Source organism: Hevea brasiliensis, unplaced genomic scaffold (genome assembly GCF_030052815.1).
Source record: "Hevea brasiliensis isolate MT/VB/25A 57/8 unplaced genomic scaffold, ASM3005281v1 Scaf7, whole genome shotgun sequence".
Lineage (NCBI taxonomy): Eukaryota > Viridiplantae > Streptophyta > Magnoliopsida > Malpighiales > Euphorbiaceae > Hevea > Hevea brasiliensis.
In genome coordinates, this window is record NW_026615250.1 from 1270241 (window position 1) to 1373235 (window position 102995).

Here is a 102995-nt window from a genome sequence, read left to right on the forward strand (position 1 = left end):
TAAGATTGAAGTCGCCCCATTGGAGGCCACCTAAATGTCACGAAATTGTAATTTTCTGGGTTTAGCTGGATACTACCGTAAATTTGTGAAGGGATTCTCCATGTTGGCATCTCCATTGACCAAGCTGCTTAGAAAAGATGTAAAATTTCAGTGGACGGATAAATGCCAGCAGAGTTTTGATGAATTGAAGAGATGTTTGACTGAAGCTCAGTCCTAACTTTACCCACACCGTAAAGAATATACTGATTCTGATGCTTCTCACAGCAGGTTAGGTGTGTGTTGATGCAAGATCGAAATGTCATTGCCTATGCATCACGCCAGCTAAAACCGCATGAGAGGAATTATCCGACACATGATTTGGAGCTTGCAGCCATTGTGTTTGCTCTTAAGATCTGGAGACATTATTTATATGGGGAAAAGTGTTACATCTACATAGATCATAAGAGTTTGAAGTATTTAGGCACCCAAAAAGAGCTGAATTTGAGACAGAGGAGATGGTTACAGTTGATAAAAGACTACGATTGTCTGATAGACTATCACCGTGAAAGCTAATGTGGTGGTCGACGCTAAGTCGTAAGACTATGGCAAATCTACAAGTTACTCTTTTGTCTTTGGTACATGAGTTGAGATCATTACATGCCGCTTTAGAGATTAATGATGATGGGCAAACAAGCAATTGCATGGCATGTACACGGTGTTGGTTGATCGATTAGAATGGTCGCCGTAATGATCGAAGTATCGGTGATGGAAGAAGTCCAGCAGGCAAGAAACCGTAATTCTCAATCGAGATGATGGTCTCATTGCTACACGAGCATAATGTGTGTTCCTAATGATGTTGATTTGAGGCGGATCATTTTGAAGGAAGCACATGAGTCTCCTTTGCCATGCACCACAGTGGAACAAAAATGTATAGAGGGCTAAAGGAGCATTCTTGGTGGATGGGTATGAAAAGGGATGTGGCGAATTTGTATCCAAATGCCTAACTTGTCGACAAGTAAAGGCGAGCATCAAGTACCATTGGTTGTTACATCCACTACCGACTGCAGTGGAAATGGGAGAGAATAACGATGGATTTTGTGATGGGACTTGAGGACACGTAAGAGTCATGATGCGATTTGGGTCATTGTTGATGATTGACTAAATCGCCCATTTTCTCACAAATCGTATGGATTACAGTTTAGAAAGATTGGCCAAGTTATACATCGATGAGATTGTGAGACTGCATGGAGTGCCAGTATCTATTGTGTCAGACAGAGATCCTAGGTTCACTTCTAGATTCTGGGGTAGTCTTCAGAGAGCCCTAGGAACTAGATTGAACTTAATCTTGCATTCCACCCACGCATGGATGGCCACCCGAGAGGGTAATTCAGATTTTGGAGGACATGCTACGGGCTTGCGTGATTGAGTTTGAGGGTAGTTGGGATACACACTTGCCTTTGATTGAGTTTGCTTACAACAACAGCTACCAATCAAGCATTGGGATGCCTCCATATGAAGCTTTGTATGGCAGGAAATGTAGAACCCCGTTGTGTTGGGATGACGTGGGTGAAAGAAAAATGATTGGACCCGAAATTGTTCAACAAACTGAAGAGAAAATCAGGGTGATTCGAGATCGACTTAAGACTGCATCAGACCGTCAGAAGTCCTACATTGATCTGAAGAGAAGGGATATTGAGTATGCAGTGGGTGAGAAAGTTTTCCTCAAAGTTTCTCCTTGGAAGAGAATTATGAGATTCGGCAGAAAGGGGAAACTGAGTCCTCGTTTTATCGGGCCATATGAGGTTCTAGAAAGAGTGGGTCCTTTGGCATATCGGTTGGCACTACCTCCAGAGTTGGAGAAGATACATAATGTCTTCCATATGTCCATGTTGAGGAGGTACCGATCAGACCCATCTCATGTACTACCAGTAGAAGAAATAGAAGTGAATCCAGACCTCACATATGAAGAAGAACCCATAAAGATTCTGGCTTATGAGGTGAAGCAGCTACGGAATAAGCAGATACCGTTGGTAAAAGTCTTTGTGGAACCATCATTCGCCAAGAAGCTACTTGGGAACAAGAGGAGGACATGAGGAGACAACACCCACACTGCTCGTAGATTGATACGTGTAAAAATTTAGAGACGAAATTTATATATGGGTGGGAGAATTGTAACACCCACGTTGTATAGCTCAGTATATTTCACTGCTCCTGGTGGCCGTGTCATCGGACAATTAATGGGATTAGGGCCACACTTAAGACAATTTGAGAAGCCATAAATACAAATAATTAGTAATGTTTAATTAGTTAACTATAAATAAGAAAAAGCAGAACATAAGAGGTTAAACGAGCCGAGAGTCACAAATGATGAGTGACCTCCTGGAATGACTGCAAGTCATTCTAAACTCAAATTTCGAACCGTAAAAAGTGACGCGGTCCTTAGGACCCTTATGAACACAAAGTGGAAAAGAGAAAACCACGAAAAAGAAGCGTTAAGCTACCAAATAATTAGGTCGTGGAGCGGAAGAAATATTGGATTATTTGCAAACCGGATGAACTCGAGGGGCAATTTGGTCAATTGACCCCGAGAGTGACTCGACCTAATCACAAATAAAATCGGAGAAAAGAAAATTTGAATCGACAATTAAATTAAAGAACTAATAGACAAATAAATACAAAAAAAAAAAAAGAAAAGGAAAGAGGTTGGAAAAGTCAAAGTTGATGACATCATTAATGATGTCATAAACAAATTTATTAAATATTTATTAAATTTGATATTTATGGTCTTCCATAGCAAAATAAATAAATTAAACAAAAGAAAAAAATTAAATTCATCATCTTCAAAAGGAAAACGTGACTCACTCTTCCTCTCACTTATTTCATCTTCCACCATGGATAAGTCTAACCAAGCTTTTGAAACCCTAAATTAAAATGCTTTCCTAAAATTCTCCACATGAATTTCATTATTGCATCTTGAAGAGTATAGAAGAAGCATAAGAAAGCAAGAAGAAGAAGGAAGAAGAAGAACAAAAGTGAAGATTTAAGGTTCACCTAAGGTTAGTATGCTAAACTCTTCATTTATCCATTCAAATGCACATGTGATGGTTGAAAGTGAGCTTAGAACTTGATTTAAATGAAACAAAAATGGGTGAAGAATTAAACTTAAATTTTGGGCAGCTTGAGAGGAATATGATTTGCATGGATATGATACATTTGAATGAGTTTAGAAACCTTTCTTGGTTGAATGATTAGTATTAAAACCATTAAGTGTGATTAATTGCAACAAAGTAGTGAAATTGATGAGTTAGGGTTTTAAATGCTAGGGTTGTAAACCAAATTTTGGGAAAAATGCATAAATGGCATGTTGGACTTATTGTGAAGTGAAATAATGGTCAATTATGACCAAATAAGTTGTGTGGGAATTGTTGGCATAAAAATCAAATTCGTAGGTCAATGGTCATGTCTTGCAAGATGACCAAACCCACTGAAGGACCAAAACTAACATTTTACATGTCCAATTGATATGCCACCAATTGGAGATGAAAATAGACATAAAAGAGCACAAATTTCATTAAGGAACCATGGCAAAAAACTGACCAAACCTTGGTGAAACAATTGACCAAAGTGAGTTGATAGCAGTGCCATCGCACTAAATCGACCAAATGAACGAGAATCGTTCATTTGGTCATAACTCGAGCTAGGTAGGTCAAATTGACCTGAAATTTTACCAGCAATTAGATATGATATAGACCTAAAACTTTCATGAAGAACACCAACTCAAGTTAGGCCATTAACCCTTTCAAAATCATTGAGCAAAATTAAATTACTGTACTGAGATTCTGCAGAATTTTCATTGAGCAGCAATGTTTGGATGGCTATAACTCTCTCTAGAAAACTCGGATTTAGGCGATTCTTGAACCGATGGAAACCTAAGACATAGTACAACATTTCATATGAAGAAAGTGAGACCAAATTATGAACTTAACTTGATCAAATTATTAACCAAAGTTAGACCAAAAATTTGCCAGCACCAAAATCTCAAGATGAACAAGACACGTGAACAAGAAACTTATTTTGGCCATAACTTGAGCTACAAAACTCCGATTGAGGTGATCCAAAAATGAGAATACACTTAAGACAATAAGGAACATTTTCTATGAAGGAAGTTTTGTCAAATTCCAACAGTAGACCGACCAATGAAACAGTGCAACTTCGGAGAACAAAAACCGAAAATCGGCAATTTTGCCAAAATGACCTAAGCTTTAAACAAATGACCAAAACCAACAAGTTTGGTGACCAAAATGTGGTATGTGGGTGAAGTTGGAGTTCCCATACCCATTAAGCCTTAGAAAGTCAATAATTTGACTTGAATAGTGCGATGAATAGTAACCAAACACAAAATTTCGAGAACGTCGAATTTAACACGTTAGAGCTAGGTAAATGTGAAGTTAAGTTTATTTTGGATTTATTTTAAGTTTTAATCTTGAAACATTGGAAAATTTCGTGTTTCAGTGGAAAGAATACGATGTAACCAGGAGTCGAGTCAATGCCAATAGGCGACTCGTTTGAGGTTTGTGCACAACATATACTTTTATAATCATCTTTTGCATAATGTTTTGAATAATGTGAAATATTGGATTATAGCATTTTTATGATGTTTGATTTAAATTGTGAAAGTTATTGTGTATATTTGAAATGACAATGTTTAGCAAATTGTTAAGATAAGTTTTGAAACCACAGTGTCATGACCATATATTTGAACACCTCACTAGCACGACTAGTGGGGGTAATTAGTTTCGAATTTTGATTCCTACTCTGGAGAAGTCTTTGAGGTGTGAAAGAGAAGAGGATGTGAATGGATATCAATATATTTGAGCTAGATAGCCTTGTGATATGATGTCTCTTTAGCCTCTGGCTATTGAGATTCATGTGATTTCTCTTTAGCCTCTGGCTATTGAGATTCTATTTGTTTCGAATGGCGTGATCTAACTGTGGGTTTTATGAAATGTGTTTTGATACTTTGAAATGAACTTGGTTTACATGTAAAATCTCACAATGCATGATTGTATTTAATTTTCATGTTTAGCCAAATTTTTGAATGAATGTGCTTTAAGTTTTGCATAAAGATTATTTTAGTATATTGTGCACCATCGAGTCCTAGTACTCCGATAGCTTTATCTTTGCCGCAGATACAGAGACTAGAGGAGCAGCAGATCGAGTCTTGAGGTGTGTGAAGTCATCACTGAAGCCTTCGGGTATAATTTATACCCTAACTGTAAATACTTCTTTTGATGTATATATTGCACATAAATGTATGGACATGTAAAAATGGGTCTTGAGCAGCTTGTACACAAATTTGTATGAAGTTTGTAATAAAATTTAGTTTGTGTTTCTTTTGATATAAATTTGTAAGGTTGTGTACAAATTGTTTTGTTTTTAATGAAATATGAATGATATTGATTGACAGTATTTTGAGAATTATTGAACTTGGGAATCTTGAGAAATTGATTGAGTTTGATTGTGAAACTGAAGTAGTGGTTAAGAAAAACTTTTAGAAGTGCTTTTTACAGGTATTCGAAGAGCGGTTTTCTCAAAATACAGAGGAAACTCTGTCAAAATTTTTATAAAATTTGCGGAAAACTAAAATGGCCAAAAATATTAATTAGTTTTAATTTCAACTAAATGTTTTAAACACTTATTAGAAATGCTCACCACTTATCAAAAATAGGAAAATAGTTTTAAAATCCCTTGTAGGGTACTTAATGAGTTATCGGTAGGTGAAGTGCGGTAGTTCATTAGGTATTCTACGGGATCATGTGATGCCTTACAGAGGGGTAAGGTGTGACATGTTTTATTTAATTTTTTAATATACTCTTCCTAATGTATCATTCAATCATATTACCCTATTAAAAATTAAATAATTTATGTTACTAAATTTTTCTTGAAATTAATAAATTTTATTTTTAACTCAACTCAACTCAACTCAACTAAGCCTTTATCCCAAAAATTTGGGGTCGACTATATGGATTCGCTTTCTCCACTCTAAACGCTTTTGGGTTAAATCCTCAGAAATTTGTAATACTTCTAGATCATGTTGTACTACTCTCCTCCAAGTCAATTTAGGTCTACCCCTTTTTTTCTTTCTATCCTCTAACCTAATATGCTCTACTTGTCTAACTGGAGCATCCGTATGTCTACGCTTCACATGACCAAACCACCTTAATCTCCCTTCTCTCAACTTATTCTCAATTGGTACCACTCCTACCTTTTCTCTAATACTCTCATTACGGACTTTATCTAGTCTAGTATGGCCACTCATCCACCTTAACATTCTCATCTCTGCAACTCTTATCTTAGACGCATACGACTCCTTCAATGCCCAACACTCACTACCATGGTTATTCTTGAATTCATACCTACGCTTCAAATAGAAAATAAATCCAATCAGATCTAGCAGATACATTCTCTCGTCTGGCACAACCATAAGGAAAATGATAATTATCATTCAGGTTCATAGATAAATCAATTCAGAAAAAATTAGGAAATGTTTTACACCTTTGAAGCAAACGCATGGCACTTGAGAGGGCTGCCAAGGATGCTATACCATAGTCTTGCTTTTTGATTTCTTTACTAATAAAATGACTCAAACTTGGAACTTTGTTCTCAACATAGTCCCCAAGGATTAAATGCTTCACAACATCACCTGCAATATCAAATGTAAGAATCGATACATATGAACAAACTGATGCAGATGCGATAATGCATTATGATAGGACACCAAAAGGAATGAAACAGTACTAGGAAACATTTCCATCAAGCCCAGTTGCATCTTCCTGTTGTATGTTCTAACAGACAAATGTCCAAACAACTACCATATTTATCTTGATGCTACTATTTTCCATTCAGTCCATTACAGAGAATAAAAGTATCCTTCATATACTATGGAATCAGGATGCAATTTCTAAATTCCTGCCTTAGAACTTGAAAGATAAAAGAAAACTGACCCCCATATAACTTCTCCACTGATTTAACAAGAACTTGACTAACTCGATTATTCGGAATGCTTGAAAGCTTAAAACAGTCTTCTGCAATAAATATCTGCCTTGCTCTAACCAGATCCACATCAGGCAATTGAAGTAGAATGCAACAAACTCAATTCAAAATCACTGGATCCCTAGCAAACCATCCTGGATGCAGAATCAATGCCAAAAGAATGAATCACCAAGTTAAAGCACTCAGAATTATTTAATTCTCGTGCAACTCTATCCAGTTGATTGGTAGAATAAAGAAATAGAACAGACAAACTGTCCCAATATCATTAAATAAAGCAACAGAGATTAGTAGCGTGTTGGTGCATTGTCGTGAATATTGAAGAAATGATGCTATTGATCAGGGAATACATAAAAATTTCAGGTTCAATGATCTATAAAAATACTCAAGTGTCCTGTCCACCCATAATTCAGAAGTTGCAGATGCTGCTTTGAACATGAATGTAGAATGAATAAAGATACAAAGAAATAATATTTTAGGTGAAACATTCTAATATCAGAAACCCACACAATAATTTGACCACCAGTTGGTTTATTTGGTCCAATAAATTCGTTCAAAATGAAGCCATAACAATGCTGGTTCCTTACCCTCAGTATCAAAACTCTGTGCCATGGGAATAACTCCAGCAGTAGAAACAGCATCATGTGAAGGTCGAAACCCCAAAATGCTGCAATATGACGCTGGAACTCTTACACTACCTCAAGTGTCAGTTCCTGCAGCCAAAATAATCTTTTTACTTTGATTGAGTTATGATAAACCAAGGCATATGAAAAATCAATCTAGAGTAGAATATTCACCTAAGGAGAAGTCTACAAGCTTTGCACCTACTGCAACAGCAGACCCACTGGAAGATCCTCCAGGTACACGATCTGGAGCACAAGGATTTGTAGGTGTGCCATAATGTTTATTTTCCCCATTTAGACTGCCTCAAAACACAATTATTCAGTTACATAAGAAACAAGTATGACGTGAATGTTCAGGGAAGTTTTATCATGCAAAAGACGAACCACCTTGAAAAAATGCAGGATGAATAATTAGAATTTAAATGGCACATCAGACTTGATATCAAATTAAACTAATGTCACACCATTTATATATATTCAACATTTTCACGGGCTTGCAATGCAATTTTGATTCAAGAATCACTCAAAAAGAGATGTCATCACTTCACATGCTCATTTACTGAAGTACATTGCATGCAGAATCTTAGCACAACAAATAATAAAAGAACTAAAAACAAGGGCGCAAACTGATTTTAGTTCATGACATTTGTTTAATTACAAGTAAGACAATAGCTAACAAATGAAAGAACTTTAAGGTCTCATGAAATTTTTACTCTATGAAATTTTTACTCTACTCACTGCTCTTATTCAATTTATCTGAGAAATGGTTCACAATTAAAAAATAAATAAATAAATAAACCCTCTGCCTCTGAGTATTTAAGAACAACGCTTGTTTACCAATGAACTTTAGCTTAGTAGCAATGGTGCCTACACTTATGAGATCTAGAGTTCCAAAAGGTTGGAAGAAAATCAATAAAAATTAAAATTGAAAATAAAAAAGAGCAGGACCTGTTTCACATTCTCACATATATGCCATTTCATCCATGACAGTTTTACCAACACATGTGGCTCCTCCTCTCAAGATAGCCAAAACAGCCGGAGGAGTAGATTTAGCAGCTGAATGGGTCCTTGCCCAGTCCGGATTGCCAAACCCAGTCACAAATCCATTCACATCGAAACTAATCCAAAAGTTCAACCCACAAAGGTAAACTAAACGTTAAAACACAATAAGATGCAGATTGAAAAGATAAATAAATAAAAAGGAAAGCAAAATTTTTATTCCAATTCCAATTCGAACCAAACCCAGTATCATCAAGAACTGGCAGATGAGCCCAAAACAGGCATGAAAACGAGCATCGTCATTGAAAATATTCATGAATTCACTATAAAATAAGAGACGAATATTGAAGGAAACGAAAAAGAAACCAAGAAAAAAAATTGAATTGAAGAGACTGACATATCTTTAACCGCAAAGGTAAGACCATTTAAGGGAAGTTCATGAGATGAAGAACTCGGTTTGAGCACGAATTTCTCCATGAAAGCTCCATAATCCGAGCTTCTTGCCATGTTTGTTACTGCTCAGTGTGATTGTAGCCTCTGCCCCAAGTCCCAACGTTCTTAAACCGAAAAAGGATATTGGCCCCATAAATCAAACAACTGTATGCTGATGACCTTTTTGGCCATCTAATTTGGCTGCTTTAGTTGGCTTTATGGAGGGCAACGAGGGAATTTCAATATTTCCGTTCTATTTATCCATTCCTTATTAATCAGTTAATCCTTCAGCAGCAGTGTGATTGGATAGAAAAATAACATGAAATAAAACTTTTTTATAATTAATTTTTGAATCATATCTAAATTTTTCCCCTTTCAAAAATTTTATTAAAACATTAACCATTAAATTGATCGAAATTAAATGATAAGACACAGAAATTAAAGCCATGTTGTCAAAGTAGTCAAGACTAGCTAAAGGTTTCTTTTTCAGTTCATCAAGTTTCGATTAAAACTCTAACTCAATACTTTATCATTAGAGACAATTCTAGTATCCGTGAGTTAAAACTTATTGATAACTAAAGGTATATTTTTTAATCAAGCATAATTCAAACTTTGTTGTTCCACATTATGAATGAAACTTTTAATCAGCTTCATCAGAGTCGTCATCAAAGACAGAAATGCGGGATTCCAGGTGGGTGTGAATTCACTACGTTCTCCTTCTGCAGCCTCAATCAGTTTCATCAGAGTCGTCATCAAAAATATACAAGTATGGGACTATTGGTGTGTGTTCACTATGTTCTACATCTGCACCCTCACCAGTCAATCTAGGAGTGTTCCAACCCAAGCTTTGCATGTATACTTCATCATAGGCTTCAATGTTTAAACTCAAGCAAGAAACAATTCCAACTCATTCACGAATCGTTACATTCTTCTTTGCTAGAAAAGGCCTTGCTGCATCAGAGACTAGATTCTTGAACTCTCCTTGTTTTGTTTCAGGTGTTCTCATCTGATGAGATTGATCACCCCTGGCAAAAAGGAAAGCAAGCTTTTGAGAAAGAGAAATGTATAATAATAGAGATATGTAAAATAATTAGAGATATGCGCCAAACTTTCATACTCATCAAAAGAACTTAAAGAATGAGGAATCCAATTGTTACAATCTAGAGTTCATTTTCATCGTTAAGTTGCACATGAATAAACAAAAGGTGGGATAAGTAAAGAAAATACCTTCTCAAGAATGAATCAACCACACCAAGTATATGGTGTACAATAATTTCAACATCCTCTTCCTGCATGCAAGCATGTCAGAAGATGAAAGTTTGTCAATAATAGCCAACCAGAGCTAAAAGATAGCTATAGACATTAAATTAACATCCCAAATTATGAACCAAAAAAAAAAAAAAGAAAATCCAAAACAAAAACAGTGCAACCCATTGAGGAGTTTTATCCAAACTGAGACGAGTCTCTTCAAAAATAATCTCTTGAATAGCAGTATCCAATGATGGGAGTGGATTTCGATGTAGCAGAGACGCTCGAACGGCCTCATATTCTGATCGAAGAGCCATTAGAACTTGAATGAGATGAAGATGATCTTCATTGATTTTGGCCTGAGATATTTGATTCCAAATGGGTTGGACCTGGGCAAGAAAATCATTCACAGATTGACCTGCTTCTTGGTTGTTAAGTTCTTGGAGGTCTACTTTGGTGAATAGCACTTTAGAAGTCTTTACCCACTTCTAAAGACATGGAACTTTGTGTCGCTCCCTTCCTGAATGCCTCATTGCTCTTACTTGTGTTGCAGCTGCCGTAGCTAGGGTTTGGATCTCTGGGTTGGACTTGTATGCTGGATTGAGGAGCTTTTGTTTTAATTCGTGGGTTGTATGTTTTATGAGTTAGGTTTCATTGGATTCTATGTCTCTAGTCTAAGTCTCTGTTAACTTTATGGTTTTTTTTTAGCTCTTATTCTTGATTTTTACCTATATATTCTTTTCCCATCAACGATACCTCCAACTTTAATGAAAGTAAAAATTCAACTAAAAATTAAAACAAAAATTTAAGCCATAATCCAAACATAGATATAGCCATCAAAACAAATCTAACCTGTGACTAGAATTAAATCAAAATTGATATTAAACTAACCAATCCAAATCATCTGATTTTGAATCATATCTAAGTTTTTTCCCTTTCAAAAATTTTATTAAAACATTAACCATTAAATTGATCGAAATTAAATCGATAGGATACTGAAATTAAAACCATGTTGTCAAAGTAGTCAAGATTAGCTAAAGGTTTCTTTTTCAGTTCATAAAGTTTCGAATAAAACTCGAACTCAATACCTTAAAATTAGAGACAACTCTAGAACTAGTGATGTAACACCCCGTTTGCATAGCCTGGTAGATTTCACTGTTCCGGTGACCGGTGTCGATCCGGATAATTAAGGGGATTAGAACCACACTTAAGACAATTAGAGAAGCCATAAACACAAATAATTAGTAATGTTCAATTAGTTAAGTATAAACAAGAAAAACAGAACATAAGAAGTTAAACGAGCCGAGAGTCACAGCGATGGGTGACCTCCTCGGGAACGACTGCGAAGTCATTTTAAACTCAAATTTTGAACCGTAAAAAGTGACGCTGCGGTCCTTAGGACCCTTATGGACACAATGGAAAAGAGAAAATCACGAAAAAGAACTGTTAAGTCAGTCAAATAATTAGGTCAGGGAACCGAAAGAAATATGGAATTATTTACAAATCGGGATGAACCGGCGAGGGGCAATTTGGTCAATTGACCCCGAGAGCTGACTCCTGACCTAACTGTCAAATAAAATCGGAGAAAAGAAAATTTTGGAATCAAGAATTAAATTAAAGAAATAATAGAAAAAAAATAAATAGAAAAAAAAAAGAAAGAAGATGGAAAAGTCAAAGGTGATGACATCATGCATGATGTCATAAATGATTAATTAATTTATTTTATTAATTTGGATTTTTGGTCTTCTAAAAGGGGATAAGATTAAAGAAAATAAAAAAAAAATTAGAAAAGTCTCTTCTTCTTCTCCCAATTGCCGCCCCATCTTCCTCCATAACTCCCATGAGAATTCTTCATCTAAGCTTGCATCTAAGCTTAAATTTCTTCACCCAATTTATATAACTCCCCTAAAAACCTCACTAGACCTTGCCATCTCAACTTAAGAATAAGAAAGAAGGTAGAAAGAAAGAGAACAATTGAAGATTTGAAGCTTTAAGTTGAGGTTAGTATGCTAAACTTCTTATTTTTCCATTTAAATGCATATGTGATGTTGAAATGAGCTTGTAAATAACCTTAAAATGAAATAAAAATATGTGAAGAGGACTAAACTAAAATTTCGTCCAGCTTGGAGGGAGTGTGATTTTGTATGGTTTGAGGGTTTTGAATGAGTGTAGAAACCTTAATTAGTTGAATGATTAGCATTAAAACCATTAAATGTAGTTAAATACAATGATTTAGTGAGATTAAGGTTTGGAGGCCTAGGGTTTTGAGGCATATTTTGGAGAAATGCATAAATGATGACTTTGACCAATTGTGAGATGAAAAATGGTCAATAATGACCAAAAGAGATGTGTGGAAATTGTGAGAATGAAAGTTAAATTCGTAGGGCAAATGCAGCATGACCAAACCAACTTTGAAGGACCAAAACGGAAATTTTACAAGTCCAATTGATATGCCACCAATAGGAGATGAAAATAGACATAAAATGACACAATTTTCATTAAGGAACCATGCCCAAAAACTGACCAAAACTTGGTGAACCAATTGACCAAAGTGAAATGAGAGAGCGGTGCCATCGCACCAAACTGATCAAATGAACAGTAACTATTCAATTGGTCATAATTCGAGCTAGACAGGTCAAATTGACCTGAAATTTTACCAGCAATTAGATAAGATATAGATCTAAAACTTTCATAAAGAACACAAACCCAAATTATGCCATTAACCCATTCAAATTATTGAGCAAAATTGAGTTACTGTACCTGCAAAACTGCAGAATTGCCATTTGAGAAGTAATGTTTGAATGGCTATAACTCTCTCTAGAAAACTCGGATTTAGGTGATTCTTGAACCGATGGAAACCTAAGACATAGTAGAACATTTCATATGAAGAAAGTTAGACCAAATTATGGACTTAACTTCATCAAATTACTGAACAAAATTGGATCAAAAATCTGCCAGAACCAAAATACCAGTATGAACAGTGCACGTGAACAGTAATTATATTTTGGCCATAACTTGAGCTACAAAACTCCAATTGGGGTGATTCAAAAATGAGAATACACTTAAGACAATAAGGAACATTTTCTATGAAGGAAGGTTTTCCAAATTCTAACAGTAAAAGGATCAATGGAATAGTGCAACTAAGAGCACCAAAACTAAAATTTGACAATTTGGCCAAAATGACTTAAGCTTTGAGAAAATGACCAAAACCAATAAGTTTGGTGACCAAAATGTGGTATGTGGGTGAAGTTGGAGTTCCCATACCTATTAAGCCTTAAAAAGTCAACAATTTGACTTGAATAGTGTAATGAATAGTAACCCGAAACACAAAAATTTCGAGAACGTCGAATTTAGCACATTAAAGCTAGGTAAAAGTGAAGTTAAATTTATTTTTGGACTTATGTTAAGTTATGGTACTGAAATACTATGAAATTGTGTGTTTCAGCTGAAAAAGACTTGGAAGCTCGGAGAGACTGAGTCAAGGCCTAGAGGCGACTCCAGTCAGGTTTGTGCACAATAATAATTGCTTAAATATTTTAATCTCAAAAATTTGACTTCTTTGATTAATTATGTATTGTGTTGCCATTTTAGAATCGTAAATGTGACTTTGGAAAGTGATCAGATTTCTCATAAATTGTTTGCATAAATTGTTTTGAATGGATTTTATGTTCACACTTAGCATGACAGTACCACATTATTCCTCCTCCACTCATGGGGTTGAGATCATTTATTTTCCTCCCTCTCTGGCTTGCCAGTTGAGATTGTAGATCGGATGAGTACTCATTAGCTAGCTAGCCACCTCCTTTATTGATTTCGATTAATGGGGTTGAGATTGCTTTGTCGTGGTGTACAACACGGCATTGATCGAAAATTTTGTGTCATGACTTAAGTTGTGTATGACTTTGGCAACACTGTGATTATGAAATTGTTTGACTAAACTGTGTTTAATGGATTATTTGACAAAATGGTGTCATTATGGACTTTGATATTTGCAAAATGTAACTGAGAAATAATTAAATTGTGTTTGGCAATGAATGATTTATTTATTGTATTTTAAATTTTTATTGTGCATCATTGAGTATTTTTATACTCAGCGATAGCTTATTTTGCTGTCGCAATAAGAGCAAGGAGAAAGCAGCAGAGTGAGCTGCTGTTAAATCGAGGACTACTCTGATCATTTTGTACGGGTATTATTTTATACCCTTGTAGACAATCTTGATGTAAATATAAAAATCTTGTATGTATCAATGTAGTTGAGCAGTTATAAATAAATTGTAATAATATTATTTTGGATTCTCTTCTGTAAATTTAATATTTGTACATATGGATTTTCTGCTTTATGCTTGGTGAATGGAAATATTAAATATTTTGAGATGAGAAAACTTGATTTGTATTGTGAAATTATTTTGAAGTGCATTGAATTGAGATGATTGAGTTATTGAAGGTTGGGAGTTGTGAAATATTTTTGGAAGTGCTTTTTACAGGTCTTTGAAGAACTGGTTTCTCAAAATACAGAGGGAACTCTGTCAAAATTTTTATAAAATTTGCGGCAAAATTAAAATGGACAAAAATTTTTACTAGTATTTAAACTTTGAATAAATGGTTTTTAATTCCTACCAAAATGCTCACCACTTCCAAAATGTAAGAAAATTGTTTTAAAATCCCTTGTAGCGTACTTAATGAGTTATCAGTAGGTGAAGTTCGGTAGTTCATTAAGTATTTTACGGGATCATGTTATGCCTTATGGAGGGGTAAGGTGTGACAAGTGAGTTAAAGCTTATTGATAACTAAAGGTATATTTTTTAATCAAGCATAATTCAAACTTTGCTGTTCCACATTAGGAATAAAACTTTTAATCAGCTTCATTAGAGTCGTCATCAAAGACATCAGAGTCGTCATCAAAGACAGAAATATGGGATTCCAGGTGGGCGTGAATTCACTAGGTTCTCCTTCTGCAGCCTCAATCAGTTTCATCAGAGTCATCGTCAAAAATATACAAGTATGGGACTATTGGTGTGTGTTCACTATGTTCTACATCTGCACCCTCACCAGTCAATCTAGGAGTGTTCCAACCCAACTGTTGCATGTATACTTCATCATAGGCTTTAATGTTGAAACCTGAAGCAAGAAACAATTCCAACTCATTCACGAATTGTGCTGTTCTTGCTGCTAGAAAAGGCCTTGCTGCATCAGAGACTAGATTCTTGAACTCTCCTTGTTTTGTTTCAGGTGTTCTCATTTGATGAGATTGATCACCCCTGGCAAAAAGGAAAGCAAGCTTTTGAGAAAGAGATATGTAAAGTAATAGAGATATGTAAAATAATTAGAGTTATGTGCCAAACTTTCATACTCATCAAAAGAACTTAAAGAATGAGGAATCCAATTGTTACAATCTAGAGTTCATTTTAATCGTTAAGTTGCACATGAATAAACAAAATGTGGGATAAGTAAAGAAAATACCTTCTCAAGAATGAATCAACCACACCAAGTATATGGTGTACAATAATTTCAACATCCTCTTCCTGCATGCAAGCATGTCAGAAGATGAGAGTTTGTCAATGATAGCCAACCAGAGTTAGAAGATAGCTATAGACATTAAATTAACATCCCAAATTATGAAACAAAAAAAAAAAGAAAATCCAAAACAAAAACAGTGCAAGGTTTTTTGTAAACATCATTACTATTATATGCATAAAGCCATAAACATTCTTCTATTTATATGCATAAAGCCATAAACACTCTTCTATTTCCTGTGTACATCGAAAAATACGCAAAACCAAAACTTTAAATATTTATCCACATCCACAAAGTTTGAATCAGTGCCAAAGTAGCAAATGAAAGAGTTGGAAGAGAATAATGCCTTTCAAACTCTACTCAACTCAACTAAACTCAACTAAGCATTTATCCCAAAAATTTGAGGTCGGCTATATGGATTCTCTTTCTCTACTCTAAACGATTTTGGGTTAAATCCTCGAAAATGTGTAATGCTTCTAGGTCATTTTATACTACTCTCCTCCAAGTCAATTTAGGTCTACCCCTTCTTTTCTTTTTATCCTCTACCCTAATATGCTCTACTTGTCTAACTAGAGTCTCCGTATGTCTACGCTTCAGATGACCAAATCACCTCAATCTCCCTTCTCTCAATTTATCATCAATTGGTACCACTCCTACCTTTTCTCTAATACTCTCATTACAGATTTTATCTAGTCTAATATGGTCACTCATCCACCTTAACATTCACATGACCAAATCAACTCTTATCTTAGGTACATACGACTCCTTCAGTGCCCAACACTCACTATCATATAACATGGTCGGTCGTATGGCTGTACGGTAAAATTTTCCTTTCAACTTATTTGGAATCTTGTGATCACATAAAACTCCCATGGCACGTCTCCACTTCAATCATCCGGCTTTAATCCTATGACTAACATCCTCCTCACAACCCCCATCTACTTGAAGGACTGAGCCGAGATATTTAAAGTGATTACTTTGGGACAGTATCACTCCATCCAAACTAACTCATTCCCTATCACCAGTTCGCCTTTCACTGAACTTGCAATACATGTCACACCTTACCCCTCTGTAAGGCATAACATGATCCCGTAGAATACCTAATGAACTACCAAACTTCACCTACCAATAACCCATTAAGTACCCTACAAGGGATTTTAAAATAATTTTCTTATTTTTGATAAGTTGTGAGCATTTTCCAATAGGTATTTAAAACATTTAATTAAAATTAAAACTAGTTAATATTTTTGGTCCATTTTATTTCTCCGCAAATTTTATAAAAATTTTGTCAGAGTTCCGTTTATATTTTGAGAAAATAGTTATTCAAATACCTGAAAAAAAAAGGCACTTCCAATAATTTTTTTATCACTGTTTCAAATTCATACTCAATCTCAATCAATTTCTCAAGTCTCAAAATTCAATAGTCAACATTTCTCAATTTCCAAAATTTAATAATCATTAAAATAATATCTATCAATCTCATTCAAATTAAAATAAAACATTTCCATTCATTAAATACAAACAATCTATATATACATCATAATAATATCTACATTGGGAAAATCCAAACTAAATTTTATTACAATTTTATACAAATTTTGTACAAACTGCTCAAGACTGAATTTACATGTCCATACATTTATGCATATTACATATATCAAAATAAATTTCTACAATCAGGGTATAAAATATACCCGATATAACTTCAGGATGAGTGGCTTGATAATCCTCAGCAGCTCACTCTGCTGCTCCTCTAGTCTCTAAATCTACGACAGCAATAATAGCTATCGCTGAGTACTAGGACTCAGTGGTGCACAACATACTAAAATAATCTTTATGCAGAATTTAAATCACATTTATTCAAAATTTGAACTAAACATGCGAGTTAAACACAAAACATGAATTATGAGATTTTATTCCAAACAATTTCATTTCGAAGTATCAAACACATTTCATAAAACCCACAGTTAGATCATGCCATTATAAACAAATATAATCTCAATAGCCAGAGGCTAAAGATGTCACATCACAAGGCTAGCTAGCTCAAATATATGGATATCCATTCAAATCCTCTTCTACTGGCGCACCTCAACACTTCTCCAAAGAAGGAATCAAAATTCGAAACTAATTACCCCCACTAGTCATGCTAGTGAGGTGTTAAAATATATGGTCATGACACTGTGGTTTCAAAACTTATCTTAGCAATTTGCTAAACATTGCTATTTCAAATATACACAATAACTTTTACAATTTAAATCAAAACATCATAAATAATGTCACAAATAAACTTTCAACAATTCTGTCATGACCCAACCTATGGGCCGGACCGGCACTAGGACCTAGGCCAGCCTAAAGCCCCCAAGGCCCATAGTAAGCCTAACTATTCCTTAACCCAACTCTAAGGCCCATTTGGGCCCAATTTCAAGAAACCAACCGGACAGAGTCCTGCCATAAAATGGACCTTTCAACAGAGAGTTTTTGACTCACCCGACCTGTAAACACATTATATAATCAATTGGGGAGCTCAGCTCACCCTCCACATACTCATAACAATATAAAATAAATGGGAGCTCAACTCCCTCATCCAGTCCATCAACATGCATAAAATAATAAGTTTACAGGCCCAAATTAGCACTTTATATTACAAACCCAATTCAAATAAATATTTCTAACACATGCGGAAATTCTAGAAGTTAATAGAATTACACAAACATGAATAGACAACCTGCGAGGGAGAAAAGCAGGTTAACCTCAAAAATATCCTCCTGTGGCCTGGAAAAATATTGAACAGGAGTGAGCGTTCGACTCAGAGAGTAAAATATCAATTTTAACCATAATCTCTATAACTATCTAAAACTAATGCACCCTGTAGAGTGAAATGCAACATCAGCAGTAATTTCACATCATAACAGCAAAAAGGTAATTTGGAGCACTCACACACCCAGTAATATCAATCATAATATATGGGAGCTGATCCCCTATACAGCTCTCTTAAATCCAACCTGTGTCAGCGAAGAACTCAGCTTGGACTTCTAGTTAATAACCAAATCGGGGTCCCAGCGAAGAACTTAAGCTGTGTCTACCCCGAAGGATCGGGTCCCAGCGAAGATCTCAAGCCGTGTCTACCCGTCCTATCCATAGTCCACACCATATCACATGCACGCCAATACACGCATACTGCTCCAAATTACCACAACAACATACATGGCACTTTCACAGTTATGAATGCAACATAAATCGTGCCTAGAGTTTATCTACATAGATATATGCATATAAGTGATGCAAGGGTACGTTTGAACATATAATAATATCTAAATTACAATTAAAATTAATATTTTACTCACAGACTTGACAGCAATCACTGGGTGAAGGAAGAAGGCTGTCCCGGCTCACCTGACAATTACATTACAATTATTTAATACAATTGACTCAATAAAAATCAAGAAAAGACCAAATACGTCCTAAGTCGTGCCGAAAATCCGGCAGAGTCTCCCCTATACCTAGGACCTACCCAACCTGCAAAAGGGCTCAAAACACACTTCTATATTCGCAACTCATATATCCACAATTCAATCACATCACACAGCCCCTCCTGGGCCCATCCAAACAGTCATTCATCACAATATATAAAATTTCAATTTAGTCCTTATAATTGATTATTTTTGCAAAAACTGCCCAAATAAGCTCTAAAAATTCTAAAACTTGCCCCCCGCGGTCCTTAGCAATATTACTAGGCTATTGCAAAAAGAATCATAATTTTCTAAGCTACCACGAATATTTTATGGATTTTTAATCCTATTTAAGCACTAGAAAATTATTAAAAAGCAAGGTTCGGGTTTACCTTTGCCGATTCTGACTCCGAGGACGCGCTCGGGACGTTTGACAATGGTGGGATAGCCAAAACCTCGACCCAATTCGGAGACTTTTCCGATAGCCGGTCTGTCTGGCCGGAAATTCACAGACCCGGACAACTATCAAATTTTCATGAATTGAAGATACCTACACGAAGCCCATAACACAGGGGTTAGTACATAAATTTTACGAAATTTTCTAAGCTCATTAAATACTCGAAAAAATACTGCGAAGTTTCGTGGGACCCATCGAAAAACAGTGTAGGAAAAATTCGAAATTTATATCACCGCGAAGCTCTCGACGAGTGGAGCGCTCTGGTACTCTCGGTTTTCTCGTGGGTTTCACGGTTTGCGAGAAATCTAGCCCAAAAGTCAAAATGGGCTAAAACTTCCTGGGCAAAAATTGGACAAACCGCTCGATGGATTTTGGTGTTCTTGGTGTCTATGGAAAGCTCTCGATGAGTAGATGAGTTTAGACACAAGACCCGGTCCGATTGGTGGCCGGATCGGCCGGATTTCGGCGGGGAAGACGAAGCGGAGCGCTTGCACGTCGCGTCGCTTCGGGAGCCGTTTTCCGGCATTCAGCGCGGCCGGTGGTGGGGCAGTGGGATGGGTGCTTGGCCAGTGGGTGGCAGGAGGCGGCGGCGCGGCAAGGAGGAGGAGGAGAGAGAAATAGGTTGAGAAGGAGAGAGGGGTCGGGACGCGCGCGGGGAGGAATAAGAAAAAGGAAGAAGCGGTCCGGTCCGATTCGACCGGTCGATTCGGCGATTCGATTCGAATACAAAATTTTTGAATTTTTACTGCCTCGGGATCAAACGAGGTCCAAAATTCGAAAAAATTTCAGAAAACTCAGAAAAATTCGTAGACTCCAAATATATTTTTAGTTTTGCCACGTGGTCTTTAAATTAATTTTTAAAAATCATCAAAGTTTATATTTTTGGAAAATCGAACCCGATTTTTAAAATCCGAAAAATCTCAAATAATTTCTAAAAATTTAAATAAAATTAAAATATCAATATTACTCATAAAATAATAAAATTTAAAATTTTTGGGGTGTTACAAATTCAAAGCAAAAGTAAAATACATATTTCATTCACTTTATCAATAAATTTTAAAGCATAGTGATGTTGTGCACAAACCTCAAGCGAGTCGCCTCTTGGCCTTGACTCGATTCCTCGAGTTCTTTCCCAGTATTCTTTTCAACTGAAACACACAATTTTACAGTGTTTCAGTACCATAACTTAGCATAAATCCAAAAATAAATTTAACTTCACTTTTACCTAGTTTTAATGTGCTAAACTCGACGTTCTTGAAATTTTGTGTTTTGGAGTTACTATTCACTACACTATTCAAGTCAAATTGTTGACTTTCTAAGGCTTAATAGGTATGGGAACTCCAACTTCACCCACATACCACATTTTGGTCACTAAATTTGTTGGTTTTGGTTGTTTATTCAAATTCTAAGTCTTTTAGGCAAATTTGATAAATTTTCAGTTTTGGTGTCTAAGGTTGTACTGTTCCATTGGTCACTTTACTGTTGGAATTTGTCAAAACTTCCTTCATAGAAAATGTTCCCTAATGTCTTAAGTTTATTCTCCTTTTTGAATCACTCCAATTAGAGTTTTGAAGCTCAAGTTATGGCCATTTGAACCATGGCTGTCAGATTGGATTCAACCCAGATTTTCTGGGCAATTTTTTGTGCTAGCAGTTTTAGGTCACCAACTTGGGGTGGCCAAATGACTTGGTTAATGGCATAATTTGGGTTTGTGTTCCTCATGAAAGTTTTAGGTCTATATCTCATCTAACCACTGGTAAAATTTCAGGTCATTTAGACCTTTCTAGCTCAAGTTATGACCAAATGAACCAACACTGTTCATTTGGTCAGTTTGTACAGGGGCAGACTGAGATTTTCCAAGTTTGGTCAATTTGTTCACTAGGTTTTGGTCACTTTTTGGGCATGCTTCCTAAATGAAAATTGTGTCATTTAGTGTCTATTTTCATTCCCAATTGGTCTCATACCAATTGGACTTGTAAATTTTCATTTTTGGTCCCTCAAAGGGACCTTGGTCATGCTGCCAACAGCATGACCACACTCAATCCGAATTTGGCCTTAACTCCAACCATTCCAACACACTTCATTTGGTCACAAATGACCATTTCTCACTTCAAACTAGATCAAATACATCATATGGCTCATTCTCAAATTTTTCTCCCCAAACCCTAGGTGCCAAGAACCCTAAATTTTCAACTTCTCAATTCTAAGCAATTCAAGGTAACCTCAACCTATACATCATATAAGCATCACTAATCAAGCTAGAAGGCATGTTTAATTAAATCAAAACACATCAATTCCATAAACTTCAATGGCTGCCAAAAATTCATTATTTCCATACAAGCATCAATTCTACCATTACATATGAAATTTCAACTCAACTTCACTTAATTAAACTAAAGAAAAAGATTAAATTAACTTACCTCTCTTGTGAGATTTCCAAGCTAACCCACACTTCACTTTCTTCCCTTCTTCTTGGTCCCAAATTCTTATTTGAGATCTATAATAAAATTTATGTGTTGGAAACTTGAGAGTTTATGGTAAGAATGTTTGAAAATTTAAGCTTAAAAACTCAAAAATGGAGGATGGCTTGGGTGGAGAATGGTTTGGCATATAAGTGGGCGAAGAAGAAGAATATTTAGAGTTTTTACTTTTCTTTTGCCATTAAGTTAATATTTATCCCCAAAACCAATAATTATAAATTAAAAGTTTAATTGTGTCATGCTTATGTCACTTAATGTCACTAATGCAATTTCTTTTCCTTTTTCTCTTTTTTTATTTTTTTTATTTATCTATTAGTTCTTTAATTTAATTTCTGACTCCAAAGTTTTCTTTTCTTCGATTTTATTTGACAGTTAGGTCATGAGTCAGCTCTCGGGGTCAATTGACCAAATTGCCCCTTGCCGGTTCAACCCAGTTTGCAAATAATTCAATATTTCTTCTGGCTCCCTGACCTAATTATTTGACTGACTTAATAATTCTTTTTCGTGATTTTCTCTTTTCCATTGTGTTCGTAATGATCCAAAGGACCACGGCGCCATATTTTACGGTTCAAAATTTGACTTTAAATCGACTTCGCAGTCGTTCCCGAGGAGGTCACCCATCGCTGTGACTCTCGGCTCGTTTAACTTCTTATGTTCTGTTTTTCTTATTTATACTTAACTAATTGACAATTACTAATTATTTGTGTTTATGGCTTATTTATTTGTCTTAGATGTGGTTCTAATCCCTTTAATTGTCTGGACCGACTCCGGTTACCAGAACAGTGAAATATACCAGGCTATACAAGTAGGGGTGTTACAATACATGTCTTCTGTCGTCGTTCTACTTAACTTAAAGCCCTTTGACTCTAGAGCACTTCTCCAAAGCTCTAACTTTCTATTAACTCCTTTTTGCATCTCATCTATCAGAACTATATCATCCGCAAACATCATGCACTAAGGGATACTCTCTTGTATATGTTTCGTTAATTCATCTAAAACTAATGTAAAAAGGTAAGGGCTTACAGCTGAACCTTGGTGTAATCCAACTGAGATAGGAAAATCTCGTGTTCCCTCCCACTATGAGCACAATAGTAGTTGCTCCTTCATACATGTCTTTCAACACTTGTATGTACCTAATAGATACCCCTTTTGTTCTAACACTCTCCATAAGACATCTCTTGGAACACTATCATAAGCCTTCTCCAAATCGATAAAAACCATATGTAAATCTTTCCTCGCATCTCTATGTTTCTCCATCAAACTTCTAATGAGAAAGATCGCTTCCATAGTTGAACGACCAGGCATAAAACCAAATTGATTGGGAGAGATAAAAGTATCATGACGTAGTCGATGTTCCACAACTCTCTCCTATAACTTCATAGTATGGCTCATGAGTTTAATTCTCCTATAGTTTGAGCAACTCTGTATATCTCCCTTATTTTTAAAAATAGGTACTAAAATACTCCTCCTTCATTCATCAAGCATTTTCTTTGAATTTAGAATTTTATTAAACAATTTAATTAACCATGCCACTCCCATATCTCCCAAACACTTCAATGCCTTTCAAACTCTGACATTAAAAAAAATAGAGAACTAGTCTGAATTCAATGGAGTAAAGTAGGAAAAGACATAGTTGATGCGGCATAATTGATGCTATGTGTAGCTCCATATGACTAAAAATTTTATGATTTGAACAGTTTTTCACATGGTTATGCAGTCATCCACTAATGCCAGCTTAGTTATACAAATTATTAATTTTGGTAGGATCTCCAATTTACCAGCAATGCAACATTATTAATGGTATTTATCTGCTCTAATGAATAGAGTATCTTAATTTAATAATGTAATCTTATATGTTAGAGCACCAACTTTCAGTGGGATGTCCAAGTTTGTATTTTGTAATAAGTAAAGGTCAAAGGATAGAAAAATCTCAATTAATAGATGGACCTGCAAAAGAGCCTGAATTTCTCTTCTCAACCAACTTTGCAGCCACCGATTTGGTTGAAGATACTTACAGGACTTCCAATATCGCAATACGTTAACTATATTGCTCAAGATACCTGACTGAACACAAATTTACTGAAAAACATATATAGGTATTTATTTGTTGGGAAATAGCATTAAAAAACAAATATCAATTTAACAAAACAAGAATAAAATGGGAAGCAGTAGAGAACCTGGTTCAGCATAATAGCATTTTAATCTATACTTGTGAGCTTTTGAAAAGAAAGAACTGGAAAAAAAAGGAGAAGTAAACTAAGTAAACCGATTTTAATATAGTGAAGGTTTGAAAGGGAAAAACAAGAATATAGAAATAGGTACCTAAGCTCAAAACTGTCATTTATATACTACCTTTGGAATGAACTTCCATCGTATCCATAAATTATTGAACAGTTTTCTGTCTGCAGAATAGTCGAACAATACCGCCATTAACAACAAATTTTACACAGAGACATCATTCCTGTAATCAATAAGGCAAAGCAAAAGGCCTGCATTGTTATGTGAAGCTAAAGTGAAACATAAGTGGAATAAAGCAAACCTTGCACAAAGGACATTTTACAGAAGAAGGTGCATGAGAATGCTTGCCAGCAACTACTTTAGTCCAATTCAAAATGCAACTGTAACAAAATTTATCTGCAATAGAGGAATGAGAGGAACAAATGACCCACCATCATCTTGCATCATTCCCCAACCCTCTCTGCCCCCGCCCACAACCCAACAGCTCCCCCCCAACCCCCCCAACCCCAACACCACAAAAATATATATGTACAGAAAGCATGCACGCACAAGCACTCATGAAAACACTGGTAACTGAAAAGCTTTGCCAATACAAGCTCAAATGAGGTTTGTACAGAATTATAGTAAAATTGCTCAAATACCCACATTTAGTATTGATTCATAATGCACAATTACTATCATAAAGGTTTCAAATTGCTTTCTTTTCATATAATCCTTAACAATTCTTAAGCGTTTAATCACTACTAACCGAAATGAACACCAGAAATCAAGTGGAGGTTAAACAACAAAAAGCACAAGAAGAAAGCTCTCATACAAATACCAAACAAGGAATTAGGTCAATAATAGACATAAGAATTGTTAAGAAAAAGGGAAAATAAAAAGAAAAGGTACGATTTTTGAGAGAAAGTCAAGACAACATACGAAAACAGGAATCAAGATAGGATTCTTGAAGGAAGGGACCGAGGCAGATGGGGCGCAGTTGGAGTCCCATGAAGAGTAAGAGTGATTCTCTTTGCTTTTAGCTTCATCTTGGTCCATTGTTTTTCTTGAACTCACTAGATTTCTCCTTCCCACTCCAATGGCGACTTCAACCATCCATGGAAATTATTATAAAATAAAAATTAATTAAATGTAAATATTTTTAATAAATATAAACATTTCTTTTAACATTTTACAATTTCAATCATAATTTTATTATTTATTTTTCAAAAAGGGACTTAGAGCAGAGAATTGAGAAAGTAGAACCAGAAATCAAAAAATGCCAAAAAAATTCTAGATAGTTTAAAAGAAATTACGTCAAATGGGCTTCACCTTTGTTTAAAAAAAGATACTATGTGACATGAAAATTCATCCATCTACTTAAAAATATAGCTTTACTTTATTTATTTATTTATTTTAAATTATAAATTTTTATAAATAATAATTTATTTAATAACTTACTAATATATTTTTATTTGATATACATTAAAAAAGTAAAATTTATTAATTTGAATAATAATTTAAAATATGAGTTATTTAATTTTTAATAGAATAATGTAAATAAAGAACATATTAAAAAAATTTTCAGAAAATTTTTCTAGGTAAAACAAAATTTATTATTTTAATTATGTTAATTATAATAACTTAACTCATGTAAAAATAAAAAGTAAGCAAATCTTTATAAGATGAAAGATGTGTAATTAAAATAAAAAATTTTATTTAATCTTTTTTAACATATCATCCGCTCATATTACTCCATTAAAAATTAAATAATTTATGTTATTAAATTTTTTTCAAAGCTAACAAATTTTATTTTTTTAATATATATTAAATTGGATAAGTTAGTAAATAAGTTATTACTTATAATTTAAAATAAATAAAAATAATAATAAATCTACTTTTATTTAACAGATGGAGTAATATAAATATAATTAAAGTAATAAATTTTATTTAATTTTTTAATATACTCTTCCCAATATATCATCCACTCATATTACCCCATTAAAAATTAAATAATTTATGTTACTAAGTTTTTTTTGAAACTAATAAATTTTATTTTTTTTAATACATATCAAATTGGATAAGTTGATAAATAAATTATTACTTATAATTTAAAATAAATAAAAAAAATAATAAGTTAGTAAATAAGTTATTACTTATAATTTAAAATAAATAAAAATAATAATAAGTCTACTTTTATTTAACAGATGGAGTAATATAAATATAATTAAAGTAATAAATTTTATTTAATTTTTTAATATACTCTTCCCAATATATCATCCACTCATATTACCCCATTTATTACCCCATTAAAAATTAAATAATTTATGTTACTAAATTTTTTTTCAAACTAATAAATTTTATTTTTTTTAATACATATCAAATTGGATAAGTTGATAAATAAATTATTACTTATAATTTAAAATAAATAAGAAATAATAATAAGTCTATTTTTATTTAACGGATGGAGTAATATAAATATAATTAAAGTAATAAACTTTATTTAATTTTTTAATATACTCTCTACTCATATTGATTTATTAAGAATTAAATAAATTGCAGTATTAAATTATTTTTAAAATTAATAAATTTTATTTTTCAATGCAAATTAAATAGAGACATAATAATAAATTAATAAATAAATTACTATTTTAAGATAAAAAGTGACCTATAATTTAAAATAGATGAAAAGAAAAAGTAAATTTATATTATATTTGTAATAAATTAATAAATAAATTATTTTTTTTAGTAATATTATAATCATCCTTAATATGTGAAATCTTGAATTTAAATTTTAATTATAAAAATAATATAAAAATAATAAAATAAATATCTTCCCTTTTTTTTCATGGTAGGAATAGAATTGCCATTTCTATTTAGCGGTTCTATAATTTTTTCTAAAATTAAATTGTAAAATCATAAAATTAAGCTTCAATCAAAACTAAATTAAATTTTAATCATTCAATTTAATGATGGACCAAAAGAAAAATAAAGGAATAACAAATTGCATCAACTTAGATTAACCAAATACTTACATTTCTATATAATGATTCATACTAATGAAAACAAAGAGTAATTTAAGAGAGAGAAATAATAATTATTTAGGAGATTGGAATCAAATATATTATCTAAGAGCATGAGTAATATTCATTCCAATATTTTATATGCCATTTCTGGGAAAAAAAAACTCGTGTCAAATTATGGGCTTTAATTAATTGAAGAACTAGGAAACTGCCACCTCCAACTAAGTTGATGATTTTAAGTTGCCTGCTAAATTTTAGGTCGCTAAGCACTTAATTGATTGGTTTTCATAATCTAATCTTGGTCACATTTAAGGTAACTTAAGGCACATAAACATATCATCTTCCGGTGATTAATAAAATGAAAAGAAGAATATCTTATTCTACAATCAACAACAATCTGCAAGTATTGTTATGGATTTTCAAATAAATCAATAATAAAAGATTATATTATACAATGCTTTCCCAGAACCCCAATCCCCTTCCAGGTAGTGCATCCCTTCACTTGTCTCTGAAGCTACATTTTACACTTTCGCAATGCATTTAATTGCACCTTCATGTTCTCAACCTCTTTCTTCATTATCTTTTTTTCTTTCTGAGGTGTCATGCATCCCTTATCCAAACCCTTAGTCATTCTGATGATAGTTTGAGCCTTTGTTCTTCGGTAATTGGATCTGGTAGTTGTCATTGACTTCGTTATATTTACTTGTTCAAGAAGGATAATTCAAGTGCTCTCATCTTTTCTCTCGTTCTAGGTGTTTTTCTGAGACTCAAGATCTCTCCTGTTGAGCTCCCATCGGCCATTCCCTACCCTTTTCTGGTAGGGGATGGCCTCCTCTCCTCTGCCCGGACATGGGTCTTCCCCTCCGTAGATAGCGTTTTTGGACAAATAAAATTTGGTTTTTTGGGTGGCAGATCTATGGTTATTTGTGAGGGCTTTCTTCATCTGCTTCTTTTGTGGGTTTTGCATGTAGGGATGGTCTCCATTTGTGCTTTTTTCTAGCTCTAGGAGGGGTAATCATTTTAAGGGATGATGGCATCTCAGGGGTCCTTAGTCGAATCTACCATCATGGCTGACCTTCAAGGCATGTTGCCATTTAGAGCTTTGCCTCATCACCCTCTTTGAGTTGCTTACTTAGCCTGCAATGCATTATTTGGGTTGCATGGTCTACTGCTCTGGAGAATCCCTATGTTGATCTTGTTGTTTTGTGGGAATGTGATTGGGTTGTGGCTCTCCTGGGACTTCATCAGGCCTCAGTGTTCCCTAAGCTTCTCTTGGTTTGCTTTTCCTTCTCTGCGGCACTGCAATAAGAAGATTTGGATCTATGCTGGTTTCTTTTGGGTTGCCCAAGTAGAGTAGGGTTCTCCTGTAATTGGGCCTAATTTTGGGTCTTTATGCTGTAGACTGGGCTCCTTTTAGCTTAAAGCTATATAACCCTTTTATGTTAATGAAATATTTATCTATTGACTTAAAAAAAGAAGGATAATTCGCATTGATATATACAAGGGTAATCTTTCATTCTTCATCACAAGCTGGTGAGCTTCTTGTGATAGTTTATGATAATCCATGGCTGTTGACCCCGTGTAGCTCAAAATGAGCATTGATTTTGATGATAACAAAACTCAAAGAGAATCTATCTAACCTAACCTTTAAGTGATGTGTAGATTCTTTGTCTTATGCATAAAGAACCTTTGAAGTTGCATCTAAGAAGAAAAGATACTCAAAGGCATTCCAAGACAAATCCAAAATGAGAAAAAGACTATGGAAGCCAAGACTCAAAGAAAAGGTATGAAGAGTATAGTGTTAGAGTCTTAGGCCTTTTTGTGAAAAAGAATGGATGAGAATTTAGTCATATGGAGCTCAAAAATGAAAATTTATTTTCTGATTACTTTTTCTCATCATGACCTTGAACACAACCATTGAAACATTTTTCAAAGGTCTAAATCATTTTACATTGCAAGTTGAGACATGCAGCTGTTGACTTAGTTTCCTAACTGGTTTGCTAAAATTTTCGGTTTGCTAATATGTTTGCTAAAAAAATTAGTTTGCTAACCAGTTTGCTGACTGCTCCTAAAATTTTATTAGTTTGCTAACTGTCCAGAGCTGCTCAACTTCGCACAAAAGGACAAAATAACGGCCATTTTGTCTTGGGCAGTGTGTATAACGTTCCAAAAGGGTTTCAAACGGTCTAGAATAATTTGGGACTATAAATACACCTTCTTTACTCCATTTACAATTTAATGAAAGCCTACATTTGAACTCCAACATTGATCTTTCATTTATTGCTTTCATTCAAGAGCATTTAAGATTTTGAGCTTCCATTGGCAAATCAACTCATCTCTTCTTTATAGTTTGATTTGTATTGAGTAAGAGTGAGTGTTGAAATATTGAATTGCATTCAAGAGAGGTTGTACAAGCACCTATTGAAGCTTGGGAGTGTAAGTGCTTGTGATAGCACTTGTGAAGGTTTCAAGCTACCTTGGTGTAAAAGCTTGGTGTTGAGAAATTGTAAAGGGCTTTTGGTCTCTTGCCTTCAAAAGAGCAAATAGTGGAGAGAAGACTCAAAGAGGGTTCTTTGAGAGAGTGGATGTAGGCTAGTTAAGCCGAACCACTATAAAATCCTTGTGTTTGATCTCTCTAACCTTTACCTCTTTACTTTTGAGCAATTTAAATTTCTTTTCTCATATACATAATATTGAATGTTGATTAAATAGATTGAGTTGATAAATTTGTGGACATATTGAGTGACTTGAGAAAATTGGTTGATGAATGATTTGTTAGATATTGCCATATACATTGATTGAGAATTGAATTGCAACTTAGGAACACATTGTTAAAGCACATATTACTTTCTTTTTACATAGAAGAATCACATAGTTGAACAAAGCCACAATTTTTCATTAGGCTATAAGCAAGGGCCGAAAAATTGTTAAAGTCCAATTCACCCCCCTCTTGGACTATTTTGGGACAACAAATTGGTATCAGAGCCTGACTCTCTTGCTTAGGGTATTACAACCTTAGAGTGATCCATAATGGCTAGTTCATCTAGTAATACTGCCGGTATACCTGCACCTTTAGTTGAAGGCTACTCAATCACTAGACCACCACTTTTCAATGGCACTAATTATTCATTTTGGAAAGTAAGAATGAGAAATTTCATACAATCTGTAGATATTGATGCATGGAGAATTATTAAAAATGGTCCACATGTTCCTCAAAAGAATGGTACTGGAACTACAAAAGTTCCAAAACATGAAGATGAATATGATGACAATGATTGGAAGAAAATCTCTATAAATGCTAAAGCTATTAATATTTTGCATTGCTCACTTGACCTTAATGAATACAATCGTGTTTCAGGATGTCAATCTGCTAAGGAAATTTGGGATAAGCTTGAAGTGACTTATGAAGGAACTGATGTTGTTAAAGAGTCTAAAGCAAACCTTTTGATTCGAGATTATGAGTTGTTTGAAATGAGGCCAGGAGAATCAATTGCAGATATGAGTACAAGGTTTACTGATCTTGTAAATCTTCTCAAAGCACTTGGTAAAAAATTTGAGGAAGCTGAACTTGTGAAGAAAATTCTTAGATCACTTCCAAAGTCTTGGGAAGCAAAGACAACAGTTATCCAAGATACCAAAGATTTCAAAACGTTCACCTATGATGAACTCATTGGTTCTCTCATTGCACATGAAATGGTTTACAAGAAGGATGAAGTTGAAAATGAGCAAAAGAAGAAGAAAAGCATTGCTCTCAAATCAAACAGGGATGAAGATAAGAAGAAAGGAGTTGCATTCAAAGTTGACTCAAGTGACAACTCAAGTGTTTCAAGTGATGATGAAGATGAAATGGCTGTGCTTGCAAGAAAATTTAAAAGAGCTTTCAAGAAAGGAGGAAGCAAATACAAGAAATTCTTGAAAAAGTATACTCCCAAGGATAAGTACTTCAAAGATTCAAAAGAAGAAATTGTATGTTATGAGTGTCACAAACCTGGACATATCAAGCCCAAATGTCCATTGCTCAAAAAGAAGAAAGGAAAAGAAGATAGGAGCAAGAAAGCTATGAAAGTAGTATGGAGCAACAGTGAAGAGTCTTCAAATGATGAATCAAGTGACAAAGAGGCTGCTCTTCTTTGTTTGATGGCATGTGAGGAGAAAGTTGAGAGCTCACAAAAAGATGAAGAAAGCGACAATGAGGTAAATTCTTATGAATCCCCTAATGTAGAAGAACTTGAACTTGCATTTGCTAGAGTATATGATGAGTATAGAAATTACAAGAGAAAGTGCACTAAAATGAATTTAGAGATTGAATCATTGAGATCACAAAATATTGCCATGTCTAATGTGTATAAAGAAAATGAATTTTACAAAGGACAAATTGCCATGTTTAAAGAACTAGATTTAGAGTTGAAAATCTCAAAAGATACTTGTAAATTGCTCATTGAGAAAAATAAAGTTCTTGAAACTAAGGTAGAGTCTTTGACAAATGATTTGGCAAAATTTACAAAAGGAAAAGAAACTCTAGATGTACTTCTTGGAAACCAAAGAATTTCGAGTGAAAAATATGGAATTGGTTTTGATGGTTTCATGAACTATGACAAATATAAGAATCATTTCATTAAAGCATCTACATCTTCCTTGCCTAATGTTACATGTTATTATTGCAATAAAAGAGGTCATATGATTAACTCTTGTGCATTTAGGAAAGGTTATCTTAAGATAAAGAAGGTATGGGTACCAAAGGGAACCTTACCTAAGGTCACTAACCCCCAAGGACCCAAAGTTGCTTGGGTACCTAAAGCTAAATGATTAAATTTCAGGTTTGTTGCAAAGGAATGAAGGAAAGTGATAAATGGTATATAGATAGTGGTTGTTCAAAGCACATGACTGGTGAAAAAGACAAGTTTTCAAAAATTGCAATGAAAGATGGAGGATATGTAAAATTTGGAGACAAAGGGAAAGGAAAAATAATTGGAAATGGCACAATTGGCACCAAACCTTGTATTGAAGATGTATCACTTGTTGAAGGTTTGAAATACAACTTGCTAAGTGTAAGCCAACTGTGTGATAAAGGCTTTGAGGTAAAATTTACTTCGTCTCTATGTACAATCAATAGTTTAGATAATGACACATTGTTCATTGCCAATAGATCAAATAATGTTTACTTGCTTGACATGAATAATTTTGAAACTAATCATGGTACATGTCTAGTATCTCTTGATAATTCTAGTTATTTATGGCATAGAAGACTGGGTCATGCAAGCATGCATACACTCTCAAAACTGTCTAAGAAAGAACTTGTTAATGGTCTTCCTAAGATTAAGTATGAAAATGAATTTCAATGTAGAGCATGTGCACTTGGAAAGCATACTAGAGCATCTTTTAAATCTAAGAATATTGTGTCTACCACTAGGCCATTAGAATTGCTTCATCTTGATTTATTTGGACCCGTAACTCCTACTAGTCTTGGTGGAAAGTTATATGCTTTAGTTATTGTTGATGACTATTCAAGATATACATGGACATTTTTCCTTGCTCACAAAGATGAAACTTTTGAAAAATTCACCTTGTTTGGTAAAATGGTTCAAAATGAAAAAGGCTTTTGCATCTCATCTATAAGAAGTGACCATGGAACTGAATTTGAAAATCATTCGTTTGAGAAATATTGTGATAAATATGGAATCAATCATAATTTTTCAGCTCCTAGAACACCACAACAAAATGGGGTAGTAGAAAGGAAAAATAGGACTTTGCAAGAAATGACTAGAACTATGTTGAGTGAAAATAATTTGCCAAAGTACTTTTGGGCTGAAGCTATCAATACATCTTGTTATGTGTTGAATAGAGTTTTGATTAGACCAATTTTGAAAAAGACCCCCTATGAGCTATGGAAAGGAAGGAAACCAAATATCTCTTATTTTAAAGCATTTGGTTGTAAGTGCTATGTGTTAAATAACAAGAAGGATAACCTAAAGAAATTTGATGCTAAATCCGATGAAGGAATCTTTCTTGGGTATTCAACAAAGAGTAAAGCCTATAGAGTGTTCAATAGAAGAACTTTGGTTATTGAGGAAACTATTCATGTTTTGTTTGATGAGACTAACCCTTCTATTAGAAGAAAAAATGCTTGTGATGATAATGAGCAGGTTTTTGGAAAAGAGAATATAATATCAAGTGAAGAAATGGAACAAGTTGATGACAAAGATGAGGAAACTCAAGGAGAAACTACAATAGATGTCCATGATGCCAATGAAGATCAAATTAATGAAGAAATGCCAAATTTGGAAGAATTACAAGTAAATGAGCCCCAGCATGAAGATTTACCTAAAGATTGGAGATTCCATAGAAACCATCCTCAAGAAGACATTATTGATGATCCATCTCAGAGGATGATGACTAGAGCACAATTGAGAAGATATTTTGGTAATGTTGCTTTTGTTTCACAAATTGAACCTAAATGTTTTGAAGATGCTCAAAATGATGAATGTTGGATTCTTGCCATGCAAGAAGAACTAAATCAATTTGAGAGAAATAAAGTTTGGAATTTAGTACCTAGACCAAAAGATCATTCAATTATTGGTACTAAATGGGTCTTTAGAAACAAAATGGATGAAAAAGGCAATGTTGTTAGGAACAAAGCTAGACTAGTGGCTCAAGGCTACAACCAAGAGGAAGGGATTGATTTTGATGAAACCTTTGCTCCGGTTGCTAGAATTGAAGCTATTAGAATGTTGTGTGCCTTTGCATGTTTCAAGGATTTTATGCTTTATCAAATGGATGTCAAGAGTGCATTTTTAAATGGTTATATTGATGAGGAAGTGTATGTTGCACAACCTCCAGGTTTTGAAAATCATGAACATCCAAATCATGTTTATAAACTTACTAAAGCCTTATATGGTTTAAAGCAAGCTCCTAGAGCATGGTATGAAAGGCTTAGTAAATTTCTTTTACAAAATGATTTTCAAAGAGGCAAAGTGGATACAACACTTTTTGTTAAGAAGCATCATAATGATATGCTCATTGTGCAAATTTATGTTGATGATATAATTTTTGGTGCTACTAACGAATCTCTTTGCAAGAAATTTTCTAAGATTATGCAGAATGAATTTGAAATGAGCATGATGGGTGAGCTTACATTCTTCCTTGGACTTCAAATTAAACAAATGAAAGATGGCATCTTCATAAATCAATCAAAGTACATCAAGGATATGCTAAAGAAATTTAAGATGGAAAATTTGAAGAGCATGGGCACTCCTATGAGTTCAACAATTAAAATGGACAGTGATGAAAAAGGTAAAGAAGTAGATACCAAACTTTATAGAGGTATGATTGGCTCTCTTTTGTATCTTACTGCATCTAGGCCAGATATACACTTTAGTGTTTGCTTGTGTGCAAGATTTCAATCATGTCCAAAAGAATCCCATCTTAGTGCAGTCAATAGGATTTTTAGATATCTCATAGGCTCAAAATCAATTGGTTGATGGTATCCTAAATGCGAATCATTTAATCTTGTTGGCTATAGTGACTCTGATTTTCTTTGGAAGTAGATCGATGAAAAAGTACCTCGGTACTTGTCAATTTCTTGGTCATGCACTAGTTTCTTGCACAAGAAGAAACAAACTTCAATAGCTTTATCTACAGCTGAGGCAGAATATATAGCTGCTGGTAGTTGTGTTGCTCAAATTCTATGGATGAAACAACATTTGGAAGATTTTGGTTTAAAATATAATCTTGTTCCAATTAAGTGTGACAACACAAGTGCCATAAACTTGGTCAAAAATCCAGTCCAACATTCAAGAACTAAACATATTGAGATTAGACATCATTTTATTAGAGATCATGTTCAAAATGGAAATATCAAAATAGAGTTTGTTGCCTCTGAAAATCAACTTGCTGACATTTTTACAAAGCCTCTTAATGAAGAAACCTTTTGTAGAATTAGAAGGGAAATTGGTATGTGTGAATCACTTGCTTAAAATCTAAGTCATAATAACTTCATGTATCTACATTTTATTAAATGTGTAATTGATCTGCTGTGATATTAGTTTGCTGAAAAATCCTTAAAGCATATTAGCTAACTTGTTTGTGTACTCGCGAAATTAGTTTACTAGGTTGTATGCTAATATTGCGTGACGAAAATTAGTTTGCTATATTAAGCACTGTTCAAATTTCAAACCAAAAGGTGATTGTTCTTGAAGTTTTCTACGTGTTCACCAATGCATTTATCTTTCCACATTTGATATCATACTCTCAGTAATGTGTCAGACATGTAGAATTTTTTTTGTGTATATAGGTATAGGTAGACTTGTTTGAAATGCAAAATAAAATAAAAAAAAAGGGGGAAAGAAAAGGGAAAAACTGGTTCAGTTGAAAGTACAGTGACACTGAAAAGCGCGGGACTCAAGAGGACTTAAATCCTCTGCCACACGAAACCTCACATTTTCTCTCTCTCCTCTGTTTTTGATTTCCGACACATCCCAAACCATACCCAATACCTCTATCCGGCGAAACAAACCCTAACTCACCCAAAAATCTCGAGTTTCCTTTCCTCTTCCTCCCTTACCTCACCGAACCACCATTACCCAATTTCATTTTGGTTTCCATGGCTCGCACCAAACGAAAATCCCCTGCCATTGCAGCTGCTTCATCTTCCTCGTCCGCATCCGACAATGCTCCTGTCGCGGCATTACGGAAGAAAATGAAACGTAAGCAAAATATGCCGAAATCTAAATCGGTTAGTGAGTCTTCTCACTCGTCCAAAGGTGTCGAAACACCTAAATCCACACCAGAAAAGAAAAAGGCGGTACAGAAGCAAGGGACGGATGCTCAAAAGAAAATGGGTATCGCAAAGCTTTCGGGTTCAGTGGATAAAGCACTGTTGGATTGCAAATTCATCAAATGGGAGAACTTTAATCAGGTAAACTTTCACTTTAAAGAGCTTTTTGAATTTCAAGGTTGGTTGGGTGTCTGTGAATGCGCAAATGAATATTACCCTAGGCTTGTACAAGAATTTTATAGAACCTTGCGCACTGTTGATGATGAGGATCGATTTGAAGTCATTTTGAATACAAATACATATAGTGTCTCTGTTGAATTGATAGCCACGGCTTTAAAATTGCCCAATGATGGAAATAGAATTTCCACGCATAAGGATGTTGCTAGAGTAGCAGGTTTTAATCTGGTTGAGTTTGAAAATGAGGTATTTCCTGCTAGCACTACCAAAAATGAGAAATCCACCAGTACCAAAGCCCTCCAGCATATCAAAATTATTCACAGTATGGTAAACTATGTGTTCTGTCCGAAATCTGGCAGTTATGGCTATCTGAGTCACTTGGACATGTGTATTATGTGGCACATTGTGAGTAAAGTTAGGTTGAATTTAGCCTACTTAATTTTCAAAAACATGTGCAAAGCCTATGGAATTGGCAAACTGCCCTATGCACACTTGTTGACTGCAGTGTTTAAAGAGCTAGAGGTGAATGTCACTAAGGAAAGCTCTAGGGCTGACTTGATAGTGCTTAGAGAAATACATTCAGACACTGATGGGAGAAAGACCAGATTTGAAAAGGGTGGTTCCTCCTCTGCTAAAGTTGATTAGTTACGCTAGTGAAGTGTTGACTGAAATTCAAGGGCTAATAGCTACTGTTAATGAACATTTTAGTTCAACAACTCAGTCTCTTGACATTCTCAGAAAATTTGTGGATGTTGTTGACTATAAAGTGAGTCACCTGCTCACTCAAAATGAGGAGTTAAAGAAGCTGATTCTGGCTCTTCAGCAGGCCAAGGGACTTGGAGTTCCAACTAAAGTTGAGGTTGGTACTCAGGTTTCTGCTGATAAGGGAGAAAGCAACAAAGTTGAAGAGTCTCCTGCTGATATGGCATGTGAAAGTGGTAAACTTGCTGAAGCAGAATTTGAACCTGTAGTGGATGCCCCTGATGAACAAGCTAGTGACCAGGTTCTTGAACCTAAGATTGGTCCTACAACTGATGTACCTCCTGACCTTGATGGTAAAAAAGTTGTAGCAACTGAAAGTGAGTTGCCAAAGGACAGTGAGACGGTTCTAGAATCTGAACAAGCTGTTGAACCTCCACCTGCACCATCAGTTGAGCCAGCTGCTGTTCCTACACAGCACCAGGAACCTTCTCTCAAAGAACACCAAGCTAGTGCTCAAACTCAGCTATCTGCAGCTGCTGCCCCGCAAAGAAAGAAAGGTACTGAAGGTACAAGTCAACCGCATCAAATCCGTGCGGACCCTCATTGCTCTTCAACCCCCTTCTGAAGATGATGAGGCCGAGAAAAATGATGAAGTGGCTGACCAAGCACCTCCGGCTCCTGTTATTAAACTGCCTAGGAAGAAAATGGTGCCTTCAAAATCCACTCGCAGAGTAATGCACTTAAATAGCATCTCATCCGGATTTTTAGTTTCTCGATTGCATTTTTAGCTTACTAGTCTGTGTGCTACTTTTGGTTTTTAGTTTGTTACTGTCTACCTTACTGCATTTCCATTTTGGCTAACATGATTCTTTTTGGGTATTTTCTCCTGTTTCCTTTTTGATTGATGACAAAAAGGGGGAGAATGGTTATGGATATGTGAATATGTGTTGATGAACATGAGACTATGGAAATGTGTTGATATACTTGTGAAGTGTGATGATATGTGAATATGTGTTGATGTTTGTGAGATATATATATGTGATGATACTTGTGTTGCTGGATATATGCTTATACTTGTGATTGATACTTGTGAAGTGTGAATATGTTTGATAGCATAATTTCAGGGGGAGCTTATGTCTGTAAAATGGATTTCTTGGATATTGTGTGCATATATTTAGGGGGAGCTTTTTCGGTATGCTATACTTGGACTTACATACTCACATAAATTTTCACACACTTTTATTTTTTACTGTTGATTCAATTGAGTTTTGTCATCATCAAAAAGGGGGAGATTGTTGACCCCGTGTAGCTCAAAATGAGCATTGATTTTGATGATAACAAAACTCAAAGAGAATCTATCTAACCTAACCTTTAAGTGATGTGTAGATTCTTTGTCTTATGCATAAAGAACCTTTGAAGTTGCATCTAAGAAGAAAAGATACTCAAAGGCATTCCAAGACAAATCCAAAATGAGAAAAAGACTATGGAAGCCAAGACTCAAAGAAAAGGTATGAAGAGTATAGTGTTAGAGTCTTAGGCCTTTTTGTGAAAAAGAATGGATGAGAATTTAGTCATATGGAGCTCAAAAATGAAAATTTATTTTCTGATTACTTTTTCTCATCATGACCTTGAACACAACCATTGAAACATTTTTCAAAGGTCTAAATCATTTTACATTGCAAGTTGAGACATGCAGCTGTTGACTTAGTTTCCTAACTGGTTTGCTAAAATTTTCGGTTTGCTAATATGTTTGCTAAAAACATTAGTTTGCTAACCAGTTTGCTGACTGCTCCTAAAATTTTATTAGTTTGCTAACTGTCCAGAGCTGCTCAACTTCGCACAAAAGGACAAAATAACGGCCATTTTGTCTTGGGCAGTGTGTATAACGTTCCAAAAGGGTTTCAAACGGTCTAGAATAATTTGGGACTATAAATACACCTTCTTTACTTCATTTACAATTTAATGAAAGCCTACATTTGAACTCCAACATTGATTTTTCATTTATTGCTTTCATTCAAGAGCATTTAAGATTTTGAGCTTCCATTGGCAAATCAACTCATCTCTTCTTTATAGTTTGATTTGTATTGAGTAAGAGTGAGTGTTGAAATATTGAATTGCATTCAAGAGAGGTTGTACAAGCACCTATTGAAGCTTGGGAGTGTAAGTGCTTGTGATAGCACTTGTGAAGGTTTCAAGCTACCTTGGTGTAAAAGCTTGGTGTTGAGAAATTGTAAAGGGCTTTTGGTCTCTTGCCTTCAAAAGAGCAAATAGTGGAGAGAAGACTCAAAGAGGGTTCTTTGAGAGAGTGGATGTAGGCTAGTTAAGCCGAACCACTATAAAATCCTTGTGTTTGATCTCTCTAACCTTTACCTCTTTACTTTTGAGCAATTTAAATTTCTTTTCTCATATACATAATATTGAATGTTGATTAAATAGATTGAGTTGATAAATTTGTGGACATATTGAGTGACTTGAGAAAATTGGTTGATGAATGATTTGTTAGATATTGCCATATACATTGATTGAGAATTGAATTGCAACTTAGGAACACATTGTTAAAGCACATATTACTTTCTTTTTACATAGAAGAATCACATAGTTGAACAAAGCCACAATTTTTCATTAGGCTATAAGCAAGGGCCGAAAAATTGTTAAAGTCCAATTCACCCCCCTCTTGGACTATTTTGGGACAACAATGGCTTTGCATACGCTTGTTCTTTCTTCTTCAGTTAGATTAGGATGTGTCTGGGTAACTCTCTAGTTAGTGACATGCAATAGGAAAGTAGACGTATAGTGAGAGGATCCCTTGAGACATGTCTATGGCCGTATAGAGATTGTCATCACAATATCGAGCGTCTTTTGGTAATGCTTCTATAAGCAATTGCAACTGTTTAATCAAAAGCTTCTCATCCCTAGCGATCCACCAACCTTCCCACAATATATATTCTTGATGCTGGATATTTTAGCATAGAAAAAACTTTAAAAGGTAATGCAAAAAATTACATCTCTCCTCAGGAAGTACCTTGATCAAACTTTCTGTAGTAACTCTAACTGATGTGTAGGATTTTTGGCAGATTATGCTGTCCAAAAAGAATTTGAGAAAGCCATTTTGCCGTCCAGTGAGCTATACATTATCCAACAAGCTATGATCTTATCATCTCTTTTCTTTTAGTTGATTCAATGACTTCAAGAAAATGATCTATTCGAAGAACAGAAACATCTTCAAACCACCAATTCTCAGCTACAAATCTATGTTGCGAGTTTTCTGCATTATTTGCCCAAGCATTAGAACACAATGAATCATCATCACCAGCAACAATTTTTTTTGGGTCCATGGAAGCTTTCCAAGCAATAGCTTCAGAGCATCATTTCAAGAGTTGTAATTCCTTGGCGCTTGAAGAAATTATCTCACAGCTTTTGAAAATCTGAAATATATCTTTCCATGTTGCTAAAAGCATAAAACTTAGAAAAGTCTTAGCCTTAGAAATAGGATTTCCTTGTTCAAGATCATCACTCATGTCCAAGAAATATGCAGCCAGATATCTGGAGCAATGTTGGCTGCTGTTAGATCAACTTTCCATCCATAGCAGAATTTCACAACTAACTCAAAGATTTTAGCTCCACCTGGAAAATAGTCTATTTGGATCTTAGAGATACTATTTTTATCTCCAATGCCTATTCTTTGGAATACTAATCTATTCAAATATCCACTTCTTGTGTCACCCAAATTCTACTAAACATGACTAATATATCCAAAAACAAAATTTTAATATTTCTACTATAATTAACTATTTCAACACATAATAATAATAATAATAATAATAATAATAATAATAATAATAATAATAATAATAATAATAATAATAATATGAAAATCAAGAAAATAATTTTTTTTTATTTTGGACTGCACCCGAAGGCTGCCTACGTACCTTCATAACAAAATGAAGGATTAGGTCCACGTAGCTCTAAAAATAAAACCTTTAGCACTTGCAAGTGAAAGTAACATAATTATGCAAATGTAGTAAATAAATTAACTAAATGAAAATGAATTGACTAAGTAATTTACAAATAATAGAATATTTTATCATTTGACCTAAAAATAAATATGCAAATCCACATAGATGTTGATACACAATTTTTTTTTTCAAGTCAGATGACATGTCACTTTCAAACCTTACTTCCAAGTACTTACCTCTGATACTTGAAATGCATTTTTTTTTTATATAAAATACAGTTTACTCTGCTAGATGGAAACCAAATCTTTTAGTGCAATACTACATGGAAAGAAATTTAAAATCATTAAGACAAGGTTTCAAAATTAACAAGGCAGCAGATATCACACCCCAGAGAGTATCGGTATTGTTGTAATTCCTAACTAAGAGATCTGAAGCAGAACATTGCTCCAACATAAGTGCTATTCTCTGTTCCAGCTTATTTAACAATTCAAACTTAATTCTCATCATCATTCCCAACTTGAGAATGTGAAGCAAAAAATTATAGGAAACTGAGTTTTTCTCCTCAGGAAGTACCTTGATCAAACTTTCTGCAGTAACTCTCAGCAATAGGTGTGTAGGATGTTTTAGCAGATTGTGCAATCTAAAAAAAATTTGAGAAAGCCATTTTGCTATCGAGTGAGCCATGCACATGATCCAACAAGCTGTGGTCTTATCATCTCTTTTATTTTAATTGATTCTATGACTTCAAGAAAAAGATATATTCGAAGAACAGAAACATCTTCAAACTACCAATTCTCAGCTACACATCTATGTGGTGAGTTTTTTGCATTATTTGCTCGAGCATTAAAGCACAATGAATTTGTTAATAATAGTTTTTACGTTAATAATACTTACAAAAAACAAGTAATTAATGCAATTTTTTTTAATTCCTAATTTTTTTTATATTCTTAAAAATAAATCCTTAATGTATTTATTATATTGAAACATCCATAAGCTTAATTGACTGCAGTTGGAAATAAAAATACCGACTCAATAAATAAATAAAAATTGAAAAGGTCTAATTATTTAAGGGTTTAAAAAGTTCAGTCCTAAGTAACACTGATGTTATATATGAATTTAAATACCATCAGTGCAGTTTTTATCACTAATTTTTAATTTTATTAAGCTTTCTTTTTGGATTTGCAGCAATTTTTCATGAGTGAAACAAAAAAGAAATTGTGAAATGAGATGATATTTTAAAATAGTATATATTTTCATGTATTAATTATGTGATAAAATTAGATGATATTTAAAATATAAACTATTTTTTAAAGCTATTATCGTAAAACTTACAACAAATAAAAGGGAAAATGATGGGGAAAATCAACTAAATTTACATTTTATCAGAGATCTTGAGGGAACACTGGCTTGTGATGAGGGGATGATATATGAAGAAGTTAGAAGTATAGGGAAAAACAACAAGAAAACAAAATTGTCAGCATATTACATTCCATTGCCTATTTGCAGATATTAGAGTTTCTCCACCCCTAGTTCACAGAAAGGAAAGGATGCTCTAGTAAGCAATCAGCAGACCATCTATGAGCAGCAGTACGAACAAAACATCGGCTCAGGAAATCCTTTGCATCTTCTGATACGTTACTGGGTATTTGAGGCAGTTCATCTGTATATCCAATCACCCACAGAAGATCTTCAACTTCTGAATACTCCCAGGCTGGTTTTCCAGTTAGCATCTCCAACACAGCACATCCAAAGGCCCAAATGTCTGTAGCATACCCAATCTTTTTATCTCTCACCAATTCTGGAGACATATATCTGGTTGTGCCCCTCAAATCATGGCACTCTTCATCCACTGCCTTAGCCAATCCGAAGTCCGCAAGCTTTGCTACAAAAGTTCCCTTCCTTTCTCCACTACCAGGCACCAGCAAAATGTTGTCCGGCTTGATATCGCAATGGATGTAGCCACGACAGTGAATGTACTTCAACCCTCGAAGAACGTCTCTTGAATAATACTTAACATCAGAATCAGCCAACCCAAAACCTGATAATCTTATTTGCCGTTCTAAGCTAAGTCCCGAACAGTACTCCAAAAGTAAGTTATATACTTTCACCCCATTAGCTATATGCGTGACTTCGTCTCCATAACAACGAACCACGTACGGACTGGAAGTAAGATCACAGAGAACTTGTTTCTCATGCTGTAATGAAGATGATTGATCCATAATTGTAGATTTGACTGCCAATTGAGAAGGAAGATGAGTTCCCTGATTTATGGTTGTTCTTGTTTTAGCATAAAAGACAGAACCAAATCCTCCTTTGCCAAGCAAGCACACTCGAACCCATGAAAGCCCATGAGAGGCTTCCAAAGTTGTAGCCCTTTCGAAACAAACGACTGGAGTCTTATTTTTCCTCTTAAAAGCATTGCGTCGCTTGATCATTGCGTACCATTTAGAATCATGTTTTGGCTTCCTTGGAGTAGAAGAGGAGGAGGAGGATATGACCACCACGGAGATGACGGGCGCCATGGTTGAAGGAAACATACGTTGTTTGCGACAGAAAAGCTGTGTTTCTTGAAGAGAAATGTGGAATTGGAGATTGCTACTAGTAGCTTAAGGGTTGTGTTTCTTGAGAGATAGGGAATTGGAGATTATTGTATAAAACAAAATTTTCAAATTTTTAAGATAGTTATAATAAATAAATAAAAAAGATAACAAAATAAAAGATATATTGAAATAAAATAAAAGATATATTTTATTTATAAAATAGAAGATATATTGAAATTACTAAATTGCATTAAACAAAATATTAACATAACAGATTTCTATGTAATAGTTATAATAAACAAATTTTCAAATTTTTAAGATAGTTGTAATAAATAAATAAAAATAACAAAATAAAAGATATATTGAAATAAAATAAAAGATATATTTTATTTATAAAATAGAAGATATATTGAAATTACTAAATTGCATTAAACAAAATATTAACATAACAGATATCTATGTAATAGTTATAATAAACAAATTTTCAAATTTTTAAGATAGTTGTAATAAATAAATAAAAAATAACAAAATAAAAGATATATTGACATAAAATAAAAGATATATTTTATTTATAAAATAGAAGATATATTGAAATTACTAAATTCCATTAAACAAAATATTAACATAACAAATTTCTATGTAATAGTTATAATAAAAAAATTTTCAAATTTTTAAGATATTTACAATAAAAAAAATTCTTAACTTTGAATATTATACCACGGAAAAATTATTTATTATGTAGAAAAAAAAATTAAATCAATTTTATATTTTTACACTATTTAATTTAACTTATTGAATCATTATAAGAATGTGTTATTCAATTTTGCAAATTCAAGCTCATGCTTCGGTCATTATTTTTAATTTATATAACACTCTTAATTCATGTTTGAAAATACCAAATAAATTTGATTAAATAATTTTTAAACTTGTTAATATATTTCAACCTAAATTGCTTTAACATTTCCATTACTAAAACGACTCAATAAACAAAACAGTGTTTAATTTAATTAAGGTTAATTCCCTCTTCAAAAAAACTGATTTGATATTCAAACTCTTATAATTATTAATATATGTATTTTTTTTATTTTGAAAAATACATTAATCTATTTAAACCAGAGCTCATGATCAATGTGAATGCTGCTTGAATTTTTTTTTTTTTTTTATTTGTTGTGTCAATATGATTCTTGGTGTGTTAAAAATGGCCGTTAGTTTTTTCCTTCGGAACTCTCTAAAGTTGAGAATGCCTTTATTCCCAGATGATCTGAAAGCTGTTGGTGATCATCAAACTCTGCTGAAAGAACAATGTGATTTGAAAACTTTGCATGTGATGGACAGGTGCCTACTGCTCATATTTCAATATTCCAATCATGTAACGATGGTAATCCATGAAAGAACAATGCATCTAGTTCCAGATATTAACTTAATAAAATTTAATGTAACCTCAAAAAAGAGTTCACAACTCAAAGGGAACAGGGGGAGACAAGGCAAATGCCACAAAATGATAGTTATTAGTTAAACATTACTTCTACAACAGAACCTTGTACAACAATTACATGCGCAAAGCTCTGGCCATGATCCTATAATCTCCCTTTTTCTTCAAGGCTCTCCTTATTCTGAGGTATCCCTACTGTCTGCATGGCACCCCTAGATAACGATACTTCTTTCTTTTCGTGAATCGGATTGGCCCATGCTAATGACTTATTGGATACTCTTCTTCACAATTCCCTCAAGCATTCCATCATTCCCAAAACGACCTGAAATCATATCCAAGTTTTTTCCCTTTCAAAAATTTTATTAAAACATTAACCATTAATCGATAGGATACTCAAATTAGAACCATGTTGTCAAAGTAGTCAAGACTAGCTAAAGGTTTCTTTTTCAGTTCATTAAATTTCGATTAAAACTCGAACTCAATATATTATCATCAGAGACAACTCTAGTACCAGTGAGTTAAAGCTTATTGATAACTAAGGGTATATTTTTTAATCAAGCATAATTCAAACTTTGTTGTTTCACATTAGGAATGAAAGTTTTAATCAGCTTCATCAGAGTCGGCATCAAAGATAGAAATACAAAATTCCAGGTGGGTGTGAATTCACTACGTTCTCCTTCTGCAACCTCAATCAGTTTCATCAGAGTCGTCGTAAAAAATATACAAGTATGGGACTATTGGTGTGTGTTCACTATGTTCTACATCTGCAGCCTCACCAGTCAATCTAGGAGTGTTCCAACCCAACTACTGCATGTATACTTCATCATAGGCTTCAATGTTGAAACCTGAAGCAAGAAACAATTCCATCTCATTCACGAATCGTTCTGTTCTTGCTGCTAGAAAAGTCCTTGCTGCATCAGAGACTAGATTCTTGAACTCTCCTTGTTTTTTTTCAGGTGTTCTCATTGGATGAGATTGATCACCCCTGGCAAAAAGGAAAACAAGCTTTTGAGAAAGAGATATGTAAAATAATTAGCGTTATGCGCCAAACTTTAGTAGTCATCAAAAGAACTTAAAGAATGAGGAATCCAATTATTACAATCTAGAGTTCATTTTCATCATTAACTTGCACATGAATAAACAAAAGGTAGGATAAGTAAAGAAAACACCTTCTCAAGAATGAATCAACCACACCAAGCATATGGTGTACAATAATTTCAACATCCTCTTCCTGCAAGCAGGCAGGTCAGAAGATGAAAGTTAATCAATGATAGCCAACCAAAGCTAGAAGAAAGCTATATACATTAAATTAACATCCCAAATTATCAACAAACAAAAAAGAAAAAGAAAAAGAAAATCCAAAACAAAAACAGTGCAAGGCTTTTTGTAAACAGCATTACTATTATATGCATAAAGCCATAAACATTCTTCTATTTCCTGTATACACCGAAAAATACACAAAACCAAAACTTTAAATATTTATCCACATCCACAAAGTTTGAACTAGTGCCAAAGTAGCACATGAAAGAGTTGGAAGAGAATAATGCCTTTCAAACTCTGACATTAAAAAAAAATAGAAAATTGATCTGAATTCAATGGAGTAAAGTAGGAAAAGACATACTTGATGCAACATAATTGATGCTATGTATAGCTCTATATGACTAAAAAAAATGGTTTGAACAGTTTTTCACACGGTTATGCAGTCATCCACTAATGCCAGCTTAGTTATACAAGTTATTAATTTTGGTAAGATCTCCAATTTACCAGCAATGCAACTTTATTAATGGCATTTATCTGTTCTAATGAATAGAGTATCTTAATTTAATAATATAATCTCATATGTTAGAGCACCAAAATTCAGTGGGATGTCCAAGTTTGTATTTTGTAACAAGTAAAGGTCAAAGCATAGAAAAATCTCAATTAACAGATGGACCTGCAAAAGAGCCTGAATTTCTATTCTCAACCAACTTTGCAGCCACCGATTTGGTTGAAGATACTTACGGGACTTCCAATATCGCAATGCGTTAACTATATTGCTCAAGATACCTAACTGAACACAAATTTACTGAAAAACATACATAGGTATTGATTTTTTGGGAAATAGCATTAAAAGACAAATATCTGTTTAACAAAACAAGAATAAAATGGGAAGTAGTAGAGAACCTGATTCAATATAATAGCATTTTAATCTATACTTGTGAGCTTTTGAAAAGAAAGAACTGGAAAAAAAAAAAGGACATAAACTAAGTAAATAACCAATTTTAATATAGTGAAGGGTTGGAAGGGAAAACAAGAATATAGAAATAGGTACCTAAGCTCAAAATTGTCATTTATATACTGCATTTGGAATGAACTTCCATCATATCCATAAATTATTGAAAGGTTTTCTGTCTGCAGAATAGCCAAACAATACCGCCATTAACAACAAATTTTACACAGAGACAACAACCCTGTAATCAATAAGGTAAAACAGAAGGCCTGCATTGTTATGTGAAGCTAAAGTGAAACATAAGTGGAATAAAGCAAACCTTGCACAAAGGACATTTTACAGAACAAGGTGCATGAGAATGCTTGCCAGCAACTACTTTAGTCCAATGCAAAATGCAACTGTAACAAAATTTATCTGCAATACAGGAATGAGAGGAACAAATGACCCACCATCATCTTGTATCATTCCCCAACCCTCTCCCTCCCTCCCCCCGCCCCGCGCCCTCCTGCCCAACCCAAACATCACAAAAATATATATATACTCAACTCAACTAAACTAAGCCTTTATCCCAAAAATTTGGGGTCGGCTATATGGATTCGCTTTTTCCACTCTGAACAATTTTGGGTTAAATCCTCAGAAATGTGTAATGCTTCTAAGTCATGTTGTACTACTCTCCTCCAAGTCAATTTAGGTCTACCCCTTTTTTTCTTTCTATCCTCTAACCTAATGTGCTCTACTTATCTAACTGGAGCCTCCGTATGTCTACGCTTCACATGACCAAATCACCTCAATCTCCCTTCTCTCAACTTATCTTCAATTGGCACCACTCCTACCTTTTCTCTAATACTCTCATTACGGACTTTATCTAGTCTAGTATGGCCACTCATCCACCTTAACATTCTCATCTCTGCAACTCTTATTGGGAATCTTACGATCACATAAAACTCCCGTGGCACGTCTCCACTTCAACCATCCGGCTTTAATCCTATGACTAATATCCTTCTCACATCCCCCATCTACTTGAAGGACTGAGCCTAGATATTTAAAGTAATTACTTTGTAACAGTACCACTCCATTCAAACTAACTCCTTCCCTATCACCAGTTTGGCCTTCACTGAACTTGCAATGCATGTATTCTGTCTTCGTTCTACTTAACTTAAAACCCTTTGACTCTAGAGTACTTCTCCAAAGTTCTAGCTTTCTATTGACTCCTTTTCGTGTCTCATCTATCAGAACAATATCATCCGCAAACATCATGCATCAAGGAATACTCTCTTGTATATGTTTCGTCAGTTCATCTAAAACTAATGTAAAAAGGTAAGAGCTTATGGCTGATCCTTGGTGTAATCCAATTGAGATCGGAAAATCTCTTGTGTCCCCTCCCACTGTGCGCACAATAGTAGTTGCTCCTTCATACATATCTTTCAATACTTGTATGTACCTAATAGATACCCTCTTTTGTTCTAATACATTCCATAAGACCTCTCTTGGAACACTATCATAAGCCTTCTCCAAATCAATAAAAACCATGTGTAGTTCTTTCTTCACATTTCTATATTTCTCCATCAAGCTTCTAATGAGAAAGATCGCTTCCATAGTTGAACGACCGGGCATGAAACCAAATTGATTGAGAGAAATAGAAGTATCATGACGTAGTCGATGCTCCACAACTCTCTCCCACAACTTCATAGTATGGCTCATGAGTTTAATTCCCCTATAGTTTGAGCAACTCTGTATGTCTCCCTTATTTTTAAAAATAGGTACTAAAATACTCTTCCTCCATTCATCAGACATTTTCTTTGAGTTTAGAATCTTATTAAATAATTTAGTTAACCATGCCACTCCCATATCTCCCAAATACTTTTACACTTCAATTGGTATTTCATCGGGTCCACAGGCTTTACCCACTTTCATTCTCTTAAGTGCTTCCTTTACAAAGGTAATTGACCACTAAGGATACAAATATATACACAAAAATATATATATATATATATATATATATATATATATATATATATATATAAAAGCATGCACACACAAGCACTCATGGAAACACTGGTATCTGAAAAGCATTGCCAATACAAGCTCAAATGAGGCTTATACAGAATTATAGTAAAATTGCTCAAATACCCACATTTAGTATTGATTCGTAATGCACAATTACTATCATAAAGGTTTCGAATTGCTTTCTTTTCATATAATCCTTAACAATTCGTAAGCGCCTAATCACTACTAACTGAAATGAACACCGGAAATCAAGTAGAGGTTAAGCAACGAAAAGCACAAGAAGAAAGCTCTCATACAAATACCAAACGAGGAATTGGGTCAATAATAGACATATGAATTGTTAAGAAGAAGGAAAAATAAAAAGAAAGGGTAAGCCTTTTGAGAGAAAATCAAGACAACGTACGAAGACAGGAATCAAGATAGGATTCTTGAAGGAAGGGACCGAGACAGATGGGGCATGGATTGGAGTCCCGCGAAGAGGAAGAGTGATTCTCGTTGCTTTTAGCTTCATCTTGGTCCATTGTTTTTCTTGAACTCGCTAGATTTCTCCTTCCCACTCCAATACCAATTTCAACCATCCATGGAAATTATTATAAAATAAAAATTAATTAAATGTAAATATTTTTCATAAATATAAACATTTCTTTTAACATTTTACAATTTCAATCATAATTTTATTATTATTTAAAAAAAAGACTTAGAGTAGAGAATTGAGAAATTAGAACCTGGAATCGAAATATGCCAAATAAATTCTACATAGTTTAAAAAAAATTATGTCTGATGAACTTCACGTTGTTTAAAAAAAAATACTATATTGCATGAAAAATCATCCATCTCGCAAAAATATAGATTTACTTTATTTATTTATTTATTTAAAATTATAAATTTTTATAAATAGTAATTTATTTAATAACTTACTAATATATTTTTATTTGATATACCTTGAAAAAGTAAAATTCATTAATTTGAATAATAATTTAAAAATATGAGTTATTTAATTTTTAATAGAATAATGTAAGCAAAGAACATATTAAAAAAAAATTTTGACAAAATTTTTCTAAGTAAAACAAAATTTATTATTTTAATTATGTTAATTGTAATAGCTTAATTCATGTAAAAATAAAAAGTTAACATATCTTCATAAAACGAAAGATGTATAATTAAAATAAAAAATTTTATTTAATTTTTTTTAATATATCATCTACTCATCTTACTTCATTAAAAATTAAATAATTCATGTTATTAAATTTTTTTGGAACTAATAAATTTTATTTTTTTAATATATATTAAATTGGATAAATTAATAAATAAGTTATTACTTGTAATTTAAAATAAATAATAAAATAATAAGTCTATTTTTATTTCACAGAGGGAGTAATATAAATATAATTATAGTAATATGTTTTATTTAATTTTTTAATATACTCTTCCTAATGTATCATTCAATCATATTACCCTATTAAAAATTAAATAATTTATGTTACTAAATTTTTCTTGAAATTAATAAATTTTATTTTTAACTCAACTCAACTCAACTAAGCCTTTATCCCAAAAATTTGGGGTCGACTATATGTATTCGCTTTCTCCACTCTAAACGCTTTTGGGTTAAATCCTCAGAAATTTGTAATACTTCTAGATCATATTGTACTACTCTCCTCCAAGTCAATTTAGGTCTACCCCTTTTTTTCTTTCTATCCTCTAACCTAATATGCTCTACTTGTCTAACTGGAGCATCCGTATGTCTACGCTTCACATGACCAAACCACCTTAATCTCCCTTCTCTCAACTTATCCTCAATTGGTACCACTCCTACCTTTTCTCTAATACTCTCATTACGGACTTTATCTAGTCTAGTATGGCCACTCATCCACCTTAACATTCTCATCTCTGCAACTCTTATCTTAGACGCATACGACTCCTTCAATGCCCAACACTCACTACCATGGTTATTCTTGAATTCATACCTACGCTTCAAATAGAAAATAAATCCAATCAGATCTAGCAGATACATTCTCTCGTCTGGCACAACCATAAGGAAAATGATAATTATCATTCAGGTTCATAGATAAATCAATTCAGAAAAAATTAGGAAATGTTTTACACCTTTGAAGCAAACGCATGGCACTTGAGAGGGCTGCCAAGGATGCTATACCATAGTCTTGCTTTTTGATTTCTTTACTAATAAAATGACTCAAACTTGGAACTTTGTTCTCAACATAGTCCCCAAGGATTAAATGCTTCACAACATCACCTGCAATATCAAATGTAAGAATCGATACATATGAACAAACTGATGCAGATGCGATAATGCATTATGATAGGACACCAAAAGGAATGAAACAGTACCAGGAAACATTTCCATCAAGCCCAGTTGCATCTTCCTGTTGTATGTTCTAACAGACAAATGTCCAAACAACTACCATATTTATCTTGATGCTACTATTTTCCATTCAGTCCATTACAGAGAATAAAAGTATCCTTCATATACTATGGAATCAGGATGCAATTTCTAAATTCCTGCCTTAGAACTTGAAAGATAAAAGAAAACTGACCCCCAAATAACTTCTCCACTGATTTAACAAGAACTTGACTAACTCGATTATTCGGAATGCTTGAAAGCTTAAAACAGTCTTCTGCAATAAATATCTGCCTTGCTCTAACCAGATCCACATCAGGCAATTGAAGTAGAATGCGAGCAACTCGATTCAAAATCACTGGATCCCTAGCAAACCATCCTGGATGCAGAATCAATGCCAAAAGAATGAATCACCAAGTTAAAGCACTCAGAATTATTTAATTCTCGTGCAACTCTATCCAGTTGATTGGTAGAATAAACAAATAGAACAGACAAACTGTCCCAATATCATTAAATAAAGCAACAGAGATTAGTAGCGTGTTGGTGCATTGTCGTGAATATTGAAGAAATGATGCTATTGATCAGGGAATACATAAAAATTTCAGGTTCAATGATCTATAAAAATACTCAAGTGTCCTGTCCACCCATAATTCAGAAGTTGCAGATGCTGCTTTGAACATGAATGTAGAATGAATAAAGATACAAAGAAACCCACACAATAATTTGACCACCAGTTGGTTTATTTGGTCCAATAAATTCGTTCAAAATGAAGCCATAACAATGCTGGTTCCTTACCCTCAGTATCAAAACTCTGTGCCATGGGAATAACTCCAGCAGTAGAAACAGCATCATGTGAAGATCGAAACCCCAAAATGCTGCAATATGACGCTGGAACTCTTACACTACCTCAAGTGTCAGTTCCTGCAGCCAAAATAATCTTTTTACTTTGATTGAGTTATGATAAACCAAGGCATATGAAAAATCAATCTAGAGTAGAATATTCACCTAAGGAGAAGTCTACAAGCTTTGCACCTACTGCAACAGCAGACCCACTGGAAGATCCTCCAGGTACACGATCTGGAGCACAAGGATTTGTAGGTGTGCCATAATGTTTATTTTCCCCATTTAGACTGCCTCAAAACACAATTATTCAGTTACATAAGAAACAAGTATGACGTGAATGTTCAGGGAAGTTTTATCATGCAAAAGACGAACCACCTTGAAAAAATGCAGGATGAATAATTAGAATTTAAATGGCACATCAGATTTGATATCAAATTAAACTAATGTCACACCATTTATATATATTCAACATTTTCACGGGCTTGCAATGCAATTTTGATTCAAGAATCACTCAAAAAGAGATGTCATCACTTCACATGCTCATTTACTGAAGTACATTGCATGCAGAATCTTAGCACAACAAATAATAAAAGAACTAAAAACAAGGGCGCAAACTGATTTTAGTTCATGACATTTGTTTAATTACAAGTAAGACAATAGCTAACAAATGAAAGAACTTTAAGGTCTCATGAAATTTTTACTCTATGAAATTTTTAATCTACTCACTGCTCTTATTCAATTTGTCTGAGAAATGGTTCACAATTAAAAAATAAATAAATAAATAAACCCTCTGCCTCTGAGTATTTAAGAACAACACTTGTTTACCAATGAACTTCAATGGTGCCTACACTTATGAGATCTAGAGTTCCAAAAGGTTGGAAGAAAATCAATAAAAATTAAAATTGAAAATAAAAAAGAGCAGGACCTGTTTCACATTCTCACCTATATGCCATTTCATCCATGACAGTTTTACCAACACATGTGGCTCCTCCTCTCAAGATAGCCAAAACAGCCGGAGGAGTAGATTTAGCAGCTGAATGGGTCCTTGCCCAGTCCGGATTGCCAAACCCAGTCACAAATCCATTCACATCGAAACTAATCCAAAAGTTCAACCCACAAAGGTAAACTAAACGTTAAAACACAATAAGATGCAGATTGAAAAGATAAATAAATAAAAAGGAAAGCAAAATTTTTATTCCAATTCCAATTCGAACCAAACCCAGTATCATCAAGAACTGGCAGATGAGCCCAAAACAGGCATGAAAACGAGCATCGTCATTGAAAATATTCATGAATTCACTATAAAATAAGAGACGAATATTGAAGGAAACGAAAAAGAAACCAAGAAAAAAAATTGAATTGAAGAGACTGACATATCTTTAACCGCAAAGGTAAGACCATTTAAGGGAAGTTCATGAGATGAAGAAATCGGTTTGAGCACGAATTTCTCCATGAAAGCTCCATAATCCGAGCTTCTTGCCATGTTTGTTACTGCTCAGTGTGATTGTAGCCTCTGCCCCAAGTCCCAACGTTCTTAAACCGAAAAAGGACATTGGCCCCATAAATCAAACAACTGTATGCTGATGACCTTTTTGGCCATCTAATTTGGCTGCTTTAGTTGGCTTTATGGAGGGCAACGAGGGAATTTCAATATTTCCGTTCTATTTATCCATTGGGGTGTTTGGTTTACCTGTTGGATTCAGTTGATAGCTGATAGACACCCAAACAGGTAAATTGTGGTGTTTGGCAAGCTTAAAAAAATACAGCTGATAGCTGATGGGCAACTGATATAATACCCATCAGCTGCAGTTTGTATCAGCTCTATTTTTAGAAATTTCATCACCGATAATGATCTGGTTTTATTTTTTATTTTGACCATATTATCCTTTTTTATTTAACTTGAAAATTAATATTATTAATATTTTTATTTTTTTATTTATAATTTTAATATTTTAATTAATATATTTCAACTTTGTTAAAATATTTTTTATTAATAACATAAAATATAAAATATTTATTTATATCCAAAAACTTAAAATTAATTATAAATTTTTCTATTAACAATAATAATTATTTTATTATTTTATCTATATTTTTAAAATTATTTAATTATCTTAAAAAAATAATTATTTTCTTATTTCAATAATAAAATAAATGATATAATATAAAAGATTAATAATTATATATTTATTTAAATAATATAATATATTAATTTAATAATTATATATTTAATTTAATAATAAAATAAATAATATAATGTAATAAATTTATAATTTTATATTTATTTAAATAATAAAATAAATTATATGATATATACCCTTATTAGTCATTTCACATATTAACAGCAACAGTTAAATATAATTTTACCAAACATTTAATATAAAGCATAATTATCATCACTATCACTTGATATGACTATGTACTTATGCCTATCAGTTGTATTCAACAGTTAATCCAAACAGGCCCTTAATCAGTTAATCCTTCAGCAGCAGTGTGATTGGATAGAAAAATAACATGAAATAAAACTTTTTTATAATTAATTTTTGAATCATATCTAAATTTTTCCCCTTTCAAAAATTTTATTAAAACATTAACCATTAAATTGATCGAAATTGAATCGATAAGACACTGAAATTAAATCCATGTTGTCAAAGTAGTCAAGACTAGCTAAAGGTTTCTTTTTCAGTTCATCAAGTTTCGATTAAAACTCTAACTCAATACTTTATCATTAGAGACAATTCTAGTATCCGTGAGTTAAAACTTATTGATAACTAAAGGTATATTTTTTAATCAAGCATAATTCAAACTTTGTTGTTCCACATTATGAATGAAACTTTTAATCAGCTTCATCAGAGTCGTCATCAAAGACAGAAATGCGGGATTCCAGGTGGGTGTGAATTCACTACGTTCTCCTTCTGCAGCCTCAATCAGTTTCATCAGAGTCGTCGTCAAAAATATACAAGTATGGGACTATTGGTGTGTGTTCACTATGTTCTACATCTGCACCCTCACCAGTCAATCTAGGAGTGTTCCAACCCAACTGCTGCATGTATACTTCATCATAGGCTTCAATGTTTAAACCTGAAGCAAGAAACAATTCCAACTCATTCACGAATCGTTCTGTTCTTGCTGCTAGAAAAGGCCTTGCTGCATCAGAGACTAGATTCTTGAACTCTACTTGTTTTGTTTCAGGTGTTCTCATCTGATGAGATTGATCACCCCTGGCAAAAAGGAAAGCAAGCTTTTGAGAAAGAGAAATGTATAATAATAGAGATATGTAAAATAATTAGAGATATGCGCCAAACTTTCATACTCATCAAAAGAACTTAAAGAATGAGGAATCCAATTGTTACAATCTAGAGTTCATTTTCATCGTTAAGTTGCACATGAATAAACAAAAGGTGGGATAAGTAAAGAAAATACCTTCTCAAGAATGAATCAACCACACCAAGTATATGGTGTACAATAATTTCAACATCCTCTTCCTGCATGCAAGCATGTCAGAAGATGAAAGTTTGTCAATAATAGCCAACCAGAGCTAAAAGATAGCTATAGGCATTAAATTAACATCCCAAATTATGAACCAAAAAAAAAAAAAGAAAATCCAAAACAAAAACAGTGCAAGGTTTTTTGTAAACAGCATTACTTTTATATGCATAAAGCCATAAACATTCTTCTATTTATATGCATAAAGCCATAAACATTCTTCTATTTCCTGCATACATTAAAAAATACGCAAAACCAAAACTTTAAATATTTATCCACATCCACAAAGTTTGAATCAATGCCAAAGTAGCACATGAAAGAGTTAGAAGAGAATAATGCCTTTCAAACTCTACTCAACTCAACTCAACTAAGCCTTTATTCGAAAAATTTGGAGTCGACTATATGAATTCTCTTTCTCTACTCTAAACGATTTTGGATTAAATCCTCGGAAATGTGTAATGCTTCTAGGTCATATTGTACTACTCTCCTCCAAGTCAGTTTAGGTCTACTTCTTCTTTTCTTTCTATCCTCTACCCTAATGTGCTCTACTTGTCTAACTGGAATCTCCGTATATCTACACTTCACATGATCAAATCACCTCAATCTCCCTTCTCTCAACTTATCCTCAATTAGTACCACTCCTACCTTTTCTCTAATACTCTCATTACGAACTTTATCTAATCTAATATAGCCACTCATTCACCTTAACATTCTCATCTCCACAACTCTTATCTTAGACACATACGACTCCTTCAGTGCCCAACACTCACTACCATATAACATGGCCGATCGTATGGTTATACGATAAAATTTTTCTTTCAACTTATTGGGAATCTTGCGATCACATAAAACTCCCATGATACGTCTCCACTTCAATCATCCGGCTTTAATCCTATGACTAACATTCTCCTCACATCCCCCATCTACTTGAAGGACTGAGCCGAGATATTTAAAGTGATTACTTTGGGATAGTATCACTCCATCCAAACTAACTCCTTCCCTATCACCAGTTCGGCCTTCACTGAACTTGCAATGCATGTCTTCTGTCTTCGTTCTACTTAATTTAAAGCCCTTTGACTCTAGAGTACTTCTTCAAAGCTCTAATTTTCTATTAACTCATTTTTGCATCTCATCTATCAGAACTATATCATCCGCAAACATCATGCACCAACAAATACTCTCTTGTATATGTTTCGTTAATTCATCTAAAACTAATGTAAAAAGGTAAGAACTTACAGCTGAACCTTAGTGTAATCCAACTGAGATAGGAAAATCTCGTGTTCCCTCCCACTATGCGCACAATAGTAATTGCTCCTTCATACATGTCTTTCAACACTTGTATGTACCTAATAAATACCTCCTTTTATTCTAACACTCTCCATAAGACATCTCTTGGAACACTATCATAAGCCTTCTCCAAATCGATAAAAACCATTTGTAAATCTTTCCTCGCATCTCTATATTTCTCCATCAAACTTCTAATGAGAAAGATCGATTCCATAGTTGAACGACCAGGCATTAAGCCAAATTGATTGGGAGAGATAAAAGTATCATGACGTAGTCGATGTTCAACAACTCTCTCCCATAACTTCATAATATGGCTCGTGAGTTTAATTCCCCTATAGTTTGAGTAACTCTGTATATCTCCCTTATTTTTAAAAATAGGTACTAAAATACTTCTCCTCCATTCATCAGGCATTTTCTTTGAATTTAAAATCTTATTAAACAATTTAGTTAACCATGCCACTCCCATATCTCCCAAACACTTCAATGCCTTTCAAACTCTGACATTAAAAAAAATAGAGAACTGGTCTGAATTCAATGGAGTAAAGTAGGAAAAGACATAGTTGATGCGGCATAATTGATGCTGTGTAGCTCCATATGACTAAAAATTTTACGATTTGAACAGTTTTTCACATGGTTATGTAGTCATCCACTAATGCCAGCTTAGTTATACAAATTATTAATTTTGGTAGGATCTCCAATTTACCAGCAATTCAACGTTATTAATAATATTTATCTGCTCTAATGAATAGAGTATCTTAATTTAATAATATAATCTCATATGTTAGAGCACCAAATTTCAGTGGGATGTCCAAGTTTATATTTTGTAATAAGTAAAGGTCAAAGCATAGAAAAATCTCAATTAACAGATGGACCTGCAAAAGAGCCTGAATTTCTCTTCTCAACCAACTTTGCAGCCACCGATTTGGTTGAAGATACTTACGGGACTTCCAATATCGCAATATGTTAACTACATTGCTCAAGATACCTGACTGAACACAAATTTACTGAAAAACATATATAGGTATTGATTTGTTGGGAAATAGCATTAAAAAACAAATATCAATTTAACAAAACAAGAATAAAATGGGAAGTAGTAGAGAACCTGGTTCAGTATAATAGCATTTTAATCTATACTTGTGAGCTTTTGAAAAGAAAGAACTGGAAAAAAAAGGAGAAGTAAACTAAGTAAACCGATTTTAATATAGTGAAGGTTTGAAAGGGAAAAACAAGAATATAGAAATAGGTACCTAAGCTCAAAACTATCATTTATATACTGCCTTTGGAATGAACTTCCATCGTATCCATAAATTATTGAAAGGTTTTCTGTCTGCAGAATAGTCAAACAATACCGTCATTAACAACAAATTTTACACAGAGACATCATTCCTGTAATCAATAAGGCAAAGCAAAAGGCCTGCATTGTTATGTGAAGCTAAAGTGAAACATAAGTGGAACAAAGCAAACCTTGCACAAAGGACATTTTACAGAAGAAGGTGCAGGAGAATGCTTGCCAGCAACTACTTTAGTCCAATTCAAAATGCAACTGTAACAAAATTTATCTGCAATACAGGAATAAGAGGAACAAATGACCCACTATCATCTTGCATCATTCCCCAACCCTCTCTACCCCCGCCCACAAACCCAACAGCTCCCCCCCAACCCCAACACCACAAAAATATATATGTACAGAAAGCATGCACGCACAAGCACTCATGAACACACTGGTAACTGAAAAGCTTTGCCAATACAAGCTCAAATGAGGTTTGTACAGAATTGTAGTAAAATTGCTCAAATACCCACATTTAGTATTGATTCATAATGCACAATTACTATCATAAAGGTTTCAAATTGCTTTCTTTTCATATAATCCTTAACAATTCTTAAGCGCCTAATCACTACTAACCGAAATGAACACCAGAAATCAAGTGGAGGTTAAACAACAAAAAGCACAAGAAGAGAGCTTTCATACAAATACCAAACAAGGAATTGGGTCAATAATAGACATATGAATTGTTAAGAAGAAGGAAAAACAAAAAGAAAATGTACGATTTTTGAGAGAAATCAAGACAACGTACGGAAACAGGAATCAAGATAGGATTCTTGAAGGAAGGGACCGAGGCAGATGGGGCATGGATTGGAGTCCCGCGAAGAGGAAGAGTGATTCTCGTTGCTTTTAGCTTCATCTTGGTCCATTGTTTTTCTTGAACTCGCTAGATTTCTCCTTCCCACTCCAATGGCGACTTCAACCATCCATGGAAATTATTATAAAATAAAAATTAATTAAATGTAAATATTTTTAATAAATATAAACATTGCTTTTAACATTTTACAATTTCAATCATAATTTTATTATTTATTTTTCAAAAAGGGACTTAGAGCAGAGAATTGAGAAAGTAGAACCTGAAATCAAAATATGCCAAATAAATTCTACATAGTTTAAAAGAAATTACGTCAGATGAGCTTCACATTGTTTAAAAAAAAATACTATGTGACATAAATAGTAATTTATTTAATAACTTACTAATATATTTTTATTTGATATACATTGAAAAAGTAAAATTCATTAATTTGAATAATAATTTAGAAATATGAGTTATTTAATTTTTAATAGAATAATGTAAATAAAGAACATATTAAAAAAAATTCACAAAATTTTTCTAAGTAAAACAAAATTTATTATTTTAATTATGTTAATTATAATAGCTTAATTTATGTAAAAATAAAAAGTAAGCAAATCTTTATAAGATGAAAGATGTGTAATTAAAATAAAAAATTTTATTTAATCTTTTTTTAACATATCATCCACTCATATTACTCAATTAAAAATTAAATAATTTATGTTATTAAATTTTTTTCAGAACTAACAAATTTTATTTTTTTAATATATATTAAATTGGATAAGTTAGCAAATAAGTTACTACTTATAATTTAAAATAAATAAAAAATAATAATAAGTCTACTTTTATTTAACAGATGGAGTAATATAAATATAATTAAAGTAATAAATTTTATTTAATTTTTTAATATACTCTTCCCAATATATCATTCATTCATATTACCCCATTAAAAATTAAATAATTTATGTTACTAAATTTTTTTTGAAACTAATAAATTTTATTTTTTTTAATACATATCAAATTGGATAAGTTGATAAATAAATTATTACTTATAATTTAAAATAAATAAAAATAATAATAAGTCTATTTTTATTTAACGGATGGAGTAATATAAATATAATTAAAGTAACAAACTTTATTTAATTTTTTAATATACTCTCTATTCATATTGATTTATTAAAAATTAAATAAATTATAGTATTAAATTATTTTTAAAATTAATAAATTTTATTTTTCAATGCAAATTAAATAGAGACATAATAATAAATTAATAAATAAATTACTATTTTAAGATAAAAAGTGACCTATAATTTAAAATAGATGAAAAGAAAAAGTAAATTTATATTATATTTGTAATAAATTAAGAAATAAATTATTATTTTTATTAATATTATAATCGTCTTTAATATGTGAAATCTTGAATTTAAATTTTAATTATAAAAATAATATAAAAATAATAAAATAAATATCTTTCAATTTTTTTCATGGTAGGAATGGAATTGACATCTCTATTTAGCGGTTCTATAATTTTCTCTAAAATTAAATTGTAAAATCATAAAATTAAGCTTCAATCAAAACTAAATTAAATTTCAATCATTCAATTTAATGATGAACCAAAAGAAAAATAAATGAATAACAAATTGCATCAACTTAGATTAACCAAAGACTTACATTTCTATATAATGATTCATACTAATGAAAACAAAGAGTAATTTAAGAGAGAGAGAAATAATAATTATTTAGGAGATTGGAATCAAATATATTATCTAAGAGCATGAGTAATATTCATTCCAATATTTTATATGCCATTTCTGGGAAAAAAAACTTGTGTCAAACTATGGGCTTTAATTAATTTGAAGAACTAGGAAACTGCCACCTCCAACTAAGTTGATGATCTTTGACGAATACATAAACTTAGTGAAGTGATTAGTGAAAATTCTATTGGCAGTTCCAAATTCCGTAGCATTATTACATGAATCCATCTTTTGAAGACTAATTTCAGATCATTAAAAAAAAAAAAGGCCTTGTAGCAATGCATATAAAAGAAGAACATCTTAAAGCAGTTCTTATCACCCCATATTTTTGTTCTCATCTCTACCACCAAAGGAAAAAAAAAAAAAAAGAAGCCACACAATTTCATTGTAATGGCTTGCAAACAGGAATCATTTTGAAGCATTAACCAAAATGACCCACCCACCAAGAAAAATTTAGCATCAGTACAATTTATTTCCCCATTTCTTTAATCTCCCCCCGCCCCTCTTATTCTTCTCACTTTCTCTCTTCTAATTTCTGTTTTATTTTATATGTATGTAAAGGGAGATAAGGAGAGAGCAATTTTTCCTTCTTCTCATATTCTGATAAAAACACACAAAACCAAAACTTTAAATATTTATCCACATCCACAAAGTTTGAACTAGTGCCAAAATAGCACACAAAAGAGTAGGCAGGGAATAATGCCTTTCAAACTCTGACATTAAAAAAAAAAAAGGAAAAAGAAAATTGATCTGAATTCAATGGAGTAAAGTAGGAAAAGACATTAGTTGATGCTACGTGCAGCTCCATATGACTAAAGACTATATGGTTTGAACAGTTTTTCACACGGTTATGCAGCCATCCACTAATGCCAGCTTAGTTATACAAGTTATTAATTTTAGTAAGATCTCCAATCTACCAGCAATGCAACATTATTAATGGCATTTATCTGCTCTAATGCATAGAGTATATAATTTGAATTATATAGTATCATATGATAGAGCACCAAATTTCAGTGGGATGTCCAAGTTTGTAATAAGTACAAGGGCAAAGCATAGAAAAATCTCATATTAACAGACGGACCTGCCAAAGAGCCTGAATTTCTCTTCTCAACCAACTTTGCAGCCACCAATTTGGTTGAAGATACTTGCGGGACTTCCAATATTGCAATGCATTAACTATATTGCTCAAGATACCTGACTGACCACAAAATTTAGTGAAAAACATACAAGGTATTGATTTGTTGGGAAATAGCATTAAACAACAAATGTCAGTTTAACAAACCAAGAATAAAAGGGGAAGTAGCAGAAAACCTGATTCAGTATAATAGCAATTTAATCTATATTTGTGAGCTTTTGCAAAGAAAGAACTGAAAAAAAAGGGAAGTAAACTAAGTAAATAACCGATTTTAATAAAGTGAAGAGACTTGGAAGGGAAACAACAATATAGAAATAGGTATCTAAGATCAAAATTTTCGTTTAAATACTGCCTTTGGAATAAACTTTCATCATATCCATAAATTATTGAAAGATTTTCTGTCAGCAGAACAATCAAAAAATACCGCCATTAATAACAAATTTTACAGAGACATCATTCCTGTAATCAATATGGCAAAACAAATGGCCTGAATTGTCATGTGAAGCTAAAGTAAAACATAAGTGGAATAAAGCAAACCTTGCACAAGGGACATTCTACAGAAGAAGGGGCACCAGAATGCTTGCCAACAACTACTTTAGTCCCATGCAAAATGCACAACTTAAATAAGGTTTATACAGAATTATAGCAAAATTGCTCAAAAACCCACATTTAGGATCGATTCATAACGCACAATTACTATCCTAAGGGTTTCAAATTGCTCTCTGTTACCTATAATTGTTAACAATTCTTAAGCACCTAATCACTACCACTCATATAATTTTTAAGCAACGAAAAGCACAACAAGAGAGCTCTCATACAAATACCAAACAAGGAATTGGGTCAATAATAGACATATAAATTGTTAACAAGAAGGAATAACAAAAAGAACAAAGTAAGGTTTTTGAGAGAAAACTACAAGAACTTACGGAAACAGGAATCGAGTTATGATTCTCTAAGGAAAGGACCGACGTAGATGGGGCATGGATTGGAATCCCGTGAAGACGAAGAGTGACTCTCGTTGCTTTTAGCTTTATCTTGGTCCATTGTTTTCCTTGAATTCGCTAGATTTCTAGTTCCCACTTCAATGACGACTTCAACCTAGATCCGGCCACACGTGCAGAGGACCTGATCGGACCGCTTATGGTTCTCCCCAGTGAATTTGAATCGGAACCAACCAGCTCGAATCAGTGACTTCAATCCGATTCTGGTTCGATTATTTGAAAAAGAAGTCTAAATGTAAATATTTTTAATAAATATAATAAACATTACTTTTTAACATTTTGCAATTTCAATCATAGCTCTTATCATTTTATAATTATTCTCTAAACATTTTTTACACTTATTTTACAAAATTGTAATATAAATAAATACTAAAATATTAAAAATTTAACTAAAAAATTCATATGATCTATTTTTAACCGCATTTAAGGTAACTTAAATTGTAGAAACATTTTATCTTATTGTAAATTATAAAAAGAAAGATTTTTTTATTTAACCGGATTACTAGACCCAAAACACAAGATATACGATCTCATTAGATCTATATAAGAATTCCCCAATAATGAAAAGTTGCATATTTTATTCTACAATCTACAGCAGTTTGCGGGTATAGTTATGGACTTACAAACAAAGCAATATGAAAGATTCTATTATACAATGCTGTCCCAGAACCCAGATCCCTCTTCTAGGTAGTGCATCCCTTCACTTGTCTCTGAAGCTGCATTTTACACTTCTGCAATGCATTTAATTGCACCTTCATGCTCTCAACCTCTTTTTTCACCATCTTTATTTCTTCCTGAGGTGTCATGTATCCCTTATCCAAACCTTAGTCTTTTTTTATAATAGTTTAAGCCTTTGTTCTTCGGTAATTGGATCCGATAGCTGTAATTGATTTTGTCATATTTACATGTTCAAGAAGGACAATTCGCGTTGATATATGCATGGGTAATCTTTCATTCTTCATCGCATGCTGGCGAGCTTCTTGCGATAGCATATGATAATCCATGGCACTGCCTAGGCTTGTTCTTTCTTCTTCTATTAGATTATGATGTACCTGCATAGCTCTGTGGTAAGTGACACGCAATAGAAAAGTAGACATATAGAGAGAGGATACCTTGAGATGCATGTCTATGGCTCTATAGAGGTTGTCATCACAATATCGAGCGTCTTTTGGTATTGCCTCTATAAGCAATTGGAACTGCTTAATCAAAAGCTTCTCATCCCTAGCGATCATTGTAAGATACTCATCCACCAACCCTCCCACAATATTTATTCTTGATGCTGAATTTTTTAACATAGAAGAAACATATGATTCAACCACCCTTAAAATAATTCTCACATCATAAACAGCATCAGTGTTGCTGTAATTCCTGACTAAGAGATCTGAAGCAGAACATTGCTCCAACATAAGTGCTATTCTTTGATCCAGCTTATTTAACAGTTCAAACTTAATTCTCATTATCATTTCCAACTTGAGAAGGTGAGGTAAAAAATTATAGGAAACTGAGTTTTTCTCCTTAGGAAGTAACTTGATCAAACTTTCTGCAATAACTCTCAGTAACCGGTGTGTACGATGTTTTAGCAGATTGTGCTATCCAAAAAAAATTTGAGAAAGCCATTTTGCTGTCCAGTGAGCTATGTACATGATCCAACAAACTATGGTCTTATCATCTCTTTTCTTTTAATTCATTCTATGACTTCAAGAAAATGATATATTCGAAGAACATAAACATCTTCAACCAATTCTCAGCTACACATCTATGTGTTGAGTTTTCTGCATTATTTGCTCGAGCATCAAGCACAATGAATTTGTTAATGATAGTTTTTACATTAATAATACTTACAAAAAACAAGAAATTAATGCAAATTTTTTTAATTCCTAATTTTTTTATATTCTTAAAAATAAATCCTTAATGTATTTATATTAAAACATCCATAAGCTTAATTGACTACAATCGAAAATAAAAATATCAACTCAATAAATAAATAAAGATTAAAAAGGTCTAATTATTTAAGGGTTTAAAAAGTTCAGTCCAAAGTAACACTGAAGTTATATATAAATTTAAATACCATCAGTGAAGTTTTTATCACTAATTTTTAATTTTATTAAGCTTTCCTTTTAGATTACAGTAATTTTTCATAAGCGAAATAAAAAAGAAATTGTAAAATGAGATGATATTTTAAAATAGTATATATTTTCATGTATTAATTATGTGATAAAATTAGATGATACTTAAAATATACACTATTTTTTAATGCTATTATCAGAAAACTTACAACAAATAGAAGGGAAAATGATAGGGAAAATCAACTAAATTTACATTTTATCAGAGATCTTGAGGGAACACTGGCTTGTGATGAGGGGATGATATATGAAGAAGTTAGAAGTATAGGGGAAAACAACAGGAAAACAAAATTGTCAACATGTTACATTCCATTGCCGATTTGCAGATATTAGAGTTTCTCCACCACTAGTTCACAGAAAGGAAAGGATGCTCTAGTAAGCAATCAGCAGACCATCTATGAGCAGCAGTACGAACAAAACATCGGCTCAGGAAATCCTTTGCATCTTCTGATACATTACTGGGTATTTGAGGCAGTTCATCTGTATATCCAATTACACAGAAGATCTTCAACTTCTGAATACTCCCAGGCTGGTTTTCCAGTTAGCATCTCCAACACAGCACATCCAAAGGCCCAAATGTCTGTAGCATACCCAATCTTTTTTTCTCTCACCAATTCTGGAGACATGTATCTGGTTGTGCCCCTCATATCATGGCACTCTTCATCCACTGCCTTAGCCAATCCGAAGTCCGCAAGCTTTGCTACAAAAGTACCCTTCCTTTCTCCACTACCAGGCACCAGCAAAATGTTGTCCGGCTTGATATCGCAATGGATGTAGCCACGACAGTGAATGTACTTCAACCCTTGAAGAACGTCTCTTGAATAATACTTAACATCAGAATCAGCCAACCCAAAACCCGATAATCTTATTTGCCGTTCTAAACTAAGTCCCGAACAATACTCCAAGAGTAAGTTATATACTTTCACCCCATTAGCTATATGCGTGACTTCGTCTCCATAACAACGAACCACGTACGGACTGGAAGTAAGATCACAGAGAACTTGTTTCTCATGCTGTAATGAAGATGATTGATCCATAATTGCAGATTTGACTGCCAATTGAGAAGGAAGATGAGTTCCCTGATTTATGGTTGTTCTAGTTTTAGCATAAAAGACAGAACCAAATCCTCCTTTGCCAAGCAAGCACACTCGAACCCATGAAAGCCCATGAGAGGCTTCCAAAGTTGTAGCCCTTTCGAAACAAACGACTGGAGTCTTCTTTTTCCTCTTAAAAGCATTGCGTCGCTTGATCATTGCGTACCATTTAGAATCATGTTTTGGCTTCCTTGTTGTAGAAGAGGAGGAGGATATGACCACCACGGAGATGACTGCCGCCATGGTTGAAGAAAACATACGTTGTTTGCGACAGAAAAGTTGTGTTTCTTGAAGAGAAATGTGGAATTGGAGATTGCTACTAGTAGCTTAAGGGTTGTGTTTCTTGAGAGATAGGGAATTGGAGATAACTAGTTGTAGCTTAAGGGCTAAGTTTCTTGAGAAGAGATATGGAATTGGAGATAACTACTAGCAGCTCAAGGATTGAGTTTCTTGAGAAGAGATATGGAATTGGAGATTAACATAACAAATTTCTATGTAATAGTTATAAATTACATAAAAAAATTTTCAAATTTTTAAGATAGTTATAATAAAAAAAAAAGATAACAAAATAAAAGATATATTGAAATAAAATAAAAGATATATTTTATTTATAAAATAGAAGATATATTGAAATTACTAAATTGCATTAAACAAAATATTAACATAACAAATTTCTATGTAATAGTTATAATAAAAAAAATTTCAAATTTTAAAGATAGTTGTAATAAATAAATAAAAAATAACAAAATAAAAGATATATTGAAATAAAATAAAAGATATATTTTATTTATAAAATAGAAGATATATTGAAATTACTAAATTGCATTAAACAAAATATTAACAAAACAAATTTCTATGTAATAATTATAATAAAAAAAATTGTAAAATTTTTAAGATAGTTATAATAAAAAAAAAAATTAACTATGAATATTACACCACGGAAAAATTATTTATTATGTAGAAAAAAAATTAAGTCAATTTTATATTTTCACACTATTTAATTTAACCTTTTGAATCATTACAAGAATGTGTTATTCAATTTTGCATATTCAAGCTTATGCTTTGGTCATTATTTTTAATTTATATATCACTCTTAATTCATGTTTAAAAATACCAAATAAATTTGGTTAAGTAATTTTTAAACCTGTTAATATATTTCAAACTTAAATTGCTTTGACATTTATATTACTAAAACGACTCAATGTAATATTGTAAAATTAATATAAAATTTATCTATTACAAGCAAGTTGTGAAGACATTAATAAACAAAACAGTGTTTAATTTAATTAAGGTTAATTCCCTCTTCAAAAAAACTGATTTGATATTCATACTTTTAAAATTATTAATATATGTATTTTTTTTATTTTTTTTATTTTGAAAGATACATTAATTTATTTAAACCAGAGCGGCAGAATCTTGACCAATGTGGATGCTGCTTGAATTTTTTTTTTTTTTTAATTTATTAGTTGTGTTAATATGATTCTTGGTGTGTTAAAATCGCTTTATTCCCCGATGATCTGAAAACTGTCGGTAATCATCAAACTTTGCTGAAAGAACAATGTGATTTGAAAACTTTGCATGTGATGGACAGGCGCCTACTGCTCATGTTTCAATATTCCAATCATGTAACGATGGTAATCCATGAAAGAACAATGCATCTAGTTCCAGATATCCAAATTTTAAACATTTCAGTTGACAATAAATTTAAGAAGAATAATAGATAAAACTGAAGATCAATGTTGTCACCAAGCTACCATAAATGTGGTACACCTTGAATATAGAGCGAAAATGAAAGCGTATATCTACATCATAGAAATCCTATTCCAGATTTATTTAAAAATAACTTACTAAAATTTAATGTAATCTCAAAATTTGAACATTAAAAAGAACAAATTTTTTACAGATGGAATACAAAAAAGAGTTCACAACTCAAAGGGAACAGGGGGAAACAAGGCAAATGCCACAAAATGAAAGTTATTAATTAAACATTACTTCTACAACAGAACCTTGTACAACAATTACATGGGCAAAGCTCTGGCCATGATCCTATAATCTCCCTTTTTCTTCAAGGCTCTCCTTATTCTGAGGTATCCCTACTGTCTTCATGGCACTCTTAGATAACGATGCTTCTTTGTTTTCGTGAATCGGATTGGCCCATGCTAATGACTTATTGGATACTCTTCTTCACAATTCCCTCAAGCATTCCATCATTCCCAAAACGGCCTGAAAACTGTTGGTCATCAACTGGACCAGGTAGCTGAAATTTAATGGAGAAGTGCCCTGGTTGGGGCAGATTTTGTGTTTGCATCCTAAAGACTTGGGAGTTCTTGCACACTATTTTTTCACCAGTGGTTGTCACGCCCTTTATTATTATTGTTCCATTAGGTTCAATGTCACAACTAAATTCCTCTGCTTTCACAAAGCCAAATAACGGATTAGGCACAGCAAGATTGATGATAGAAAAGGGTAGATGAAACTCATTGTTCATACTGAACACATTAACAAAATCTTTCATAGCCTGAAAAGTTCAATGGCAACAGCTTGAGGGAAGAAAATGCACAAACAATGGTTTAACAAGCTAAAACCTAGATAATGTCACCAATTGAGAGAAATTAGTACAAACCTATCCCAATAGCATTTCTCAAGTCTCAACATGCAAGGCAATTGTAGATAAGGCAAAGGATTAAATTTAAAATGTCATCGAAACTTACTTTCATCTTTTGCTACCCCAGGCAGGGAGACACGAAACATGTAGGCGTCATCGCATTCTCCAATGTCCATTAATCCCACAATTGGTCCCACCTGTCCCATAGCTGCAGTCCCAGTCAGCACAACTGCACTTTTCGCAGAGACCACTATGTTATCCCATTCCTTTCTAGTTGTGTTAGATGGGAGAAAGACCATACATGGTCCAACTTTTTCAACAGGTTGGGCATCACTTTCAGTTTGCAATGAGTCATAATCACCAACTGGTGCAGGTGAACTAATGTAAGGCACACTGTTGAGAGGTTGAACCTCGAGTGCTTGTTGGTGGGGATTCTGGAATTCATTATTTCCTCCATGCATGCCAAAAGACCTGAAGTCAAGTTTGCAGATATAACATTTTACGATAGCATGAAAATGTAGTAGTGATTAAACACAAACTTTTGACTCGGCCATAAATGGGTTGCAGAATTCAACAGCATAAAGTTATATACATGCGTTTGTAATGAAAACGATGCACAGCCCACAAAAAGTCCAAATCATTCCTAATTGTGAAAAGCAACTGTTAAAGCATAGACAAAAGTTGTTCAATAGATTAAATCAACAAAAGTCTCACCAAAAATCGGAGTTGAAGTTATGATTCTTTGATTATTTAGTAGGACAAAATTTTGAGCTATCATTCGGTAGGCAACCATCTGAAACCAGTATCAACTGCAAACTAGCTGTTTCCATACACACACCTCAGATTTCTTAATCATCATCCCTAGTTTCTAACATCTTTGACGAATACATAAACTTAGTGAAGTAATTAGTGAAAATTCTGTTAGCAGTTCCACATTCCATTGCATTATTACATGAATCCATCTTTTGAAGACTAATTTCAGATAATTTAAAAAAATAATAAAAAAAGCCTTGTAGCAATGCATATGAAAGAAGAACATCTTAAAGCAGTTCTTATCACTGCATTTTCTTTTTCTTTCTCATCTCTACCACCAAAGGGGGAAAAAAAAAGCTGCACAATTTCATTGTAATGGCTTGCAAACAGGAATCATTTTGAAGCATTAACCAAAATAACCCACCCACCAAGAAAAATTTAGCATCCGTACAGTTAATTTCCCCTTTTCTTTAATCTCCCCCCGCCCTTATTCTTCTCACTTTCTCTCTTCTAATTTCTGTTTTCTTTAATATGTATATAAAGGGAGATAAGAAGAGAGCAATTTTTCCTTCTTCTTATATTCTGATAAAAGGTGAGAACAACTGCAAGCTTCAAAGATGAAGCATAGTCACCAAAATGTCACAAAAATTGTGACTTCAAATCGAAAACCAAAGCTGAAATCAACTACGCAAGCAATAAATTAAATTCCAATGGCCGTCATTTACCATATAAATATGTAAGAAATGCAAAAGTTGGATAATACCTGATCGGGGGAGGCATGGTGGTGTTTCCGACGAACGTCGGGCGATGAATTGAAGTGTCGGCGACCTATTTCGGCTCCCCAACCCCAACACCTGACTGCGTCTCTTTCACAGGCAACTGAGACAAGGTCTTGGGTGTAAATGATCTGCTGTTTTGTGCGTAGCGTACTCGTGATATGGATAACCAATAGCCATCACCCATCTTTTTATGTGAGAGATTAAAATGTGCGCGTGCTTATAAATTGAGTAATATATTATTATAAAAAAAGAATGACATAAACATAACTATGTCATTATTTTGTATTTCCTTATTAGAGAGCAATTCACATGAATTGCAAAATCAACTTATAAGATAATTAAAATTTTAATTATTTATATATTTAATTAAAATATTTATATATAATTAATAATTAATTAATATATTTATAAAAAATAATTTATAAATATATTTATTATTAAAATAATAAAAATATTATTAAATAAAATTTATAATAAAATTTTAAAAATTAAATAAATATATGTTAAATTAACTTGTAAGAATAGACTTTATAAACAGTAAAATAAAAAGTTGATTCTTTTATTTTTTTTTTTAATTTATAAGTTTAATTTATAAATTTAAAAATTATTATAAATAAATAGGTAAGTCTAATTTTAAAACTTAACAACATCATTTTAGTTTAATACATATTCTAGAATTATAATTGTCAAGTGAAAAGGTTGATTTGAATTTTTTTAAAATTATTTTTTACAATATCATTTAAAATTTATTTTATAAAAGTATTTTAAATAAATTATTAATATTTATTAAAATAATAATATCAAGTAGATTTTATATGATTTTTCTCATATCTTTTTCCTTTTAACTTCTAAGTATATCTCTGCATTGCAGAGGTTTACATTATTAATAATTTATTTATTTTATTTTTTATATATAAAAGTAATTATATTGGTAAAGATATTTTTATTTACTTTAGATATTATTTTGATTATAAAAGTTTAGATATTTTGAAAATAATTTAATAAATTAGTTGGTGTATATTTGTTGAGTATATTTTATATATTTAAAATTTTAAATATTAAACATTACAAAATAAAAATTAATAATATAAAATAAATTTCTAATATTTAATAATATAACTAATAGGATTAGATTTTCAAGGTCATAATTAATTATAAACAAATATTATTTTTTAAATTTAATAGATCCATCAAAACATAGAAAAATAGAAAAAAAAACTCAAAAATACTTAAAAATAGAATAATACATTTAAAATTTATAAATTTTTAGACCTTAGAAATATTTTCATATAAACAAAAAATAACTTTTTCCAATAATAGAAGTGATAAATAATACAAAAATTCTTTACATTGATAATAATACAACATTGTTCATCACAATTTTGATGACCAAAAGTTACTGCGACAATTTCTTTACCATTAAAGTTTTTAATTGATTTTAAATATATGAAAACAGTGGCAAATTATGCACTTGAAAAATCAAACTTCTCATCTTCTATTAAAATATTAAAAAAATTTTGTGCTGTAATTTATTAAGTGAAATCCTATACTATAAACTTTCGTTCATTTAAGGATCATTAAAGAAATTTAATTTGTCCCCATTTAAAACATCCATTGCTTATACTATAGCTATTTCAAGCTTTAATTTTCATAAATCAAAATTATAAGAGTTTAGGGTTGTTGGTCAAATACCAATTTTACATTTAGAATCACATTCTTTCCAAAAATTTTAAATAGCATTAGAAAATGTACGGAAAAAAAAAAAAAGATATTATAATGCCGAAATTTAAATAAGAGTTGACATATCTATTGGCAGGAAAGCTATTTGGAAATTTGCTAACAATTATTTTTAGCAAGTTTATGCAAAGGTAAATCATCCAAACAATCCTATGATTTCTCCGATTTAAACATAGCCTTTGTAATTCTCTTAAGCCAATTGAAATGATTTTTATCTTTTTACCAAGAAATCCAACCTTTTTGGTAGTCTAGTCACCGTGTACACAAATAAAACAACATACACCTCAACCTCTTATGAAAGAATAAAAAATGGCAATGCCAACCCTCTATTATGATTTTCGTCATTTCCAAAACTCAAAATATATGTTAATTGATATAATCAAAACATAGAAAAATAGAAAAAAAAAAAGCTAAAAACAAATGGAAAAGCAAAAGGGCGGAAAAAAGATAAAATATAAAAAAAAATTAAAATTAAATCGGTTAATATATTAAATTTAGCTATTATTGTTGCCTAATTGCCTATTTTTTTAACTTACAGATATAATATAAATATTTTCTATTATTTATTATTCTATTTTTTAAAATATATATTTTTCTCTAATGATTTGCATCATAAAGTAATTTATAATATAATTTAAAGAAAATTTAGATAAAAATAATCTAACAAGAAAAAAATCCATAAACATAATATGAAGAAAAAAAATATAAAGTAAACATAATTTGAAGAAAAAAAATAATGTGAAGTCCAAATAAAATAAAGAAAAATAAATAAGAAATAGTAGTTATCAAATAATAAATAAATGAATTTAAATTAAAATTTTATTTATGTCTCTTAATATAAGAATGAGAAAATTGCTTTATTTTTTATTTTTTGTGAAAATTAAAAAATATATTTAAAAGCCATAAAAATCACTAAGTAGGAAAAAGAAAAATATCCTTATCATTTGCTTTTATATAATTATATAGATATAGATAGATAGATAGATAGATAGGTATAGATTTTTATATTATTTATTTATTTAATTTAAGTTGTAATTTGAATTTAAAATTTTCATAATTTTAAAGATATTTTTACTATCATTATTAAATTAAAGTTTATTTATATATTATCATAATTTTTGCCATAACGAGTAAATAATAAAGATTTGAACATAATATTACTGTTATAAATACATTTTTAAAATATGAAAAAAAATCTTTTAAATAATATAAAGAGATAGGACACACATAGATAATGAGAACATATCATTGTTAAAATTATTATAATTTTAATTTTAACGAAATTTTTATTCCTATATAATTTATACTCATGCACACTCTTCAATTGATATAAAATCTCGAATGATCAACTTACTGACAGATAGGTCTATCTCGATTTATTTGCCACGGACTCACATATATCGATTATCCCTCAATTTTTTGCCTCTTTTTTATTAGAGATAGATAACACACACATATAGGTTAGTAACCGAAAAGAATCACCATTAAAGATATAATAATTTTAATAAATTTTTATTTTTATATAATTTATATTCACACACGCTCTACAATCAACGTAAAATTTTAGTCTTCATTCATCAAATTAAATAATAGTTGTAATAGTGATTATAAAAATGATAAAAATGTAAAAAAATTGAAAAGATGATTATAAAATTAAAAGAATAAAATAAGATTATAAAAAAAATAGATTTAAAAAGTAAAATATAATACCATTATATAAATTAAATATATTAAATTTTATAATAAAAAAAATAAAATCCCTAACAAATGGAAATTAATGGGAAGTAAATGTTTTTTTCTCTCTATCTTATTACCTTTTTTTTTAGTAACCTATTGCGTGTATCCTTGGTTGTATGTGTATTGTAATATGTATTTACATATCTGCTTCTGATGGCATCTATATGACATATATAGAAACCAAATGGGTTTCTCTATATTCGAAAAACTTGTTCTTATTTTGTATGACAGTTTTTCTTTTTGGAACCAATATTTAAGTGATCTTGGTGGTTTGTATTTAACTTGGTTCGCAACTTCCTTCCTTTCTTTTTTTCTTTCCTTCTTTCTTTCTTGTTCTTATTTTGGTGGTTTATAGCTGCAAAGATCTACATAATAATGTTAAATTTTTAAAGATAAATGATAGCTATGTTCTGGGAAAGTATAAATATGGGATGTTTGTGCACTGGGTCACTTTTTTTTTCATTAAAATAATTAGATAAATAAATTGTATCATTCGGGCAACGACTGTTATTTCTGAAAGAAGTCTTCTTTGCAATGGGTTTATCTTTGCTTTCTTGGCCATAGTTTTGTGTGGGCATTCAAGTCAGCTAGAGCTTTAGTTTCTTATGGAGTTTGGTTGTCTAGATGCAAGTGGACTAGGTCATGCAGCCACCTTTTTCTAGACACCACCCTGTGATGTTTCATTTGTGTTCTGATAGAATGATCTTTTTTCTTTTTTTCGTAATGATCTTTCTTTATTATTATTTCTTATATTTCCCCTCAATGTATGAAAAGCATTGTATCTGTCCTTTTCCTAAGCGCTGTGACTTCTTCTTGCAGACTCGATTCATTAAATCGCAATTACTATGGAACCCCCTGTTCAATCTACAAATTCTGGTGTTGATACAGGATCAGAATCCTTCCGTGAATCAAGTAGGGGCCTAATAGCAACCAGCGTTTCCTCCCTTACTATCTTTGGTAACTATTTTGGGCCTCACCTGAAAGAGGAGTGCCCACCAAAGTCAATTTTGCAAAGAAGATCTGAGGGCCTGTCAACATATACTTCAGATCAACTAGCTGGTTGCCTGGTTCACGTATTGAAACAGTAGAAGTGGGGAAGTTGTGCTATTATGCACTTCGGAAAGCACAACAATCTCTTGCCGTGAAATTACATGTATTAAACCAATTCTTGCATGGCACTATACCTACCTCTGAAAATGACCCAACTGCTGTTTACCCGCAGTTTCCTGATCTCTTTCCTCCGCAATTGCATTGTTATAAATGGTTCAAAAATAACTATATCATTGAAAACATCATATTCATTCTTGATCCAGATGCCTCTTATATTAAGCGCAAAGAAATTAAAAAGGTTTAAGAGGCTAACTAGGCCCGAGAATCTCTTATTGTATGTACATGGGCCAAGATATCATGCATTTCTGGATGTCAGCACTTCATATGATATGCCAGTGCAGGGAGCTGAAGAATTGCCTCCTGTCAAGCCTTCTTATAGTTCTCATAGAGCAGAACGTCCTGCTAGCATCTTGCAATCTGCAGATCAGCATGTCCACGATGTGGCACCTCTTCAAATTGTGCCAGATAACGCCTTACCTCCACTGTAGAGTTCTACAACTCCTCTGCCAATCAAAGGTGACACCAGAACTGTGGAGACGGTAAGTCCAGGAATGTTCCAGAACTGTGGAGACGGTCAGTCCAGGAATGTTCTTTTTTCCTTCCTGCCGAAATAACAAAGAGTGGGAGCAAACTTATAAAAGTGAAGTGGCATTGACTGGAAGTGCTGCTACGGGGCAGGTCGGACCCATTATTGAACTCATGGACGTTGGTGAAAGTGAGGATGCATATTTGTTTCTTGTATCTCTTCCCGGGGTGAAATGGGATTGGGGTAAGTTTCTTACTATGATCAATGTAGTTTGCCTTTATATTTATACAAGTTCAAAAGGAATTATTCTTAGCATTCTATCCTTCTCTGCCTGTATTGTAATGCTTGAGATTGTTTATGAATGTTATATTTATTCATGTAGCAGGTTACTGTTAGACACCATAGAACAACATTTCAACTTTCGCAGCATTTAAGTTCAAGTTCATATCATTTCATCACTTGGCTTTATTAATAGATCTTGATACCTTATTATTATTATTATTATTATTATTATTATTATTATTATTATTATTATTAACCTTTTGACCTCTTTTGGTCTCATTGGTAAAGTATTGTTCCTGAATGCAGAGGATTTCAGTTGTGAAATTAAAGATGATGATAAGGTTCGAATAAAGGATGTGATGACGACTGGTGAGAGTACTGTATACGGGCTCTCGCGGACCTTCAAAATGTATTCAAAGAACCTTTGTCCACCAGGAGAGTTTTCTGTCGTATTTCAACTACCTGGTCCTGTTGATCAACTGCAGTTTTCTGGCAAAGTTAGTGACGGGATTCTAGGGGGGCATTGTGATGAAAAGGAAACATGTTAATTGATGAGTTTTCCCTCTTGATAACCTTGCTTCTCAAGCATGAACTGATCCTGTATGTTGGTTTAAAAAATGCTAGTTGGATTTTGAGTGCATAGTTGATGATTCTGTAAATTGACCTCAGCTAAACTAAAGGGAATCTTTCATATTCTCTCTTGCTCTCTCTCATCCCTTCCTCTCCTCTCCATTTATCTCTGTTCTTCTTCTTCTTCTTCTTCTTCCTTCTGATCAATGAGATAACAGCTTAGTTTTTAATGGAATTCAATAATCTGTAAATTGAATGGGTCTATGAGTTGAGCATAGATGAGAAGAATGCATATATGGCTCCAAGTTTCTATTTCCTTGTGTTTCCTGGCATTGAAGGTTATCCCCCTTTATCAAAAGGAGAAATTCTTGGATAGAAAGACACTATTTTGACGATTATCTATCAAATTACTGAAAAAGATTCTCTACTTGGAAAGAAATGTTACATCAAATCCTTAAATAGCATACTTACAATAATTAATCCATGGTTTTACAAAACAGTGATCATTCATAATTACCAGGACCATTGCGCACCAAACCTAGATACATGATTTGCACAGGATGAAAAGACTTTACAAGTTCTTCTCCTTCCTCTCCTCTCTCTTCCCTTTTCCCCACCACTTCAGTTGCTACATAACAAGTAATCAACAATCCCCAGGATTCTCCTAAATAGAGAAAGAAGATACTATTAAAGGAAATAAATCTACTTTATGCTAAACGAAAATCCAAGCACTGAAATATCCATTTATACAAGCAGAAAGATAACTAAAGATCCAAGGCTAAAAAGAGAAGCAACTCGGTCTAGGATCAACTACTCTTTTTAGGATGTTATATACAGAGTCTAGCTCGTTTTCAGCTCCGATCTTGAACACTCGTTTTGACTACTGAGGGGGCCCCCCTCCTTTTCTGCTTGACATTCAGAAGGTGTTTCAATTAATGAATCCCAATTAGAGGAAATAAATATATGAAAGAACATAAAGCACAACAAGTGTAAAAAGATGTGCCAAAATGTCGAAATAAAAGAGTCTTTAATGAGAACGGAACAACATTTATTTAAAGGAAAGAGAAATAAAAATAAGGCAAATAAAGAACCACTAGCATTCATATGGCTAATTTAATGTAAACCCAAGTGAACATTCTCACTCCAAGTGACAAACAAGAATAAGCATTTTAAAAGAAATGGCTGATCTGAATAAAGAAAGAATGCAAAATTAACATGTTAGATAATAGATAAAAAGAGCAGATTTCCTTGTACTTTCATATACCAAAACCAGGATGGAAGCATCAAAATCAATATTGACATAAATGCTTAAACAACATACAGAAAATATGAAAAGGAAAAACAACCAAGTTCTATCATTTACTCCCCCATTGGAAATTTTCACTAGAAACTATAGTCACTGTTCAGAGCCTTCAGCCACACAACGATCTAAAGAAGGATACGTAAATCTGAAAAGAAATAGACAAGTGCTATTGCTATTAATTTCATCACAGAAGCTCTCTACAAGATTCTCAAATGATCTTAATAGTTTTGGGCTGTCGGACACAACTTTCATGCTGTAGTGATAGATAAGTTAAAAACAGCACTTCCATATCCTTAACTTCCATATCCTGTCACTAATGATCTGAGGGTGATTGCTGTCGTTCTTCTGATCCCTGCTGTGGCCATATCTGTTGCCCCATATAGGCATGAGACTGCTGGGCATAGATCATCCCAGGAGTTCCAACTTGAGCTACATGCTGAGGTGGCATATAACCATAAGGAAGTGCATCAGCAGGCCCTCCAACAGGCATTGCTCCCCTAGATATTGATGCCAGTACTTCATCTTTCAGATCCTCCCTCGGCACAATGTCAACTAAGAAATCAAAAATATCAGTCCTAGTGATGGCTGCTGCAATGTCATTCTTTTGTAATGTCCTCCTTTTGTTCTCCTCTGTATGATTCCAAGACCGTAAGGTCAGTTCTAAAATAAACATTTCACACGCCCTGGCAAATACAACTGGAGCCTCAGCTGATATCATCCTTACATCCTCATCAGCCTTCATGATCTTCTTGATCCTTGCTAAGGGAAGGCTATGATTCTTGAAGTCAACAACTTTGTCCACTTTTTGATACTGATTTACCCAAAAAGTCTGAAGTTGTTGCTGTAGTTGCTGTTGCTGTTGATGGTGGATTTGCTGATAAGCAAGTTGATTCTGCGCAAGCTGAGCTCCTGCTGGCTGCCCAGCAGATTGGATGGTCCCAATGGATCCTGGATTTTGGGCAGAAGACGTTTGATTTGGCTGATAAGGGTTTGTGCCATATGGCATCTGACCTGTACTACCCACTACCCCTGCAGGTGGGGGCTGTCCATACCCTTGCTGATCCATTCTGTTGCAGGTGAAGAAATATGAAAAACTGAATTTTGGCACATTTTGCCATATCTATATTATGTGACTGCTAAAGAAATGCATGAATAAAAATTACCTGAAGTTCTAAATTGATAGAGTTAAGAGACTGATGAAACTCCAACTTTACACCTTCCAACAAGCTATAACAGAAAACAATCAGAAGGTGTGATTTAAGATTGTCTAGTCCACAAAAGAAAAATATTGTATCAGTTCTTTACATCTGAAACCAATAAATGATAAATGTGGGGGCTTAAGACACCGAAATACTACATTATACTCTCTTTTGTTTTTTTTTTTTCTGAAGTTATTGATAAATTATAGATGGCTATTTTCTCTTCTCCTAGTAAAAAATGTCCCCACACCAATACACTGGCTTTTCTTGTAGCCACTTGCAGAAATCAATATATCCACTCTCAGTGCCAGGAAAAGCTAAAAATATCAAGCACCTTGCTTTTACCCATTTTCTCCAAAGAAAAAATATTAATTATCAGCAAGGTAGCACGTTAGTTTGAAGAAACTTTGCAACTACACCACAATGACCTTAAAAGACTAAATAACCAAGTCGTATTGTTGCATACAAAAAATAAATAAATAAAAAGGAGAAGAAGATGAATTAACTAAGAGATATACCAAACAGAACTTCACAATCACCACAATAGTAGTAAGATTTAGATCATGTCCATCTATTTTGTGTTATCTTTGAATGAAATACAGCTCTATTTATCAAAAAGACATTGTCCTTCCCATGTTTTATTGAAAATTTGAGCCAGAGTTCCCCTCCCCCACAAACAAAAAAAAAAAAAGAAAACCTTAATGCAAATTAAAAATCACTTGTAATAAAAATAAAAATAGATAAAAGAATAAGAAAAGGATTGCAATTCATTTGAAGATTATAGCAGGCTGATTGACATAGTAATCTAAGCTGAAAAAAGGCCAGAAAGGAATTTATATTGATTTTATGATTCGAATTAACAAAACAGAGCAACAATAGTTCTACCAACAACATCACAATATTAAGAAAAGAAGCAAAGGGATATGCATATTAACAAAATCTATGGTGTTACCTTTTTCCGGTAACAGAGCTTGGTTTTGATGAGATCGAATGGGAATTTATACAAATGGGTTTCAATCTTTAATAATGGGAAAATTAGTCAGCAAAACAAAAGATCCGATTTTTATATATCAAAATTATAGGGTTTTTGGAGGAATCAAGAGAACTATGCTTTTGAAATCAAATATAAAATGGGCTTCATAGGATCATAGGAAGAAACCTAAATTAAAGCTTCCAAACAAAAAATGTCGTTGTTTTCGATTCCCACCAATTTTTTGTCAGAATTTTCCTTTTGTCTTCTTTTTTCCCCTTTCTGGCTTCTCATGAGTTTTCTTTTGCGTGGTAACTGGTAAGGTTACTAAATCAGATCAAATCAGTTGAGTCTGTTTTTCACATCAAATTATTTTAAAATAATTTAAATTTTAATTATTAAAAAATAAAATAAAATAAATAAAATTATTGAAATTATATCTAAATTCTCATAATCTTATTCTCAAAAAAAAAAAAAAAAAGAAAATCACATATATCCTCATTATTCCTCATTATCCTTCTCTTTTTTTTTTCATTTTTAATGAAATAATAATAATAATAATAATTTTAAATAAAAATTATTAAATTTTAAATAATAATATTATACATAAAAGAAATTACAATAAAAATGCCAAGCAATTAAAATGATTTAGAGATATCACTATTTTTAATATACATCAAATAATTGAAATATATTTGCATGAGAAGTTTAATGAACAATAGCAATATATTTTTTACATTTTGATTTTAATTTTATGATTGAACTTCATCTTTCTTTAAAGAAAATCATATTTAGAGAATAATAATTGAAATTAAATTTGTATGTGTAATGAAAATAAATATATTCAATTGATGCAAAGCCTCTTTTTTTATGCTGTTCATACAATTAATAATTGAAATTTCAAAGTATCAAACAATATTTTCCAAGTGAAGAAATATCACTATTCTTTGCTGCTGCCAGTCAAGTGTATATTGTTTATTCTATTATTTTCTGGCATTGCTAAGATCAAAGGAAAAAAAATATTTTCCTGACAAGACCATATTCATAGCAAATGTACCATATTTCTGATGGTCTGCAACAACAGATCATCCAACAAACTACATTTTCTGGATCACATTAGCATCTGTTAAAACTTCAGAAATTAGTGGATATATTGGGGAAAAAAATCAATTAATGAACATAGGATACAAAATACATTTTTCAGATTGGACTATAATAAAAATTCAATAATCTTTGTAAAATCTTCTGATAACAATCTTATATGCTGTGTTTCCACCAACATATAGCTGGGAAGATTTCCTGTGAAGTGGCATAAAGAATTTAGCAATAACTGAACAAAATTTTGATTTTATGGATTGAATAAATCATCCTAAAAACGTAGCAATGACTAAGCTAACTACCATGAAAAATAAATAAAGGCCGACAAGGCAAAAGCCCCAGGATTTAGGCACCCGAAATCTGGACCAAGTGATAACTAGCAGAGATCCCATCAGGCTCAAGAGCAAGAACACAAATGCAATCACAATACCAGTGTGGAGATGAAGTTCATAAGCTTTTGGATAAATATCAGCTGTTTGCATCACCAATGCTGTCCCAAGTCCAACAAGCATATTAAACATTGGCCCAGCAAAGCACCCAGCCATGGCCATTGCTGGCTGCCCTGCTCTGGCAACTGCAACATCAGCCACAAGATCACCCACTGAGTTTCCCCAAGCAAGTACCGTAAGGCCCAGAATTGAAGGATGCACTTTAAGAAGCATTCCAATTGCCACCAAGCAGTCTAGCAGTTCTCCAGCAACAGTAGATATCCAGAAGACACTCATTATAAATGCCACAAGCACTACAGGCATTTGCTCGGTCTTTGGAGATTCCTTTTCCAATATGAAGTGAAGAAGTGCAAGAGAGGAGCTTGCCAGGAGTACTATGAACCAGAGTGGGAAATGAGTGTTTGGAAGGAGGAACACTATGGGATGATCTAACGGCATGAATGAGTTGCAAGTATATAGAAGTGCTAGAGGACAAAGAATTATATTGGCAGATACGTAGAACCTGCTCCATTCTGAAGGAGCAGTTTGTGGAATTGTGAGCTTAAGAAGAAACGAGATTGGGCGCTCCCATACTTTTGAGATCTGTAAGAAACACATGACAAAATAAAAAAATTATAAAAGGAAGTAAGGAACTAAACAAAAAGTCAAATACAAGTTCCCAATTAAAAAAATTTACATATCATTTATTGTTTGGCTTTGTACTAGAGGGTGACAATGAATCAAGAAATATATGCATATGAAATCCACACAACAAACATATATATAAAGGGTTTACTAATATAGAGGGCCTCTGGAAAAACTAGAGGAGCAACATAGAGCATTTCCCATTTTGCCAGCAAAATGAACACCTACACACTTTGCTTTGGGCTACTGGATTTTGGTAAACCCCAAAGCTTCAAGTCATCCTTCAAAAAACAAAACAATAATTTCCCAAATGTTTAATGCCCCTTCTATTAGTCACTTCCACAGTTGTCAAGTAGCAATGTGCACCAGGCCCTAAGGCCAGCGCCTCTACAGGGATGAGACAGACACAGAGTGTGCCAGCTGCAAGGTACAAGGCGTGGAAGGGAGAGTCGCCAATAAAGGCCGCCAGCACTACAATGGCAACTCCCTGATCTACCAGAATCCAATGTAGACATTATGGAAAGAGTCTGGAAATTCTGTCGCATCAATTCTCTCTTCTCCCGCCTTATTCTGGTTCCTCTCTCTTTGTCCATTCTCTTCTTTTCTATGATGATATATAAAGCATTACTGATTACCGAAATATTAGCCGCCACTTCCCTTGGCAGGCTGCAAAGTACATAATAGAGGGGGTGGGAACTCAAGGTGCAAGTGCTATGCTTACTTATAGCCCAATTTGAAGGGCACAAATTTTTTTATGGGCCTGCAAACAAAAGTCAAGTAAACTCTATTTTATGCACATGTGAAGGTTTTATTTTCATCTCAGCAAAATGAAAATTTTTTTACATTTTATCATCACAAACGCGTGATGCGAATAATCAGAATTCTTATTTATGAATCTTTGGTCCTTTTTCTTCTTCTAACCTTCCCCAAGCAAGTGCCTGCACTTTGCACCATCAATAAATAGGTAAAATCTATATCATTTTCATAGCATCATCTTAAGATGAAATACTGGAATACCAACACTATCAAAACTCAGTACTAATTCAAGTAAAGAAATAAGACATTTAAATGTACCCTAAAAAAAAAAAAACTGAGTTCATAATGTAAGCTGTTTAATGCACAATGACTTATTTTAACTTAAATTGCATAAGCCAAGTGGCGCCAATCAGTGGTGTTGGATTCCAACATCTCAATAAAACAGAGGTTGCTCACAGGCGATGAAGATTAAAACTAGAAACTCTACATAAAGTGACTGCAAAATTAAACATCTTTTAAATGCAAGTCCCAATTTCCCTTCCAGTCTGGGAAGAAATATAGAACTATCCAGAATTCATTGTGCAATTTAGTAGTTACCTTGTTGAATACTAAAAAACAATGAGGAGAATGCCCTATCCTATAAACTATCACAAACAGATAATTGAGAAGAGAAAATTGATAACAGTCTAACTCCCCCCCACCAAAAAAAGGCTTCGCAAACAGAAAATAACTAATATCTCATAGCTAACCACAACTTAACATTCAAAAGAACACAAACATCACAATTATTTAGATATTGCATTAATTTCAAAGAAGAACACTATAATTACCTTTCCATAAGCCCTTTCAAACAACCCAGAAACCTGCTTCTCCTCCTCCAAAGTGCTAACCACCACTTCTCCGCCTTTCTCAAAATGCATTTCTCCTCCTTTCTCATAATCCGTTTCTCCTCCATCCCTTTTACGAACAACCCCAGTTCCCAAATCCATCCAAAACACAAACCCAACAAAGAACATGTAAAATCCAACGAATCCGACAGCCTGCCAAAAAGTTATCTCCCCACTCAAATACACGTAAAACAGAAACAAAGCCCCCACCAAATAAAATCCAACATCCCTCAGAAAAGACCCAGGATCCACATTAAATGGTGCTGCATATATCGCCACAAATCCAACCACAAACGCGGAAACAAAAGTACCAGCAGACAGTATAGCCCCAAACCCAGTTCTGTACTGCCCAGACCGAACTGCCGCCAGAGATGCAAAAACATCGGGTGCCCCATTACCAAGAGCCAAAAGGGTCACTCCACCCATGCTTGGAGAGAGGTTTAAGTGATTGGTGAGCTTGGTGGTGACAATAGAGAAATGGGATTGGGCTGTTTTGATGAGTATATAAAAATGAAGGAGAATGAACAAAGAAAGGGAAGGAATCGAGAGGAAAAGATTCCCCTTGAAAAGGCAAAAGTGGAGAGAAAGGTAGTTGATGAGGCCATTCGTGGGGGAAAGGGAGGAGCAAGAGAGAGGGAGAGTCTGGTTCTGGGTTTGGGAGAGGAGAGATCTGTGGGGGATTTGAGGAGATGTTGAGGACTGGAGCGGTGATTTGGAGAAAAGGAAAATGGAGAGGAGGGTCAAGGAGAGTGCTGCAATGGAATTGAGGAGGAGGGAAGAGAGAGAGAAGGCCATGCCATTTCACAAAAGATTTGGGTCTCCAGTTAAGCGAGCGCGTTTGTATCTACTTTTACTACAAGCGATGAGCTTGCACTTGATGGACATCAGGTAACTGTTGTAGATCTTTCACAAGTATATATAAGCGACATTTTTGTTCGTTTGTCATTGGATCATTCACCATTGGACGCGTTTTCCAACGAAAACTCACCATTCATTCCCCAAAACCACAAGTAAAAAAGCAACCTTTTTGCCTTTTGGGTTGAGAAATGGGGTGATGGAATCAAGGCTGGCAGTGGAAGCTGCTCTGTTTGGCCCTCCCTCAAGACACTTGTCACGGAGTAAGAGTTTATGGAGATTATATTTGTGGGGTTACACATTTCGGTGGACAATTTGATGCATGTATTTTAGATTATTATTTAAGTATAATTTTTATATATAATTTATCTTTGTTTATAGTTATTATTATAGATATTAGTATATATTTAATTAATTTTATAATTTTCATATTTTTTAATTTAATTTTTAAAATTTATTTATTTTATAGATTAAATTTGAAGAAATTTGATATATTTTGATTAGAATAGCCATTTGGAGGAAATTAGAGTTGAATTGTAAAAATTTTTAAAGTTGAGTAAAAAATGACCGAGAGTTACACAACCTATTTAGCTTATGTCGCAGGCTGTGTCGATCGTCAGATATTCAGGCAGATTGTTACACAACCCGCGACACAATCCGCGACATAACCGATTCAGCTTATGTCATTTTTATTGGAAATGGCTGACATGACATTTCCGTTACTCTGATTTTATACCTCACTTTCTCTGGAATCTTCCACCTTTTTACCCATTCTAGGGCAGTCCCCTCACCTATATAAAGTCTCCTTTATCATTTTCTTTCCATAAGGAGAAAGGGAGGCATTTTTGGCAAGAAAGAAGGAGAGAAAGAGAGGAAGACGGGATTCATTTTTCCAGCAGCTGCAGGGGCATTTTCTGCACTTTCCAGCAGCAGCTTCTTCTGCATTTTTCTGGGTTTTTCTATTCCTTAACTTAGATTTCCATTATTTCTTCATTTATACATTTGGGTTTGTCTTGAAACGATGATTTGTGAGTAGTTGTTTGAGATTCTAGAGATGGGTTTGTAAATATTACTTTGTATTATGGTTTTGAACTAATTTAGTCACTTAAATGAGGTTTGTTACATTTTGATTTATTACTTGTGAGCTTGTTGCCTTGCTTGATGAATGGGCCCTCATTAAGTTAAGCTTTAATCCTTAATAGATGGACTGAAAAGTGAATATTAGGGATAGATAATCTTGCAATAAACTTTGTTTTCTTAGTGTTAGAGATAAGCTAAGAGGATTAAGGGGAACTTTCCAAAATCAATTAGAGCTTTAATTGGGTTTTTGTTAGTTTTGAAATACCGTGAAAACATGGTTTGATTTAATGAAAACCAACTTTGAAATGCTTGAAAAAGGTTTCAAAAATTTAAGAATTGATTTCCCTCAAAATTGCAATTCTCATGTGTTTGGCTAAATTAGGGATAAACCACATGCAAACAATATTAAAAAATCCAATCTCTAGAATCTCTTTAATTTTTATTGAATTTAGATTTAATTCCTCTCAATTTCATAAATAGAAATTTCAAATTAAATTTTGGTAATCTAGTTTAATTAATTTTAGTTAATTATTTGATTTAGCTTAAATTCCTCAAATACCAATTTTAATTTTTAGATTTCATTTTTTTTATACCTTTAAATTTTATCATTCTAATTAGCTTATATTTTTATTTCCAATTTAAGCACAATTCCCTGTGAGATCGATATCATTTTTTAAAACTATACTACTGTGACCCGTGCACTTGCGAATTACAACTATATCAAGTTTTTGGCGCCGTTGCCGGGGAATTGTTTGTTTTTAAGTTGGATTTTAATTGTTTTAGGCTAATTAGAATTTTTATTTTCTTTTATTTTCACTACTGTTCCTTGTGTTTTTCAGGTACTTTTCTTGTTTATGAGATGATCGAAAAGCACAAGTGACACTGAATTGTTGTTCAACCCTGAAATTGAAAAATTCTGCCGAGCCAACAAAAAGGAATACAAGAGAAGAAAGGAAGCAGAAAAAGAAGAACAACAAAGATTTGAGCAAGAGGAGACAATTGAAAATATGGAGAATCAAAATAGAGCTATTGGTGGAGACAATAGAGGAAATGAGCAAAATAGGCAAAATGAAGTTGTTAATCAAAATGATCCTCAGAGAAGATCCATGTTAGATTATGCTTTTCCTAGATGTACTGATGTGAGAGATAACAGACCTATTATTGGCGCTAATCAATTTGAGTTAAAGACTGGTCTCATTCAAATGGTTCAGAATTCACAATTTGGAGGTAGTCAACTTGAAAATCCTCATTCTCATTTGAAGAAATTTTTGATGATATGTGGTACACAAAGGCAGCCTGGAGTTTCAGATGAAGTTATTCGGCTCACCTTATTTCCATTTTCTCTTCGGGATTCAGCATTATAGTGGTATGACTCACTTCCACAAGCTACTATAGCTACTTGGGAGCAGCTATTTCACGCTTTTCTATCTCAATTTTTCCCACCTGGGAAGACTACTCATTTGAGGAATTTGATGGTAGCTTTTAAGCCAAGGGATGATGAAACTTTGTATGAATCTTGGATGAGATTTAAGGAGCTTGAAAGGCAATGTCCTCATCATGAAATACCGAAATGGATGATTGTTCAGAATTTCTACACTAGAGTTACTCCAGCCATAAGAAACACAATTGATTCACAAGCAGGAGGAGATTTCATGAGAATGACAAGTGAAGAATGCTATGATCTATTAGAGAAGATTGCTCATAATACCCATTTGTGGGGAAATCCTAGAGCACTTGAGCCAAAGAAGGATGGGATTTATGAACTTGACTCAGTTAGCTACATGAATGCAAGATTTGATCAGTTGACTCAGCTTCTTAGTGATTTTTGCACAAAGGCAACAACCTTAACTCCTACAACTATGCAACAAGTTGCCTTCATAGATGGAACTCAAAGTTGTGGAGTTGATTATTCTTCTTATGGTGATGATTATTTGCAAGAGCAAGCTGCTTATTGTAGGGCAAGGGGGGCGAAATATCATCCATTAGAATTATATAAAATGCACCAGGTAATGCCCAGGAAAGATGGTGGAGTCACAATGGTCTCACTTAAGTACCACCTCCTTAGACAGCATTTCCTAGACATGCACTTCATACAATCCTAATAGAATCAAACCACTGGTAAGTACCGTCTTCCCATAACACTACCACGGTACTAAGGATTTATGCCACAAAGGCATAGATAGACAAGAGTCGCCACCCGGGTAATAACCGGGACATATTCAGTGTTTCTTCCGAGGGTCATGGATGGAAACTTACTCCTTGCAGAGTTTCCACAACCGTCATTACCATAGCCCAATGTCTAGGTTCGGGATAGTGGGTACGTAAGGGGAAGGTGTTAGGCACCCCTTACGCCTGGTCTAACCTCGTTAATTCGAGTGCCAGTCCTCTACTAATGTTTCTAGAAGTCTTGTTTATTATTCCTTTATTAAACTTTATCCTAAAAAATGCAATTCTAATCCTACACACGCAAGTAATTCACAAAAAGGGTTGTTGTTTACACACAATTTTCATGCACAAGTAATTCCTATCTATGGGGTTGCTAATTATTTAAATGATATTTACCAGATGACTAAAATTAATTTATTATTGGGAATTTAATTTACAAATAAATTCAATTTCAAATAACCCTATGTTTCTATTTAACCTAATTAATTAATTTTCACCAAGTTACCCTAAGGATAATTGAACTAAGTTAATTATGTACATGTGTAATTTATTCTAATATCACATAAGGCCCAAACAATCACAACCTAATAAAGATTTCTAACATGCAAATTTATTTTACAATTACCAAGTATTAAATTAAATTTATTTACATGCCAATGTTAGTTTAATTTACAAACAAGATTAATTTTAATTTACAAAGTATTTATTTAAATTAATTACATGCAAAAGTCAGTTAAATTAAAAACAAAGTTAATTTTAATTTACCAAATGAAAGTTCTATTATTACTACAATTTCATGCCAATGGTTATTCGAGAAGTTTAGAACTACTTACTTGTTGGTAAATGCAGTTGCCATTGGGGCAAGCTACCCTTAAAAAAGGGTATTCTCTTCTAGTATGGCAATGATATCCCTGGCTTACTCCCGTTTAGCTCCATATAAGCTCCACGCAAATGCCCTCTTTGGTACTTACCTTAGGGCTACTTACCAATTTTGTTTGTAATAAAAAATAAAGAAACTAAAGAAAATAAAAGAAATAAAGAAAATATTAATAACAATTTACATTGGATTCTAACTCTAGTCTCCTGAAGGGTTAAGATTCCTAATTAATTACAATTACCTAATGGTCTAAGTCTTCTAACATTATCCAAACACTTCATAACACTTCTTGAATTAAAAGAACACAGAAAAAATAGATCAAATATCAATTAAAACCCAAGAAAATACAAGAATATGCATAAATATACAATTTTCAAATTCTGGCAGATTAACAGTAGCAAGAAATTTAATTTTTTAAAAATAGTTAAACATGCCCAAAAATCATAAAAAAATTACAGAAGACAGCCTACATATCATACAATAACATAAAATTTATAAATCAAACAAAACCCTAGCCGAATGGTCTACATAAATCGTAACTCTTCTAAGTGACAGAATCGTACTACTTTTTTGTAAAATTCATAACTCATTAACCACAAAAGATATGAATGCAAAACCAATTGGAAAAGATTCATAAGATTCTGAAGTTAATTTTAGACACTAGATTTGCACAAAAATATTAAGGAACAAGGGAGATATGGGCTCCACAAGTCGGATATCCTGCAAATCAGATTTTACAGGAATCCTAACTTCAAACAGCCATAACTTACAAAATATTAAAGCTTTTTTAGTGATTCTTGAGCCTAAAATTAATGGAATTTCGTGTAGAATATGAATGTAATTTTTTCAAATTTTTTTACAGATTCAGAAAATAAAGAAAAATAATAAAAATACGAGAGACAGAAACTAAACATGTGCAGAGTTGTGTATCCCCTCAAATTAAACATGATTACATGATCTATATGAACATATAAAATAAATTGAATACAAAGAGCATAGAATTAAAATATTGTGTGGCATAGATCTTGAATCTTGAAAAGAAAACAACAAAAACTGACCTTCCAGAAATCTTGTATGAAAATTTCTTGAAGAAAAGAAAAAATAAGGAAAAACTCAAAAAGCCTTGAATATCTCTAAATTTCCTGTAGCTCTGAATTTTCTCTTCCTCTTTCCTTCCATCCTCCCCTTCTTCTCTTCTCTAGTAGGGTATTTATAGGGTTTTGGGAGAGAGGTGTGATAGGATTTGGAGTCTTAGGATGATAAAGTTTAGATGACTTAAATAACTACAATTGCAGAATTCGAATAAGACTGGGATATGGGTGAGGTGTTTCAACCAATAGGAAGACAGAAAAAATGGAAGGCACCAATAGGGAGTGAGGAAGAGAGTGGGGTCAAGGAGGAGAGAGATATTTTGTTATTTTAATTTTTAGAAAATAATTAAATGGGTCCCATTTAAAATTCCTAACTAGGCTTTCTTAGGCCCATAGAGCCCAATTAAACTAAATTAGATCCATTTAAGAACTACCCATATTAAATTTAAACAAAAATAAAATTTTATTTAAATTTAATTAAATTAATTTCCCCAAAATTTTATTATTATTTTTATTTTTTTCATGATCATGCCACGGAATTAATAATTCAGCTCCATGCCTCCAATTACATCTTATAGTTATATAATTTTTCATCATCGGGTTTCTTACGGCCTCAATGCACATACTCATCACAAAATAAGGGTCTACACTTATGCAGGAGGTTATCAACAGAAACCTATGGGAAATGCTTACTCTAATGTGAACAACTCAACATGGAGACTCAATTGGCTCAACAAGCAAGCTCATCAGGAAGCAAATCCTATGGGAAACTACCTAGCCAACCACAAAACCCTCATGAACAATGTAAGGTTGTGACCTTGAGAAGTGGTAAGAAAGTTGGTCAAGAGAGTGAAAACAAGAGAGAAGAAAAAGAGAGCACAAAAGAAGAAAATTCAATTGAGAGCAAGAAAAATAAAAAAGAAGAAGAAAGCAAAAGTGTGCAAGATGAGAGAGAGAAACCATACATCCCACCTGAACCTTATAAGCCCACCCTTCCCTACCCTCAAAGATTCATCAAGCATAAGCTAGACAAACAATTTGGCAAATTCCTTGAAGTGCTAAAGAAGTTGTATATCAATGTGCCATTCACTGAGACACTATCTCAAATGCCAAGTTATGCCAAGTTTTTGAAAGAGATTCTTTCCAACAAGAGAAGGCTAGAAGATTATGACACCATCAACTTGGGAGAGCAATGCAGTGCTATAATTTAGAAGAAGTTACCTCCCAAACTCAAAGATCCGGGTGTATTTTCCATTCCTTGTTATATTGGTGATAATTGTGTGGCAAATGCCTTATGTGACCTTGGAGCTAGTGTCAGCCTAATGCCACTTTCAATATATGAGAAGTTGAATATGGGAGAGTTAAAGCCCATAAACATGTATCTTTCATTGGCTGACCGTTCAATTAAGTATCCATAAGGCATTCTAGAAAATGTGCCTATCAAGGTTGGGAAATTCTACATTCTGGTGGACTTTGTCATTCTAGATATGGAAGAAGACACAAAAGTTCCTATCTTATTGGGAAGACCCTTTTTGGCAACAGCTGGTGCATTAATTAATGTAAAGGGTGAGAAATTGACACTTAGAGTGGGAGATGATCAAATGATATTCAACATCAATCCTGCCATGAAAAGGAAACATGAAGAAGTTGAGTCTTGTTTGCGGGTAGACATTATTGATGAGATTGTTCAAGAGCATTTCAGAAAAAGCTATCCACAAGACCCTCTTGAAAATTGCTTAGTCCATGGTGGGAGCATTGATGATGACAATCATAACATAGCTGCTTTTGCACAACACTTGGAGAGTTCTCCACCACATCCTGAAGCCACAATTTTTCAACTTGAAGAAGTGAAAAATTTGGAGATCAAACAACCATCATTAAAGGTAGAGGATGCCCCAAAGGTAGATCTTAAACCTCTTCCTTCCAACCTCAGGTATGTTTTTCTTGGACCCAATGGAACATATCCTGTTATAATTAATGCATCTTTGACTGATATTGAGAATGAAAAATTGTTGAGAGTTTTGAGAGAATATAGGAGAGTTTTGGGTTATGCAATTGATGATATAAAGGGAATTAGTCCAACAGTTTGTATGCATAGGATTTTCCTTGAGCCAAATAGTAAACCTTCCATTGAACATCAAAGAAGATTAAATCCTACAATGAAGGATGTTGTGAAAAAGGAAATCCTAAAATTACTAGCCGCTGGAATTATTTACCCCATTTCTGACAGTGAATGGGTTAGTCCTGTGCATGTTGTACCACAAAAAGGTGGGGTAACAGTTGTTAAAAATGAGAATAATGAATTGATACCCATTAGAACGGTTACAGGTTGGAGAATGTGCATAGACTATAGGAAGTTGAACAATGCTACAAGAAAAGACTATTTTTCCCTTCCTTTTATGGATCAAATGTTAGAAAGATTAGCCAAGCATTCATTCTTTTGTTATTTAGATGGATATTCTGGTTTCTTTCAAATTCCAATCCATCCTGATGACCAAGAAAAAACTACATTTACCTGTCCCTATGGCACCTTTGCCTATCGAAGGATGCCATTCGGATTGTGTAATGCGCCTGGCACATTTCAAAGGTGCATGATGGCCATTTTTTCTGATTTTATTGAAGAAATTATGGAGGTCTTCATGGATGACTTTTTAGTATATGGCACTAATTTTGATTCATGCTTGACTAATTTGTCTAAAATCTTGCAGAGATGTGCTGATAATGATTTGGTGTTGAATTGGGAGAAATGCCACTTTATGGTCCAAGAGAGGATTATTCTAGGGCATTTGATCTCAAATAGGGGAATTGAAGTGGATAGAGCTAAAATAGAAATTATTGAAAAAATGCCCCCTCCAACCACTGTCAAAGGAGTGCAGAGTTTTCTTGGACATGCCGGGTTTTACCGGCGATTTATTCAGGATTTTTCTAAACTTGCTAAACCCTTAACAAATCTTTTGAATCATGATGTTAAATTTGATTTTAATCAAGATTGTATGGTTGCTTTTTGCAGGTTAAAGACGGCATTAACAACAGCTCCCATCATGCAACCCCCGGATTGGACTTTGCCATTCGAAATCATGTGTGATGCAAGCAAGTTTCTTTGTTGGAGCCGCCTTGGCAAAGATAGAAAACCTTATGCCATTTACTATGCAAGCCGAACCCTTGATGAAGCTCAAGTTAATTATGCTACAACTGAAAAGGAGTTCCTTGCGGTAGTATTTGCACTCAATAAATTTCGTTCTTATTTGGTCAACTCAAAGGTAATAGTTTTCACTGATCATGCAGCAATAAGGTATTTAATGAGCAAGAAAGAAGCTAAATCTAGGTTGATTAGATGGATTTTGTTACTTCAAGAATTTGATTTGGAAATAAGAGATAAAAAAGGTGTTGAGAATGTGGTGGCTGATCACCTTTCCAGGATAAAAACTGAAAATAAAGATGATGAAATTGTGCCAATTGATGAGTTTTTCATGAATGAGAAGTTGTATGTGTTGAACTCTGCACTTCCATGGTTTGCTGATATTGTGAATTTCTTGTCTTGTGGTGTCTTGCCACCTGATTTATCTTGGCAGCAAAAGAAAAGATTCTTGCATGATGTTAAATTTTATTCTTGGGAAGAACCTCTTTTGTTTAGGAGATGTAATGATGGAATAATTAGGAGATGTATACCAGAGGAAGAAATACATGATGTTATTTACCATTGTCATTCCTCTGAATATGGTGGTCATTTTAGTGTCTCAAAAACTGTTGAAAAAGTCTTGACATCAGGTTTCTATTGGCCTAATATGTTTAAACATGTGAGAGACTTTGTAAGCAAATGTGATAGGTGTCAAAGGGTAGGCAATATTTCCAAGAGAGATGAGATGCCCCAACAGTCCATATTAGAAGTTGAATTATTTGATGTGTGGGGAATTGATTTCATGGGGCCATTTCCATCTTCTTATGGAAATAAATATATCTTGGTAGGGGTGGACTATGTATCTAAATGGGTAGAAGCTATTGCTACACCTACCAATGATGCAAAAGTTGTGGTGAAATTTCTAAAAAAATTTGTTTTGACCAGGTTTGGTGCCCCACGTGCCATAATCAGTGATGGTGGTAGCCATTTTTGCAACCACCAATTTGAAAAATTAATGAGAAAGTATGGGGTAAAGCATAGGATTGCCACACTGTATCACCCTCAAACAAATGGCCAAGTAGAAATCACAAATTGAGAAATCAAGCAAATCTTGGAGAAAACTGTCAATAAGTCCAGAAAAGATTGGTCCCTTAAATTAGATGACACTCTTTGGGCATATAGAACAGCCTTTAAAACCCCCATAGGAACTACACCTTATAGGTTAGTTTTTGGGAAATCATGCCATTTGCCCGTAGAGTTAGAACATAAAGCTTATTGGGCCATTAGAGCAATCAATTTTGATTTACAAGCTGCTGGACACAAAAGACTTTTGCAACTAGATGAGTTAGAAGAATTGAGACTTGATGCTTATGAAAATGCTAGGATCTATAAAGAAAGAACTAAAAAATGGCATGATAAGCATATCAAGAAAAAGGACTTTAAAGAAGGAGATTTGGTTCTCTTATTCAATTCAAGGTTAAAATTTTTTTCAGGAAAATTAAAATCAAGGTGGTCCGGTCCATTCAAAATTGTGAAAGTTTTACCTCATGGTGCTGTGGAAATTTTTGAAGAAAAATCGGGTAATTTCAAGGTAAATGGGCAAAGGTTGAGGCACTATTCAGTTGGTGAGCCAATTGAGAAGATAGCAACTTGCTATCTCTCTCATTCTCCATAAAATCTTGAGTGAGTATGGTCAAGCTAAAGACCTAAACTTAGCATTTTTGGGCATAACTCACAAATTTTCATTGATTCTTTATTTCTTTTATATATATATTTGTTTTAAGTTTTTCTATACTCCTTATTCAGGGTTTAACATTGTTCTAATTTCCTTGTGCAGATGGGATGCAATGCATTACAAGCAAATGAGCATAAAAAAATTTTATTTTAGTTTTAGCTTTAAATTTTAGCTTTAAATTTTAGTTTCAAATTTGTTCACTTATAATTTTCATCTTTCTTTTGTTGAGTATTTGCTGGTGCATATTGCTGGATTCATTGCTTTTTTTTTAATTCTAAGAGAAAATTTTTCCAAAATTTGTCATCTTGGTTTAATAAGGAAAATTATTTGAATGTGGATGTGTGAATTGGTGCTTTGAAAAATTATTTTTTATAAGTATTTGATGAACATAACAAGTTGAACAATTAGAATTCATGTTATGAAGGTCTAATCATTTGAAATCTAATTTGTTTTAATTTTTTAGGTGCTATGAAATTTGGTCAAATTTGAGCAGCAGATTACACAACCTGCGACATAACCGGGTTTGCTTGTGTCGTCGCTTGTGTTCGCTGGGCACCCTTTTGGGCAGATTGTTACACAACCTGCGACATAACCGGGTTTGCTTGTGTCATCGCTTGTGTTCGCTGGGCACCCTTTTGGGCAGATTGTTACACAACCTGCGACATAACCGGGTTTGCTTGTGTCGTCGCTTGTGTTCGCTGGGCAAATTTTGGGCAGATTGTTACACAACCTGCGACATAACCGGGTTTGCTTATGTCGTCGCTTGTGTTCGCTGGGCACCCTTTTGGGTAGATTGTTGCACAACCTGCGACACAACCCCCCTATCCTTATGTTCTAACTTGTGTCGCCTGTTTGTTTTGCAGGATAAGAACTCACTTCACCAGAATGGGCCAGCAGCTACCCCAAGCCCAAGCCCAAAAGCCCACTAACCCATTTTGATATAAAAAAATAATAATAAAATAAATAATAATAATAATAATAATAATAATAATAATAATAATAATAATAATAAACCAAAACCTAAAACCCAAAGCCCAAAACCCATAAGCCCAAGCCCGAAACCAAACCTAAAACCCAAAGCCCAAAACCCATAACCCATAGCGACTAAAACCCAAACCCATAGCCCACACCTTCACCTTCTTCCTCTCGGCTTAGCCCCGACACCCCCCCCCCCCCTCTTCACCGTCACCTTCGCTTTCACAGTCCCCTCCACAACCCACAGTTCCTCATCTACTTCTTCACATTATTCTTCTTTTTCAGTCCCTTCCCTCCATTTCGCCATGCCCGACTCCCCACTCTCTTTCGAAAACTCCCCTCCCCATTCCTCACAGCCGCCGCAGCCCCAAACCACTCCGCCCATGAATGCCGACTCACCGGCAGCCCTTTCTGGTGACGCCCTGATCGATACATACAAGAAGAAAAAGTCAAAAAGCATAAAGCCGCACAAATCAACAAGCGGCGCTAAGCGGAAGCGACCCGAACCGGCCACACAGCAACTCCCAGTCCCGCCCCCAATGCCTACTGCACCTGCTGTCCGCCGTGGAATCCCGAAATTAGCGGTCAAGCGCCCCGGTACATCTAAAGGTAACTTTGCAATTCCTTCCTCTTTGCCTGCTGCTAGAGATTGGGTATTACCTACTGCCGAAATGAAAAGAAATAAGACAAGAGTCGAAGCTCGAAAAATGGTTCAAACTCGGTATTTGAATGTGTCTACACTTAAATCCTTGAAGATATATGATGAAATGCAGACTCTGTTAGATGCTTTAGGTTGGGTGCGATTTGCACATAAACAGGAACTGGTTTACCCCATTTTAGTGCAGGAATTTATGGCCTCCCTGTCCACTAATAAGCATAAGAATACCTTGGATACTGACTTGACAATCAATTTTAGATGCCTTGGTCAAGATAGGGTGCTGTCTATGGATAATTTTCACCATATATTCGGCTTTCCACCTGATGGTTTGTTCAAAATACCTACTAGCCAAAGGAACTATAATGGGTATGAATTTTGGCAGCAAATTGCACCTTCAGCAGGTACTTTCAAACCGGGGCACAGTAAGGCCTCCAAGATTGAGAGTCATGCCTTGAGATTGCTTCAGAGATTAATTGCAAATACAATTTTAGGAAGGGGAACTAGTGTTGGCGCAATGTCTCAGTATGATTTATTCTTTTTGTGGTGTGCAAAAACTGGTAAAAAAGCTTCACCTGGGTATTATTTTTGTCGTCATGTGATCCGCCAGACTACTAGGGGTACTGGTAACATTGTGTTTGGAGGTTTGGTCACACCCATTGCACATTATTTTGGCTTTAATCCTCAAGTTCACAAGTGTGCTGCTGTTCCAACTGGTTTGCTATTTTTGGATGGACCTCATTTGGCTAACCAAAAATTTTGTATCAAAAATGAGGCTACCAAGCTGTATGAGATTCCTGCACCAACCGCACCACCACCTGGCTCTCCCACTGCAATTAGCTCCTCCTCAGCATCTGAGAAACCATCCGAGCAGCCTTTTACACAACCTCCACGCCAGGCTCCACCAGCTGCCCAACCTGCTTCATCAACTGCTTCTGGACCATCCATGGCAACCCTTCTGACATTCATGGAGAATCTCAGTGATGAGATCTATTCTTTTTGGCAAATGACGGATGTCTCTTTTCAAACATTAAGGGATTTAGCTGATATATATTTGGATAGAAGTGCTGAAATGCAAGACGAGTTGAAAGTCATGCGAGCCAAGTTGGAGAAGATCGAAACAAACCAGGCACTGATTTTGAGCATCATCTCTCCGCAACAACCACCAAAGGCACCACCACATCCACAAGATGGCAAGGGCAAAGGAGTTCTCATACCTGACTGACCAGCTTTTATTCTCAATTTACAATTCATGTCTTTATTTTAATTAGTGTTTTAACTTGTTTAGTTACTATTTTGCTTGTGTTATTTTTCTTTTACTTGAACCATTTACTTATTCAGTTTTTTTTAGTTCCTCATAAAGTACATTTTTCTTTTATATCTTTAGTACATCGCTCACTTGCTTTGATTTGCTACTTCGGATTTACACTTGATGGTTATATTTTTTAGCTTAACTTCCCTATTTCAAGTTTTTGAGTTTAATTGATTTAATGGATTCCATTGCATTGTTTCTTTTGCAATGAGTGCAGCAGCTGTCCAAATTTTATTTAATTAAATTGGCTGCACTTCAATGAGGTAACAATTCTCATCTCAGCTTGTGTCACTTTCAACACAAGTTGTGCTATCACTTATGCAACAGGGTAATAATTCTTTCTACACATATAGCTAACTTATCCCATTCTTTGCACTCTTTTAACATTGAGGACAATGTTCATTCTGAGTATGGGGGAGAGGGTAAATTTTTTGCAAAAATTATTTTTTCCTTTTCATTTGCATATAGTGGCATACTCATTCATTACTTCATACTTGTACATATTCACATATAGACACTTGCATATAGCTTCATACACTTAGTTATGCATACTTAGTTACATATAGGTTGACTATACATTTATACACTCATGCATTTCATTTATTCATTTAAAATTTTTGGATTTTTAAACCAGTCTTTGAATTCCATAAGCCACTTATTCAAGCAATCCAACTTGCCTTTAGATGGTTAGTGGAATGAAAGTTCCAGCTGGGTACAAAGTTTTAAGCATTACTCTTTCTCTTACTTAATAGCTGAAAATTAATACATTCATCTAGGTATGCAGATTCTGATTAGTTATTTTGAGTTTTGAGTGTCCGAATAAGCCTTTAAGGAAGAAAATGCTCATTGTCGTCTCACCATTCCTAGAACAAGCATCTTAGATCTTTCAAAGCGAAATTTTTAATTTGCATTTGATAAGAATATGATTTAGGCATTCCTTCATATTTTAAGCCTCACATTTAGCCTTAACCTACCTTAATCTCATTTCAATCCTTGCAAACCCCCTTGAACCTTAATTTCCTAATTTCTTTGGAACCCAAATCATTTACCTAGCCATTAAATCTAAACACTACCACCTATTATGAGAATAATATTTTAGCAATTAAGTGCATAAAAAAAAATAAAATAAATAATGATATAAAAAAAAACTTGGAGGATTGAAACATCTTGAATAGTGCTAGAGTAATTGTGAAAAGTTGATAAAAAAAAAATGGTCACCAAAATATCCCAAAGGTAATTTTGGGTGTGACATGAAATAGGGACGCATACAAAATAAAAAATATATTATAAAAGTAGTCCCTTTATTGTGATAGCACTTGAGATTCATTGCGAATTTCTTTCCTCTTGATAAAAAAAAAATTCTATTAAAAAAAAATGGATGCACTTTGAGTTTCATGATTAATATTATTCTCATATTTTGTTTTCCTTATTCCCTTTCTTTGTTAACACAATTTTACCCTATTTTCACCCCATTACAACCCTTAAAAAGACCTAATGATTCTTTGAAAAATACTTGTTATATTAATAGAGTTAGATCTTTTATGCTTGCATATGGGTTTGGCAATATAATCTTCCATACATTACTCACCATCTATTTGAGACACATTGGCTATCTATTTCATTTAGGTTTGTTTTGGCACAATTGACTCTTGTAGCTGGTTAGTATTTGTTGCTTGGGTTGATTGGTTAATTCTTAGCTATTTTGTAATTGTTGAGAGTGATTGCTTCATTCTTTGTGCTTCGCTGGTGGGAACTTGGAATGTTAGTGGCTAAAGGTAAGTTGGTGGTTTGGATTAGTGATTTTTGTGTTTTCAAAGACTGATTCTATTCCCTTCCAAATGAGTTTTAATGAAATTTTGCTTAGGGACAAGCAAGAGTTTGAGTATGGGGGAATTTGATGCATGCATTTTAGATCATCATTTAGGTGTAATTTTTGCACATAATTTACCCTTGTTCATAGCTATTATTATAGATATTAGCATATATTTAGTCAATTTTATAATTTTCACACTTCTTAGTTTAATTTTTGGAATTTATTTGTTATGTAGGTTAAATTTGGAGAAATTTGGTGTATTTTGATCAGAGTAGCCATTTGGAGGAGATTAAAGTTGAATTGCAAAAATTTTTGAAGTTGAGTAAAAAATGAACGAGAGTTACACAACCTGCGACACAACCTATTTAGCTTATGTCGCAGGTTGTGTCGATCGTCAGATATTCAGGCAGATTGTTACACAACCCGCGACACAACCCGCGACATAACCGATTCAGCTTATGTCATTTTTACTGGAAATGACTGACGTGGCATTTCCGTTACTCTGATTTTATACCTCACTTTCTCTGGAATCTTCCACCTTTTTACCCATTCTAGGGCAGTCCCCTCACCTATATAAAGTCTCCTTTATCATTTTCTTTCCATAAGGAGAAATGGAGGCATTTTTTGCAAGAAAGAAGGAGAGAAAGAGAGGAAGACGGGATTCATTTTTCCAGCAGCTGCAGGGGCATTTTCTGCACTTTCCAGCAGTAGCTTCTTCTGCATTTTTCTGGGTTTTTCTATTCCTTAACTTAGATTTTCATTATTTCTTCATTTATACATTTGGGTTTGTCTTGAAACAATGATTTGTGAGTAGTTGTTTGAGATTCTAGAGATGGGTTTGTAAATATTACTTTGTATTGTGGTTTTGAACTAATTTAGTCACTTAAATGAGGTTTGTTACATTTTGATTTATTGCTTGTGAGCTTGTTGCCTTGCTTGATGAATGGGCCCTCATTAAGTTAAGCTTTAATCCTTAATAGATGGACTGAAAAGTGAATATTAGGGATAGATAATCTTGCAATAAATTTTGTTTTCTTAGTGTTAGAGATAAGCTAAGAGGATTAAGGGGAACTTCCAAAAATCAATTAGAGTTTTAATTGGGTTTTTGTTAGGTTTGAAATACCGTGAAAATAGGGTTTAATTTAATGAAAACTAACTTTGAAATGCTTGAAAAAGGTTTCAAAAATTTAAGAATTGATTTCCCTCAAAATTGCAATTCTCATGTGTTTGGCTAAATTAGGGATAAACCACATGCAAACAATATTGAAAAATCCAATCTCTAGAATCACTTTAATTTTTATTGAATTTAGATTTAATTCCTCTCAATTTCATAAATAGAAATTTCAAATTAAATTTTGGTAATCTAGTTTAATTAATTTTAGTTAATTGTTTGATTTAGCTTAAATTCCTCAAATACCAATTTTAATTTTTAGATTTCATTTTTTTTTATACCTTTAAATTTTGTCATTTTAATTAGCTTATACTTTTATTTCCAATTTAAGCACAATTCCCTGTGGGATCGATATCATTTTTTAAAATTATACTACTGTGACCCGTGCACTTACGGATTACAACTATATCACTACGTTAAACGGTTCAAAGCCAACTTTCAACTAAAATTGTTTGTTTTTTCATTTTTATTTTTTAAAACTTGAATTGTTTTTTTTTTCTTTGAAATAAATACTTGAATTGTTTGTTAATTACAAGCTTTTGAACCATCTGTCACCAAAATTATAACAGTTTATACTGTTAATGTAAACCACTAGCTAGTTGCTTGATTATTGATTTCTGATCATCACTAAGTGTATCTATGAAATCATCTAAACTGATGAAACCACACTAATTCATTTAATTTTTATGATTTTCATTTGAGTTATATTGGTTATGGATTAAAAATTACATAAACCAATATAGAAGCCCTAAGTTCTTACATCCCAGGAGTTTTAGCTTGAAATGAACTGATTGCAATTGTAACAGGTCAACTACGATGTGATGAGAGAATCGGACACGGATCAATTTTATATCAGAAGACAGCAAACATCTGATAAATCTTTGCCCATCTTGAACTACAGGAAATCAAAGAGAACTTGAAAAAATAAAATACTAAACGCATCAGTCTTAACTTCTATGCTGCCATCTTCAAAGTTTTTATCTTGGTATATATCTAAATGTCCATTGACGACTTCATTTCCAAAAATCAAGCTCAAGTCCCTATAGTTCAGTAAGGTCTTCTTTCAGTATGAATGTCCATATGGGTGTGCCTACATCCACAATAACAAGTATAAAATATAAAAACTATAAATTACCACACCAAATAGAAGTAACATTATACGTTGATAATCTTTTCCCAAACAGCATCATCAGCCACTATCATTTGTTGTCTTTCATCCCAAGAAAATCCTTTTCTCTCAAGTAGGCTTCTTATATCATTATAGTACTTGAACAATTTCTTATAGCAGTGCTTCAAAATATTTCATCTACATTGAGAACAAACTTTTGCATTGAACGAAGTGAGCCAGTTTTTCAATGCTTGTTTAGCTAAGTTGCATATGAGAGATAAACTCCCTTGTAATTGGTTGGGTGCCATGCCTTCTGAGGTGTTGGTTCTGTTGCATGCTGATGGCCTTTAAGCCTTTTAAATGCAGTATCTTTTGCATTTTTCAAAAAAAAGAAAAAAAAGAACATCTCATACTAAGAAGCCTATGATTGACTTCAACTGAAATAAAACATTTAATATTTTAGAGATGATGCATTGACATTCTCCTGCAATAATACAAATGCCTATAGTGGCTTCCTTAGGACTTTAACTTAATGCAGGTTTAAATTCATGGTTTAATTAGTAATATGCACCAACCAAATTGGCATATCGTAGACCAAAAGAAAATAACAAGTATTTTTTAATGCAAATGCAAAATGTGACAATGTTCTAAGTCTCTTAACCATAGCATACCAATATTGAGCCCCTGAATGTCATCATCTACATCTACATCATGACTCGAACAACTGTATCTTCCATCTGCAGTTGTATATGCATATATCAAGCACAGATCGTTGACATTCATCAAAAACTTCCTCTTGTATAATGAAAAATGACTGAGTGGACCTTGATAAAAGCATCTCAGAGATCATCATCAGCTATCACCATTTTCCGAGTATCATCCCAAGAAAATCCATTCTGTTCAAGAAGATTCTTCACATCATGTATTGCTTCCACAAATTCGTATAATGACTTGCAAGATATCTGTGTCATATTTAGTCCCAAATCTAGCATTGAAGATGGTCAGCACATCCATCCAAGCTTGCTTGTTGAAGGTATGACCCATTCTATTGCTCCTATGCATCTGATCTAGCATAAGATCAATAAAATAGCGTTCCATCATCCGTGTCCAATTTGTCCTTGTTCGATCACTCCCTATAGGAACTTGGCTGCCCATTTCCTTCCCTTGTGATATCAAAACTTCTGTTGCAAT

The 102995-nt window shown here is 33.4% G+C and overlaps 6 protein-coding genes, 1 long non-coding RNA gene, 2 other non-coding genes and 4 pseudogenes across 14 annotated transcripts; 1 reads left to right on the plus strand and 12 right to left on the minus strand.

Annotated features, from left to right (window-relative positions):
* Positions 1–5841: 5841 nt before the first annotated feature.
* LOC131177651 (amidase 1-like) lies at positions 5842–9170 on the minus strand (annotated as a pseudogene).
* Positions 9171–15221: 6051 nt separating this feature from the next.
* On the minus strand, positions 15222–24304 carry LOC131177696 (uncharacterized; the record flags this gene model as incomplete). The annotated part of the gene is made up of 3 exons (XM_058142805.1): positions 15222–15589; positions 15792–15853; positions 24179–24304. Coding segments are annotated over 3 exons (486 nt in total), but the record flags the coding sequence as incomplete, so codon positions are not given.
* A 215-nt stretch (positions 24305–24519) lies between these two features.
* Positions 24520–25442, minus strand: LOC131177655 (uncharacterized). Its single transcript, XR_009147021.1, has 3 exons — positions 25391–25442; positions 24771–24865; positions 24520–24633 (listed from the first exon to the last, which is right to left on the minus strand). It is a non-coding gene; the product is annotated as an uncharacterized LOC131177655 (long non-coding RNA).
* A 2471-nt stretch (positions 25443–27913) lies between these two features.
* On the minus strand, positions 27914–43601 carry LOC131177697 (uncharacterized; annotated as a pseudogene).
* A 2137-nt stretch (positions 43602–45738) lies between these two features.
* On the minus strand, positions 45739–49945 carry LOC110660362 (uncharacterized). The gene is made up of 7 exons (XR_009147040.1): positions 49671–49945; positions 47580–47674; positions 47363–47442; positions 47215–47270; positions 46985–47097; positions 46221–46282; positions 45739–46036 (listed from the first exon to the last, which is right to left on the minus strand). It is a non-coding gene; the product is annotated as an uncharacterized LOC110660362 (transcript).
* A 676-nt stretch (positions 49946–50621) lies between these two features.
* On the minus strand, positions 50622–54008 carry LOC110643061 (amidase 1). The gene is given in 7 exon segments (XM_058142727.1): positions 50622–51231; positions 51371–51518; positions 51820–52002; positions 52419–52544; positions 52629–52753; positions 53409–53561; positions 53840–54008. Coding segments are annotated over 7 exon segments (1266 nt in total). The 5' UTR covers positions 53950–54008; the 3' UTR covers positions 50622–50810.
* Positions 54009–55130: 1122 nt separating this feature from the next.
* LOC131177650 (uncharacterized) lies at positions 55131–63425 on the minus strand. 5 transcript variants are annotated; one of them, XM_058142728.1, is made up of 10 exons: positions 63172–63425; positions 62422–62477; positions 62192–62304; positions 59315–59479; positions 58704–58798; positions 58487–58566; positions 58342–58397; positions 58112–58224; positions 55890–55951; positions 55131–55687 (listed from the first exon to the last, which is right to left on the minus strand). In XM_058142728.1, exons 4-10 carry the CDS (start codon positions 59430–59432, stop codon positions 55390–55392), a joined length of 822 nt encoding a protein of 273 aa, XP_057998711.1. In that variant the 5' UTR covers positions 59433–59479; positions 62192–62304; positions 62422–62477; positions 63172–63425; the 3' UTR covers positions 55131–55389. The 5 variants fall into 5 exon arrangements, with proteins under 5 accessions (XP_057998711.1, XP_057998713.1, XP_057998712.1 ...); XM_058142730.1 differs by having other exon boundaries at positions 62192–62308; XM_058142729.1 differs by lacking the exon at positions 62422–62477.
* A 504-nt stretch (positions 63426–63929) lies between these two features.
* Positions 63930–66706, minus strand: LOC110662050 (coleoptile phototropism protein 1-like; annotated as a pseudogene).
* Positions 66707–68316: 1610 nt separating this feature from the next.
* LOC110672630 (alpha-crystallin domain-containing protein 22.3) lies at positions 68317–70751 on the minus strand. The gene is made up of 3 exons (XM_058142749.1): positions 70585–70751; positions 69175–69539; positions 68317–68872 (listed from the first exon to the last, which is right to left on the minus strand). Exons 1-3 carry the CDS (start codon positions 70599–70601, stop codon positions 68631–68633), a joined length of 624 nt encoding a protein of 207 aa, XP_057998732.1. The 5' UTR covers positions 70602–70751; the 3' UTR covers positions 68317–68630.
* A 3482-nt stretch (positions 70752–74233) lies between these two features.
* LOC110657985 (increased DNA methylation 2-like) lies at positions 74234–76544 on the plus strand (annotated as a pseudogene).
* A 1295-nt stretch (positions 76545–77839) lies between these two features.
* On the minus strand, positions 77840–80382 carry LOC110658047 (nuclear transcription factor Y subunit C-9). 2 transcript variants are annotated; one of them, XM_021815508.2, is made up of 3 exons: positions 80017–80380; positions 79029–79092; positions 77840–78932 (listed from the first exon to the last, which is right to left on the minus strand). In XM_021815508.2, exon 3 carries the CDS (start codon positions 78929–78931, stop codon positions 78179–78181), a length of 753 nt encoding a protein of 250 aa, XP_021671200.2. In that variant the 5' UTR covers position 78932; positions 79029–79092; positions 80017–80380; the 3' UTR covers positions 77840–78178. The 2 variants fall into 2 exon arrangements, with proteins under 2 accessions (XP_021671200.2, XP_021671201.2); XM_021815509.2 differs by lacking the exon at positions 79029–79092 and having other exon boundaries at positions 80017–80382.
* An 857-nt stretch (positions 80383–81239) lies between these two features.
* LOC110658046 (cation/calcium exchanger 5) lies at positions 81240–85009 on the minus strand. The gene is made up of 2 exons (XM_021815507.2): positions 83792–85009; positions 81240–82163 (listed from the first exon to the last, which is right to left on the minus strand). The coding sequence occupies exons 1-2, from the start codon at positions 84641–84643 to the stop codon at positions 81399–81401; spliced, it is 1617 nt and encodes a 538-aa protein (XP_021671199.2). The 5' UTR covers positions 84644–85009; the 3' UTR covers positions 81240–81398.
* A 2231-nt stretch (positions 85010–87240) lies between these two features.
* LOC131177712 (small nucleolar RNA R71) lies at positions 87241–87347 on the minus strand. Its single transcript, XR_009147047.1, has one exon. It is a non-coding gene; the product is annotated as a small nucleolar RNA R71 (small nucleolar RNA).
* Positions 87348–102995: the final 15648 nt, after the last annotated feature.

Excerpts from the sequence above, each read along its gene's own strand:
- LOC110658046 (XM_021815507.2), bottom strand. The coding sequence starts at position 84,643 with ATGGCCTTCTCTCTCTCTTCCCTCCTCCTCAATTCCATTGCAGCACTC. Across the intron at positions 82,164-83,791 it reads TTGAAAGGGCTTATGGAAAG|ATCTCAAAAGTATGGGAGCG; the intron begins GTAATTATAGTG and ends TGTTTCTTACAG.
- LOC131177650 (XM_058142729.1), bottom strand. The coding sequence starts at position 59,432 with ATGGACCAAGATGAAGCTAAAAGCAACGAGAATCACTCTTCCTCTTCG. Across the intron at positions 58,799-59,314 it reads CTATCTTGATTCCTGTTTCC|ATAAATTTTGTTACAGTTGC; the intron begins GTACGTTGTCTT and ends CCTGTATTGCAG. Across the intron at positions 58,398-58,486 it reads AATGATAGTTTTGAGCTTAG|TTCTTTCTTTTCAAAAGCTC; the intron begins GTACCTATTTCT and ends TTTTTTTTCCAG.
- LOC110672630 (XM_058142749.1), bottom strand. Across the intron at positions 68,873-69,174 it reads TGGGGTAGCAAAAGATGAAA|AGGAATTTAGTTGTGACATT; the intron begins GTAAGTTTCGAT and ends TTGTGAAAGCAG.
- LOC110658047 (XM_021815509.2), bottom strand. The coding sequence starts at position 78,931 with ATGGATCAGCAAGGGTATGGACAGCCCCCACCTGCAGGGGTAGTGGGT.